This window comes from Misgurnus anguillicaudatus, chromosome 22 (assembly GCF_027580225.2).
Source record: "Misgurnus anguillicaudatus chromosome 22, ASM2758022v2, whole genome shotgun sequence".
Classification (NCBI taxonomy): domain Eukaryota; kingdom Metazoa; phylum Chordata; class Actinopteri; order Cypriniformes; family Cobitidae; genus Misgurnus; species Misgurnus anguillicaudatus.
In genome coordinates this window covers 38,384,409-38,527,668 of record NC_073358.2, presented here as the reverse complement: position 1 = coordinate 38,527,668, position 143,260 = coordinate 38,384,409, and the positions used below count along the sequence as shown (strand labels likewise).

Genomic DNA, 143,260 nt, shown 5'->3' with positions numbered 1-143,260 from the left:
AATAAATGTTTAACTGTTTTAGCTGGTCCTCCCAGCCTGGCAAAGCTGGTAGGTCAGCTGGTCTTCCAGCCTCACCAACTACCTTTACCAGCTTATGCTGGTCTTAGATGGAGTTTTCAGTAGGATATGTAATATTTTATTGGTTAGAAATTACGGGGGTGCTTCAAATATTTTGAAATAAAAAAGGACGTTGAAATCCAATGCATTAAAAAGTTTGCCAGTGAAAGACATGAGGAAACAATCCCACAATTCCAGTCCAGTATAATAAACATTTGAGCATGTAACATTGTAATTGTGTGTGAATACATATGTGGCATTGACAAGTCTGTGTAAACATCATATATTGGTTGCCTTAATGCAGAGAAATCATATACAGTAAAAAGCCACTTTGAAATGATCGAAAGTGGCCAATATCATCCTGTTCTTGTAAAGGATCTATAAATGTAAAGGTTCAGAAAAACACAAAGACAAATTGAGGATTTTACTATCTTTAATAATCCCGAAACATCCGTGTTGCAGAAAGAAAAAGTACAAAAGTGTCCGACAGTAAAAAGATGAGAATGCTCAGGGATGGGGAGAGACGTATAAGAAAGTCTCACTCACTAAAAGAGCAGCGTCTCATATGTGTCTGCAGAATTCATCTCTGTAATATCACTAATACGAAGCCAAACAAAACAGAGTAATCAGAGTAATATACAAAACCACACACAGCTGACCAGGCAGTAAGACATGCACTTATACAGTCTTTCCATGAGCGAGTGAGAGAGAGAGAGAGAGAATAGAAGAGAGAAAGATGAACTGAGTATTTATAAAAAAAAACTGTTCACTATACATCTTGTATTCAATTCATAATATTTCCAAATGTTTGTTCAGAGCTCCTTCCTTTTGCTCCATTATTTGAAGTTCTGAAACATATGGCATATGAGATCTGAGGCTGGATTCAGCTATAGCCCCTGAAATGGCTCCGTAGAGTTACGTCTGTTTTGTAAAAGTGTGCGACTGAGAAAAATCGACAAAATAAAAAATAACCATCCGTGATTTTTGCATATGTCACATCATAAGAATAATAAAACACAGAAAATCTGTGAGCAATGGAGGTTAAAACGTCCTCACAATAATGACACATGAGAGGACAGGGCCGTACGTTCATTGCTATGGTAATAGAAGTGAGCTGCTGCTGCGGTCAAACTTCTTGCCTTTCGAAAGGGCAGCAACCTGTTTCATCAGCTCTCTGTTTTTTGACTGAGAAAGACACACAAATCCACAGTTAGTCAATATTATTTATGTTTATGTCAGTGTTTCTTAATTCCAGTTCTCCCAGAATTATTTTAATAGGGAGGCATTAAGCTTGATCCAGTGAGAACGTGCTTTGTGAGTTGTTGTAGCTACAGATAGGGATAACTCAATATCCCTATATCTTGGTGTCTTCGCATTCGTCACTACCCATTGTACGCTAATATTCTGGTGAATGCGCATTGGCCGCTACCAGAAGCTATTTACCATTGTTTTAAATATGTATATTTTTTAGGGGTGTCACAATTCTCCAAATCCTCAATTCGATTACATTTACGATTGTAATGTCATGATTCAATTCTCGATTTTTACTTTTTTTGGAAAGCACAAAAAAATGCTATGCCATTTGTACCGTGGGTTCACACCAGCCGCATTTGAGGCGTCAAATTCACGTGTACCGCGTCTAGTTTTCATGTGGAAATTTGCGTCATGGGAGGGGCTTCTGCGACTCAACTCACTTCCTATAATCACGTCACTACTAGAGCAAGCTCCTGATTGGTTAATGTGGAGCGTTTTAAGCCAAAGTTAAAATTTTTCAATGCACGCATTTGCCGCGGCAACGCTCGATTCTCGCAAACTAGACGCGCAAATGAGGCGTAATCGCGTCTACCACGCCGCACAAATGCCTCATTGGCGCCGCGAGACCTCCAGACGCACGTCAGCGCGTCTTCACATTGACTTAAAATTACACTTGACGCCTCTACCGCGGCTGATCTGAACGCAGCATTAGACTAGACTTTTATGAAATATAATATCTGACCTTGAACCCAGAGATGCCCTGCCATGTTATTCGTGCTGCCAGTGGAAAAATATGGTACACGCACATACCTGATAAAACGAAACTTCCTGTCAAATGAACATTCCTGCCAGTACTTGCAATACTGACAATACAATGCTCCTTAAAAACGCGCTTTTATTACTGTGGGTTCACATCAGCCGCGTTTGAGGCGTCTACCGCGTCTAGTTTGCCGCTTGAACATTTTGAGTTTACTCTCTTCATTCTCGCGTGAAATTCCAGTTATCGAGACATTCACGCGAAAATTTGCGTCATGGGAGGGGCTTCTGTGACTCAGCTCGCTTTCTGTAATCACGTCACTACTAGAGCAAGCTCCTGATTTGTTAACGCGGCACGTTTTTCCGTCAAAGTTCAAAAATTTCAACTCTCACATTTCCTGCGGCAACCCTCAATTCACGACATTCACGCGTGAATGAGGCGGAATCGCATCTACCGCGCCACGCTAAACGCCTCATTCGTGCCGCGAGACATCCAACCGCGTGTCAACGCGTCTTTACATTGAAATCACTCGCGCTTGACGCCTCTACAGTGGCTGGTCTGAACGCAGCATTCCCGTCAGACGAGATTGTGAGACTATATTCCAATAAGTCATGTTTAAATGCTGTTTTCAGAACTCTTAAGCAACTGAAATAAGTTGTTGTGAAACTTAAACAGATCTCAGTTCAGAGAAACGACCGGTCCTGTCACAGACACCGTTCTGCTGTGCATGTGTGCGTGCTCTGTTCAGCTGAAGGCGCTTGCTGTTTTTTGTTTCCCATGTAAAGAGCAGCTCGCGTGCTGTCTCCTGCATCTTGCTATGCTATCTTTTGACTGCTAAGTTAGAGGAGGTTGACTCGCAGCACTCAACACGTTTTTTTCCCACTTGGCAAGCCGACCGGACGTGACATGGGGGCGTGTCAGCATCGACCATTCCATTTATTTATTTGAAATTCGAGGTTGTGACTTAATGTCAAACGATTTAAAATAAATCGAAATCGTGACACCCTTAGTAGTGAGACATCTAAAACATTCTGGGACAGGGGTGCAAGAACTGGAATTAAGAAACACTGGTTTATATGAATGCTAGACAATTCTCAAACTTTTAAAGCATACGACAGATGATGTGGGTCTGTCTGACCTGTTGCTGCTCCATGGCCTCCTTGTGTGCTTTCTCCATGTTGTTCATCTTTACCCGCATATTTGACTCCTGATACTGAAAATCTGCCTTTAGTTCAGTCAGCTGCAAAGAGTAAACAAAATATTGGCAGATATTTAACTCATGTAAATCCTTTGCAACCATGAGTTGGACGTATACAGTTAGGGCACGAACCAGTGCCTTGCACCATCTATCTCATAAGTTTTAACAAAGCAGACAAAATATCCTAGTCTGAAAACTGAAACATGCATATTCAATCATTGACATGCTCAGTTATGATGATCTAAGTGACAGCTCGAACACATGATCATCACTAGCAGATAAAACTGTACTGTGATGTGGGTGGGTGATCACAGACAGCAGACACAAAATTCTATTTCCATTTAAATAAAATTGTACGGATTCAAATCTCCGTGTACGGTTTCCTACCCTCATTTTCACCCACTGCAATCTGAATATCTGGAACACTTAACAAAAAAAAAATCACAAGTTACCTTCCTGTCTCTCTCCAGGATGGTCTGGTCTCTTTGTTGGAGTAGACGTTTCAATGACATCACTTCCTCTTTCAGCTGGCTAATCAAGATGAAGTTATCCGTGCCTCCAGAATCCATTGATTGAGTGATTGAACTACTGGAAGGGAATAAAATCAGAAACGTGGTTAGCACGGAAGCAATGTCAATCTGTCAGTAATGGATGAACAAAGACGGAAAGGTTAAAACAATTCCAGTAAGATTTAATTACCTATCTCCGTTGGATGGCTTTGTCTCTAGTTTAGGTTTCTTCTTTGGTGTTTCCTTTTGAATGCTATACACAAGAGGCAAATTAGCATCGAACCATCTAAACCAAATCTTACAGCACTGACCAAGTACTCAGATACAAACAAAGAACACAAAAAAGCAAATCGCATCGTGCAATGTGTGTGCATGTAAAAATGAGAGAGAAGCATCTCACCTTTGTTTCCACAATCCCTGATCCTGCTCTGGACTTAAAGTACCACTTATTCTGTAACATACATGCAACAGTGACAGTGTTTAAGTTAAGGGAGCACTTACATGACATCATCAAATTGACACCACGTTTACACATTTGCATGCTTACTTGTGATGTGAACTTCCGTGTCTGTGGGACTGATGATGATGATGGTGTCTCTGATGTTCTTTCTCACTAAGAGAAGAGTTGGAGTGGGAGGAGCCGAGGCCTTTCCGCTGCTCTTTCGTTTTTTGTAGAACGCGACGATATGACAGCGTACAGAGCCAGCACAAGAGCTTCCCGTCCACCTGCAAGACATGCATCTCTACATTAAAAAAAAAGTTTTGAATTGCCACAAATCTGCTTCTAAAGTGACTGTTGAATATTTAGCTCACATTTGCAGTGAAAAACACTGTGTGCTTACCGCACGTTCACACCAGACGCGAATAAAAAGAATAAATCGGGCTATTGGCACGTAGTTGGACATTTTGAGTTAACTCGCTTCATTTTCGCATGAAATTCAGATGTGAAAATGCTTAAAGGGATAGTTCGGCCGAGATGCAAGATGAGAGCGTTCGCAGTTTACAGAGGTTTTTTCTACTGCTGCTCTGTGCCCCAGCCTTCCGCATTTGTCATACGTCACTAAAAAAAAAAGTGTGTACACTACGCTGATACTCTCTCCTGAATACAGAGGAGTCTAAGATGGCGCCGTTACACGAAGCTAGTTATTTTAATTTATAAAGTTTTAAATGTGGATATTTCTATAACAAAACAGTGCGGATTACCCTCAGAAGGACTTTGTTTATCATCGTGGAGCCGTTTGGATTCCTTTTGTGAAGGATGGACGCACATTTTTTGGACTTGAAGGACATGGACCCGTAACTTGACATTTGATGAACTGAAAGATCTAAAACATTTTCTAAAATAACTGAAAATGTGTTTGTCTGAAAAATTATGTACATATGCATCTTGGACGGCTTCGGGGTGAATAAATCATGGGTTTAATATCATTTTTGGCTGAACTATCCCTTTAAGTTGCCAGCTCTAGCTAGCTTGTAGCGGTCTCATCTTTGTCAAACTGAGTAAAGAGGGTTGTTTCCCAACTTTGTCCAACCTCCTCACTAACTTTGTTTCAAGCAAGATACTTTTTATTCCTGTTTTTAGAAAAGTATGAGAATGTATCGTACAGCTCTGGGTGTCCACATAAAGGGATTTTGTTGTGTCGCATTTCTGCATTAACTCGCTACGTCATAATCACGTTACTACTAGAGCAAGCTCCTGATTGGTTAACACGGTGCAATAAGTTCAGATTCACGCGAATCGCTTCATTTGCAACCACCGCCTTCGCGCGCCATGTCTATCGCTTCTTTGCATTGACTTAAAATCTAAGTCACTCGCACTTAACGTTTTATTCGCGTCTGAGACGCTGCAAGTTTGAAAAAAAAAAAACTTTGCAAACATGTCTGAGGATAACACATCATCCGCCTCACTGCAGTAACGTGACTTTAGTCTTGCGCATACGCTTCACAACAGATGCGGAAAAGAAGACAATGCTGAATAAAGTCGTAATTTTGTTATTTTTGGACCAAAATGTATTTTCGATGCTTCAACACATTCAAACTGACCCTTTAAGGTCACATAGACTACTTTGATGATGTTTTAATGACCTTTCTGGACATGGACAGTATACCGTACGTAGATTTTTAATGAAGGGTCAACAAGTTCTCGGACTAAATCTAAATCTTAAACTGTGTTCTGAAGATGAACGGAGGTCTTACGAGTTTGCAACGACATGAGGGTGAGTCATTAATGACATTATTTTCATTTTTGGGTGAACTATCCCTTTAAATGTACTTGTTAAACAACATAAGTACATTATAGTCACGGTTGTTCTGATTATGTAATAGGTCCAAGGACATACGTATTACATGACAATAGTGGGGTTTCAATGCAAACGTGAAAAGAAAAAAGAAAAATAAACAAATGCGAAAAAGGTGTGTTTCCATCAGGATGTTCGAGTAAATAACAGTGGTAGTACAGTCTTTTTCACATGGAAAATAACTGAAAAACGCATCTGGGATTTTCCTGGAATAGTTTGATCTTTGGTTGATTCACACTGCCGATGATTTTCCAGAATCTGTGCCTGCATTCACACACATACCATAAAGATCCCGTAAGGACGATTGACGTATTTAAAGTCCTGCACATGGGAGATTTTCCACAACGTCTGAAGTTTGCCCGTGATTTCTTTCTCGAGAAACCATGCGCATACTTTTTGGCTCATGAAAAAAATATAAGGAGCGTCTGATGCGCTTTACTGTCATGCTGGTGAATGATCTCAGCTTCAGCCCGGATAGTGACGAGCTCCCTGATCTCTGCTTCAGTCCAGTTTGCCAACATTTCTCTTCGTGAATGTTGATCTGCGTTTAAATCCCAAAGAGCTAAATCATAACTTCTGGTTGCGATGGAACGCCACATTGTTTCTGCATCTTACACAGAATGCTTTCCGTAAATGTTACTAGGTCCGTAAATGACGGCATTTACGGAAAGTGTTTGCGTTCACACAAAAGCGCCTCTGCCAATTTTACAGAAATTTTGTGGGACCAAGTACTGTGTGAATGGGATAATTTGTGAAAAGATCACGCGAGACCCACATTTTTTTCCGTTTGGAAAGGGTGAATGCACAAGTCCAATATGGTTAGTTGCAATTTGATCACTTACAAAAATGGTTTGCTTACTTTAGCCCTGTATTTAGCACAGACTTATGACTGACCTTGATACTAATGTCCCAGTAAATAAAGACAAGATATCGTTTTTGACCTTAAGAGGGCTATGTCTGAAGGCCGAGGTTTCTTATTAGGCTGGAAAATGGAGACGCCAACTCTCTGATCCATCTTCAGTGAATCACTTCGCACATACAGTGTGACAGAACACAGTGTGACATGGAAGTGTGCATGAGTAATGCCAAATGAGCATGAGGTAAATCTGGACAACAATGGCTGTGGGGTTTTTGTGAACGTTACCTTTCTCCTCCCTTCGTCCTTCCTATCGAAGGCACACTGCTGCTTGCACTGTTCGCAGGTCTGTGGAGGTCCATACTTCTTCTCAGAGTTGGTGCAGCGCTGACATTTGGTCCCAATGAATGCAGCAATGATGTTACAGTACTGACATGGCTTCGGCTAAAAAAAAAAAAGAGAGAATAAGAACGCGTTAACTCCATCTGTAGGTGCTTCTGTAGTTCACTCGTACAGCACACACTGAAAAATGTACACATATTCTCACACAACACATACTACACTCACCGTTCCAAATTGTTTGACATTTTGTGCACATTTTTTACAAATAGTGTTGGTTTTGCTGAAAAAGAGAGAGAAAGATGTTTTATTAGCACACCTAAACTATAAATCAACTGCTGTGTTGTGTCTTTCACTTACCTCTCCTGCTGAAACTCTGACCTACAGTAGGTGCATTTCACTATAGGGTGAGCGATTCGACACTCCTGCGAGGAAAAAAACACATTAAAATTTAACCCTTAAAATGTACTTTTAGGCCAGACTTGTTTTGTATATATAAAACTTATCAGCAAAGTTTAATATATAAATCAAGAATGTTACAATTGCTTTGACTGGTGTAACTTACTGCGTTTTCAACCCTAAGCAGGTTTAACGAGATATCTTAAGTTGTTTACTCAGAACGTCTTATATGTATGCTTCTGTTCATTTCTACCCAACCCTCAACACTAGTTTAATATCAACCCTAAGCACACCTTTACCAGTGACTAATAACATCAAGGGTAAGTTACGTATATGTGTGAACTCACCTTGCAGAGCTGCTGGCCCTGCGACAACTCCTCGAACGGGAACCGCTGGTTACACTTGGTACAGGCATAGAGGGCCGATGTGGCCATCACCAACTCAACAGACACACAATCACCACTACAGCTAAAATATATATTAAACTTACGCTCGGACAGTCGTTAACACATACGATCAGGTGAGACCTGAGCGGATTACCCTAATAAAACTGTAGTAAATCCCGGTAAAAAAAAAAAAATGGGTCCAACCATCCAAAACAAAATTGCTTTGCGATTGTTGCTATATACCACATGAGAGGCTCAAACTCATTATTAAAATTAACATATAAACTAAACTCCGTTATACGTTAAAAAAACAATCACTAAAAACCTGATTTAATGTAAGGGTGTTTCGGCTCGTGGAGTAAAATTTTTTGCTTTCTCCTTTTTGTATCTCAGTCGACGCACGAACCGGATGCGACCTGTGACTACAAAGGAAAGACTCAATAGCCAATCAGGAGCCCGCACCGATGGGCGGGAGGATTAATTTTGAAATGCCAGCACCAATCACAAAGCTCATTCCGCCCATTTTTAGAAAAAGACGAATTGTTTTTTATGACGTGTTAGTGATGTAACGATAGACATTTGCGATCTCACCCCTTCATGCATTTGCGTGCTACTGGAAGGTGAATAAATACTGGGCCCAGGTTTTAAACAAATATTAATATCTATTAAAAATGTATTTCAAATTATTTCATGATTTATTTTATCATGACCAATTTTTTTTAAATATGATTTTAATATTAAAATATTTTATCTTTTAGGGATTTAAATTCTTATACTGTTTGAGAAATATCACACACAAATCCAAACATATCTCGGTACCAATATTAGACTTTTTTCCATTGCCCTTATTTTTTATGAATCTAAAGCTTATTGTAAAAAAAAATAATAAATGTGAATAATATAATTTCCATAATAATGTGAAGTAATAATAATGTGTATGTGTATTAAACATTTTGTAATTTTTTCCCGTCTGGGAAAAGTAAAAATACTAAAATTAAAACCAACACAATCGTGCTCATTAAACCTATATAGTGCTTACTGCACTTACCTTAACGTCATTAAAATTGTACAGGCTGTATAGAACAGATTTGAGTGTCAATATTCTTTATTTGTAATTGTTTATTCCATGCATTACTTGGTGCAATCTCCAATCTTTGGGCAAGTCAGCTTTATGGAGTACTGCGCAGTTAATTCAGTGTTTTTCATCAAAGTATCGCGATAGCGACTGCAAAGCCTACCGAATTAATTACTCTCGCGATAGTTTAATATCATAGCCTGATCAGACTGCGCATCGCCGCATAAAGTCGAACACGTCTTATAGCTGCAGCCTCTCGTTGTAGTAACCCATAATTCTGTGCGGCAGACAAAAACATGGCTGACCCCTCAGTAAGTCTTCGGTTTATTTTCATTTTTATGGTCTTAATTGTCATTCTAATCACATTTGCTTTATAGTTGTTGATCAGTGTTGTTTATAAGTGTTATGTCTCCATAGGTTGATGTCGTTGAAGGCTGTCGTCTTCCTGTGCTGCGAAAAAATCAAGACAATGAAGACGAATGGCGTACGTATTAGCCCGCTAGCTCCTTCTAAGATGTAAACAAATACTAGGATCTACATTAAATTACATGTCAGCGCACGAGCCTCACGTGTAAATACAATGTAATAACTTTAATAACCGTAATGTAATGAACGTGCCGCTTTTTGGTCAACTTTGAGGCTATCAGAAAGGCAGTGTGCGTTGTGTTGTTTGCTGGTAACTTACATCGTAGTAATTTGTCGATATCGATTTCTAAACATGGAAGGTCACCTTTAAGCCTTTGACTGTATGTAATTTGTTTTTATTTTTACATAGCTTTGGCTGAAATTCTCAGTGTGAAAGACAATCCTGGAAGAAAGCTCTACTATGTCCACTATATTGACTGTAAGTAGTAACAAATAAACACTAAATACATTTTCCTTGTAGAGGTTATTATTAATGCAATGATGTTGTTATATGAAATAACAGCTTTTACTAATATTTATTGTTTGTTGAAAGTCAATAAGCGACTGGACGAATGGGTTACTCCAGATCGGCTGGACTTAAAGAAGCTCCAGTTTCCCAAAAAAGAGGCAAAGACTCCCACAAAGAATGGCCTGTCTGGGTCTCGCCCCAGCTCCCCAGAGAGAGATGTGGTAAGAGATTATAATCTATACTTGGTGACTGTAGATAGAAACCACCAAATACAGTAGTTTTTTGTGTTTTGTAACTTAGATCTTGCCATCTGTGTTTCCATATGAAATCGTCTTGCTATGTGGAGAGAATAAAAATGTTAAATTCATAACTGAGCACACACACACACGTAGTTTAAATTATTCCCATTATATTTGCTAATATGATGCTACTAAAGACTATTATGATATTAAGTATGTGAACTAGAACACGCACCCCAAAATATAATCACTATTTTGAATATCTATGTCATACACTGATGTTTTCAGATTTTTTTTTCATGCTTTTAAATCTTTTACCATCTTCTCTTCCTTTCTGTTCAAATTCAGAGGAAGAGTCTAGATCTCAACAACGTTCAGTGTGCTTCAGCTCCATCAAGAGGCAAAACCCTCCCCACACCGGTACAGACAAAACCTGACCATTGTACACTAATGAAATTATTGATTAATCTATCAAACAAGAGCTTTATGATTGGCCTAATTTAATACTCATATAAGTAAGCTCCTATTGCACGATCCAATCAGTGTGAGGGATGCCATTTTTGCCTCATCTCTGTTTAAATGGCAAATACTTGAACATTGAGTAAAAATATGTAAATATGCATTACCTGATAATATTAGATACAAAAGATATTACATACAAAGGATAACATGATCTTTTGTTAATCCAGCAAATTTGTTTGTTTCTAATGTGTATGTAAAAGCCTCCACTCTCCATAGCCAGATGCCATTGGTTGAAACATATGTCTTCATTATTATTTTACCTTATTCGTTGTACAATACCATTATCACTTTATTTTAATTCATAAGGTAAGTGTAAGATGTTAACTCGTTATTTTTTTTTTAGGTATGATAGCCTAATCTACTTTTTAAGGATTTAGCGTTTAAACGAAGAAATAGCAGACTTGTTTCTGTTTAAATTTACAGAAAAGGAAAGCAGAATCTGTCTCTTTGGCAACACAAGTTACTGCAGCGACTCCGGTGCCCTCGCTTCCTAGTTCTGCAGAGGCAAGTCAGGCCTCTGTCTTTCCAGCAATAAGAGATACTCCATTCATTAAATCCAGAGATGAGCATGAACAACTCACCACAGTAAGAAATCATTTGTGTTTGAAATTATTAAGGCCCAATTCTATTTTATACCCCTATGTCTACCCCTTCCCCTTGAAACAGAGTGAAAAGGGGAAGGGTTAAAAATATTTCCCTAAGAAATGGGACACCTCTATTACACCGTCATATGACATCCTACGTCAAAGTAGATGCAACGTTATTGCCGCCTTCACCTGCAGTCATATAAGTTTAGTTACAGCCTAAAAAGTGGGCTTGGAAGCTTAAAAGCAGCACACCACACACCCCTCTGTTTGCGATTCAGATGCTTTTCTACTCCATCTATTCACGTTCCGGTTTTCCACGGTCTGTTCGCCATCGCTGTAGTGGACTAGCAATCTGAAGCACCGGGATTTTTTTTTGTGAATATTTTTTTAATGACCGAAAATATGAACACAAGATTTGAATGTATCATAAAACAAATGATTATTTATCATTAAAAAGTTTATTAATGTGAAAAAAAGACTTGAATTATATGCATGAGCAGCCATGTTGGAATTTTTTTACCCCTTCGTTTGAAGTCGGGTAATAAAAAGTCTTCGTTTGAAGTGCTATTTGACCCTTCCCCTACCCCTCCAACTAAAAGAGAATTGGGACATCCTTACAGGGTTCCCACAGTTCCTTGAAAGTTGGTGAATCTGGGGTAAAAAATTCAAGGCCCTGGGAAGTTTTTGGAAAATACATACATATTACAGGTCATTAAAAAAAGTGCTTGAATCAATTTTATGCAAGGAAAAAAATACATATTATTGTTCTGTATGCGAATGTTTCATACCAAAATGCTTTGTTGCATAGTTGTGTTTGAAAAATGAAAACGTGTTGGGTTACGTATGTAACTGTTGTTCGCTGCGTCTCCCTTGCCATAGTTCCTGCGTCCCTGTAACGCCGTCTTTGGCAATATTTCAGGTAGCGATATACTTCCTGGCTCCCGCGTCACCCTGTCTTTTTTGTTAAACCTCACCATTGGTTGAATTTGATATACACGTTCAAACGCGCTTACCCTTGGAGGCGTCACCGCAGTGACGCAACGCTAGTTCCCTCGAAAGGGAAATGTAACAATGTATCTTAAAAGGTAACACAATGTAACCTTAATCTCACTTGAAATGTGTCCCCACATTTAGTCCTTGAATTTAAGAATATTGGACCTGGAAAGTCCTTGAAAGTCCTTAAATTTGAAGTTATTTAAGGTGTGGGAACCCTGTCCTTAGCACTTCACATAAATGCGCTAAACGGAGGGGTAGGGGTAAGGGGTAGAAAAGGAATTGGGCCTTAATCACTTTTTCAGCTATATCTCAGATTATTAATGCCTTTGTGTGAAATAATTTTTTTTCTCCCTCTCCTTTTTCCTCATGGAAGAATGGCACACCACGACGTCTTATTCCTTCTCAACCGGGGAGAAAAAGAAAAAATTGCGGGACAGATGAGGTAGAACCTGTGGCTACATTAAAAAAAATTCTTGGCACTACGCATTGCATTTCCTCCTGTTAAATCTGTTTTGTACAAAATCTAATTAAAAATTTGGGAAAATTGTGTGGCACTTCACTTTTGCATCTTAAGAAAACACTTGACAAAATGCAATGTAATCTAAATTTAGTGTTACACAAGCCATTTAGTTCAATAAACTAAATAACAAACATCAATAAAATGGCAAGTCAAGAGTTTCAATGTCCCCTAGTTCTTAAATCCCAAAATTTCATTTCAATGACACTCTGCTCTACTATCCACTCTCAAGTAAAATGTCCCAAAGCTATGCAACCCCTTGTGTTTTTTTGCTAGATGGTAAAGGTGTTCCAGAATAACAACTCCCGCTGCTCCACCATCTATTTGCTGCCAGGAGAGGTCCGGCTCATTTATTTCCAATTCCCTTTGTTGTTTGTGTGACACAAATAGAGGCTTAGGGCTGTTAAAAAATCTCAGGTTTTAGATGTAAGAGAGATCAAATCAGTGCAATAGATATGCAAAATTGCACTTTGTTAATAGAAATCTGTATTTGTTTTTATTGATCAACTATCAAGGTAAGCCTTGCATAACTAGGACTTAAAGCCAAATTCCACTATATTAAAAAGTACAAAGATTTTAATCTTGGATGGTGGTTTTTGATAGATAACCTGTCTGTACTCTCTGGCTTCAGGATTCACAGGACAGTTCTGATGGCATCCCCACTGCGCCACGCATGACTGGTAGCTTGGTGTCAGACCGCAGTCATGATGACATCGTCACACGAATGAAGAACATAGACTGTATTGAGCTGGGCCGACACAGGCTGAAGCCATGGTACTTTTCACCGTACCCACAGGAGCTCACCACCCTGCCTATTCTGTATCTCTGTGAATTTTGTCTCAAATACGTCAAGAGCCTAAAGTGTCTCCAAAGGCATCTGGTAAGAGTAATGTCAGCACTGTATTATTGTGGCTATTGTAGATTTTATGTTGTTTAACTATGTGTGTGTGTGTATAAGTGGCACTATATTTAATTACTCATGTTACACCCTTACAGACTAAATGCAACCTTAGGCATCCCCCAGGAAATGAGATCTACCGCAAAGGAACCATCTCATTTTTTGAGATAGATGGCAGGAAAAACAAGGTATGTAATTGTAGCCAATTTACAACACTTTGCAAAATTAGTGTGAAAATAACATTAATAACGTAGTATGACACTTGTTGAAGTGGCCAAACATTGAAAACCCTTTAACCCCTTAAAGAAAGCTTGAAGAGATGGGCATTTTAAACTGATATCTTGAATCAGTTCAAAATAGTTAGTTGGGAAGATCTACGCCGTCTTGACTTGTCTGTTAAATCTGTGGTTCTCTACACAGGCATATTCCCAAAATTTGTGTTTACTGGCCAAATGCTTCCTGGACCATAAGACTTTGTACTACGACACCGATCCTTTTCTCTTCTATGTTATGACAGAGTATGACCCAAAAGGTTTCCACATAGTTGGTTACTTCTCAAAGGTATATTCCAGCTCTACTTTCTTTTTTTAATTCCTGTAGTTTTTATTAACCTCTTCTTGCATGCCTAGTGTAGAGGGTATGCATTGACGTCACTTTTCCACGTGACCACGCCCTGTTGAGTAGCAAACGTTCAACAAAATGGCTGGTTTTCATAGCGGCTGCTGCGAAAATGGCAGTAAAACTGACTATTATGAGCTTAAATTGAATTTAGTTGGACTTGATAGCAGAGGTGGACAATGCTTAGTTACATTAGTTACATTTTTCAAGCATCTGTGCTTTATGAGGGTGTTTGTCTTGGGAAAAATGTTACTTCACTACATTCTAAAGCATATAATCGCACTGTGTATTCTTTAATATTGCATATTAAAATATATTTAATACCTAATTACATTACAATTGTGTACTTTTACTCGAGTAGAAGTACGTTAATGTAATTAAATATTAAATGTAAAACAAAAACTTGTATTTATGAAATGTAATAGAGTAAAAAAATTATGATAATATGCTTTGTAATGTATGTTTTCCAAAGAAAAACACTGATAAAATACAAATACTTAAAAATACTTTTGAGTAGAAAGTAAAATGCTTATGTAGTGTCCAACTCTGCTTGATAGTGACCCTACCAACTTATCAACCCACCTGTGGTCAGTGGACGTTGGCATAAACGATCTATTAACTCTTTCACCGCCAGCGTTTTTAAAAAAAAAAGGTGCCAGCCAGCGACAGCGTTTTTCATGATTTTCACAAAAGTTTAATGCCTTCCAGAAAATGTTCTTCTTTAAATATATAAACATACAATATATCAAATGAAAGAACAGACCCTCTGCTTTAAACAAAAAAAAAAACGTTTCATCCTACCTTCAGTAGTTCTCTTGTAATCAGCTTTTGAATATGGGTAGGTTTCTGCAAAAACACCACATTTTGAGCAAAAAGCAGTGATAATTCCATTTTTGTGACGGACTTTTCATAGAGATCCCATTCAGAGCGATCTTTAAAACAAACAAAGACATGCAGCCGCTTGCCATAGGGCAATACTTCCGGTTTAAAAAGTTGCAGAAGTTGGTGGATAATAGCGGTATTGCGGAAAGACAGAAATACTCGTCATTGGCGGGGAAGCGTTTTCTCTTGATTGACGAGATATCTCGTCAATGGCGGTGAAAGAGTTAACTTCTCCTTTCTGTGTGTTTTGGCAGTCTGTAAAACGATAGCTCCGAATTCTTGTTAATCTGTTAGTACAGTCTATTGCACAACAGCTTTTTTCCATTTAGACGCGTTTTCCCCGTGTTTTCTCTTTCACACTGTACACAAATGCTGCCGCTCTGTCTTTTGCCACTCAGTGGGTGTAACCGCAGTCACTTTAGCCAAAGGTGACGTCACATGCACACCCTCTATACGTGCATAGTATTTTTAATCATGGAGTTAGAGTTTTTTTAAGCAAATTTTTTCAGGTTTAAAGGGATAGTTTAACCAAAAATGTTAATTATGTCATTTACTTACTCTCATGTTCTTACAAACCAGTGTGCATTTCTTTGATCTGATTATTTTGAGGAATGGTTGTGGCCAAGCCGGTCGGAGGCCCCATTGACTTCCATAGTAGGAAAAAAGAATACTGTGGAGGTCAATGGGGCTTTTGATCGGTTTTGTTGCAAACATTCCTCAAAATATCTTTCTTGGTGTTCATCAGAAATTTATACGGGTATATACCTATAATGAGAGGTAAAAAAAATTAAGACAGATTTTCATTTTTGAGATTACTATCCCTTTTGAACTTAAAAATTTCTGTGACACTTCTTTAATCCATAATGTAGTAACTTTCCTAAATATCATTTTCTTCTTTGTCAAAGGAGAAGGAATCTACAGAAGACTACAATGTGGCCTGTATTTTGACGTTACCACCTTACCAAAGAAGGGGCTACGGCAAGCTTCTAATTGAATTCAGTATGTAGAGTGACTAATAGATCCTACTGCTTAAAATAATAAAAAGGTCATGAGCCTACATTTCCAGAATATAAAATGTTTGGGGGTTTGTTCACCTCTGTGTCCCAGGTTACGAGCTCTCAAAGGTGGAAGGTAGGACAGGTACTCCAGAAAAACCGCTGTCTGATTTGGGTTTGCTCTCCTACCGCTCATACTGGTCCCAGACCATTCTAGAGATCTTGATGGACCTCAAATCAGAGAATGGAGAACGACCACAAATTACCATCAAGTGTGTGCCATTCTCCATATTGTTTTGTAATAACAAATGTATTTCTTTTAAGATTGGCTTATTAGTGCTTTCTATATGTTGATTTGTAATATTGCTTTTTTTAGTGAAATTAGTGAAATCACAAGCGTCAAGAAAGAGGATGTGATATCAACTCTTCAATACCTCAACCTCATCAATTATTACAAGGTAATGGATTATTACAAATCCATTCTGATTATCCAATCCATGCCAAGATTATTCATCTTGATTAATTAAGTCCTTTTTCCTTGCAGGGTCAGTATATCCTTACCCTATCCGAGGAAATAGTGGATGGCCACGAGCGGGCCATGCAGAAACGCCACCTCCGCATTGACCCCAAATGTTTGCATTTCACACCTAAAGACTGGAGCAAGAGGGGCAAGTGGTAAAAGACTGATTTTAAGGACCGCCCATCTCCCACATCAAGTCTTGTTACCGAAACAATTCCATTCAAAACTGTACATAATCTTCTGTATTTATGTACTTGTTTGTTTTTTTATATATAGCATACTTGTTTTAAATGTAACAATGTATATGTGGCGTGTAAATAAACAGTTTACACTGTTTGTGAAACCGGTGCTAGTTTGTAAGCTTCAAAGTTAAATTAATTACTTTGGATTAAAAGCATGCTACATGACAAGTAACTAACAATGTAAGTTTTAGTGATTATGGTATGGACTTTTTTGTTACCTATAGCAGCGGTTCCCAACCTTTTACATTTGGGGCCCCCTCGTACATATATAAAAATCTGAGCCCCCAACATTCTAGCACAGTGTTCTCCAACATGGTACCAGCGGGCACAAGGTTGCCCGCCAAAGCACATCCCATCAATAGCCTCAATTTTAATATTTATTTATTTTTATTTTATTTCTTTTTAACACCAATGATAAAATGTTAAATATTTTAATAAATAAAATAAAATCAACAAGTTAAATAATAAAAATTTGAGTGGCCTAAAAAGTAGCAAGGTTGGAGACCTCTGGGCATATACACTCACCTAAAGGATTATTAGGAAGGCCATACTAGTACTGTGTTTGACCCCCTTTTGCCTTCAGAACTGCCTTAATTCTATGTGGCATTGATTCAACAAGGTGCTGAAAGTATTCTTTAGAAATGTTGGCCCATATTGATTGGATAGCATCTTGCAGTTGATGGAGATTTGTGTGTTGCACATCCTGTGGCCGGTTGCATAAAACTTTAAGTCTTAAAAGTTAGTCATGAATTTTTTTCTTCAAGACTGATCATAACTGTTTCAAGTATGTTACATAGAAATGTAGATTGGTCTAATTTAAATCCAAATAATAAGACTGATTAGCCCTAACTAATTGCTAGTTATTCAGAATCATTCTTAAGACGCAGTCTTAATGTCACGGCTATGTTTATGCAACCGGCCACAGGGCACGGAGCTCCCGTTTCTCCACATCCCAAAGATGCTCTATTGGGTCGGGATCTGGTGACTGTGGGGGCCATTTTAGTACAGTGAACTCATTGTCATGTTAAAGAAACCTATTTTAAATGATTTGAGCTTTGTGACATCAGAGGATGGGTACATGGTGGTCATAAAGGGATGGACATGGTCAGAAACAATGTTCAGGTAGGCCGTGGCATTTAAACGATGCCCAATTGGCACTAAGGGGCCTAAAGTGTGCCAAGAAAACATCCTTCACACCATTACACTACCACCACCAGTCTGCACAGTGGTAACAAGGCATGATGGATCCATATTCTCATTCTGTTTATGCCAAATTCTGACTCCGAAATCGAAGACTCATCAGATCAGGCAACATTTTTCCAGTCTTCAACTGTCCAATTTTGGTGAGCTCATGCAAATTGTAGCCTCTTTTTCCTGTTTGTAGTGGAAATGAGGGGTACCCAGTTGGGTCTTCTGCTGTTGTAGCCCATCCACCCCAAGGTTGTGTGTGTTGTGGCTTCACAAATGCTTTGCTGCATACCTCGGTTGTAACGAGTGGTTATTTCAGTCAAAGTTGCTCTTCTATCAGCTTGAATCAGTCGGCCCATTCTCCTCTGACCTCTAGCATCAACAAGGCATTTTCACGAACAGGACTGACACATACTGAATGTTTTTCTCTTTTCACACCATTCTTTATAAACCCTAGAAATGGTTGTGCGTGAATATCCCAGTAACTGAGCAGATTGTGAAATACTCAGACCGGCCCGTCTGGCACCAACAACCATGCCACGCTCAAAATTGCTTAAATCACCTTTCTTTCCCATTCTGGCATTCAGTTTGGAATTCAGGAGATTGTCTTGACCAGGACCACACCCCTAAATGCATTGAAGCAACTGCCATGTGATTGGTTGATTAGATAATTGCATTAATGAGAAATTGAACAGGTGTTCCTAGTAATCCTTTAGGTGAGTGTATGTATGCATCATTTAATCTCAAAGCATAGCATTCAGGTTGGGAACGACATGCATAACATTTATAAACAAATTAGTTTAATATAAGCAATGTTTGAAAACTTAGACCTGCCATGGACACAATTTCATACACAAATAGATTTGTTACGCCGTACCCATTATTCCTAAAATTATGGTTTGGTCATTTCATACTGTAAAACAATCTGTGGCATCTTTACACTTGAACATAACACACAATCCATTGGCAAGATACTGCAGGTGTTTTATTGCGGTTAACTCCTGTAGCATACAAAACTATATTAGTATCAACAACACGCTTTATTTGTCAGTTTTGTTAATCTGTAAGTAAAAGGTAGATTATGGTGTATATGAAATGAATGTGTCTGTATCTCTCTTTATACAATAAGGATAGTGTCAATATAAATGAGCCCAATAATTGATTGGAATTTCAAGTAAAGTCATCTGCATGTAAAACCCTCAAGCTAAAAGGACTTGCCCCAACTTCCTTCAGGTTTACAACGCTCAGCATACAATATAAGCTCTAATGTGTTTCTAAAATCTAATAATGCCTCCCCAGTCTTAATAAATGTATTAATATAATACCAGTATCAAGCAGTTTTAGTGATTAAAAGCTTTCTCCATCCAGCCAGCTGGTAGCAGCAAAGTGAATGTTAGTGTGTGGATTTACATCAGTCGTTGGTCACCGCAAGTATAATGAGAAACCGTGTGACACGCTTACACAGTGCATGGAGATCTACATTCTTGTAGTTCTGGAGTGCTCATACAAAGGTTTGCACAGGCGTGATGGAGCGAGTTGGAGACCCGGGCCTTTCGGAGGATGAAGAAGCCGTGCGATTGGTTGCCTCGCGCTGTAGCTCTTCCATCCTCTTCTGAAGTTCCGCTCGTTTGACTAGCAGCTCCTTGCAGCGTTGATGGACTGGCTCCTAAATACAAAAACAACCACAGTCCAGTACAGTATCAAACATGTTGAGGATTACTTTTGCTAAAGTGAATTTAAACTGCTTGCATATGGGTACCTGTGGCCGCATACGAGGGTTCCAGCGGATGTAGTAAGAGACCCAGAGCTGGAGATGTCGGATACCGACAGTGGGGAAAAGGACATGGGAGGGGTAGTGCACGTACAGTGGATTCACAAACTCCTCCAGCTGACTGTTCACTAATGACCAAAGTGACACAGTGCGCTTTGGCACTTCCTGAACACAAACATATGTGTTATTAACCAATACAAAATTACATAAAGGGATAGTTAATATTAAAATGAAAATTTTGTCATTTTCTCATCCTCATGTTGTTCTAAACCTGTATGAGTTTCTTTTTTCGGATGAACACAAAAGAAGATATTTTGGTAGGAAAACAAATGTTATGGAAGTATTGTGATAAATATTGAAGACGATATTTTCGTAAATGATTGTAACGAAGCACACAGCTGATTGTAACCACTTCCATAGTAGGAAAAACAAATACAGTGGAATTCAAAGAGTACCGTCAACTGTGCATTTATCAAAATATCTTCATCACCATTTATCAAAATACTTCCATAGTAGAAAAGGAAATCAAGAGTTTGGTTCCAAAACGCAATAAATCCATTTTGACAAATTTTGGTAAAAGCGTGTTTTCTATACCAAGAAAGTGTGACCAGATTGTAACCACTATTTTCTGTTACAAACTTTCACATAGCATCTTTAGGCTATAATAACATAAAAAATTCAAATCCATAATTTGATTTTCAAAGATTTATTATAAAATGCAATAAATCTATGCCAAGTTTTTTCCCCAAAACTCTATAAATCCATTACATCAATATATAAATGTGCATTCATCCTTGCCACCGTCTATTCACCTAGTTGACCAGTGGTACACACCGATTAAAAAAATAAACATTAATGGCATTAATCAAAACACCTACCTTATCATATTAAGAACACTGCCAATGCAGTTGTCATCGTTGGGATGTCAGCGATCAGCTGTAAAATGTTTTGGTCCTGCTCGATTTACTGCTTCAGGTAAAATAATGAAAAGTTTTTCATAAGATCCCCTGGGGTCAGTGTGTTAGCATGACAGAAGCTTGATGCTGTCGCGTGAGAACAAGCAACAGCCGGCATTTTTCCTTCACCCGTGTGCCTCTCGCGTAAATTATTAGATTTTGATGGCTTATGTTTCTTCCTTGCCACAGAAAACCACCACAGGTTTATCAATGCCATCAAAGTATTATTTAGTTTTGTTTGTTTGTTGATCACGAAGTACAAAGTAGATGAGCAAAACTAGGATTTGGTGTTTATTCAACGCCCAGCCATTGCTGTTTACACTGCGTGGAATTGTGCGCTGTGATTTGTTGAGCGGATTTATTGCATTCTGCAGAGAAGGAGCGACTTGCGTTCATCGCGGTTTGGAAAAAAAGGGAGAAAAGATGACAGAATAACACAGCGGATTTTGCGTAAAATTAAGAATGAACTTTTTAATACTGACCAGATACAATACTGATTTTGGCGGTAACTAATTTAAAATTAAAATCGCGTTTTGAAACCAAACTCTTCAAATATTATGGAAGTCAGTGGTTACAATCAGTTGTGTGCTTGCCATCATTTATCAAAATATCTCTTTTGTGTTTATCAGAAAAAAAGAAATTCAAACAGGTTTAAAACAACATGAGAATGATAAAATGATGACAGAATTTTCATTTTGGGGCATTAAATGCACCAAAAGTTTGATGGTTTTGTAAGGGATGGGATAAAAAATGACATTTGTGTAGAACATTTTTTTCCCCAAAATTTGTATTATTGTGAAAACTAGATTAATATATAGACGCTTTCAGCAGTAACAACATAAACAAACAGCATGCGTGGAACAAACATTACTTCCAGTAATCTCCGCAAAGAATCAATAACTTCAGAGTCCTTTTAGACCTTGTTCACACCGTCAGTCCAAATCCGATTTTGGTGCATATCCGATTGGAATCCAATCACATTCAGAATGTGTGAACGGCTAAAAACCGCATGAAATAATTTTTTTATCCATTTCAAAATTCATCCAGAGGTGGTTTGAAATCCATTTCAGTCTGACCGCTCTGATCGCATTTGTGTAGCTTCTTGGTTACGTCATGCGCCAACATGACCTTAGGAACAGTCCATTTCTGACAAAATGATAGGGGTGTTTGTCCATGTATTGGGGAATATAGTTTTTACAACGTCAGACTTCAAGGCAGACTGTCATGCCAGCTTGACGTCATTGCCATAGAAACAGTGCAGATAATCCAGAACACGGCCGAATGCTACATGACGCACAGATCGGATCTGAACAGTTGCGATACACAATATGGACAGTAAGTCTGTAAAATCGGATATGCACCAAAATCGGATATGGACTGACAGTGTGAACCAGGTATTAAAGTACCGTATTTTTCGGACTATAAGCCGCGTTTTTTTCATAACTTGGCTGGTGCTGCGTCTTATAGTCAGGTGCACCTTATAAGTTAGTATGAATAAAGTTTGACATTTATGAGGCAAGAGATATCATTACAGTCTACAGCCGCAAGAGTCTGCAATAAGCTGCTTCTGTATTTATGTCATTCAATGGATTCAGTGATGTGGAATGACGAATCTGCGAACTTCAAGCTATTGGCTTGTTCGGTTAATTTAGATTATTCAACCTTTCAGGTAAGTTCTGTATGCTATGGTTTATCATTTAAATAACTGATAATATTACTTTAACATGCAGACATCTATTCAGCCTGCTGTTCTGTCTGCTATTGTTTAGTTGAATAACTTGCCTTTCCAGTTTAAATGTCTGTTCTTTGGCTTGGATTTTGGGAAATTATTTTCTAAATAAACGCGACGTATAGTTGACTTAGTTATGTTATTTCGTCTTAATGACGCATTTTTGAATGATGCGGCTTATACTCCGGTGTGGCTAATAAAAATAAAATAAAATACGGTAGTTAATATCTGATAACAAGCAAAATAAACAACAATTAGATTACCTTAGTTCATAGCTAAAGTGCATCAAAAACTAAACTGAGCTAATGTAACCGTGTTAAATTTATACTGTATAAGTTAATGTATACAATGTTAACTACAGATTGGCTGCCAAACCTACATAGCAGTGATCCATTATTGTGTCTCCCCTTGTCTTATTATTTTCGATGAGGTATTTGTTCCCGAGTTCAGTTTAGCCACTTGCCAGACCATTAAACAAACAGAGACCGGAAGTTCCGGCCAGACGCGTAACCGCGACAATACACGTGCATCAGAAACCATCTATAAAAGGTACACACACACGTGCACGCTTTTACCTCTTTGTGCCTCTGCTGCTCGCTGTTACACAGAAACGTCCCAAAAAGGCAGCTGTAGAGGTGATCCAATATTGTAATAAGGAAATACTCATTAAACTCAAAAGCTGCAGGAAACTACATAGACAAGAAAAAAAACTGTTTCAGTAACAAAATGTTAAAGAAATTTCAAATGTAAATGTGTAACTGTATTTTGCAGTCACCTGTCTGGTCATCTGCCAGACGCAGTCAATAAACTGCACAAAGATTGGAGAGCGATCGGCGTCTGTGTGATTCTTATCACCATGACCCAGTCTCTGCACACATAAACAAACACAAGTATATACATCATGACAATTTAACAAATTACATTTCATTTTTCAGCAAACTATTACCTTAATGCTAAGTATTGAGCACATGCGTGTGTGTGTGTGTGTGTGTGTGTGTGTGTGTGTGTGTGTGTGTGTGTGTGTGTGTGTGTGTACTGACCTGTTGGAAACGGTGCCCAAAGCTGATCCACTCTTTCTCCAGCAGTATCTGAAAGCCCCGAATGGTTCTGTAATGTGAGTCCAGCATTATCAGGGCCAGTGAGGTGAGCTGAGCCGTTCTGTCCCAGCCATCGCTGCAGTGAACCACCACTGAGGTTTTCCCAGACTCCACCTTATCAGCTATTCTTAAAGCTCCAGCTAGAATTACCTATCACACAGCCAAACTTTAATGCCACCTTGTTTTTTGACATGAAAAAAGTGTGATGCAGAAGTTTGACTTCTCACTTTGATATGTTCCAGCCAGTGGGTAGACTCGAGGTTGGAAAGCCAATGCGATTCCTCAATGTTGGGATAGACGACCTCTTTCAGTTTCCGCAGTGACTCTCGCATTACATGAATGTTATGGATATCCAAAAACACCAGTTCGGCGTTCTGATAAGCATCTTCACTTTCAAACCCCCCTCCCTTCATCTTGTTGGCTGCAGCATTCACACTGGGTCTGGCATCAAATATAAAAAGTTTGTGTGATTGTGCATTTGCATCCATGATGGCCTGAAGGAACTTCTCATCTTCTTTGCAGCGCCGGCCGTTCTGGCCCACCATCGGCTGACTGGACCGAACCACCGTGGCCTGACTCTCTGGATGGATCCATGACAGAACCTAAACCAGATCAGAAATATTCAGTTTGTGTGCATTTTCTGCCAGTGAATAAAAAAAATCACAAATGCAAAAAAGTAGAACTAGGGTTAAGAGTTATGTCACTGACAGGGATGCGGCCTTTGGCCCTGAAGCTAGCGACACGCCGCAGTTCATCATCCGTGATGGTTACAGGGACAACTAGTGCTGCTGGGTAGGAATCACACAGCTCATAGTGATCATTAATTTTAGAGATTCTCCAGCTTTCATTCGGAAGACCCTGTAGAGACAGACACAAACGTATCACTGCATTGACCCCTTCAGAGTAATACAAAATCCCACAATTCCTGTGTTGACTGTATATTTTCCCTTATATAGAATTTATCCCCAAGAAAACCTGCCTGTGAAAACCCAGGTTAAAGGGATAGTTCACAGAAAAATGAAAATTCTGTCATCATTCAAACCACTGATATACTGGCCTCCCATCATCGTGATGCCCCGTCGATGTGTGACCAGCGATCGCTTCTCTTTAACTTTAATATAAACTATTAAAACATTTAATTTTATATAGTATTAAATATATAGTATAGTAGTATCCTCTAAAACAGTGGTTCCCAAACTTTTTCAGCGTGCGGCCCCCCTTGTGTATGGTGCATTCCTTCACGCCCCCCAAAGAAAATTTGTGACAAAAAACTGTTCCAAAACTCAACATTTTAATAAAAAAAAAAAACATTAAATTATACAAAAAAGTAGTGCTTTTGGTTAGTAGCCTTATTTTTTTTTAGGTTTAATTAAACAGAATTCATGATAAATTAATGTATTTCATAAAATGCCATAAAACTGGGGCCCCCCTGGCACCATCTCACGGCCCCCAGTTTGAAAACCACTGCTCTAAAACAGTGTTTCCCAACCTTTTTTCAGTCACGGCACAGTTTTGATAAGTAAAAAAAACATACAGCACACCACTTCATTTTTTTTGTACGTTATCGGAAAGATAATCTTTCTTTTTTAAATCTGATTAAACTAAAGACTCTTCAGAGATATAAAGGATGTAATACTACTCTATAGGTACTCCAGATTAACATCAAAAATGCAGAAACAGTGTGTGTTACGTGAGCTTTAACAGATCTGCACAAACCTGTATTGCAATGCTTAAATGACCTGTTTCCCTGGAATATTGTACTGTATTCAAAGTAGTATTCACATTTAATGCAAACTGGTAAAAGCTTAGACTTCGTTCACACTGCAGGCTGAAACGACCCAATTCTGATTTTTTTGCCCCTATGCGACCTGTATCTGATCTTTTAATGACAGTCTGAACGACACAGATCCGATCTTTTCAAATGTGACCCAGGCCACTTGGGTATGTGGTCCTGAATCCGATACGTATCCGATCTTTTGAAATGCGTCCTCCGTCTGAACGGCCAGGCCACATGTATCCGACCCATACGTCATAATTCTGTGTTGAAGTAGGCTGAAACAAACAACAACCATGGCGGACATTGCTAACACTGCTCCACAAAACGCCCTGGCCAAAAACCTTGCTCTCCTCCTTTTTTTTTTACTTTTTTTTAAAACGAGAAGATTGTAGGGGTGACCCCGAATAGTCGAAGATTCAATGCATCGATAGGAGAAGCCTGATTCGCCTACAAATCTCACAGTCGTATCGTCGCAGATGTGTTATCATTCAATTTTGGCCGTATGGGTGCACACGTTATCTGATTTCACATATATCAGCTTTCTCCCAATATATTAATATACAGCATATTATTATAATGCTGCAAATAATATGTGAAGTAGCAGCTTTCAATAAATATTTTTAAAATGCGTTAATAAATCCAACAACCCCTGTGACCGGGCTACACGTCCATACGAGGTTTCTACATTAATAAACCATTGCCTCTTTGTTTCTACATTAAAAGACAAAGCTGGCAATTCTGGTTATACTTTCGTTCTTTTAATAATTTCTTTACTTTTTTTATTTTATTTATAAATCACTCTGGGTTATCTGATTTATCTATTTGGCATGTGTTTTGTTTCCGTGCACTTGAGGCATTTTGCACATTTGTTCTGCACTTTGTTACTTCTGACTTTATTTTGTTAAAAAAATTGTATTTATCATAAACGTAAATTCTGATCTAATTTAAGTCTGTACATTTTGGATTGCTTTTCGTTGTATCGATGTTGCGCTATTGCGTGCTGGCAATGCTTGCGCATGCAATTTAGCCGAACGGGCTAATTGCTCTGCGTCTCATATTTAGAAGTTCATCAAACTAAACATACAAACACGGATGTTTTTCGACGGGTATAAGTTTTTAAAATGTTAAATGTATTTAAACAGAGGTAAGCAGTTTCTTTAAATTTCGGTGCTGAAGCGGAAAATATCTGCTACGCGTAGTGTCTATAAAATCATGAATTTCAGTGTTTTTCTTGTTATAAATTAACGTTTAATGATTTGTATGTAAAGCTTCGTTTTTATTATTTACAGTAACGATCACAAAGTATTTGTCGTTTCTCATTTGTCGTTTTTTTTTTGTCATGACTGCTTTGACGCACTAAATCTCCAAATTAAATAAAAACACTAAATTGTAGCCGGAGTTTCCAAGGCAGGATCCCCTTTGTTATTGGGGAGATTTTTTTGCACAATTTATATATTACTTATGAATATTATTTTTGACACACGTAGGTTATTACGTGTGTTTTGGATTTTAATTTCATTACTGTCTGTGCATCTCCGTGGCCTCATCCGAGCGCACTTTCTCCGCCTTGCGTCTTTTGAAGATACGGGCATCAGCACCATGACCCAGAATAGACTAACACACCTTTGGCTAATGCATGCCCACACAGAAATTCTGAACTCCCTGGGCGTTCGTCCCCTAGCTCATGAGAGACTTTGGACTTTATTATACAACCGGCGCAATGCGCGATGCTAGTGTCTTTTGCTAGAGTAAAGAGCGCGTTGATAATATGCGCGTACAGTATTAACGGGATGACAACGCGGGTTTGCTTTTCACATACATGGATGCGAAGCAGCATAAAAACGCTTTTTAATATGAAAAATTAAAGGATTAAAATGTAAAAGACATAAATGGGGACTGATTATGAGACGTTAGAAGGCGCAAAGAGCTGCTTCATCTGTAGCTAGGTAAATAAATGCTTTGCTTTAAACAAATGCATCTATTTTTAAATGTTTTTAAATGCTACCCCACGAATTTATTGTATATAATCTGTGGATTTGGTGAGATGAGAACTCATCTCTTGTTTGTAACAAATAGTATTTTTAGAGTACAAACCTTATATAAAGCCTAATATATTCTAAAAATGTAATTATACACTATGTATATCTTCATAAAAGTATACAATATCAGAACTAAACCCATTATTATTTTTTCCAATTTATGAATTATTTATAAGTTTAAAAAAGACAGTAATAGTATTTAGTAAAAAAAGATCTTACGATCTTACGAAAGTACAATATGTTCGTCTGCATGGACATTGAAAATTGTAAAGTTTAATTAGTATTATATGTTGTTATTATATTATTTGTTGTATGTAAATATGTTGTATGTATGTTCATCTGAAGTTGTAACGAAAGTAATTTCCCCTGGGATTATTAAAAGTATTTCTGTTTCTGATTAATAGCGCATATATTTATCTGATAACTGATAATGTCTGTGTGTTTCAGACCCTGGCTGTGTGCACTGAAGTGTATATGACAATAAAGTAGTGAAACTCAATGTATTTATTTTTTAAATGTATTTTAAATAGGCCTATAGGCTCATAGGTTTTTTGTTAAAAAAAATAATTCACAGCACCCCCTGTTCAAAATGACCTCCAGCGGCCCTGGACTACACTGTTGTTGACATCCATGTTTAACGTTAGTTAACAAGTGACATCATTGACCATTGAGTACTCTTCTGCGCATGCGGGTCACTTCTGGGTCATTTCACGTTCACACAGGAGATCACAAAAGGTCGCATTTAATTGGAAAATCACATTTTTTCAAAAAATCGGAATTGAGCATTAAGCCCTGCAGTATGAACGTAGCCTTAGAAAGCTTTTTCAAACACTGTGGGAGTGTTATTTTTCCATGGCACACCAAACAAGTGGTCACGGCACAGTGGTTGTGAAAAACTGCTCTAAGATCAGCGAAGTCTGGTTCTCTCTCAGGAGTCCCCCCCCCCAAGGACTTTTTCCCCATAAGGGTTTTTTCTCCTAGGAGTTTTTTCAACCCTGGAGGTCAGCTGACATTAGCTTAACTTAGAACTATGTTACATTGCATTACGTTACACATACGGTACATTATTACTCCGCTCACTAGTACGGTTTAATCTTTAATAAATTTTCTCCTGTTTTTTAATTAATGTAAAGTTGCTTTGAAACAATTAAATAATTATGAAAAGCGCTATATAAATTACATTTAATTAAATGAATGAATGAATTTACTCACCCTCAACTTGTTCCAAACTTGTATACATTTATTTGTTCTGCTGAATACAAAGGAAGATATTTTTAATAATGTTTGTAACCAAATAGATCTGTGGCACCATTGGCTTCAATATTAGCAAAAAATAACACTATGTATATAAGTGAATGGTGCCCCAGGTCTATTTGGTGATTGGTTATTAACATTTTTCAAAAATCTTTATTTGGGTTCAGCAGAACAAAGAAATGTATACAGGTTTGGAACAACAAATTAATTTTAATATGAAACAAATTTTCATATTTCGGTGAACTATCCCTTTAATTCCTTTTTTTTGTGATTTACTATTTTACCTACATAATGTAAATAACTTTCTGTGAAAATCTAACCTTGTTATCTTTGAGTGAAATCAAATTTTGGTGCTCTACCTCAGCCTGGATTTCACAGACAATGTCACTAATAAACACACACTGTACCTGTCTCTTGTATTCAGCCAGTGGATCATACACCCTCCATCCATTCTCAGGAAACACCTGCTTGTACTCGAATGCAAAGAGAGACTAGACAAATAGAAAATGAAGAAGATAAAGAAAGGGGGTCAAGTGTTACTTTTTTATAAGCTTACATACTAATCATTCCCTTTAAACCGTTGCCTCTCACCATGTTGTTTGAAGCTGGAAAAGCAAACTTTATTAAAACTTCAAACACCGATTTCTTAAGTGTGTCTTCTGGCTCCTTGTGCACAAAACGCAGGGTCCTCATATCCTACAACACACAGACACATTCATTAAGTAAATGGGCAGAAAATGAAGCATGTGGTGAATGCATACCGGCACAAATACCTTGCAGACTAGTCCAAACGAGACATCTCCTCTGCTGGTCGCTGCTCCGATCTTCTCTACTTTGCTTAAAACCCCCAATGGTAGATCCAGTATGAATGCTGGCTCCTAAACACAAATACAAAAGCATTTATTTTAAAAACTCTCACCAGCTGTCAGCACCTTATAAAGACAGTATGTGCGCATGAGTCTTACCCTGTCGGTAGATTTAAAAAACAGTCTGTAGTTGGTGACGGTTAATGATCCCCTAACCGGTCCAATAAATGGACAAATGTAAGTCACATCTTTAGCTGCGGACACACAATGAACACAAGTATTAAAACCATCAGAATGCACACCCTCCACAAAATGAATGTTTATTAAATATTTTACATTAGTTAATTGCTTTCTGTAGCCAATAGGAATGTAGTACAATCTATAACACTTAAACGATGCAGATTATTCTTGAGACATACCAGCATCCTGAATCTTCTCCTGTGGTAGAAGTGGAAGTTCGTCTTTCCTGGGGTCCTTTTGAACCTGAATACATAAGACACATGAACATGAGATCTATCCATCCATCAACTGTAATAAAAAGTGTACTATACTTTAATATTTACTATGGTAAGGTTCAAAAACACTATTTTATTGTGTATTAGTTATAGTAAATACTTGTATTTACACTGTTACAGTATTATTCATGTGGGTAGGAAGCGGAAGTTGAGCATGCTGCATTAATACTTTTACGTAATGAATCATGTTAATACCTTTTGAAGTGCCTTTCCTTTAGACTACAATAAAGAAACAGAAAAAATGGTTTAGTGTATTGAGGCGAGTAAGGACATGCAGAGGTTTTAGTAAGGGGGTGCAAAATGTTTGGTTCTGACTGACCCGCAGCTCAGCGTCTGAAAGTCTGGGGCCACTCGAACGGTCCGAGCGGGTCGTCGTAGAGCTTGAAGAAAATAAGAGGATGAAGACAAATTAAATACCTGTTCACATCAAGAATAAATATAACGTCAACGGAACGGACGAAAACGTCAATTGTAAGCTCGCGCGCTGCTGTTTACAGTCACGATTCACGAATGCAACGAGCCCTTTAATACTGAATGGATTTTGATTGGCTGTCAATGTGTTATCATCCACACGCTGAAAAAAACCGCCCTGAACGTGATCACAACGATATTGTCCCTCTGTTTCGCGATAAATGTGGTGATTTTAAACGATATCAAAAACTTGATATATTTCATTAAACGGGCCTTCTTTACATTATCACAGTTTATCTACCGAGCGCCAAATCTCACTTAAATATCTTTCAGCGTATCGTACATACGAAATAAAAGGAAAACTGCGAACATTTAAGACTAGATTTATTCAGAAATATGTGTAAGAGAGATTGAGAGAAGGGTTATGCTGTATTGTTAACGTTACCTGCATAGCGACTCCACGCTGTCCACACTGCCGCTCTCCTCCATCCCGAACCGGCAGAACCGCGACACTGACAATAATGTTGTGAAGCTCTATAAACTTTTTAAAACTAGTGACTGCACTGTACGGAAACTCACCCACCACAAACACCGGAAGCTGCCATGTCTTCCCACAATTCCTCTAGGTGGGGTTGGTCATCGCGCGGGCGCGCGCGTCCGTTTGGAGCTTGGTGTGGCTTGCGCGCGTGCGTGCGTGTTGCTAAGACAACATAAGGCAAATATCACTGTACTGAATTTAAACCAATGCAATGTATGTTTCTGATAATTCTGGTCCGTCAACTCAAACTCATGGTCAAAATGACACATTTTGTTTGCAAAAGACTCTAACTGCGCCAAAAACATTTAAAATGTGCAACAAAAGCAAAATTTGCCTTCAAACAACACAAATTGCACACAACTATATGAGCTCTTTCAGTCAATCATTGCACAGTGGACAACAAAATACAAAATACTCAGTGTGAATCAGTGCACCATTGCCTGTCCATGTAGCCCATTATTGCCAGTGTCATTTGTTGTCTTTCTATAGGCTGTGTCAAAGTTGCCTTTTTTGCAAATAATGGTATCCAGAATAAGAAATGCTTGATGCTTTTTCATTGATTCCATGACAAACCATGTCTGAAACCTGAAATACTGTAAATATTAGAGAGAATACATGTGAACCAAAACACAGTCAAATCTATTGCAGCATAAGACACTATTGATACTCAGTCTCATCTGTCTTGACGATGGGACCACATGGCCTCATCCACATCACATTCAATATCCTCTCTTGCAATGCACCTACAGGAAAAATCTTCTTGTATGCCTTATCCAACCTGACATTCCTGCACTTATTTCTTGGACAGCAGCAGTCATTGCAAGGGCATTTGCTCATAGGGATGGTGATCATAAACTTTCGACCTCCGGGCACCGAAGAATTCCTCTATGGGATTCAAAAATGGAGAATATGCTGGGAGGAACAGCATCATCATACGAGGGTGTACCCCAAACCACTCATTGACAAGGCGAGAGCGGTGGAAAATCTTAGACCTCCTCCATCCATGGTGGCAAAGAACAACACAGACATGGCACCTTTTTTATAAGGCCTGCAGACTGATTGCTGTTTGAAGATTTGTGTGAAGGAGTGTCAAACAGCTGCTTCAGTGAGTTCATACTGATCTAGGTAGGTTCTAATAGTTAGGAATAGATGGTTACCATAGCTAAAACAATGGAGTTTGGACTGCTTGAATGAGATCCGTGTTAACTGTTTCACAAAAGGGTGGGGGAAATGTGTCAATCCAATGAGAAGGAGTTAACACATTTGCAAGACGTGTCTTCCGCTCTGCTTAGATAGTGATGATGAAAACTTAGTGGATCCAGTTTCTTTAACCAGGTCAAAGAAATCAAGAAAAACTGTAATTCCACCACAATGTCAATGGATCAAATCCCTTTTATTGGCACGTGCATTGGTGAAAGTCTTGAGTGCAGATGCAGAATACAATACAATCAGACCAGACGAATCACAATACAGAATACACAAGATATACACAATAAATATTCATATACAAAAAATTAAGCATAATGCAGATTCCAACTTATATACAGTAAACAACAGCACATTAATAATGATAAACATTTAAATGAATCCAGGACTAAACCTTAGTTATATTAGGACATTTAAGTAGTTTTTACAAACATACATTGCAAAAAACAATACTGGTGTGAATCTTGAGACAAAACAATGGCATTGATAATATGTTAGCACCTTGTTTTTAAATTAAGACACCTCAAACATGCATTTTAATCAGGGACTAGGATAAGCCATGTCCGGGAAACCTCCCCATAGACATTCAACCAACATTAAACGTTTTTGCAAGTAGGATCCAAAAGTCTGGAATTAGCTAAATCCTGTTATAGTCTTAGCATGTGCCATTTAATGTCTATATATAGCTTAAAGGACAGGCACCACATCAGTATGCCATATGTACGTTGTGTGTAATCACCTTTGTGAATTTTGCTTTTATATTACTCATTTGAATATTCCTAATTTTTTATGATGCTGTACCCTTACGAAAATTAACCATGTTTTTAGTGGTAAAAGTGTAACCATGTTTTTTTGGTGTATTGCTATAATAGCAAAACCATGGTTTTACTACAGTGATCATCCATGGTTTAACTATGGTTATTAAAAATGGTTATTGTCATTGGTTAATTTTCATAAGAGTAATGCTTTTAAGTCTTTTAAATATAGGCAATAGTGTTGATGCTCTCAAGTCTTTTTAAAAAAACTATTTGTGTTTAATGTTTAAACATTAATGTTTGCACATTGTTAAGTAACCTGTGTTTGTGTGTGTGTGTGTGTGTGTGTGTGTGTGTTTGTGTGTGTGTGTACCTGGTAATTATCACGTTGTGGGGATCAAATGTCCCCACTAAGATAGGAATACCAGTGTTTTTGTGACCTCGTGGGGACATTTTGATGTCCTCATGAGGAAACAAGCTTATAAATCAAACAGAATGATGTTTATTGAAAATCTAAGGTACAAGAAAGTTTTCTGTGATGGTTGGGGTTTGGGCTAGGGGAAGGGAATAGAATATACAGTTTGTACAGTATAAAATGCATTACGTCTATGGAATGTCCTCATAAAACATGGATACCAGAATGTGTGAGTGTGTGTGTGTGTGTGTGTGTGTGTGTGTGTGTGTGTGTGTGTGTGTGTGTGTGTGCGCGCCGATGAACATTCTGTGTGCTCGGACATGATGTGCGTCACATGTCTCTGTTGGTGGGTGTGGATCTTGTGTCTGATCTGAATGGTGAAGAAGTCAGCAGCACAAGCATCTTTTGTGTAGAGATCTTTGTAGTGGGGCGAGTAACAGCGTGACACGAGTGATTAGCAATGCAAAGCTCCGGTCAGGCACGCCATATTCCAATGCACACTAGGGAAACATCAACCCTTTCCTATACCACTTCAACTGCAGTTTCTTCTTCTGCTCAGGGACCTCATCAACCGCAGGTAAATTTCAGCCAAATACCAACCCTATCAAAAACAGTACTAAACCTACGAATTAAACCCTGTCATAATCAACTACCAACCATGTTCAATCCAACAACTCAGTAACAATCAACCAACTACCAGACCACCAGCAGAGTAACCCCCATTCTTACTTCTGATTTATTAAAGTCACTTTTTTCAAAAGGAACACATAATAATATAATACAGACTATATGAAATCATAACATAATCTAACCAAACCCCAACATCTGCTAATTGTGTGAAAAGTTGCTTTCTTGGCACTTGAGACTCTGATGTGTTTTGGTTTAAGTTCAGTTAATTTCACCTAACTTAACTATAGCTATGATCTTGATACAGAATGCATCTGCACCACAAAGAAAAAGCTTTTCATTCAAATAATATAAAAACAAAGCAACAACAATAACCCTGCAATGTGACAATTTCTCTGATATCCAGGTTAAAGTCTCATAATTGACTTCATTCACTGGTTTAACTTTAATTTCAATCTTTGACATGTCCTTTCTCAGTCAATATTAAAGATATCAAGGTTATATTTTTACAAAATCATCTTTACATGATATAGGATGTTTTAATGTAGAAAACAGTAAATCACAAAAAAATGACGTTAGCTGGGTTTTCACAGACAGTCACATTTAACAGCAATTTTCAGCAATAAATAAATGCATGAGGGAAAGCATCAAATAAATATAGTATTAGTGTTGGGGGTAACGCATTACAAGTAACTTGCATTACGTAATAATATTACTTTTCTGAAAAAACGAGTAAATTAACGCAATACTTTTTAAATGTACACATTAATATTTGAGTTACTTTTTTAAAAAAAAGTAATCCAAGTTACTTTTTTAGTTTAATTAATTCTATAAAAATTATGTACTGAATTAAACTAAACATTATGCACTCTATGTGTACACGCCTGTGTGGTAACAGTTTGAATCAAAAACTGAGATGGCAGAGCAGAGCTCGACATTTTTGTGATGAAATATGTAATTTCTGAATGCAAAACTTTTTAGTCATAAAACACCTACAAGGCCTGAAAGAGATCAATCTTCAGCCAAAAAAACTAGTAACGCAAGAGTAGTTAAAAAGTAACGCAAGCATTACTTTCCATGGAAAGTAACTTAGTAATGCAATTAGTTACTTTTTTTGGGAGTAACTTGCATTACTTTTAAAAGTAACTTTCCCCAACATTGTATAATGTTTATGCATGTCTTGCACTTACTTAAAATTGGTCTCTGCATTACTAAACACTAATTTTGATAAATGCGCACATATAATCAAACATTATTGACCAATTCCATCTTTCTACTACCAAACCCACTTCTGACCAAATCTAACCTCACCTCTTACTTCCTAATGAATGTTCATACTCCCTACCAATTCTGTCTAAACTAACCTATTAATACCAAGTTCACAATGAGCATAAAATAGTAAATTATGGTTTCATTTGGCCTCTGAGGCAAATGAGACAAATCTATGAGGTAGGAAGAGAACGAGATGGAAGGTACTCAGTGACCCATATCACACAAAAGCACACACTCTTGTTCTGTGACTGAACCTACGCTTTCATTGTGTGATTGGAGAATGACATTGGCTGAGAGATTGCTAGTCACATGGTTGGCCGTGCCCGTGCCTTCATAAATGGTCGCAGAATGCAGGAGACGGTCTATCTGAAAGAATTATGATTACGGATACGCACATAGACGCAGACACACAGCAGACACGGCGGGTCTCAGAACCCCTCCGCGCGGGCTCTGCCCATGCCACTAACAACACCTGCAAGGCCTGGTAATGCTGAATACTACACAAATATTTAATCCTTTAACAAGTTGCTGCTGTTATAGATTTGTTTGTAGGTTAACTATGGACTTGCTTGTTTTGTGAAATTTGTATGCTGTTTGGTAAATGTGACCTTGACTGTGAAAACTTTTTTGTGAATTATTGATTTCCATAAATTCATCCTATATAAATGTAAGAATATTCTGTGCAAATATAACCTTAATATTAACTGAGTAAGGCCATGTGAAAATTTATTTAAAAATCAATGAGTGAAATCAAACTTTAATGCTTACAAAACAATCAGATTATGAGACTTTAACCTTGATTTCACAAGCAGGTCAAAAATGTGAAAATTCCAGCCCTTCAAAATTGAGTTTTCAGAAATTGTATTTTTTATTGTTGTGTCATTATCATGCTATTATAAGGCATTGTCACAGACGTAATATGCAGAGACAGATGTGATTTACATATATGCATTTGGCAGGTGCTTTTGTGTACATTTTCTATGTGTGTTCACTGGGAATCAAACCCACAACCTTTGTGTTGCTAACACAGTGTTCTACCAATTAAGATATAGATTATTATTACACTCACCTAAAGGATTATTAGTACTCCATACTAATACTGTGTTTGACCCCCTTTCGCCTTCAGAACTACTTTAATTCTATGTGGCATTGATTCAACAAGGTGCTGAAAGCATTCTTTAGAAATGTTGGCCCATATTGATAAGATAGCATCTTGCAGTTGATGAAGATTTGTGAGATGCACATCCAGGGCACGAAGCTCCCGTTCCGCCGCATCCCAAAGATGCTCTATTGGGTTGAGATCTGGTGACTGTGGGGGCCATTTTAGTACAGTGAACTCATTGTCATGTTCAAGAAATCAGTTTAAAAATGATTTGAGCTTTGTGACATGGTGCATTATCCTGCTGGAAGTAGCCATCAGAGGATGGGTACATGATTGGTCATAAAGGGATGGACATGGTAGGCTCAGGTAGGCCGTGGTATTTAAACGATGCCAACACCAGCATGCACAGTGGTAACAAGGCATGATGGATCCATGTTTTCATTCTGTTTATGCCAAATTCTGACTCTACCATCTAAATGCTTCAACAGAAATAGAGACTCATCAGACCAGGCCACATTTTTCCAGTTTTCAACTGTCCAATATTGGTGAGCTCGTGCAAATTGTAGCCTCTTTTTCCTATTTGTAGTGGAGATGAGTGGTACCCGGTGGGGTCTTCTGCTGTTGTAGCCCATCCGCCTCAAGGTTTTGCGTGTTGTGGCTTCACAAATGCTTTGCTGCATACCTCGGTTGTAATGAGTGGTTATTTCAGTCAAAGTTGCTCTTCTATCAGCTTGAATCAGGCGGCCCATTCTCCTCTGACCTCTAGCATCAACAAGACATTTTTGCCCACAGGACTGACGCATACTGGATGTTTTTCCCTTTTCACACCATTCTTTGTAAACCCTAGAAATGGTTGTGAGTGAAAATCCCAGTAACTGAGCAGATTGTGAAATAGTCAGACCGGCCCTTCTGGCACCTACAACCATGCCACACTCAAAATTGCTTAAATCACCTTACTTTCCAATTCTGACATTCAGTTTGGAGTTCAAGTGATTGTCTTAACCAGGACCACACCCCTAAATGTATTGAAGCAACTGCCATGCGATTGGTTGATTAGATAATTGCATTAATGAGAAATTGAACAGGTGTTCCTAATAATCCTTTAGGTGAGTGTATATATAATATAGATTGGTTATTATCACAGGCCAAAAATCTACTCAAAAAAAAAAAAAAAATGCTGGGATACTTTTAACCCAGCCTTGAGTCAAACCCACCCGTTGGGTTAAATTAGCTCAGATTTTTTTTATATTTCATCAAAAGTGGGTTGAAACAACAAAGCATAGTTTTGTTGTGTTTGTCCATTTTTAATCCAATGCTGGTTTGAAAATAACCTAGCATATTTGTTAGTGTGTGCTTCCTAACATTGGTGCTTTGCTCTGACTTTCAGAACTGGAGGCTAAAATGAACTGGGCATCTTTATATGCCACTGTCAGTGGCATAAACCGGCATTCAACAGGAATCGGGCGGATCTGGCTTTCTGTCCTCTTCATTTTCCGGATCCTGATTCTGGTGGTGGCGGCGGAGAGCGTTTGGGGTGATGAGAAAGCACATTTTATCTGCAACACTCAGCAGCCGGGCTGCAACAGTGTATGCTACGACCATTTCTTCCCCATCTCTCATATTCGCCTGTGGGCCCTGCAGCTCATCATGGTCTCTACCCCTGCCCTGTTGGTTACAATGCACATTGCGCATCGTCGGCACGTTGATAAAAAGTTGTCCCGCCAGGCAGGCCGCACCAATCCGAAGGACCTAGAGCTGATAAAGAATCAAAAAATGAAGATTACCGGTGGACTCTGGTGGACTTACATGATAAGCCTATTGTTCCGGGTGCTGTTCGAATCTGCATTTATGTATCTATTCTACATGATTTATCCCGGCTATAAGATGTTCCGGCTAGTAAAGTGTGACTCTTACCCCTGCCCGAACATAGTCGACTGCTTTGTGTCCAGGCCAACTGAGAAAACAGTCTTCACTATATTCATGCTTGCCGTGTCCGGCATCTGCATCCTGCTCAACATCGCAGAAATCGTCTTTCTTGTTGCTAGGGCAACAAGTCGACACCTGAATAATTCCAAGGACTCCCCAGTGGGAACCTGGATCAGTCAGAAACTGGGTTGAATTTAGAAATGCACTGAAAATAGTTCAGTGCATTGAGTCTAGATCACTTTACTCAAGTCTTAATTTGACACAATGTTAATAGGGCTAATAATATCTTCACATTATTTATTGATGTCTTTTTTAGTCTATACACTACAAACACATACATAATATTTAACTTCATAAAATCAAAATGTAAATGAAATCTCACTGTTTATAAAGTTTTAAACTTATATTGTAGCTAAAAACTTTACAATAAAATAAAATACTTGAATTATATTTGGGAGAATGTTTATGACATATTTTACACACTGACACACACATTTTAAAGATCAAAAAGAACAACTTTATTGACAATATTAGGATTTTGGAAGGTACACTCTAAAAATGGCTGGGTTATTATTGACCCATTATGGGTAAATATTGGACAGAACACACCACTGGGTTAAAATTGACCCAATGCTGGGTTGTTTTAACCCAACTGCTGGGATTTTATACCCCATGATCGCATAACAACAACCCAACATGGGGTAATTTTTAACCCAGCACGTGTTTTGTCCAATATGTACCCATTATGGGTCAAAAATAACCCAGCCATTTTTAGAATGTATAAATATAAAATGGACATGTCTGTGTTCTTCAAAGGAAAGTGTACATTTGTACACTGCACAGTTTCCTCCCTAAGCGTTTTTCAATTTCTAATCTTGTTTTTTTGGTTTTTAATTTGCATTTTTTTGTAGTGTCAACAACATGAGTGCTTCAAAGCACAAATTCATATAAGGATGTAATTATAAAGAATAAGAAAGAATGCAAGAAAGAAAATGCTGTTTAAGGTTTATTATTAATGTGCAAGGTTTCTATATTTTTAGGTGGACACACAGCAGGAGTGATTCTGTAGTCCTGATGATGCTGATATTCATGTTTGTTTGGCATCCGTACAAGGCTTTGCCTCTAGGTGATGCTACAGTCCCAAAAAACAACATCAGAGAAATAAATTAAAGGGATAGTTCACCCAAAAATGAAAAATCTGTCATCATTTTTTCACTGTCATGTTGTGTCAAACCTGTATTAATTTCTTTGTTCTGATGAACACAAAGGAAGATATTTTGAGGAATGTTTGTAACCAAACCATTCGTGGACCCCATTAACTTTCACAAACGGTTTGGTTACAAACATTACTCAAAATATCTTCATTTGTGTATATCAGAACAAAGAAATTTATACAGGTTTGACACGACATGAGAGTGAAAAAATTATGACAGAATTTTCATTTTTGGGTGAACTGTCCCTTTAAAAGTTTGATCCACAATTGCTAGTATCTCAGCCATGATAAAGGCAAGCCTATGATGACAGTATAGAAACATGTTAACATGTTTATATTTAATATAAAATAATTTTACACAACAACACCAATAAAAAATTAATATTATATTATTATTATTAATTTTACATTAAACATGGGCAGTTAACATATTACTGTTAAATTAATAAAGGTAATAAAGATTTTAGATATTTGAGGTCACCAGGTCTGGTGGCATAATGATTATATTATCCTTATTATCTGAAAACGCTTTTTATGCACTTTTGTTGGATGAATCCAATGTGACTCTAGATAAACAAACAGTGCTTATTCCTTTATTCCGTTCGAAATAACATATAGATCCCATTTTCTGGTTCAATTACTTCACCAATTATACCAAATAATCTTAAATAGCTTGGGTTTTCTTTGTCATATCACAAGCCAGTTTTATGACTGATCCAATTTTACCCGGGTTGATAAAATTAAAAATACACAATCGTCTGTATGACCTTTACAGACCTAGACATACCAAATGCAAAGACGCACAAGCCTGCACATTCTGTGTCTGTCTCACTCTCTGTCTGCCTCTCTCTTTCTTTTTCTCTTTCTCTCTTGCTTACTGTCTCATCTCTTGAATCATTTTCTCTCAATCCCTTGCTCTCATACTGATCTCTATTTGACAGGTTTTGAAAAGAGAAATAAAAACAGACGGACAGACACACAGATACAAACAGACAGTCTTTATTTCAAAGACTTGTTCCCATCAAAAAGAGAAATGCTTTCATTTGAACTGACTGTATCTTGTGAGCTCTACCATTGGTCCTGACAGCTGTCATTCACCAGGAAGGCTCTGAGAAACAAGGCAGGTGGTACAGTCTTCAAAATTCTCCCTAGGGATTGTGTTCCCTGCCAAAATTAACCCTAACACACACACACACACACGCACATATGTACAGTGTATTTCTTTAGGACAGGACCCTCTTTCTGTATAAACCTATGGTGGAGTACAGAAGAAAGTGTGTGAGACAAGGCCTTGCTCTGCGTGTACACTTGTAAACTCTTGTTAATGTTTGTCTGTGAAGAGACCATTCCTATTCTGGACTTTTAAGCAAGGTGAGTTTTAATCTATAGAAATACACATATACACAAAAATGCATACATCTAATACACGTTAAACTGTTGTGAAACCTTTATACATAGTGTATGAGCTTTCAACATTCTCAGTGAAGACAAAGAGGAACATCTGACTGAAAGATCAATACAATTACTCCAGTAAACTTTTTCTCTTTATTTACTTGTAACACTTTTTGGTTTCTTTCACATAACTGCTGTATGTGCATTATAGAGTAATGGAAGCAGGTGATGGCAGAATTATTTTTATACTAATCAAATCTTGAAAAAGGAAAATGATTTCTATATTTAGTATTATGACTAATGCAAATGAATCATATTTGACTGAGTGATTAAGGATTTGAAATAAGCTTTTAGTGGTTAGTTAAAGGGATAGTTCACTTTGGGATGGGCATTCTGTCATCATTTACTCAGCTTCGGGTTGTTCTGGACCTGTGTGATTTTTTTTCTGATGAACACATAAAAGATATTTTGAGGAATTATGGTAAACACACAGCAGTAAGTGACCATAGACTTCCATAGTAGGAAAAAAATATTTTGGAAGTATTGTGATAAATGACTAAAGAAATATTTTGATAAATGATGGTAAAGACACAGTTGATGGTACCCATTAAATTCCATCATAATTTTTTATTCCTACTATGGAGGTCTGTGGTCATTTACTGCTGTGTGTTTATCATCATTTCTCAGAATATCTTCTTTTGTGTTTATCACAAAAAAGAAATTCATACAGGTTTAGAACAACATAAGGATGAGTAAATGATGACAGAATTTTCATTTTAAAGTGAAACAGCTGAAATATTTAAGAAGTTATTGAAATTAATTTAGACACTTTCTGTGTATTTGAGAATAAAAAAATTAAGCATGTTCTGCAAATAATGATTTTCTTATTTTTGGTATTTTTGTCTTGTTTTCCAGTACAAAGATTTAAGAAGCAAAATTACATAAGATTAAGCTTTGTGGAAAGTGTATAAAAATTAAGCAAATGTATGTTACAAATATTTGCCAATTGAGTAAGAAATGTAAAGGGATAGATTAGCTTAAAATGTATCATTATTTAACCCCCCCCATGTGTTTTTTTTCCAGAACATGTTAAAATTACATTGAAAAAAGTGTTGTTTGGGGTTTGGTTAAATTCCAAAAAAATTATTTTTTATACATTTTTGTGTAATTCTATTAACACATTATGTGTCATTTTGTGTTGATTTTGTGTTCAAATTAATAAAAGTACCGGTAACACAAAATGTGTTGTTCCAATTTAAACACAGAGATGTGTCTGGTTTGGTACAACGCATTTAGTGTATTGTCCCCAAAATAACACTGATTGTGTTGTTTTTAACACATCCGCTCTTAAGAGTGCTTTAAAATGACCCCAAAATGCTAAACAACTCCACTCAACATGTATCATATACTCCTAAGGACACTTAAAAAATATCATAAAAAAGTAAACACCATAAAACTGCTAATAATAATGTGCACTGAAAAAGAGGCAACACTTAAAAAAAATCTGCATTTGGTTTCTGAAGAAGAAAGAAAGACATTGGGGGTAGAACAACACAAGGGTGAGTAAATAATGACAACAACTCACATTGCTTTCTAAGTAAATGTATCTTGATTTAACAATGGGAGCAAGACAAAAATATCGAGTAAGAAAATAATTTTTTTACAGTGTGAAATGTGTGTGTGTTTTAGAGAAAAACTGCTAAGCTGAAAAACACAGCAACTTTACCATGAGGCTTTTGAAATAATAAAGATTTAAGTAAGTGACATTAAGATCATATTTTTAAGGATGTTAACAGTGTGCATTTTAGGAAAAATGTCTTGATGGAGTCTAACGGCTTTTGCATGGCGCAATCTGGAGTTCAGGTTGTAGTTTAGATGTATAATTTACTGTTTCGCTGGGAAGCTGTGAATAGACAAGTATACGTGATACAGGAAGGGTGAAGTGTGTTAAGGAATTCTCATGTAAGTGTGAGTGAGTGTGTATGTAGGGGTCGAGTATGTCCACCTGTTTCAGGTCAACCTCAGGCATGAGGACTTGCCAATCATGCCACGTGACCAAATATAACAACACATCCCTCAAACATGACAGAAAACTTTCAACGCACGCCTCTATTTCTATGTGTATTGAAACGTCTAGCAGGGAAATGAAAATAGTTCCAACTTACTCTACTTTGCAAAAAAAGAGAAATAGAGGAGAAGATCAAATCTATTTACAATCAGAAGTCAAATAAATATAGATATTTTTTGTATGTATACATTGCAGGTGGACACACAGCAGTAATGGGAGACTGGAGCTCTCTTGGGAAGCTTTTGGAAAGCGCCCAGGAACACTCCACTGTAGTTGGGAAAGTCTGGCTCTCTGTACTCTTCATCTTCCGTATTCTGGTCCTCGGTGCGGCTGCGGAGAAGGTCTGGGGTGATGAACAGTCTGGGTTTACCTGCGACACCAAGCAGCCCGGTTGTCAGAACGTATGTTACGACAAAACCTTCCCCATCTCTCACATACGATTCTGGGTGATGCAGATCATCTTTATTTCCACCCCTACCTTGATCTATCTGGGCCACATCTTGCATCTGGTGCGCATGGAGCAAAAACAGAAACGTAGCGATGCAGACGGGCCAGAGAGACAGGCGCTGCTGAGCACCAAAGCCGGAAAAGGTCCCATCCGGGATGATCAGGGCAAGATTCGCCTGCAGGGGGTTTTGCTACGCACGTATGTCTTCAACATCATCTTCAAAACACTGTTTGAGGTGGGCTTCATTGTCGCACAGTACTTCCTGTACGGATTTGAACTGAAGCCACTGTACACCTGCAACAGGTGGCCTTGCCCAAACACGGTAAACTGCTACATCTCACGACCTACAGAGAAAACCATCTTCATCATCTTCATGCTGGCCGTGGCCTGTGTGTCACTACTACTCAATCTGGTGGAAATGTATCACCTGGGGTTTACCAAGTGCAGGCAGGGCCTCCGTTACCGTCGTTCCCACTCCGTATGCGACACCGAATCTAAAACGCCCAGCGAGGACGCCGTGGTCCAATTCGTGGCCAGCTACCCTTATTTCCCCCCTCACGCACCACCTCCGGCAGCCTTTCCGGCAGATCCCCATTTCAACCTCGCGGAACCGGACGGGACCTTTCCTCCTCATGGTAGCCGATCTGTTTATAAGCAGAACAGAGAGAACATGGCTGTAGAGCGCAGTGGAAAGCCCGATCAAGCAGAGGTCAAGAGCAACAAAACCTCCAGTTCGGTGCCTGGATCTCCCGCAAGCCAACATCGCAGGCCCAGCCATTCAAGTCGCTATAGCAACAACAAGACAAGGATGGATGACCTTAAAATCTAAAGGACGGGATACTCTGATTCAGAGCACTTTTAGCACTGAACGCGCCATTCAGAGTGAGATCGAAACAGGGAAGATGCTCAGACAGAATATGAGTCAGTTGGTGTGTTGCTTTACTTGAATTAAAACTTGATTTATTTTTGTGGGATCAATGCGACGGCAGAAAGATTGATCTTGATTATACATTGAACAGGTTGAAGTGCCAATCATGGACTGAATCATGCTTTTAATTGATCTGAAAACATTTTCAGTTACCAGCAATAAAATCTTCATGAGACTTACGGGTAAAATGCTGATGTTGAAATTTTGTGAACTGCTTAAGCTCTAAAGTGTAATGGTTGTCATGGAAACATACTTGCTTTCTTTAGATCAATTAAGATAGTTACAGAAAGCTGATTTACTTATAGTGCCAACCGTAATGACATTTTACAGCAACCAAACATCTTGTGTTTACACACGTTTACGCATTGTTTTCTCTATATACTAAAATGCTTGTTGTTTCAGCGCATGGTTAAGTAAAATATGGACAAGCCCACATTTGGTTTACATGAACATTATATTAAAGGATAGTTCGCCTTAAAATGAAAATTCTGTCATCATTTACTCATCCTCATGTTGTTCTAATCTTTGAATTTCTTTTTTCTGTTGAACACAAGGATATTTTGAGAAATGATGGTGGACACACAGCGGATGGTGGCCATTGACTTCCATAGTAGGAAAAAAATATTTTGGAAGTATTGTGATAAATGATGAAGAAAATATTTTGATAAGTGATGGTAAGCACACAGTTAATGGTACCCATTAAATTCCATCATATTTTTTTATTCCTAGTGTGGAGGTCAATGGTCACTATCTGCTGTGTTTTTGCCATCATTTCTTAAAATATATTCTTGTGTGTTTATCAGAAAAAAGAAATTCATACAGGTTTAGAACAACATGAGAACATTTTAAGGTGAACTATCCCTTTATCCTAGAAAATGTTTATATTTTACTCAACAATGGGTTAAATAACGCAGCATTTTGAGTTGAGACAACCCAGCAAAATTACAACTCAAAGGGTTGAGTTTGTGCCCTTTTGACCCAATCCTGGGTTGAAAATATCCCCTGATTTTTTTTTGAGTGTATAAGATGTCCACATTTGGTCAAGCCATGGGTTGAAACAAACCATACAGTGTAAAAAGTGAAAGTTGGATTACCTTATAAAAAATACTAACACCTAAAAAATATATTTTTTCAACTTTAAGTGAAATTTAAGTGCAAAAAGCTTACATTTTTAGCTGTTACCTTAAAGTTCTTTCACCTGAAATTTATTCACTTAAAGTGAGCAAATTTAAGTTGAACAAACTTAAAAATTTAGGTGTTACCAATTAAAGCATTTTTTGTGTAGATCCAACTTTCACTCTTTACAGTGTAGATAAATTTAAACCCAGCGGTTGGGTTTGTTCATATTTTACTCAGCATTTTATAGTGTATTGTATCTAAATGAGATTTTAAAGAAAAATACAAATGGACAGTTTTAGAGAAATTATAGCCCATATTCTACTTAAAATATTGAGTTCAATTTGTGTGGACATGAAGTCTACATGACAGGTTTTAGTTTACAATCTCATGGCAACTTGAATGTATTTTACAAGGCTAATTTGTACAATCACATTCTTTCGAGTGATTTTGGGTTAGGGGCGGAGTTTGGGGATGGGCTTTCATTATTGTTTTTTTCCAGTAATTATACATTTTTGTACGATTCACTTTATGATTTCCCCGTGAGATCAGGCTGATAGGGTCATATTGCCATGTACTGTAAAAAGTAAAAGGTTGGTTAAACTGCATTTGGTAGCACCTAAAAAACTTTATTTCACTTACATTTTTCACCCTGCAGTAAAACTAAAATGAAAATTTAAGTCGAATAAACTTAAATTTTGGAGGTGTTACCAATTGAAGTAACTTTTTAAGTTGATCCAACTATTCACTTTTAACAATGTGCATGCTTACCATTAGTGTATCTATAGTCAGTTTAAAACAGTTTAGCTTGAGAACCAACAGTGCATGAATAAATCGTCCACACATTGATATAAACCAAAGTTGCTATGTGCAAGTTCTCTTTTTAAATAAACACCACGGCCTATTCTTAGAGTGTTCACAGACACACTGTATGGGTGTTTTCAAAGTGAAACCTGAGATAGGTCTGACAGGCTAATGGTAAGAAACACAGACTGGCTAAATCTGTACCAAAACTTCTGAATTGGCCGAAAGCATCCAAGTGGATTCCATAAATTCCACAATACTGAAGTGTATGACTGGACAGTTATTGTAATGGCTACAATCTGAGCTCTGTCACAAATCCTGGTGAATAGCCTTTTTGTCAAATGCTTCATCCTAATGGAAATGCTCTTCAAAGCAACTCACACACAAATATTGGGCAAAACAGAATGTATGTTTTTTTTAAATAATGAATTCAAAATGAAAGATAGGCCGGTAATAGAGAAGGTCTCTTATAAAACATGATTTCTTTGCTGTGGAAGTGTGCCTATCAAAACTGTTGATTATGAGGGCATCCCACTAGTTTTTTGAAAAACAAGAGCATGTCACATTGGAAAGGCATATAACTAGAGACCTTCTACAGAAATGCTCCATCATTTTTTCAAAAACACAATATTGGCTGCTCTTTATAACTTTATAACTAACTCAGCAAAGTTTCTCGTATAATAAATTGAATGTGTTCCTAGTATTGTACAGTAAAATGTTTGCCATTAAAGCAATATTATATGAACAAGTGTGCTCTTTATGACTCATAACTGGTTTTGCAACTGTGGTCAGGGTTGGAGGTCACGATGTAAAGCAATGCCAACTTGTGACAATCACAAAATATGTTAACTTTCTTCATTGATGTTTGTTGAGGTCCTGATGTGCAGATCACAGCAGGGTACTGTCTGCATGCCTGCAGGTGGTACTGATCACACCAGAGACCTTCTACACACACCTGCAGTTAGGATTGATCACATCATTGACAGCGCTGTTGTAGTCCTGCTTATATCATTTTCAGTGTCAAGACTCAGGAGGCTTAATGTGATTTAACCGCGCAGAACACAGTGCGTTCTTGAACAAACAACTTTGTTGGTCAGTATTTCTTGGGCTAATGCAATTATTGTTGTTGTTAGGAACAAATGATTTTTTCAAGGAACATATTTTACTTGGTTAAGTCACATTGTGCTTTTTGGGTCCTTATGGTTGTAAGCTTGATCATAAAATTAAAATAACCTTTGGTATTAAAAAAACCTTTCATGAACTTTTATGAAAACAAATTACGAAAAGTCTTCCTTCCACTGGAAAAAAATTTGCCCTGCTGATGGTAGCTGCGTTTCCATTACAGATTTGCGCAAAACTTTAGCGTTGTTTTTTAAATGTCGACAAAAGACTATCGCAAAATGACAGCGTTTCCATTAATTGATGATATGCGACTAAGGGACAGATTTACTAACAGCTTGCGCAAGTGCAAACCATGATTTCAGCATTAAACAATGACTGTCGGGATTTACTAAAGAGGCCCAGTGGATATTTAACGCTAAAAAGGTGTGGTCTAGTTATTTTTGCAACTGACCTTTGCATATGCATTTCTAGGAGTTTCCTTTTCAGATACAAAATTTATGGGAGGAGATTATTTACATTTATTTGTTTATTATTTAATGCCAAAAAAGCATGTCTAAAATCATTTTGCCCTTGAATTGGAATCACATAGATCAGAGAGCGTGTGGTACACAGCAGAGGATTTTTTAACATGTAATTTGCTGGAGGAAATAAAGGAGGAGTCACTAAGTCACACAATACCGAGCATTTCAAAACTTGTAAGTCGGCATTTTTTGTCCTCCAGTTCTTTTCAGTATACAATGGCTTCATTAGATGAGATTTCCCACCCCCAATTTTCAGCTGAGATGTTCGTGGTGCTGAACTCAAGCGCATCACGCTTTAGTAGATCCCCAGCTCGAACTGATTTTGCCAAGTGGTTGATGTCCTCAGGGCAACATATTGTGTTGACCCAAGGACAACATTTTTCTAAATAAAACCTAAACCTACCCCAACCCTAACCATAACCAAACCCTAAAATCAGAGGGACATGATAAGTAAAAAAACAATGGTCTAGAAACAGCTAATCTTGGTTGTAAGCTTAAACTTAAAACAAACTATAATCTTATTTCTGAAATCTGATTGGCTGATTGAAATGTTGTTCCAGGGTCAACATAATGTTGCCCTGAGGACATCAACCACCCGGCAAAACCAGGAGAGCCTAGATGCCCATCACCTCGTCATCAGTGCTGATTATTTTTAACCCTGAGCTAATTTGCGCTGCTCTTAGTAGATTGCGTTGGTCATTATGGTAATCAACTGTTGTGCCTCTGTTATTTAGTAAATAACCTGCAGATATTACCAATCCCATCAGCGCTTTTTTTGGAACTGCGCTCTCGTGCTAATTTGCCCCATTTAGTAAATCTGGCTCTATGACTGTTTATCATCTCGTGATAAGTTTTTCCAAACATGTCGACTGATGTTGATAGAATTACTAATATCTCATCCACCACACCAGGTATTTTCAACTGAAGACGTAAGAGTATTATCCAAAGAATGCCAAGGAAAGCCACTTATACATATGAGCAGTAACGTATAGGTGTTATTTTAAATCAAAGGAGATGTAGGAGTGTTTGCAAAGTACACCTTTTTCAAATTGCCTGAAAAACCACCTCATGCAAGCGTAAAAACTTTGTTGCGATAAATGGGAGTTTTTGCGAAATTGGTTGGGTTTCCATCCAAACGCGAAGCAAATCTTTTCTGATATGTTTCAACATCAGTTCTTATTATTAGGTGCGTTTCCATCAAGTTGTTTGAGAGAATGACGGTTGTATTCGTAACCTAGTAACAACAGTAAACAAAACAAGGTAACTTACGAGTGAAAAATGGAGACAGGACTGCATGTAGTCACGGCAAATTATGAATTCATATAGCTCTGCACAATTTAAGGGATTTTTAATCAAAATTTTGCGTTTCTATCACTCGTTTCTTATGTGATAGGCTACTTCAAATGCGCATAAAATCATGGAAACGTGGCTTGACGTGTTCCTATTGGCCGTATTTTCAATTTGCGCAATAGTTTAGAAATGCATCTAGTAACTTTTTCCATCCAAACGTTGAGCGAATCTTTTTCCCATTCCATTTCCCATTATTCGCATTTTCGCATTTTTTGCAAATTAAGGGAGTTTTAATCAAAATTTGGCGTTTCCATTACTCGTTTCTTATGCGATACTTCAAATACGCATGAATTCATGGTGAGGGAAACTGAAACATATTGACGTGTTTCTATCTCTATTGGCCGTATTTTGAATTTGCGCAATTTAAAGTGTAGAAACGCAGCTAGTTTCCATCCAAATCTTTTCAAAATTCTCAAAAAGGAGAAAAACAAAGAAATGCGAATTAGGTGCGTTTCCATCAAGTTGTTTGAGCGAATGACGGCAATATTGGTGACCTAGCAACAGTAAACAAAACAAGGTAACTTACGCGTGAAAAAATTGAGTTATAACGTTAAGTGTATTAGCCGTGCAGCATTTTTGATGAAGGCACATTAACAAGGACATGGGTTTCTAATGTTCGCTACTTCAGAATTAATTCGGCAAATACGTCTCCATCTCCCATTATTCGCATTTACTCTTTTTCGCATAAATCAAAAACCACGCGAGCGTATTTTTTTTGCAAAATTAAGGGATTTTTTATCTAAATGTGTCGTTAGTTGGGTTCCATCCAAACGTGAAGCGAATCTTTTCAAAATTCGCAAAAATAAAAGAAAAACAAAGAAATGTGAATTAGCCGCGTTTCCATCAAGTTGTTTGGGCGAATGACGGTGGTATTGGTAACCTAGTAACCAACATAACAGTAAACAAAACAAAGTAACTTACGCGTGGAGACACAGGACTGCATGTGGTCACGGTGGGGCAAGTAAATGTATTAGCAGCTGCCAAACTGAATGCTGTCCACAGAAGAAGGAATGCAGCATTTTTGCGACGACGTCGAGCTCCATATATGGTAAACATAACTCTGGCGGAAACAGCTTGACGGTCAATCAAGTGGGTTTAATGTTCGCTACATCAGATTTATTCGGCATATGCGTTTCCATTCGCATTAATCAAAAAACACTTCAAGCGAGCGTAAATATTTTTTACGAATTAAGGGATTTTTAATCGAAATTTGTCGTTTCCATCACTCATTTGAAACATTGGCGTATTTTCAATATTTTTAATTTGCGCAATTTAAAATGTAATGTAAACGCAGCTATGGGTTTCCATCATAGACCGTAAAAAATATGGACGTAGTGTCCGTGACGTCACCCATTGGTTTGTGAAGATCGCTTTTGAAGCTTAAAGTAGGCGTTGCCTGCCGTCGCCATCTTGGCCGCGCGTCCCCGCGAATTACTCGCGGAAAACCGAAAATGGGTAAAGAGGCGGGACATGGGTGAAGCTGAGGTGAAACCACGCCCGCCTAGCGCGAGTCTAGTGACAGCAGTGGCTGTTCAACCGACACTCAAGCGGCCACGCCCTTAATTATGCAGAAGTTTAAGGCTTAATATAATCTAAACGGATGAGTTACAAAAAAATTCACCCCCCTCACAGTTGTCATGAAGGGCAAAATTAGCTATATAGGCCAAAAACACTTTTTGTACCAGGCTGTAAACATATTATTTTCTACTGTAAAGTTGGCCATTTTTAACATGGGAGTCTATGGGAATTGACTCCCTTTTGGAGCCAGCCTCAAGCGGCCAGTCGATGAATTGCAGTTTAAGTCACTTCCGTGTTGGCTTCATTAGAGAGATCGGAAGGTTACCCCTCGGTTTCCATTCACGTGAAGCGAATCTTTTCAAAATTCGCAAAAAAAGACAAACAACGAAATGCGATTTAGGTGCGTTTCCATCAGACTGTTTGGGCTAATGACGGTGGTATTGGTAACCTAACCAACAGTAAACAAAACAAAGTAATGCCTTTTATCCAATCATGACCCCAAATATACGAAAGAAAACGTTAATCCAGGGTTTAGGAATGTACAGTGAAACATCAGATTATGAATGCCCAGTGTTATCTCTTTACCCCTGGTTAAGTATGGACAGTGTGAAACATGAAACAGATAACCCATGAATCTGTTAACCCAGGGTTTAGAATAACCCAGGGTTAACCATCTTCATTATGAAAAGCCTTAGAATGTTTCACATTACTTTTTATAATAAATAAAAATTCTCACATGATGTTAAGCAGTGATACATTGAGCTGTTGAGCTAAGATGTTTACAATTCCAATAAAAAAGTTAAACCAATCATTTGTGAGAAAAGAGATAATTTCTTCATACATTTTATTTTATCATTACAGACTTCCATAATGTGAATTTATGAGGCACAAACAGATTGTAACAAATAAAGGTTTGTAGAATAAAAAATATAAAATAAAATAAAAAACTAAACAACCACACTATTACCCTGCAGTACACGTAGCAAACAGCAAGAGTGACAATATGGAACATTTACAGTCTGTGTTTTTTCCAAAAACTTCAGTAGATAGATTTCCACCAACCAATTATACAGAAAAATATGTCTTCTTAAGCAGAGGTGCCCTTTCGACGAATGAAATAACTTCATTAGTCACAGAAAAACGTCAGCTGGTGTATTTCAACAGAATAACCACAGAGTGAAACAAAACATCAATTTCTCTTTTTTTGTATATTCTTGCATTCAACATCACAAGCTCTCAGCATTTACACAAAGTTAAGAACAAGTCTGCATATTCAGTGGTCCTTTTTTTAAGCATCATACAACTTACGTGTTATTTGCACAACTTGAACGTTCTGACAAGACTAAATTACTTTACTTTGAATATAATTTACAGTGCAACAGATTTACATATTTCTCTGGCTAAAGCAATTCATAATATTATGGAAAAAATATTCTTGTTCTATGCCAAAATAAAATATATTTGGAAAATTATTTAGCAAAACTGCAGTCAGATGTTCGCTATATTTATCAACTCTTTTTATATATATATATATATATATATATATATATATATATATATATGAGGACAAAATTAGAGCTTTTGTATGGAAGCACTTGTGATATTTGCACTAAAGACCTGAATCAAAAAATGAATAAGGCATAAACCACAGATTCCGGTTTGTAGACACAAACACATTCAGTAAATCAGAATTAAACAATTAAAATTGGGAACCAAAATGGTGCAACACAGTTCCGGATTCCGGTTTGCAGACACAAACACATTTGGTAAATCAGTATTAAACAACTGAAATTGGGAACCAAAATGGTGCAACACAGTTCCACCCAGAACACAGTGAGTTACAACACTAAGCTCCGCCTCCTGTACAGTACTGTATAGTCCAACTACTAGCATCTATAAACAAGTTTTTAAAGCAACTATAAAATGACATTAGCAGTGTAAGCAATGTAAAGTGACATTTGCGGCATGGACTAAGATGTTTTAAATCAATATCTGTTTTTGAGCAGTTCAACAGCATAGCATTTCCCTTTAATATCCTCGCTCATTCTGTAGTGAATGCAATTCCTGTTATGTGTACGTGTGCTGGGAATGACGGTTAGGTGACGTGGATGTGCGTGTGAACTCAAGGAATGTTCTGAGGTTACTTAATGGATAAAGCAGGCAAACCTTTAACATACATGCCATCATCCCAAATCACATCTACTGTTCATGATTTCCTCCCACCCATCAATTATTTTACATCATAATACCTGAAAGTCATTGTTGCATTGCATTAGATCATAATACCTTATACAATCATCTCCATAACGCCTTACCCATCATCTTATATCTACTGTATATTACATCTATAACATTCAACGCAATTCATTACCACATTACCTCACACTTGACACACATCTGACTTTGCAGTCTAAATTATGCATAAAGCGAAAATACATTTCTTTTATCCCTTTGCATTGTAATTCACCCTTTACGTTTGCATGTGCACTGTAACAACATGACTTCCAATCACAAACACTGACCAAGTTGCATAAAATAAGAGAATAGGAAAGAAAAAGGGAAGAGGGGGTAATGGAGCGAGAGAGAGAGCGTTTATGGCTTTTAGGGCAGTGTTTTGCTGTGATTGCTCGAATATCGTGTGTGTTCCTGTCTTTAGTGTTTGTCTTTAAGCTGGTTTTTACGTGCACGTGCAATCAGAGCGTCTGTGTCCACAGCCCGTTCAAAGAAGCGAACGACACACGGTTCGTTCAGAAGAGAAGCGAGAACCTGCTCGAAGGAGAAACTCCAGTCTCCGTCTCTGACAGCGGAGGGCGAGCTGGGCGTGTCTGTGGGTGTGTCCAAGGCGGGGCTGTTGGTTCCGGTCGGACTGCTGGTGGGCGTAGAGGGCCGCGAGGCTGAGTTAGGGGTAATGTCTGAGTTGGATGGTGCAGTTTCACGTTGACTGACCGGAGAGTCGGGTGGCTCCGGGGTGTCTTCGCACTCAGCGGGTGTTTCAGGGCTGATGGGTGGAGTTGGGGAGACATCGGGCTGCTGAGCTGTGCTTTGCGAGTTGGTGGGTGTAGTTTGGGGTGTTTTCTGTGGACTGCCCTCCTGTAGTTTACGTCCCACTTCCTCCATGCGCAACAATAGGCTGGTCACTCGTGCCACGGCACGGTACAGGCTCTCCTCTTCTTCGTTACCGTGAAACAGACCGTACAGAGTCTTTGTCAGACCGATAAACTGCGCCTGGAATACATACAGAGTGAATAAGAGCAAGATGTGTGAACCTAGTGCTTTAAAGGAATAGTCTACCCTTTTGCCACACCAAACCATGTTATTACCTCAACTTGGACGAATTAATACATATCTATCTTTTTCAATGTGTGCACTGTGAATGTGTTAGCATTTAGCCTAGACCCATTCATTCCTATGGTACCAAACGGGGAAGCCACCAAACACTTCCATGTTTTCCCTATTTAAAGACTGTTACATGAGGAGTTATACCAGTAAGTATGGTGCCACAAAATAAAACTTTTTTTGTACCATGGGTCTAGGCTAAATGCTAACACATTCACAATGCGTTGTACAGTGCACGCAAAAAAGATAGGTATGTATTAATTCATCTAGGTTGAGGCAACAACACAGTTCCACATGGCAAAAGGGCAGACCATTCCCCTAATAGTGATTATTGTCTGAAATATCAATGGATAAAACCCTGTATGTTTTGAAAAGATGTCCTCAATGTGATAAAAGGTCAAGCAGTAAGACATATGCATGCTTTTTCAAGTTAACAGACCTCCAACTCAATTCAAAGCATTGCAACTGAATTAACCTGAATTATATTTATTTGGCTTTTATGTAATGACCTAAAGCATGATTTATACTTCTCCTTGCACCGTATCTGTGCTTTAGGTTGTGCGTAGCACTGCGTAGCTTGACGCGCACCTCTCCAAAAATGTAACAATGCGTAAATTCTATGCAGGCCGCAAGCACTTTGATTGGTTTGCTAGAACCACTCCCTCAGGTCAAAAAAATCTGCATCATATACATTTCTGTTTGCAACGATGAAAAAAATTATTAAACAGCTCAAGCTGCAACAAATGTCGCTGTCTATTTACCGACATCACAGCGGATGCTGCTCCAAAAATGTCCCCAACAAGCCGCTTCATCTTCGGCTTTCAGCTTGAAACTGTAGGTTACACAAGTAACATGTCCGTGGAATCTGCCTACTAGTGGTCTGCATGTGTAATTGCATGCCAACGATGCAAAAGTATAAATAAAAACCGACGTGTATCCCATGGTGCAGAGTAGGGGTGGGCGATAAACGGTAGACAAGATTAAACGGTAGAAATGTGTCAACCGATACAGATTTTGGACTATCGTCTCTATCAAGGTTACGCGCCCACATCACGCTTCTGTGCCGCGGTAACGAAAACGTAACGTTTGTACACGTTTTAAGCACCGCAGTTTTAAAACAAGTTATTTTAAGCCATTGAAACACAAACAACAGATCTATATGCGTCCGCTTTTTCTGTGTGCGAGAAGCGCGCCAGTCGCGCAACCGCTGCTCTTTCTGTCTGTGAGGAGCGCGCAAGTCGCGCAACGGCTGCTCATTAAGCTTGCGAGCATTTTTGCTGCTTTATTGGCCTTAAATACATATATATAGTCTTTGCAAGTATCCTCATAAACATGACCATTTAGGGCTTAAGAGAAAGTAAACAGCTAAAAGAGAAAACGCATGTGTAACAGTATATTGGATCCGGTCTTAAAGGGGAAGTTACCTAATTTTGCTCCTGTCTGTCACTCATGTTTATCAAACAACATTGAGACAAAATCTCTCGCTGCTCTTGACTAAATCACTTTTCTACCTTAAATAAAAAATATATACATACATACATAATTATTTATTATCATTACTTTATCATTGACTGTTTATTTTCAGAGAGCTTGAGTTTTGTTTGTTTTTATCTTTTTTTATGCTTGTATAAAGTTTTTGTGAGAATTATGAACATGTCTATGATATTAAAGATTTTAACAACAGAAAAACCTTATTAAAACATAAAAAAATCTACTGTGATACATATTGTTATCATGATATAAAATGAATCCTATCGTAATAGAAGATTTTGGTCATATCGCCCACCCCTAGCGTAGAGGCTCTGGCATAGAGGGTATGCCGTAGGTCTGACACAGAAGTATAAATCAGCCTTATGTCTGATGACAAGAACAAGGACAGAGCAGTGAGATCAGACTCACAGGCTCCTAAATAAACTATGCCAGAGAACAGGAATAGATCTGTGTTACAAGGTCAGATAGGCAAAGAGGACATCAATATCAAACATCTAAATGCATACACTATTGATCAGGATGATAAAACAGCCCATGTGTACAGAAACAAAGTTCAAGGAACTGTACTAATGTTCCAATAGCCACGACTGCAACACAACTGACAACTGACAACTGCAGTGAATCTCTCCTGCTGTCATCAAAGAAGAAATACTCATATTTCTATTAAAAGCACACTTACTGTATTTGTGTAACCCTACACTTTCACTTTTAGTTATCCGCCACTACACTCATCCCATAGGATTCAAGAGTCAACCGAATACATCTTCAAAGGGTTAATGGAATGTAATCTGCATCGATCGTTCACAGTATCCCAGTTTCAAAGCTATTTTCATTCTGTAGTATTAAATGTATGCTCTACAAGCTGCTAATGTAATGTAGTTAAAGCATAGATAGCTACACTGGTATCTACTTATCAGATAACTACATTAAAGCAATTCAACAGGACACTACCTCTTTAAATGTATAACTACAAGATTGTGAGCGTGTCGGTGAAATCCAGGTTAAAGTCTCATAATCTATTTATAAGATTAGGAACATCAAAGTTTGAGTTCACAGTTGATTTTAATCTTTGACATGACCTTACTCAGTCAATATTAAAGATATCAAGGTTATATTTTCACAGAATGTTCTTTACATTATGTATATGATTTTTTTGTAGAAAACAGAAAATCACCAAAAATGACTTTAGCTGGGTTTTCATAGGCAGAGTCACACATTAATTAATATGAATTAAAACAAGTCCCTAATGGTTAAAAGTTGTTTTTCACACAGTACCTTGCACAAAACATTTTAATACTAACAACAATACATTTCACAGCATTAAAAATAAAATTGCATGCTACTGTTTTTTAACCTTTATGGATGCTTAATGTTATTATTATTATTATTAAATTATTAATGTTTTCTTCCAAATCCTACATACCAGCTCAATGCCATGTAATTGCCTATTTATATATAAATGATTATTTGTGTGTGCAGTCTATGAAGGTGTGAGGTAGGGTGGTTAGGAAAGATTGTTTAAATTCATGTTGAATTTACTCTGTAAACTGTTCATTTGAAAATAATAAATATATTAATTAAAAATTATCCTTATGTTTGTTGATAAACAACTGACATTTTCCGTGAAATTCGACCTAACAGCTCAAAATGTATACCAATTTTGATATTTAATTATTTTTAGTATTTTAGTAATATATATATATAAATGTAGAATATATATATAGGTGTTGTGCATGTCTGAGACTAAATCTTACGTCAAGTGCATAACTATAATGTTTTTGATTTGTTTCTATGGCAAAAAATAGAAAAAAATTAATTAAGGAGAAATTAGCACGTCTAATGCACAGGATATGCGAGCAGTGTGCTTTCATGCATGGCAGATAGAGAGACCGTACCAATAAATTCTTATACTTAGATATTTAGAAGATAGAGAACTTATTAACAGCTTTGTTTTTTTAGTGAATTTAGTGAAACTCTTAGAATTAATCCGCAAATTATTTCCTTTTGTGCAAAAAGGAAAATCTTTTGTTTAGTTAATGCAGGTTGTGTTTGATGGGTCTGCACGAGATGCACGCATCCTGAGAGAGAGCGCACTGGCAAGCATTTAAGAGGAGTTTGTAACCATAGTAACGCGAATGGCGTCCCAAATATCACCGTAGTTAAATGCAAACACGGAAATGCACATCTTCTATGCTGAGCTAAGCTGCTCCAGGTTGTAGTTTCAGATGGTGCAACAGGCGTAAATATATTTCACAAAGCCAGACGTAGTTAAGCCCGACATAGGGCTTACAGCCATCTATTTTTCACTCCAGCTGGTGCAACCGGCCCATGGAGAATAATGTTAAGTCAATTGTTTTTGGAGCAGTTTATTGAAATAAAATATCCAATGAACTGATTCAGTAAAATACACCAAACTTTGCAAGCTACATTATAGCCTTTGCTCGATCAGACACAAGGCTGTGTGCCCCAACAATCTACATTATACATTATTTCACCACATCACATATAGCTACACAATACAGCTATCTATCTACAGCTACTGCCATACTGAAAAATATATCTAGTTAGCTAATTTAGTAAAATATCTCACAGAATGACTGGACGGTGCTATTTATAACCTTGAAATGTGTCCTCTATAATAGATGCATCTGTAATGGATGTATATACCTGGTTAATTCTGGGCAGATCTTTAATATTTTCTTCCCTGCGCTGCAAGTCTTCCTGCCACTGTTTCAGATATTCCTGAAGGTCGACTTTAGCACGACCTGAGGGGTGAAATATATCATATTATTCCATTAATACACTATTGATCTGTAAAACCTTACAAGAGAACTGTGATAATAGGTTTTGAATACTTCACCTTTCTCTGGACATCTCCTGATCACTCCGTCGTCTGCCGAGTCTATACGGATAAAAGGAAAGCATAAAAAAAGGTTTAAAATATACCTTTTCTGTCACTGTGATGGTACCCTCAAAGGTTCACTTTCAACACATTATCAAAACAGTTAACACATTAAGGTACAGTTACAGTTAACACAATAAGGTACAGTAATGTACCCCAAAAGGTACAACATTGTATTATGTTTTGTATACCTGTAAAGGTACAAAACGGAACCTTAGGGTACCACCTCAGCGACAGTAAACGTACAGTTAGATGGATTCAGGTATACTATACATGCAATTACATATGATACTCTTGTCAAGACAAAGTGTCTGTGTATGAGTTTTATCATGAGTTAACCCACACACAAGCACAAATACGTGGAAAAACACAAACACCACAAAATAAATCAATGCCACATAAAACATCCCAGAAGAAAGGAGCAAGTGTGAAAGGATAAAGAGTAAATAGGCACATAAAGAAAGAGCTGACGAGAAAGATGAGCGGAGAAAGAGTGATCTTCAGCCGGAGGAAAAAATCTAGATGACTTTAAAGTCTTACACTCCTGCGTCCCTGAAGAAACACACAAAATACCCAGACATGCAAAAAAAAAACACATCCCACTGATGTTAATAGCTTTAGTTAAAAGAGTTGTCCTTTGAAATAAATATAATTATATCGTTTTGAAATACCACAAGCACAAGGCATATACATGCATCAAGATTTAAGGTAGCAGTAGTGTCATATTTGTTAAAAATCTGGGCTTGTAATGGTTTGTCATTGCAATTATGCATTTCAGATAAGCATTTAAAGGGACATTACATTTCCTTGGAAATATTCTCATTTTCCAGTTCCCATAGAGTCAAACATTTGAATCTTACAGTTTTGGAATCCATTCAGCTGATCTCCAGGTCTGGCGCTAGCACTTTTAGCATAGCTTAGCATAATCCACTGAATCCGACTAGACCACCAGCATCGAGCTAAAAAATAACCAAAGAGTTTCGATATTTTTCCTATTTAAAACTTGACTCTTCTGTAGTTACATTGTGTACTAAGACTGACAGAAAATTAAAAGTTGCAATTTTCTAGGTAGATATAGCTAGGAACTATACTCTCATTCTGGCGTAACAATCAAGGACCCCGCCGCCGCAAAATGGCTGCAGCTGGCACAGTGACACTACCCAGTGCCCGAAAACAGTCCCCTGCTATTGAACCAAGGGGACTACCTTCGGCCAGTCTGCAACATCACTACGCCTGCCGCAGCCATACCACATCAGCAAAGTCATTGACCACTACCCCAGTCTGAGAGTATAGAAACTCTTTGGTTATTCTCAAGTACAATGCCAATGGTCCAATCAGATTCAATTGATTATGCTAAGCTATGCTAAAAGTGCTACCGCCAGACCCGAAGATCAGCTGAATGGATTCCAAAATGGTAAAATTCAAATGTTTAAGTCTAGGGGAGCTGGAAAATTAGCATATTTAAAAAAAGGGGAGTGTCCCTTTAAATCTAAGATTTTTCCGGGAAAGTGTTTCTTTAATAAATCTAAACAATTTAAAATCTGTAATTTTGGAAAAGTAAATTGCTCAAACAGGATTATAGATTAGAGCAGTCAGATATTCAGATTACAAAAGAAGAAGTTAGAAGAATAAATCATAAAGGCAATTAGACACATTGCAGAGGCATCAGATATATAGAAAAGAACTACAATAAAATGTTAAAATATATAAAACAATCACAATCATATTCGTACATAACCATATTTTATGTACAAACAAAGCTCCTAAAATGAAATAAAACATACAGTAGAGTTACCTGACTGAAGGTGCAATTTGAAGAAAAACTTGAGCTTTTCTGTAAATGATCTGTTGTATAAGATATCTGCAACACACATACATGTCAAAATACATTTGAATGAATCTGACAGGTTGTAACGTATGTAATGCAGTACGGTGGAAGGTCAAAGTGCAGTCATTTAAGGTCAGGGTCAGGGTGCTCTTACCCAGACCGCTTACAAATTCCTTGAAGTTCACCAGTCCATCTCCATTCTCATCCAGAAGATTGAAAGCTGACCGCGCCAGCGTGCGTAAATGTGTATGTGTGGTCCACTGCTGCAACAGGTTAAACAGACTGCTAAACTGGGACTGATCCAGCTGGTACTGATCCAGATATGGCAGGCTGGGGTCATGGTTGTGCAGTGCAGGACTTGACACGGACCAGTAGCAGCTCACGAAATGTTGCCTCTTAACACACACAAATGTACGGTTGTCATGTACACACTCACATAACTACTTACAAAAGTACTTTTTTAAAGTTATATTTTTTGGGCTTTTTTAGACAGTATAGTGGAGTGTAGACAGGAAAGTGGAGATAGAGGAGCGGGATTGGCAAAGGACCTCAGAGATGGGAATCGAACTTGGGGTGCGCTAAACACGGGCTATTGGTGCCGACACAATAGCACTTTATAGATAAATGACTCTGGCATTGGTAGTATTTTGAGATGTATTGCATGTACTGTCATGTAATGGTTTGTTAAAATATAACTTACCTTAAATAGCACGTACAGTTCATCCAGCTGAGCAGCGCTGAACTTTACATCTTGAGCAACAACTCGCAACTGCAAAAACAGAGAAAATTGTAAGTGTTGCTATTTGCATGTTTAAAGGGATAGTTCACCCAAAAATGTAAGTTCTGTTATCATTTTCTCACTCTCAACCAATCAGAGGCCCCATTGACTGTAATAGTATTATTTTATCCTACTATGGAAGTCAATGGGCCCTCTGATCGGTTTAGTTACAAACATTGCTCAAAATATTTACCTTTGTGTTCATCAGAAGAAGAAAATAAATATACAGGTTTATAACAACATGAGTGAGAAAACGATGACAGAATTTTCATTTTTGGGAAAACTATGAACTTTAAAAGAACAGTATGTAAGAAAAATGTATCAATTAATCATAAAATGGCCCTGATATGTCACTAGACATTAAGAAATCATTTTCATTTCAAATACTTATATCACTGACAACAGTGCAGCCCTCAACTGATGTTTATGTTGTCATGTTGTGTATAGGCCACCAGTTGTGTGATTGCAGTACCAGTTTTAGCCATAAGTTTTGTGATTGCAATACCAGTTTGGCCACAATCCTACATACTGTTCCTTTAACAGTTCAGCTATTTAAAAAAAATTCTAAATTATTTTTTGCTTAAATTGCAGCATCTACTTCAGTTGCGTTTCTTCTTTATTAAGAATTACTTAGTATTATTATCTATTAAATATAAAACAAATGCATTGTTCAAGAGTGATTTTAATGTTTTGTTTGTACTTACTACATTTTGTTTTGTTGTGTCTTCGAGGGTTTGAATAACGTACAACTTGTTCCTCTTCCGCATGTTTTCCACTTCCTCTGTACGGATGTCTCCATATTTCTGGAAGAAAAGCTTCATTAATTGGTTTCAGACACCAGAGCTTTCACCTTAATTCCCAGCAACCGTTTAGTTTATGAGTATTGGCAAATTTGCACCTTTTTATTACACAACACTTTCCAATAAAATCTGTCACCATGACTACAGGTGATAAATTCTTAATTGACAAAGACATCAACATGTTAAATATAGTGCTTAGGTAGGTAAAAAGTTAAATAAATGGATGGATGGATAGATTATTTTCACTATAGTGTATTGAAATATGTACAACATTTACCTCATATGCCTCTTTGATAAGATCACTGATGTCAACCCTTTGTATTGATTTGTCATTGGCTGTCGCTGACGCCTGCTGTACGGTAGCTGGGAGGGGACTGTCTTTATTTGTGACATTGTCAAAAAACCTGAAGGACAAAAACAAATATGAACACAGGTTGAGTTTCTGTTCTTTATTTTGTTTTATTACAAAAAAAAAGACTTTTTGATTTCATGATCCATTCTGTGTAACGTATGTGGGTTAAGGATGTAGGATGTGTTAATCACCTGTTGAGGACAGTGACAGCTTCTGCGTCGTCATGACAACACAGCAGATTGTCCATATTGTAGTCGAGGACGGCAAGGCCGAGCTGCAGGATTGCTTTGATTCCATCATAAAAGAAACAGTCGACCACATTCACAGCGCTTTCTATTGGCAGCACGCTAATGAAGAGAGTCAGGAACCATGACAACGACACCGATGAGAAGAAGGAAAGATCTGTCATGTGCTCGGTCAGTTGGGTAAGATGCTCACGGATCAGCTCTTCAAACACGGCCTGGTCCACCAGCGCTCCTAAGAAACAAACTGGTTTATTATAGTGTGTAATATCTGCACCACAAATAGGGATTCGTTTTGTCAAATACTCCTACTACAGTAAACTCTTAATGTACAAATACTCTTACTGCCCCCATCTACAAATGTTTAGACATATTGGACCACTCAAACACAACACTATTTTGAAATGAGGTACATAGAATTATTTTTATTTGTAAAACTCTTTAGTAGCTTTGCTTTCAAGTCACATAAAACCACACTATCAAGTCTTAAAGGGGACATATCATAACAATCTGACTTTTGTCATGTTTAAGTGCTATAATTGGGTCCCCAACCTAGAAAATGTGAAAAAGATCAACCCAGTAACTTAATTTTGATAAACCATTCTCTGCAAGCATGTGAAAAATAGGTTATTGAAATTTTGCTCTCCTTGTGATGTCAGAAGGGGATAATACCGCCCCCTAATCTGCACTATTCAAGCACGGCACTGCCATTTAGTGCAGAGATCAGATCATTTGCATTTAAAAAGGACACACCCAAAAATGGCACATTTTTGCTCACTCCTACAAAGTGGCAATTTTTACATTCTATAATAAATTATCTTTATGGTACTTTGAGCTAAAACTTCACCTACATGCTCTGGGGACATTTAATATTTATTTATAGTCTTAAAAATATCCCCTTTAACTGTCTTGTGGCTGTTGAGCAGTTCATTGAAACCACCTTTATGTTTTTGTCTCAATAGTTAACCTAAAAAAAAGAAAGAATGATTTATAAATCTGAGATTGCATAAGGGTGAGTAAAAAATTGAGAATTGTCATATGTGACCCTGGACCACAAAACATAAGTCAGCAATAGCCAGCAATACATTGAAAGGGTCAAAATTATAAATTTTTATGCAAAAAATCATAGATTAGAAAATATTAAGTTCCATAAAAATATTTTGTAAATATCCTACTGTAAATATATAAAAAAGTATTTATCATTAGTAATATGTGTTGCTAAGGACTTCAGTTAGATAACTCTAAAGACAATTTTCTCAATATTTAGATTTTTTTGCAACGTCAAATTCTAGATGTTTAAATAGATTTACAGTACTGTGCAAAAAGTCTTAGGCCACCACCACCAGACTCGTTGTTTTAGAAGTTTTTAAATCTAGTTTGTTAAGATACAAACAGAAAATGTGTACAAAAAATATATAACAATTACATTTTCAGGACTAAATGTCTTCTTTAGGCATCGTTGGTGTTTAGTGTGACCTCTCTTGGCACTAAACACATCTTGAGCAGAATGAAGTAAAAAGACACATTTCTTTAAAATGAGAAATTAGGATTTAATTTGATTTATGTTTAAGCGATTCTGCAATTTCCTGCTATTGCTAAAGTGGAAGGGGAGTTTACCCTAAAAACTTGACACATCAGTTTACAGTTTTTAAAGGGACCATGTCACAAGACTTTTTTAAGATGTCAAATAAATCTTTGGTGTTCCCAGAGCACATATGTCAAGTTTTAGCTCAAAATACCATATAAATAATTTATCATGGCATGTTAAAATTGCCACTTTGTAGGTGTTCGCAAAAATGTGCCGTTTTGGGTGTGTCCTTTAAAATGCAAATGAGCGGATGAAGTGCAAACACTGATCACAATAAAGGTGGTTGTTGAAATTGAAACTTAATTTTGCTGTGAATTATTTTCTCTATCTCTACCTCTCTGCACTAAATGGCAGTGCTGTGGTTGGAAAGTGCAGATTTAGGAGCGGTATTATTATAATAAGAGCTCCTTCTGACATCACAAGGGGAGCCAAATTTCAATAACCTTTTTTTCACATGCTTGCAGAGAATGGTTTACCAAAACTAAGTTACTGGGTTGATATTTTTCACATTTTCTAGGTTAATAAAAGCACTGGGGACCCAATCATGGCACTTAAACATGGAAATGTCAGATTTTTATGCCATGACCCCTTTAATACTATATACACATTTCATGTATTTTCTGGATGTATTCTATTAAAGAGACTGAGAAACACTTATATATGATCACTATAACATCACAAAAACAACAAATCTAATTCTGGGATGGTGGCCTAAGACTTTAGCACAGTACTGTATATGTGGCAAATATTGTCCTATCATAACAAACCATAAATCAATGGAAAGCTCAAATATAAAAAATGACCAATCTGACTGTCATTTGTGGTCAAGGGTCACATATTTGTGTGAACTATATAATATATTTATTATATATTCATTGTCAACCTATGAATTGCTTACTTCTTGTCTTTGCACCTAAAAGTGGTATTTAACAAATTCATAATGCACCCTGACTATAAAGAAAAAGACGGACAGTTTCATAGATTAAGCTCAGTTATTACAATTCACTTCATGGATGGCTTTCATTTGAGTGTGAGGTGAAACACTTCCATTAAAATTCTGGCACTGTCATGACTGTGAAATTGGGGTAAGCTTCCAATTGAATAATACCTCCCCAGTATGAGGTTTACATACAGTAACAAACTCTCTCACACACCTACCGATGATTCTGCGGTTGAAGTAGTCTGGGAGCATTCTTTCACATACAGCTACCAACAGCCAGAAGGCTTCTTCCTCTTTAGCATACAGCAGCAACACTGAAGTCAAGATATTCATGGCCTGGAGGGATAAACAAGTGAATATACAGTACATAACACATTTTATAAAGCATACAATACTTTTGTGCAAGGAATAGACTGAAATCCCTCAAATGTCTTTCAAGATTTTAATACATAGCAAGTTACAATATATATGAAGGTTTGTTTACTGTTTATATCTGCATTATATATGGAGTAGAGTAGACTGCACGTTTGGAGAAACAATTTAACAGTAAATCATGATCTGAAAAGGGGGAAGTCTGTTAATAAATACTGTCTTTAATATGCGTTTGAAAAATGTGTCGGTGAGAAAAGAATTTGAGTGAGCACCCCACTAAAAGTTTGTGATAAAATCTTGAAAGTTACAAAGGAGGCATTTAAAGGATTAGTCCATTTTCTTAAAAGACAAATCCAGATAATTTACTCACCACCATGTCATCCAAAATGTTGATGTCTTTCTTTGTTCAGTCGAGAAGAAATTATGTTTTTTGAGGAAAACATTGCAGGATTTTTCTCATTTTAATGGACTTTAATAGAGCATAACATTTAATACTTAACACTTTTTTCAACGAGTTTCAAAGGACTATAAACGATCCCAAACGAGGCACAAGGGCCCCATCCAGCAAAACGACTGCCATTTCCGACAACAAAAACAACAAATATACACCTTTAAAGCACCACTTCTCGTCATGTAGATCCGGTCGTGATGCGCCAGCTGACCCCACGCAATACGTCATGACGTCAAGAGGTCACAAAGGACGAACGCGAAACTCCGCCCCAGTGTTTACAAGCGTCCTGAAAGAGGACCGTTCCTACATTGTTGTATGTCAACTGATACTAATTAATGTCTTTGTGGCAGTTTATTGTTTAAAATGGTCCGCAAATGTGCGTTTTATATATGTAACACGTGACCTCCCTACGTCACTACGCATTTACGTTAGGTCGGGCTGGACCGGACCTAGACGAGAAGTTGTGGTTTAAAAGTACATATTTTTTATTTTTCTTGTCAAAAATGACAATCGTTTGCTAGATAAGACCCTTATGCATCGTTTGGGATTGTTTATAGTCCTTTGAAACTCTGTTGAAAAAAACTGTTAAGTGTTGAGTTAAGTATTAAATGTTGGGCTCTATTAAAGTCCATTAAAATGAGAAAAATCCTGCAATGTTTTCCTCAAAAAACATAATTTTTTCTCGACTGAACAAAGAAAGACATCAACATTTTGGATGACATGGTGGTGAGTAAATTATCTGGATTATTCTTTTAAGAAAATTGACTAATCCTTTAATAATCTTAGATATTTAGAGATTTTATTTTTTTTACTGTCCTGGTAGTATAAAATGCAAATCATGTTGTACTCTTAGTCAAGATCTGCTTTTATCCCCATATCACTTTACATCTTTTCCAAGCATTTTTTTCCAGCATGTGCGTTTTTACCTGACAGTAGCCGATTTTGGGGTTTCGGTGAGCATAAGCAGTCAGGACTCGGCGGAGGGCTGAGATGCCTGTGTCGCTCTGGAAAGCTGGGTGCTCGGGTAGAGACCGATGCAGATCTCGCTCAATCTCATCACATGCGAGAGAGCTACTGCCCATACACTCCTCCAGCAACCGTCCGTAATACCCAGGATTAGAGGTCATGTCATGTACTGCACCTGTAACCCACATAGACGCACAATTAAAAAATTATAAACACACATACGCCCATACATCCCGAATAATGCACACACACCTGAGAAGAGCATCCACAGTTCTCCTCTGAGGGTCTCTGGGACTCCTCGTACTATGAGATCGCGTGTTTTTTTGGTGCAAAACATTCCGGTTCCACGACCGTATTCGGCAAAGTGGATCTGCCACGACTGCTCCTTCATCCGCTCTTTCAGCTGTCAATCACAATGTTAGCATGTCAGTGCATTTTTGTGATTTACAGTTTTTTTACATAAAATCATCCTACATAATGTAACATTCTGTGTAAATATAACCTTGATATCTTTAATATTGACTGAGTAAGGCATCAATAATTGATGATAATCAATAATTGAAATCAAATGCTATTGTAAAGAGGCTAACATCAGTGACCGCTCGTGACTGCTCATCCGAGGGGCGCTAATTTAAAATAAGTGTTCGGAGTGTCATGTGTGTTGCTTGCTTTTCAAAATATGTGTTTGTTGTGTCATGTTCACTATGTGCATCACGTGTTTTGTCAAAATAAGTGCCTGCTGCACATGCCTCTAGACCGTTTATGATAAAAGAGACGCTCACATTCACAAAATACACGTAAGACACTCCCTTAACAGTAAACTTTGATTATTCATGAGATTATGGGAGTATCTGGCAAACGTGAGCGTCTCTTTTATCATAAACCCTTTAGACACATCTGCAGCAGGCACTTATTTTGACATGACACGTGATGCACACAGGATCTCTCGATGTGCAGAACAAATATTTTGAAAAAAAGAACCACACACATAACGGGCTACATACATGTTGTGACGAACTTCGCATCGAGCGAAAAAAGAAGTCACCGGCCGCCACTGGCTAACATACCATTTTGGGGTCGAGGTTTTCTGCGTCGTGTGGATGAAAGACATTCATGAGAGCTTCAGTGCTCACGGCTTGACTCTGGCCCACCATCACACCCTCCTCATCCTCAAAGAGACACACACATGAATGCAACCCAACATCCAATGAGACACCATATGCTTTTCCATATTTAGTCATAATAGTGGTTTAATGGTGATATATATATACACAAGTAATGGTTTGAGAGTAGATACAATACCGGATTGCTAAAGGAATGCTGGGGACTTCCCACTGCCCCACATTTCCTGCGGATGGTGGCGGCAAGTCGTTCAAAATCCCGAACCTCCGAAAATCGCAACGCTCTCTTGCCACGCATACACACAGTCAGAGCCCGCGAATTGCGATCTGGCAGCTCTACACTAAATATCTGCAGGTGCACATTAATGCAAAAAACACATAAACATTAATAGTAGTGCAACACAAACTTCTTTCATCTGCTTTATATCTATAAACCTTTTTAGAGGTCACTTTTGCTTACAAAATGAATCAATCACAGCTTACTACGAATAGCACATTTCATAATAATAATAATAATAATAATTGGAAAATATATAAACGTATGGCTGCCACATCAAATTAATTTTTTAATTGTAACTATCAGTCCTCACCAGGACAGTGTGGGCTCAGATTTCTTTGCAGAGAAACATTTCAGTGAACACACACCTCCCAAATAGGTATTATGAGATGGCACTGGGAACCGTCCTGGCTGGCGTAGCACAGATAGTTCTCAGATACGCAGATTTTTCCAAGCGTGTTGACATGGCTGAAAGGAACCCAGAGGAAACTCTCGTACACTTCACAGAGGTTTTCTTCCTGAGCCAACCGGAAAAACGCTCGGAATGACTGATTCCGTGCATGTATTTCTAGAGCCCTGAAAAACATATAATAAGGAGAGTAAAGTCTAAAGTGTACTGGAACAAAGCCGTAGATCAAATTTATAAACCACACAAATATTCTGCTATGCATTTAACTTACAGAATTAAATGAATAGAAAAATATGGATGCACCTCTGTGTGATGTGAAGAGGGTTGGCTAGTGGATGTTCTGCGTGAAATGTTTCCTTGTCAAAGAAGCGCACAATAGCGTAGTCGGCCAGCTGCTGCATGATCAGGTACGTCTGCTGGAGTCGCATGAGCATCGAGAAGAAATGATCCTCTCCACGCACACGCACGCGGATGCTCTCCGCCAACAACACGCTCGATGTGCGTTCCAGTCGGCTCACCTCATCCCAGGGAAACACTAGTTTGACTGCGCAAGAAATGCACAAATTGTGTGAGAGATTGGAAACGGTTACAGTAAGTTACTGTTACTATAGATTACTGCACAGTTATGTCTTAGCGCTGTTCAAAATATAAAATCTTTTTTTAAAAATGTAAAGAAATAAAATCTTTTTAAAGATTTTATATGCACCTACAATGTTTACACAATAGCAATTATGTGTCCTACAAACATCTACAGTGCTGTAGACAGACCCTGTGGCGTATAAAGGGTCAATTTAAAGGTGCAGTGTGTACATTTTAAAACGATCTAATGACAGAAATGCAATATAATCTACATAACTATATTATCAGTGGTGTATGAAGACCTTACATAATGAACTGTATTGTTTTTATTACCTTAGAATGAGCAATTTTTATCTAGATACACAGCGGGTCCCCTTTGTGCCGCCATGTTTTTACAGTAGACCAAAACGGACAAACTGCTCTACAGATCGTGTTTTTTCACTATTGCATTTTGTCTTAGACACCGACATGTTTGTCCTGTGGCGGCAACCGTAGCTTCTCTATGGGTTTCGAAAAACGGTGGTTGCAATTCACAATCTCACTGCTAGATGCCGCTTAAATCTACACACTGCACCTTTAAACCTACAATTGAACAGCATGCAAATCCCATTAAAAGAATTACATTCAATGAGTGCATTAACATGCACAGTCTTCCCCTGATTATGCTTAATATGTCGATAACATGTAAGGTTATGAAAATGTGTAAATCATGTTTTTTTATCAAATGGATTAATCAAAATGTAGATTACTGCATTACCCCGATTTCGTGTTGCATATAAACGCCTTTTCTGGCTTTCTCGCAGTTTTGTTCATGTGTGCATGTCTCGACGTAAAAATAATGTGTAAAAGTGTGAGTGAGCATGTAACTAACCCTCATTGCCCAGCATGTAAGAGTAGAAACACAGGAAGTTGGTGCTGAGGTAGATCCAGCCCTGGTTCGGTACTCGTCCTCTCCAGTAGCTGCAAGAGTAATACGTCACTAGCTTCTCTCTCTGAGGCAAACCGAACAGGCGCTCGAAACGCAGCACTGCCTCCCGGAACCGTTCGGGATCCTCCTCATCACATGCAGACGAGCGCTCTTCTGCTATCAGTCCCTACACAAACGAGTGACATTAGGGAAGGAGATGTAGTATATACAGTATAAGCATTAGATAGACTTGTGTGATTTAAGAAGCGCAGTTTATGATATTATTGTCATTACCCAGTGTGATCAGTTTGAACTTCTCCCTTAAAGGAATATTCCACTTTCATAAAAAATACAATTCTGATCATTTATTCACCCTCATGTCATCCAAGATGTTTGTGGCTTTCTTTGTTCAGTCGAGAGAAAAAAAAGTTTTTTGAGGAAAACATTCCAGGATTGTTCTCCATATAGTGGACTTTAGTGAATTTCAACAGTTTACAGTTTTGAAATTGCTGGTTCAATGCAGCTTCAAAAGGGGTCCAAATGATCCCAACCGAGGCATAAGGGTCTTATCTGGCGAAACGATCGTCATGCACTAGCCGTGTGATGTGCTTGACATATGCTAAACTACCGCTTCAGTGTTTACAAGTGTGGAGAAAGGGGACTGCTTCCACGTTGTTGTATGTGAAATTATAGTAATTGATGTCTTTGTGTCAATTTATTGTTTAAAATGGTCCGCAAGTGTACGTTTCACATATGTAATGGCAAGACCTTTAGACGTGATAACGTAATATGTAAAGTCACACTTGCGCGTCACACGGGTAGTGCATGGTGAGTAGTTGTTGTTTTATTGTACTTTTTTTTTCCGAAAATTATGATTGTTTCGCTAAATAAAACCCTTATGCCTCGGTTGGGATAACTAGAGCCAATTGAAGCTGCATTAAAATTGCAATTTTAAACTGCACTGAAACTGTACCAACTTTCCGGACTATAAGCCACACCAGAGTATAAGCCGCATCATTCAAAAGTGCATCATTAAGACGAAATAACTATACGTCGCATTTATTTAGCATATTATTTCACAAAGTCCAAGCTGAAGAACAGACATTTAATCTGGAAAGGCAAGTTATTCAACTAAACTATAGCAGACAGAACACCAGGCTGAATAGATGTCTGTACGTTAAAGTAATATTATCAGTTATTTAAACGATAAACCATAGCATACAGAACTTACCTGGAAGGTTAAATAGGCTAAAATAACCGAACAAGCCAACAAGCGTGAAGTTCGCATACTCGTCATTCCACATTACAGAATCTATTGAATTACATAAATACAGAAGCAGCATATGGCGGACTCTCCCGGCTGTAGACGGTAATGATGTCTCTTGCCTCATAAATGTCAAAATTAATTCATACTGACTTACAAGGCGCACCTGACTATAAGACGCAGCACCAGCCAAGTTATGAAAAAAAACGCGGCTTATAGACCGAAAAATACGGTAAACTGTTGAGGTCCACTAAAGTCCACTATATGGAGAAAAATCATGGAATGTTTTCCTCAAAAAACTTAATTTCTTCTTGACTGAACAAAGAAAAACAAACATCTTGGATGACATAGGGGTGTGTAAATATCTGTTGATGAAAGTGTGTTCCTCTAAGGGAAGTAATACAGGCCCATCAGAACAAGAACAATAAGGCTGATGAACAGTTTGTCCTGAAAAGCATCTATGATATCACTATGATAACTAGGGCACTACCAATATGGCTGCCAAGCAACTTTACTTCCCTTAAAAGGACTCGAGTGACATAAATATGCTGCTGTTGGAATCAACACCGCAAGTTGGTCTAAAATTTAAAATACAGTAAAGGAAAAGCAATATGTGTTTGGTGCCATTTAACAATTGAAAATAAGTGTGTGCTTAATCTCTCACCCGTATCTTTCCCTGGACAAAGCTGGTGATGTCTTCTCCAGAGTCAAACACAGAGAGAGTTCTGATGATATTCTGCTGCAACCAGTCCCAATGCAGTGAGATCTCCTCTAAAGATGCTCCTGTACACACACCAACATGTTACAGTATATCAGGATCTAAATAAACTAAGAGTCATGCCCTTCACAAACAAAAACACTGTGCACAGCAGTTCTTCCTCACCGCAGGCGACGTTCCAGTACACCTGAGAGTCGGGAGTCTGGTGTAAAATGCGGAACGGGGCCACTTTGGCTGTGGAGTCGAAAACTGTGTCGAGCGTTCCAACCAGTAGGCCTAAAACAAATAAAAAAACAATATATTATAGAAACATATACTGTAATTAGAAATTGTGAAAGTTGGCTGTATCACTTTAAACCTTGAATTTATGCAAGTGTCAAAACATGGACATTAACATTTATCAACATTAACATTTATTCATGTTTTAAATTGTTTCCAATTGAAGCGCTGCGCTTTTCAAAAAAAGCCAGCAGCTGGTGGGTTTTATCAGAGCAACTTTGGGTGAAAAGCTCAGCTTGTCAATGTCACTGTCAGTCGGATGTCCAATTACAGTGGAGGAGGGGCAGGACAAATATCACAACAACCAACCGCCGCATCGTTTAGCGACTGATAAACAAAGCAGAAGTGAAAAAAGCTGGCAAGCGCCTACAGTCAGCGTCCGCCTGGCATTTTCAGCTGCGCTCAAATGCTTTGGTTTGCACGCCCCCTTACTGATAACATATTTTTTTATAGTGTACATCTTGAATGGCCTGATGGTCTGGTTGGTATCACTTTAATGTAGTCTACAGGGCTAAATGCATGTTTCATATCCTAGTTTGATTGGCTTTTGATTGTGGTATTTTAACAGGCACACAGGACTGCTATATAAACTAATTACATAGATAATCTATTTGAGCTGATAAGGTTTGACATCTCTCTGTCCTTTCTGCAGTAAAACAGCAGTGCTCATATATACTGCTGCAGAAAAGCCAATGCTGGTGTCTTATGGCCCTTAGACATAAAGCACAAGTTGCCATGACAATGAACTCCAAAGCAAAAGTGAGTCAGTAACCACAGTACAACCAATAATTAGCTTACTAACAAGCATCATTTAAACCATGTATTTCTTTGAGCTAGCCGTTCGGCGAAAACGTGACACGAAGCAGACATTTGAGCTTTCACTGGTGACCCAACACCAACCACTGCAAATCAGATCAATGCAAATGAATTTCTAATGCAACACTCACTAAAAAGTACTATTATGGTTTTTAAACAAGTACTAACATATTTTTGACCTGTAACATGGTACCACCTTTTTTCAGTCCCATATTAAAATACCACAGCAAATCAAAATGCTAAAATTAGGAAGCATTAAAGAAATTCTAATGGATTTAATGGGAACGTATAATGGTCTCTGTGGGTAATTTGCTGGATTCTATTCGTGGGATGTTATCTGACAGATGGGAATCAATAAAACACAATTAAATCCTACTGAATAAGACACAAATCACACCATATAAAATAATTATGTAATGTTTTTAATAGTAAAAATCTGGTGGTTCATAGCAGTGTTTATAATGGAATGCATTAGTTTAATTTCTTAGTTTTATTTATTATTATAATTAATTATTGCACAAATATTTTTATAAAAGTTATGTTACAATTAACCTTTTCAACTCTATGTAGATCTTCACTATTGCTAATGCAATGATTTCCACCAAATTTAACTGGGCACATATTGTTACAGTAACACATCACGGGCAGGGTCTCTGATCTACGTTAAAAGAAACAAAGATTGAATCATTTTGAAATTACATCAAACGTTATCCTGCTTTTGCACTGTTTAGTGTTTCTTCTACTTTCGATATTCACAATTCATAACACTTATCAAGAAGTCCTTTCAGTATGATTTTGGTAAGAATGCATTATTATTAATGACTTTTTATTGCCGTACTGTGCTGCCAGTCCCATTATTATCAAACAACAAGATAATACTCACATATCAAAATATGGTACATCAACAACATGTTGATCTAAACATACTGAATTCACACGAAAAGCTCAACATCTTGACGTCACATCGTGACGCAACCATTCCTGTCAAAAACAGTAGATGAAGTTCAGACTGACCGAAATAATCCTCTTTGTGTTAAACCCAAGAATTAGAGAGTACAGCGTTTGAAACTACACTATCTATAGGAATGTTGCATTTCATGCAGATGCATAGTTTACCGCAGTGGTGACGTCAACAATCAAACGTGAGGAACAAATAAGCCCGCTAACGTTGAAACTTAAACAAACACCATATCTTTACATTTAACCCTTAACCTGTTGCAAAAGCACCTGAAATCTAATCTACAAGATTACAAATAACACAGTCAACTGAGATACATTTTATGGTGGAACACTAAAAAAACACCGTCACATTTAACTTAAGACATGGGTGGGATACGTTTACTACATGTATTAAAGATATGGAGTCTGTCAAGTTGATCGCGTGCACACAGATATCGGCGCGTTCACGGTACCTGTCAATCCCCCGCCGTCCTCTCCGTATCCGCGTCTGCGCTGCAGCACAAAGTAATCGTTGGATTTTTCCGTAACCCATAATTTCAGCGCGTTTTTCAGAAGCACCTCTTCGGGTTTAAGCCACATGCTGGTATTTGTGTTCAGAGATACGCGTCCTCGCGCATGACACTGCGATCACCTCACGCGCATACACCCATAGACTGAATGTTGTTTTGGGCTGATGCGCTCGCAAACCTTTTCCCACGTCGACAGAAAGCAAGCCAAAGGCGGCTACAGCCGCGTCATTAGGATTGTAGTCTTCCACCTCTGCCCCGGTGAACGGAGGAGAGCGATACTCTTGAGAACAGTAAACTACATTTCCCACAATCCTCACGGTGTTTTTTGTTGCGAATTATTTAAAGGGGCAGTCACTTCATTTTTATACTGCACAACAATGTACAAACCTGTTACAAACACATCATTTATTTTTTTTAACATTTTTTAAAAATAAATTTAGAGGCTGATTGAAAGGAGAGTCAGTTTAAAACTTAGGGAATGTATATGCTGCCTGTGGTACTACAGTTGCTATGATTTTTTTTATAGGACTGGTGTTACAAAATGTTTCTCACGAATTTATAAATTTATTAAAATGCCTTAAATCTTTAAACCGAACAATCACAACATTTGAGACAACATTTCATTTTACACTACTATAAACAGAAGTGACTTTTCCACATTAAAGGGACAAAAACTTTAATGACCGCCTTTATAAGCTTCAAAGGGACCTCGCCCAAAAGTGTTAAACAAATATGTCCAATGGACCCGTGCCAAATTTTTAAGTGTTATAAGGCATATAAAATGGTTGGGTGAAATCCAACTAAAATATGATCCATTATTTGATAAACGTCTTGACCTGTGCCTCTCTTTTAGTGCACATTCATGGTGTCTGAACTGTTGTCTTAATTTAAAATTAATGTGTAACAACTGAAACAACAAAGATATCCACAACAACAAAGTAGAGGAATAAACGTCTTCAGGACAACAAAAAATATATGACAGTGAAGTTATTTGGGTCTTTTGAAGCGTTTTCTGATTACTATGGAAGAGGAAAGTGCACCGCCTTGGTCATCCACTCACAAAGTAACAACAAAACCCCAAACACCAGAACAAAGACTTTGGAGGTTCAAATGACATAAGGGTGAGTAAATAATGACAAAATGTTCATTTTTCGGTGAACTATCCCTTTAAATTGACCAATATAAACAGCAAATTCTTTCATTAAACTTATTTTAATAAAGAAAATTTAATAATGATGTTGGTATCTATGCCATAGTTTATAAATGAACCACACCATGACTCCAAGGGTGTACATTCTTAAAACGGTTGTGTTAATAAACAAATTTTGTGTCTAGTTAAGGAACACACCCAGATTTTGGGAATTTAGCTTATTTACCGTATCCCCCAGAGTTAGATAAGTCCACACATACCTTTCTCATCTCAATGCGTGCTGTAACTCTGTCTGACGCAGCCCCTGCTAGCTTAGCTTAGCACAAAGACTGGAAGTGAATGGCTCCAGCTAGCACACTGCTCCCAATAAGCGACAAAACAACGCAAACTTTCTCCATCTATGTGTTGTGATTTGTACAGTCACAGTGTGCACAAATAACAAGGTCACATGAGACACAGCCTTTTTCATGGATTAAAGTGAAAAAAATTCTTCTGACTGAAATTTTTTTCAGGCCACCTCATATTCCTTGTAAATAGGCGACACCAACAGCATTCTAAGGGGAGATGTTTTTTTGCCATTAATGCCATATTGAAGTCTACTGTGGCATTTATAGGGTTGCCAACTGTCACTATGAAATGCAGCAGCGGTGCGAGTATGTTTTTTTGTGAATAAACAGTGTTAACACTTAATTACAACATATGATAGGTTTATTAATAGTTTGTTAATTTACAGCTTTACTTTTAACACAGTCCTTTAATTGAACCATTACCTTTAATATCTGTCTAAAACAAAACACTTGTGACTCCTGCACTAACAGTTAAAAACGTTATCCCATCATGTTAATCTACTTGTGACAAACTAAAAAAACTTATTCTGTAAGATGTAGTTTGCAGGGCATTTCAGATTACGGTGAAACCGCTAAATAACTCACTTATAAAAATAAATATGAATATCACAACCTTTAATGAATCTTAATTATTTATTAATTGTAAATCTTATTAATTTTGGCATTTACTTATACATTTTTTTTAAATCAAGGTTGGAACTGTTAACATTAGTTTTATGCACCATGAACTAACATCAATTACTTTAATGACATAAACATGAATTAATAAATGCTTATATACTCTATATTTTTCATAGTTTGTTCATGTTATATAATGCATTTAATAATGTGAACAAATACAACTTTTTTAAAAGTGGTACAGAAATGTTTATGTCATATTATTCAGTACACATAAACGAATAATCCAGGGTCTGTTCTGCTCACACAACAGCTTACAGTCACAGCTCTAATACAGTATGTATGAATATAAACCCTGAACGAGCAACTCGAATAAAACTCGTGTACAATTCACACAGAACGCCTGTAATCATAGTGACAGTTACATTAAATGACTGTACCCTTTATCAACAAATTATTATTTTACAATAGAGGCAGGGCTGAGGTGCTATTTTCGCAATGTTATGCACTTAAAACAACGCATTGTGCGCAACGTGCGTATATTACACAAGAACAAAATTCAAGCTCACTAAGGATAAACAGTCAGTGATGAAATAAGGATAATAAACAATAATGTGTCTTAGTAAAGGTATAAATTGATTTAGTCAGTGAAAGATTAATTGTTTGATTAACATTAGTGACAGATATAAGCAAAAAAGGTAACTTACCCTTTTTTCTGCTGTTTACTTTCTCCTAAATCCTAAATGGTCGTGTTTGAGGATACTTGCAAAGAGAGGATTTTTGACGCATAACCTTATGTGTATTTAAGGCCAATAAAGCGGCAAAAATACTCACAAGCTCAAAGAGAAGCGAATGCGCGACTTGCTTATTCCCCTCATACAGAATTTAAGACTGTTGTTATTGTTTCAATTTAAAATCACTTGCTTTTAAATGCGGATACATGTACAAACGTCAAGATTTCCTGACCACGCGCACATGCAACTGCAAGAACTGACAGGTGGGTGACATCAAAGTACTGCGAGAGCATTTCGGAAGCAGTCTCGTCTAATGAGTTCTCGGTTCGCTCTCACGGGATTTTGATGTCATTCTTTGCGCCACGTGAAGTTTACCCATGAGTTTAACAAACTCGTTGTATCAGCAAGTGGTTAGATCAGCGTAGCAGTAAAAAACGATCACGTACGAGACAAATCAATTACCCCAAAAATACAGGACCCTAGGCTTACTGTGCAAAGACACGTAAATTACCTCCCTGATAGCAATAGGCTCCGGAACGGATCTGCAACGGATCTGCTGTTTGAATTTCTTAGCCCACGAACTGAAAGCTTGCCAATCTTCCTCATTTCGCTAAGCCAAGTTAATCTCCATTGGTCTTATACACCTTTATCGATGTCCAAAACATCGGGTCCTTTCTGCATTACAAGTATGTCCATGCTAGCAGAAATAAAGTTACCTCAGTTTAACGTGAGATACAGCCAGAAAACCCGGAGTGGATCTGGTGTGTAGTGATTAGAACGCTTACAGTTGAGAGAGGAACGTGATTTGGCTCCACTCCAGGCTTTGATCACATTCCACTTAACAAGGTGAATACACGGCGTCTTTATGAAAAGATATTTTAATAATTTTGCCACTGACGGAAATCCGTCGTAGACTCGCTGCAATCGACGGAAATCCGTCGCTACGACGGAGAACTTTAATCCATGTTTTTTTTAACCGTATACATACTGGGAACTATATTCTCAGAAGGCGAAGCACTGCTACTTGGGCAGAGTGATTTGCAGAACTCTGACGGAACTTTCTGCTCCTCACCAGGGGGCTTTTTGGGTGCTGTGAGCAAATCACTCCGCCCAAGTAGCAGTGCTTCGCCTTCCGAGAATGTAGTTCCCAGTTCCAGAAAAAGTTCCAGACACATCTTTGTGTTATTTTTGAAACACCACATCTTGTTTTGTCCCTTTTATTTATTTGAACAGACAATATCAACACGTGTGTTAAAATAACACGAATTATGTTAAATAGTAGAACACATCCTTTCTTTGTTTAAACACAAAGTAAACAAATGCTCAGCTGATGTCACAAAATTCATGAACGCACAAACCAGACAGACACGAGCATTTTCATAAAATATTTTATTTACAATGTTTAAATTTTAATGTATTACTTTTCATTTTGTAAAAGAGTAAAGAATATATTTTCATCCCTTATTTAAATATTCAAATATCATTCAAGACATCCTAAAAGTAGCCCCGTTACATTTGCACACATACATAAGTGTGTGTAAGGCACAATATACTCTGCAATTTAAAATTTCCATCAAAACTGGAACAATATATTTGAATAAACTATGAAAACAAAAGGCAAGAGGGAAGTACAGTGTGTTATGTCTACTGATGTACAGCAGGTGGAGCACTCGTTCTCTCTCTCTCGCTGTGATTCCACAGCTGCTTTGAACACATCATGATGCTAAGGAAGGAGTCGTCTCTAGCCGGACACAACCACAGTGGGAATTATACCCTGAATAAGTATAGTAATACCCTGAATTAATCACAGATAATTAAATCATGACCTCTGATTGACCCAGAAATTACTGAGATTATCCACAGTGTCAAATAGCCACAGAGAGAGAGAGAGCGAGAGAGAGAATATTATAGGCACTTAGTCAGAAACTAATCAGAAAAGGGCTCAGTAGTGCTTCAATATGACTATAAGTCCTCAAACTCATTCCTCTTCATCAGTGTAGTGTATTAGTGGTTGTCCGTGCTGCTCAGGTCCTGACTTCATCGTGGTGGTGAACATCGCTCTCGAAGGCCAGATTATCATATAGAGGAGACACATCAAGCGGTTCCACTCGCAGAGCTGCAAACCAATCACAACATACCACTTGAACACCACTTATCACAATGCAGCATTGTAATTACTCAATGTTATGTACCCAAATTTTATTATGCATTAATATATTTTTGTATAAAATGGTTCCTACACTTACACCCAATTCAGTCAAACATTAATATCAAATGAATGTTTCTATAAAACCAGTAAACAGTGTTACCACCCTGTATGTGAAAGTTAAGATCAATTTTGGAAGAAATGTGAGTGTGTGCAATTTACAAACCATTTTGCGTTTCTTCAGTAGGAGCGGATTGCTCGTTTCCGTGCAGGGATGCATATCCAGAGGATGGAGTCTCGCTTTGTGTGTGTGATGCTGTCTCACTTTGCAGGTCCTCGGAGATGGAAAAAGATCTGAAATCAGGCACTGAAATATGTGGTTGCTCCTCCACATCCATCTGTAAGAAATAGCAAGGTTTAGAAAAATACGTTTTGAGAATGTCTCCTACACGCATTTACAAAATCAGCACATGCATGGCGTCACATATGACACAGATGCCTCATTCGACACTCCATAGATGAAAGTTGTTAATGGCACATCTATATATACACATGTGTGGCTGTCGCTTAAAACATGCGTGTGTTGCTTTTGTGAATACACATCGAAGACTTTTTGAGCACCAAAAGTATTTACGTTGCCTCATAAAATTAAAGATTTAACCATTGTAGTCCCTTCCCAGATGAAAAAGAAGTACACGTCAATAGCACTTAAAGTGCTCTATTTTTGCACACTAGTTTTGTACTTAAAGGTGCAGTGTGTAAATTTTAGCAGCATCTAGTGGTGAGGTTGCAAATTGCAACCAACGGCTCGGTCCACTGCTCACCCCTTACTTTTGAAACGCATAGAGAAGCTATGGTAGCCGCCACCAGAAAAACATGTCATCGTCAGAGACAACTTAGTAAAAAAGTTTGTCCGATAAGGGCTTCTGTAGGAAACATGGCGTCACAAAATAGCGACTTACACATAAGGAGACCCTCTGTGTATGTAGATAAAAGCGTCGCATTCTAAGATAATAAAAACATAATAGTTCATTATAAAAAGGTCTTTATATACCCCTAATAATATAGTTTAGTATATTATTTTGCATTTCTGTCAAGAGATCCTTCTAAAAATTACACACTGCAACTTAAATATACAAAAAAAAAAAATTCTTCAGTACTTCTTAGGATAATCTTAAGAACAAGCTTAAAGTAGGCAGTGCGTCACCGCAAATAACCAAAAATGGGTAAAGAGGGGGGACATGGGTGAAGCTGAGGTGCTGGTTGCTGAAATCACGCCCAAACACTTTTTGTAACAGGCTGTAAAATATTTCTACTGTAAAGTATAGCATTGTAATATGGAGGTCTATGGGAATTGACCCTCTAGCGGCCAGTCGATGAATTGCAGCTTAAGGCACTTCCGTATTGGCTTCATCAGAGATCAGAAGGTTGCCTCGGGGTATCTAAATAATTTTTTAAAGCAGCGATTGTGTGTTAAAAGCACATTCATGGTGTCTCAAAATAGCACATATATGACACACATATAATCTTAAAATTATCTCAAGAAGTACTAAAGAAGAATTTTTGTATATTAAGTACAAAATTACTGCACTTATGGAAGTGTACTTCTTTTTCATCTGGGATGAACTATTTTACAATGTCTTTACTTTCTATTTGGGTCATAAAAGAGTTGTTTAGAAAACTCACAGATTATATTAGTAATATCTTATTCTGTGTTCTATCGGTAAACAAAATGTCTTACAATTATGGAATGACATGAGTAAATAATTAAATGACGAGGGTATTAAAAAAAACAGGCTGCCAAAATCAGATGGCAGCAGGATGAAAAGAACTGAACTTTGCCGTTTCCTATAATGACTAGGCATAATGACAAAGGAGAAGTTCAGGGTCAGTGTACATAACAATTACAAAAACAAGTAACAAGGATCCACCCAGTTATTGTCATTCAACACAAGGAGCATGGAAGGAAAACATTGAGAACAATCAAATGGTTTCTATGTCAATTTCGGGCCATGATGTCCCAAGAGAATCTTTAGAGCAGCGAGAACCAAAGCGAGCTCCAAAGGTGCAAGAAACATATTCTGAGATGCTCTGGTGTTCAAAACAGGCGTAGATCTCTTTGTCATCAACCAAACATGCCAGGTATCTGCTAGTTAAAGTTCAATCTATTTTAAAACAAGCTGGGCCACAGTAAGGTAATATATACCTGCAGAACATTAAAAGACTGAAGCAGGAAACTTGAAATATGATAATCCAATTCACAATAGGATAATATTGCAGTTCTTTAGGGAAGTTTCTCGGACGGGGTTTAGAGTAATCCAGAACTAGGTCTTAGTTATATTAGGACATTTAAAGGGTTACTCCAGCCGAATATCAAAATTACCTCATATTTACTTACCCTCAAGCAATTTGAAATACATATGTCCATCATCTTTCAGACAAGCAAATTTGGAGTTATTTTTGTAAATCTGCTTGCTTTTCCAAGCTTTAGAACAACTTTTGACTCCAAAATGGCATCGTGACTGGAAGCTAGTTATTAACGTTTAAAATATGGATATATCGCATCAATTACCCTTTATTTAAGTGATAGTTCACCCAAAAATGATAAAATTGATAAAAATAATGTCATTAATGACTCACCCTCATGTCGGTCCAAACCCGCAAGACCCTCCCTCATCTTCGGGACACAGTTTAAGATGTTTTATATTTAGTCCTATAGCTTGTTGACCATTCATTGAAAATCTACGTACAGTATACTGTCCATGTCCAGAAAGGCAACAAAACACCATCAAAGTAGTCCATGTGACATCAGTGGGTCAGCCAGAACGCGTTGAAGCATCAAAAACACATCTTGGTCCAAAAATAACGACTTTATTTAGCATTGTCTTCTCCTCCGTGTCTGTCGCTAAGCACATGTGCGAGACTAAAGTCACGTGACTGCAGTGACGCGGATGACGTGTTATCTGGTGCGCCCCAGCTGTTTTTTTGTTTTTGTGCGCCCGGGCTTCATTTACAGTCTGAGGGAGACGCACGCTGTAAGTTTAAAAAAAACTTTGAAAACATGTCTGAGGATAACACATCATTCGCGTCACTGCAGTCACTTGACTTTAGTCTCGTGCATGCTCTTCACAACAGAGAAGACAATGCTAATTAAAGTCGTAATTTTGGCTATTGTTGGACCAAAATGTATTCCTGATGCCACAACACACTCCAACTGACCCACTGATGTCACATGGACTACTTTGATGTTGTTTTTATTACCTTTCCGGACATGGACAGTATACCGTACGTAGATTTTCAATGAAGGGTCAACAAGCTCTCGAATTAAATATAAAACATCAAACTGTGTTCCGAAGATGAACGAAGGTCTTATGAGTTTGGAACGACATGAGGGTGAGTCATTAATGACGTTATTTTCATTTTTGGGTGAACTATCCCTTTAACCCCATGGAGCTGTGTTGATTCCGCCTAGTTGTTCCCTAATCCCTTTTATCTACATTATAAGCTTGGAAAAGCAAGGACATTTTGCTAAAATAACTTTAAATGTGTTTGTCTGAAAGATGATGGACATATGTATCTCATTGTTTGGGGGTGAGTAAATCATGGGGCAATTTTGGTTGCAGTATCGCTTCAAGTAGTTTTAACAAGCAAACCTTACAAAAAACATAAGTGGTGTGCATCGTAAAACAGAAACAACAGCGGTGATATATGTTAAAATAAGAAGGTGTCTTTAAATTAAAGCAACACTATGTAGTTTTATTACCTTTAAATAATATCTCTAAAATTATTTCAGTGTTAGAACAACTTTTAACTGGACAAATTGTACTGTTGCTGCAACCTGACCAACCTCCTAGCTGCTACAAGCACACTTTGAAAGTGGCGGTGGAGGATAGAGCACACAGCCCCGCCCCTCCCCCTGCCTGCAGAAGAGTGTCTGATACCAGGCACTGTTGCGCTTTTCAACCACATGGGGGAGCTGTAAGTCATTTTTACATGGAAACTACATAGTGTTGCTTTAAGGCAGCTCAAACATGCATACATATCTGGGACTAGGACAGGCCACTAAAATATGTTTAGTGTAGAGTTATTTAAAATAAAATAGCTATTCAAAACAATACGCTAGGCTGACCTGCTAGATCAGACGATACAGCCAGCAGTGTCCTTCACAGTTCACAAGGACAAGAGTCCCCGGAGGTGATTTGAAGAATTATTATTAGCTTTTTATCATTGCTATAGCACTTTCTACCATGATGCCACATTTCTTTACAGCTCATTTGAATTTAATTTTCTGAGTTCACCTTAGTCACCGCAGTAGTTTGCATACCATTCTAAACAGGCATTCTCTCTGCTGTATGGTGAGCTAAGCCGGTGGAAAAACACACCCAAATGCAGGCATATCTGAAGCAGAGGCATTTATATTATATTTAGGGCAAATATGATTGGCATAAAATGGGCAAAGGTAATGTCAAGTTCTGTCGGGCAAATCAGGGCACATTTTGTTGACGCAAATTGACAGCATTCTTCCATCATGTGAGCTTGTGTAAAAACATTTTATTGCCATCTCAAGTGAGCATGACTCAAGTAAACTTTGTACAAAGGTGTGTCTTTGTTGATGATAAGGAATTGAGTTCTAGGAGATAGCCAATCTCATGTCCAAGTGTGTCCTTCTGACACAATAAACGATGTAATGGAACAAAATAATACAGGTTTATTGGCATACAAGTATGTCTGAGCATAAGCAATGTGGCAACGGTTTGAGACATTCGCATTTATACTTAATACAGCAGTGCTATACTGAAACGAGATATAGACTGAATGATATGAGGAAGTGATACAGGAGTGAAAACTTGGCCAACTGGGTAAAAAACAGGGGTCCTTAATGCTAGACTCTACAGTTGATTTTGATGATCAGCGACAAAAGACACATCACATAATAAGCTGACAACCAACCATCAGCAGACTCTACATGACTCTGACATCAAATGCTCCAGGCACATGATGTATCTCTCTACATAGGGCTCACATCAGAAGTTTATTAAATCTCTTTCTCTTTGACAACTATCACTTAATCTCACTCGCATTTAATCATTATGCTTCCCTTTGGCTGTTTTAAAATGAAACCAGCTTCCTTTCAAACAAAAACACTTTCTGTAAAGTCACTGGCTGACTTGCAGGTATCAGCTGTAATACATTTCTGACACACCTCAAATGCAAGTTACGGGAAGAAGATATTTGTTAGCGCATGTTTGGAGGGGAGCGTATGAGCGTGTGTAAACCACACATAAATCCTCGAGGATAACACCCCACAGCTTTACGAACACAAACCATGTCGTTTTAAATTTTACAGGTGGTTGAACTCACCTCGACTCCGAGGGCTTTAAGGATATCACATTTGCACATCGGGCAGGTTCTGTGCTCCAGCAGCCATGGCTCTATGCAGGACTTATGGAAGAAATGATTGCAAAACACAAACAAACATAAGTGTACGGCCACAATACGACTGGAAAGACAGGAACGTTCGCATTTATAGTGAAAACAAAACCAATAAGATACCAATTGGAGATATGAACATACTTGCATGTGAGAATTGACAGGACGTCTCCTGGTTTATACAAGTCGATACACACTGCGCAGGTGTCAGCATCAGGGCCGGTCTCCTGCGAGAAACACACAAATCATCAAGCTGTTTACGTGCGTCAATTGCTCAGTAACTTATCTTATTGCTAATAAGCGTTCATAAAAAATATATGTAAATAAATTACTCAAATACATTTTAAAATGTAATCTTTAAAGGATTAGTCAATTTTCTTAAAAAAAGAAAAATCCAGAAAATTTACTCATCACCACGCCATCCAAAATGCCGATGTCCCTCCCCGTTCAGTCGAGAAGAAACCATGCCTTTTGAAGAAAACACTCCAGGACCTTTCCTTAATGGAACCAAACACTTAACACTTAACTCAACACCTAACAGTTTTTCAAAGGATCCCAAACGAGGCATAAGGGTCATATCTAGCGAAACGATTGTCATTTTTGACAAAAAAAGCACTTTTAAACCACAACTTCTCGTCTATCTCTGGTCCTGTGAAGCGCCAGCGCGACCTCGCGTAAATGCGTAGTGACGTAGAAAGGTCACGAGTTACATATATGAAACGCACATTTGCGGACCATTTTAAACATTAAACTGACACAATGACATTAATTAGTATCATTACACATACAACAACGTTGGAACAGTCCTCTTTCTCCACACTTGTAAACACTGGGGCGGAGTTTCGCAGTCGTCATCAGTGACCTCTTGACGTGATGGCGTATTGCGTGAGGTCGCGCTGGTGCATCACAGGACCGGAGATAGATGAGAAGCTGTGGTTTAAAAGATCATATTTAAAAATTTTCTTGTCAAAAATGACAATTGTTTCGCTAGATAAGACCCTTATGCCTCGTTTGGGATCGTTTAGAGTCTTTTGAAACAAAAGAAAAAAAAAGTTAAGTGTAAAGTGTTGGGGTCCACCAAAATAACCTGGAATGTCTTCCTCAAAAAAAAACATAATTTCTTCTCGACTGAACAAAGAAAGACACCAACATCCTGGATGACATGGTGGTGAGTAAATTATCTGGATTTTTTAAAGAAAATTGACTAATTCTTTAAAGATGGACTACGCTATGTATTTTCTTGGGATGCTCAGGACATTTCTGGGAGCAGGATGTGTAGCCTCTAGCCAATAATGACGCACACTTGCGCAAGCGAACGCACCAATCATACCCAAAGCAGCTAAAATGAACAAGGCTGATCCTGCCACAAAAACTTAGCCAGGCATCATCGGTCATTACAAAAGCAGGATGAATCTGAATTAGGTTTTCATCTGGTGCTAAGCCCTAAAGGAAAGGATGGGTCTGAAGAGCGCTCCAGAGTTGCAATGTGTTCTGTTAGAGAGGTTTGTGTCATTGCCTCAGTATTAGTTTGCAATGTACATACGGTTTATGTACACAATACGTCCTCCTCCTACTACTACTATTACTAGGAAATAACCCTTGAGGTCTGCAGAATTGACTTTGTGCTTTGAATAATTTTCTGTTTAACACGCAAGCCTTGCTGGTTACAATGGCGAATACAAACCAAGTAGCAAGTTCAGAGTGGGAGACTCATAAATTTGTACATGTGTGGTTGTAAATGGAAATTTTGTTCTGAAAGTGTACATACTTACTAAATATTTGGTTACTTTGTATGGTGTTCTGCGCAAAGGAAGAGCTGAATTTGAATATTGTTTTAATACAGTAACTAAAATCTTTCATAGAGCACCTTAAATACATTTTTATTCATAAAATCATGTTTTTTATTTTTTTAACCTTTGACCTTTAGTTGTTCTGTATATAATATGTTTAATTTAAATAAAGGTAATTTCCTTAATTTATATTTGTCATTAACATTGCGTGATTAATATTGTCCAAAGGTTGTCTTTACAGCCCAAAAAAATGAAATGAAAGCATTGCCAAGAAAATACAAGCAGATGTGTGCACACAGAAGAACAATTTACATATACATGAACACATGGGAAATGCACAGAGAGATGTACCTGGTCTCCTTGTCTCAGCGTGCGAACCTGCAGCTGACCAATTGCCTTTTTTGCTTCAGATTTCAGCTTTTTCTGTAAAAGAAGAACAGAAAAACAGAGCTTGAGGTATGCATGTCTGTGTACTGTTCTAGTCTCACTGGTTTTTCGGGAAGTGTATGAATATTGCAGAAGTGTAATGCGAGTACTAACGCTGAGCACACACACAAAGTGCACACAAATGTGTTTGCTCTTCTCCACAAACACTTGCAACAAAGCACATTAAGTAACTGAACATTAAACACATATAGTATGAAAGGAAAACGTTATACAAAAACAAAGTTTAAATGTACTGCCATGGCTTTATGTAGTGGGTCAATTCACATGTACACACTCTATTATCAACATGAGATCTTATGTTACAAGTATATTACATTGTATATTATTATATTGTAACATTACAGTGTTACAATATGACCTTATCGCTAATGTCAGCTTGTGTTTGGATTGGTGGTCAATCCACACTTTCACATTTCGGACAAAAAAGGATCTTGTTTGCTGGTGTGGTTTCCAAATGAATCACTTAAAAAACCCATGCAACTGGTATGAGTCTTTCCACTTTTGCAAGGAAAAAACAAAAAAAAACCTCCATCCATAACAAAACACACCACAAAATGAGATCTAACATCAGATCACCACAGAATTTCAATAAATCAAAACTACTATGTCCAAAAAAGAAATATGTGCATATTATTAGACTACAGAAAACAGCTTTTATGGCAGTTTACAGAATTTACAGCGCTCACGCTTTTAGTCTGAATTTTGTCTACATTTACAGAATATCTTAATATAAATCCTTATAATGTATCCTTTTCATACAGTAGTTATCGTAGTTATCAGTAACACGGGGGGGGGGTTTCTAAAGCTATTTCATGCATTCTGACTTATTAACACTGTTGGATTCCTCATGCTAAACAGGCAAAATGCCAAAAAAAGCCTATAACATGAGTATTTGGATGCATAACAGAGTATTTCTGTGCTGAATGTACTTCGTAAGTTGTTTTAGACATGAGAGATTAATACATAACAATCTTAACAATCTTCATTTTTTTTAAAGGATAATTTTGGTGCTGGAAGTACAGTGGAACTCCTTATGTGGGCACATCCGGTATACAGCATGCACACAACAACCAAGAGTTGACATAAATCAACGTCACCAGAAAAGTGTGTGTTTGTTTGTGAGGGAAATTTAACCCCTTAGGCATTCCCCCCCCCCCCCTATTGAGTTAAATCTACACTCTTGGAGCTTTCAAACGATATATACTTTGTCATGATTAGATAAGAATTCAAATGCAACATAGGCGTCCTGCTGGCGAGACAGTAACATTTAGCAAGATATAAATGTTTTTAAGCACACTCTCTTCATAAATGAATCAATTACTCTCCATACATAGTTGAAATGTCTATTTTAGAGGCTTAGACCTTTCCAACGATATATAGTTTGTAGTGATACATAAAATTTACATCAACAATACTGATGTAAACTTAGGTGTACCATATTCAGGACGGTGACACCGTTTTAAGCCTGTTCAGCTTCCCAATGAGTCCAGCATTGTGGAAACAATGGACAGGCTATAGTTTCTTTTTCTGGGGTAGCAGCGGAGTTGTGCAAGTGTGTTTGTTTAAAAGGGACATTTCACAAGACTTAAAGATGTCAAATAAATATTTGGTGTCCCCAGAGTAAATATGTGAAGTTTTAGCTTAAAATGTCATATAGATCATTTATTATAGCAAGTTAAAATTGTCACTTTGTAGGTGTGTGCCATTTTGGGTGTGTCATTTTACATGCAAATGAGTGGATCTCTGTACTAAGTGGCAGTGCCGTGGTTCGGTAGTGCAGATTAAGGGGAGGTATTATCCCCTTCTGACATCACAAAGGGTGCCAAATTTTTTTCATGCTTGCAGAGAATGGTTTACCGAAACCATTAAGTTACTGGGTTGATTTTATTCACATTTTCTAGGTTGATAAAAGCACTGGAGACCCAATTATAGCACTTAAAGACTGAAAAAGTCTGATTTTAATGGTATGTCCCCTTTAAAGCTGGATTTTGCTGAAATGGGGGGGTCATGAGTTGCAGGCGAAAAATAAACTGCATGAAATGTCTGTGTTTTGTTGTCAGTCGTCGCGTAAGTGCATATAATGTGAACGACATGTATCCTAAGTTATCCAGAGATAGTGGGATAATGTTTTGTGTGTGTTGCCTGCTCTATCCATGGTACGCTTCTTTATTTTCTGGGAAAGTAGCACAGTACAGCTGATCTGTCTTTTACAATACAAATCTGATATAACGAAAGACTCTTCTGAGATATGAAGTATGCAATACTACTCTATAGGTCCCAATCATCAACATGATATTAGCCGAAACTCTGTGTTATGTGACCTTTAAAAAGATTAACACTACATAACATAGTGTCTCCTCTCACAAAAACATAGCCATTTCCAATGAATGGAAAGGGTTTTATGTAACAGACATAGATGTGCCGCAGGGTCCCCAGTAACCCAAAGATGCTTGTGTGTGTTCATTAACTAAGCAACAATGAACATTCCCAACTCTCTCAGTTTGTGTGTTGGTGTTCCAGAGGGAGAGCACCAAGTATGTGTGACATTGAGACGGTAATGTGAACCCTCTATCGAAATGAAACAGGTTCCATAAATGTTCCACATGTGTTAAACAACTTCTAACGCTGCTGTTTCTAGGAAAACGATAGATAGATGGATAAAAACTGGATTCTCAACATTTCAATAAGGTCTTATAAACAAAATCCCCATTTACCAAACAGTAAAACAATCTATACCCAAGTAGTTAGTCATCTGGAATGCTGATGTACAGTTTAGATCACCAAAGGGCGGTACTTCTCTAAAATCTCTGAACTGAAATGTTGTATCAAGATACAGTAATTTGATGTAGCAGCAATTAATTATTTATATAAATAACTATTAAAAAGTAGGAGTCGACCGATTATCTGCGCCGATATTAAGCATTTTTATGGTTATCTGTAATTTTCAAAACTAATTTGCTGACAAAATAATTAAATTTTGAAATACGCTATTTGGCTCTGATGCAGCCACCTCTTTCGAAACTCACCACTTTGTGGCCTAGAGCAATGTCCGCCCAACGCCCATCTGATATGTTGGGCATCACAAGTCCAGTTAAGTCCAGTCCCTATTAAAAAGTTTGATTTAGTGTTTTATTTAAAAGTAACAGCACTTGGAAGGTATATCAGACATATTCGTTCTATGTTACAAAGTGACAATAACAGACAGGTATAGGTATTCAAACTGGTACCCTGATGCGGTCTATAACACCGGAAAAAGCTTAACAGTCAAGATTGCTTAAATACGTATATGTCGAACATCATGTGACCAAAACGGAAAACTGGGTTGATTGCTTCCAGTTGCCGGTATGTGCTATCGTAGCTTGTTATAGAGGGTATGCACGTGACGTCACCTTCGGCAAAAGTGACTGCGGTTACGCCCACTGAGTGGCAAAAGACAAAGCGGCAGCATTTGTGTACAGTGTGAAATCAGCGAAAAGAAAACATGGGAAAAACGCGTCTAAATGGGAAAGAGCTGTTGTGCGATAGACTGTACTAACAGATTTTACAAGAATTAGGAGCTATCATTTTACAGACTGCTAAGAAACACCGAAAGGAGAAGTAAATTGAACGTTCACGCCAACGTCCACAGACCACAGGTGGGTTGATAAGTTGCTAGGGTCAATATCAAGCAGAGCTTTTACTTTTTAAGTTTTTTTGTATTTTATCTGTGTTTCGTAAAACATACATTCCAAAGCTTATTATCATAAGTTTTACTCTATTACATTTCATAAATAATACGTTTTTGTTTTACATTTAATATTTAAGTACTTTTACTCCAGTACACAATTTTAATGTAATTAGGTATTAAATATATTTTAATATGCAATATTAAAGAATACGATTCTATGCTTTAGAATGTAGTGAAGTAAAATTTTTCCCAATACAAACACCCTAATAAAGCACAGATGCTTGGAAAATGTAACTAATGTAACTAAGTATTTTCCAGCTCTGCTATCAAGTCCAATTACATTTTTTTAAGCTGATAATAGTCCGTTATTTTCGCAGCACCCGCTATGAAAACCAGCCATTTTGTTGAACGTTTGCCACTCAACAGAGCGTGTTCCAGTGTGGTCAGGTGGAAAGTGATGGCCGCTAGATGGCGCTACAAATTTACACAGTGTACCTTTAATGTAATAAAACAAATAAAAACACTATGTTCTTGATTTCTTGTTTAAGAAATACCCATACGTGTAAAATAAATAATACCCATATGTAGGGCTGGGCAATATATCAGATGCAATTGTCATGCGCATCTCATCAGTAAAGCCGGTTACTTGATTAGTAATAAATGGCCATCACCTGCTTTCAGTTGAAGTGGCATTTACAATACAGAACCAGCTTTACTGACGAGATGCGCATGATAAAACCATTTGATACCCATTCACCCATATGAATCGCTTTTGAAATTTGCCTATGAAAAAGACTGAAGATTTAAATAACCATTAAAATAAAGCCCAACAATGCTGACAAAACTCCAGACTTTGTGAGTCCAATTCACACTGACCAACACCAACACACTGCTTTACACTATCTGACCGGCATTTTCAACTTGTTTTACTGGCATAAATTTACTACTGGCCCTTAGCTAGCACCAAAAATCAAGTAAAAACTTTTTACCGCCAACCATCTTTCTACACCCATGGGTTTTTGTGGCTCTTTTCTTTCAACTAACTGATGAATCAAAACATATGCTGTATAAAATCACTTCATGACCAATAACACTTTCCATGACTCGAGACTACTTTCTTAAAATGACAAAACAAAAACATTTCAGTGTTACACAACGTGACAAGCCTGAGTAGCAGGAATTCATCACACAGACCTCACCTGAAACCTAGTCAAAAGATATGCTAGAAATGATATGATGCATCTTTTATGCGTACCATCTACAATCCACAATTGACATGTTCAACAGTGGCTTTTGTTTTGAATGATTACCATCTACTATTCTTAATATCCCCTTTTAAAGTACAAGTACTTTAAGCACACCTTTGTTTTGTCTTTTGGCTCTATTGTGCTGCTTATATATATATATATACACACACATACACACAGTTAGGACATAAAGGTTGACAAAATGGTAAAAAGTACAGCACAGTTCGAAACAGAACTAGTCCAGCCAGTTAAAAGCAAGTTTGACAAGAACAGCGAAAACAAATATGCAGTGAGAAACTATGCATGTGATGTGCTATATAAACTGTCAAACAGAAATGTCACAATCCTCATAGTGCCAACCACGTACTATAATTAACTTTTGAATCATACAGGTCGTCAAAAAACCAAATGAAACCCCTGTAGTGTGTTCATTTGAACACTGACAGATTCTCTCAGGTTTACGTAGTCACAATAACCTTTTGTTAGTTCACATCCGTAAAAAACGAAAGACACACATAATAATAAGGGATTCACGCCTGCATTTACATGGAGTTGTAATTCCCAGAACTAAACAGTGTGTGCATTTGTGCAATTCATAAACATGTCTCACCCACTACATTCACAGAACTAAGCATAAAATTATAATATCATAAAGGAGTACTTAATCTTAAGTACAACCAAACTTTCCTTACAACAATTTACCATGGTAACCAATGTTTTTGAAAGATACTGAACATAACAAGATAGTTATTATAATGCTCAATGAATAGGCGACAATGAAACACTCAATATGGCTGCTGTGGTAACTGAAGTCTCATCTTCCAGTTTAAAGAACCAACCATCAACCGATAAAATCTGAGACAGAGCTTGCCATCATGTGCGCATATGCAGTGGCCGAAACGACCTCGAATAAAGGTGTTTTAAAAAAAAATTGAGCTTAAAAAACAAATGTTATGGTACGGTTGATGTCAGGTTAAATTGTTGGTCAGAAATATGTTGTTTAATTGTGAATTTAGCATCAAATTCGATATATTGGAAATTTCTGCAAACTTTCGGATATCAAATGTTGGGTATATCACTATAGTTTAGGGCTGCACGGTATTGAGAAAATATGCAATGTACGATTCTACTGTTGCCGGTTGCGGTAACAATATTTCTTGCAGTATATCATTACCCGAGATAAATGCTATTTTAAAAAATCATTAAGATATGTAATTATTATACTGAAATAAACAGGTAATACCTATTATTCTGATGTAATAACATCTAATTTAGGCCAAAAAAGCTATTTCAGACTAGGGCTGGGTATTGGCAAGAGCCTCACGATACGATACATATCACGATACATGTGCCATGATACATTGTATCACGATGCAAAACAATACGTTGCATGTTGCAATACTTTTTCTTTTTTTTAATCAAAAATGTAAAAAAAATTTAGTTACATTTTTTTTAAACACTTTTTAAAGCCAAAGTGCTTCCACACGTCAGCTTTGTACGGAGCCCCTAAGGGGACATCGAGCAAAAATTAAATAAAGTTTAGTTTCGCGTACGCACGCGAAACTACCGCATTACTAATCACGCTGGGTCACGGTTTGGATAGTGTGGGTGCACCCTTAGTAAGGCTCCTTCTGATTGATCTAATTTGGACAATCTAAGCATGCGACACACAAATGATAGACACTTAAAATAAATTTTGGATATCACACACACTGTTATCACGATAACGATAATTTTCCGATATGCCGTGCAGCCCTACTACAGTTAAGTTTAACCTGTAGCTCAGGTCACAGAGCATTGCGTTAGCCAAGCAAAAGTCACAAGTTTGAATCCCAGGGACCACACATTGATAACATTTACGCATTTGGCAGACGTTTTTATCTCAAGCAACTTACGGTGCATTATAAGGTATACACATTATCAGTATTTTTGTTTCCTGGGAGTGAACCCATGACCTTTTGAGCTGCTAAAGCAATGCTTTTCACTGAGTTACATACAGGAACACACAAAAGGTATACCTTCAATGCACTGTAAATAGATTTGGAGAAAATTGTCTGCCAAATGCATAAAAAAAAAAAACTTTCATATCAGTCAGTTCACAGTGTCTAGACCAGGGGTAGGCAAGGTTGGTCCTGATGTGCCGATGTCCCGCAGAGTCTAGCTAAATCTCTAATGAAGCAATATCATCAAGGTCTAAAGAGTCACTGAAAACAACAGGTAGGCAAAGTTTTATCAGGGTTGGAGCTAAAATCTGCAGGACATCGGCACTCCAGGACCGATGTTGTCTACCCATACCTAGATTATGGTTACCATGGAAACTTTTTGTAAGTGTAAGAGTTTAAACTCCATCAAAATAGCAGCCTTCCATCCATATCCTTAGCGGTACCTGATTGCGGTTCTGCTGCCTGAGGTTGTTCAGCCTCCGGGCGGAATAGAAGATGAAGTATCCGACTGTTGCCGCGGTGACGATGAAGAAGGAGATGGAGACGAAAAACACAGAGTACTGACTCATCCAGGGACCATGCTGCTTTCCAACCTCTATTGCTACGGTAACTGCGATGCCTTGCTGTAGCAGGTTCACCATCTCCATCCCACTTTCGTAGCCAATCATAATTGCTACGATGGTTGTGCCTGAAGGTACACACAAACAGAATTGACCCTCCTAAATACACACAGGGCGCATGCGCATACCAAAACACACACACATTACTCTTAGCAACCCGGTGGCTGAGATAGGGAAAAAGACGATACATTAACAAGCAGACTGATTTAAATGATTTATAAATTTTGAATAACTTTTCGCAAAATCAGGGGGGGGGGGGTATCCACGCAGCCTGGGTCGTGCGTTACACACTGGTCCCACAGTGATGTCAGATGCTCTTATAATAAAAAAAACTAATTTAGGTTTCTAAAACTAATTTTAGAATCATTCTATTTTAGATCGAAACGCTCATAAATCAATGCTGCCTGGTAATTTCTTAATCACCACATTTAATTGCAACCACACCTAGGTGCTTTTTATGACATGGCGTTATAAAACACGCGGATTTATTACATGTTATTGCAAAAGCTCGGTGTCATGATGCTGAATGATTGCGCATTTCTCATTATGAGTATCACTGTACTTTAAAACAGAAATGTGTCCTTTTCACCCGAAACAGGTGACAGAAGTGCGCGCGCTTCCGCTTAGACTAGTGGCCCGTCCTGTTTAAACAACTTACACAACGCCCGGGTTAGAGTACAACATTTTCCTAAAGCTCATAAACATCATACATTAAACTTAGTTCAGCCATGGAAATGCACAACCTGTGGCCCAAAAGCATTAAGTCACCTCTAGACGTCATCTTTTGGTTACATACCTGGGTGGGACATCTGAATAACTCGATTATCCGTCCCATAATCGTTAAAAATAATAGCAGCGACAGCGCCGTTCTTGGCCGCGACGTTAATTTTGTCGGTGAACGTGCATCCGTATCCGCGCTGAATTAAGGCGATCCATCCCCTGGTGCCGTTCGGTCGCTGATAAACCGTGTCCCGGTCACAGCCGTAGATTGGGTCTGCTAAATATAAATTTCCCGAGACAGAAGCTTTGGGTGAATCTTGTCCATACAACCCGATTTCGTCCTGATGCCAAGTTGTTTGGTTTGTGTCAAGAAGGACGTAGGAAACGTTCAGGTATGCGGTGCACAGGTAAGTGGCCTGCGACACCTGGAGAAAAGAGGCCACCAGGAGCCACGAAAACAAATCCCGACCCGCAAAAGGCCCCATATTTGGCCAAAAAACGCTTCGGCAACCCTCTGAGATACAGTTCAAAACACAACTTGATAGAAATTGAGTCTTTTAAAACGCTTAAAATGGTTCTACAAACAAAATAACGTTAACTCCCTGTGTAGCGTCTGCAGGTGTTTCAGTAACGAAACTTGAGTAGAAAGTCTACCTCACTGAAGTCACTGGGACTTAAACCACGCCCATCCCTCTCTTAAAGCCACACACACGTTTATTTATCTATAAATCTATCTATTACAAATAAACATACCCACTTATACTAATTATTTATATTATTAATTATGGTCATGGACTACAAATAGACTACTTGCAAAGATGTATAAAGAAAACATATGAAGCTATATGTGTATGCCCAAATAAAAGCAAGACAGTTTTGTGCTTTTACTTATACGCTGCATTAAATGTTTAGTCTCAATATGTTTATATAAGCCCTGTGTATTGTATAGAATAGTATGTGTAGGAAAATTTGGTATTAATTGGCTTCATTTTTTCTTAGGAGTTGGAACTGTCTGTGTTTCTTTTTATTAGAAGTCAAAATGAAATAAACAGTTCAGTTCAGCTTTAGATGAAGACAACATTCTTCTAGAACCAGTTAGACAACAATAATAAGGTGCTGTGTTAGTTTCTTTTTAAACCAGTCATGTAAAAGCTTATCTTGATTCTGTGTGTCTTTAATCTGTGTAGATTTTATGTGTTCAGAGAGAGAATTCACCTTTGGTAACTATGGAAAGGGAGTTGTGACAAAAATGATCACATATTTTATGTAATTATTTAGCATTTGTGTCAATAATAACAAACAACCATTAGTCTACTTTTTCTAAGAAAGGGGACATCTGCTGGTCCAAATTGTAAGTGCAACGAAAATACTGAAGACAAAAACAGATGCAAATGGGTCACATTCACTAATAATTATGTAATAATTACGTATTTGTACGCATATTTAAACTTCTCACAAAAACTTTCCGCCTAATTCACAACACGCACGTGCGCACATGTCACGCACACATACGTGCATGCTTAGTGAATAAGACCTTTTTAAAAATATATATATTTCTATTTAAGGGCAATCTACAACATTCTTAAATATTTTGCAACGCATACCATTTCTATTTGTGAAAACTTTGAATTATTAGATGATATATTTTAAAGTCAGTCTTTTAAAGGTGCCAAAGAATGCATTGAAATAATATTAAATTGTTCTCTGATATCCACAGATATGTGGCATGGGGCTTTATTAATGATCACATGATCCAGAGATGGTTTTACATATCCATTTACAACCCTAGGATTTGCCCTTATTACCTTATTTTAAAGGGTCATGAATAATAATGTTGAGCTCTGCTCTGATTGACTGGTTTCATTCAGTTTCACTGTTTTCTTTCAGTAGCTCTATTAGGTGCATATTTTTGTATCGTTTTATTTATTGGTTTCTTATTTTTTGTGTTTTTTTTTACCATTGTCGCTTGGGTTTGGAGCATCGTTAAAAAACACATATTGCGTTATATTTGAGATATGTTTTCCTGCTTTACTCTTTGAATCAGCAATAAAAATATTAGATCACACATTACTTCTTTTTTTCAGCAACATCCACCGCCCTTTTTAAATTGAAACAGAATTTTTGTTGGGTCGAAATAGCCTACATTTTGCTGCTGCCCCCCATTTTAAAGCACTACGTTTAAGTAGGCATTATATATATATCAGTGTTGTGCTCATTAACGAAATGAACCGAGACCGCTGGAGGCCAACAAGTCCGTTTATTAAATTAAACTGTCTTTGGAAATGTTTGGGGGATGATACTGGGCTGGCTCATGGCTGCAGTTCCCTGTGATCACCGCATGAGGGCATCATCAAACAACAGTTTAAAACTTTAAGTTTTTGTTTATAACCAGTCTTTGGTAGAGAAATTAGGATTTGGGCCAAGGTACTACCATTCTTTTGCAACATCCAAAGTAAAAGTATGTGCACTGTAAATAGGTTAAGAAAACGAGTGCCAGGAATATGTCAAATTAAAATTAAAATAAGAAAGTGTTTCTTTTTTCATTTCAATATAGACATGACACCTAGAGTCAAATGTGTGTTGGTGCTGACACAACATTTGAGAAACAACAAAAAAAGTAAAGACAAGTTTTTTCTAGTAACAAAAACTACTTTTATAAGAGAAGTGTATGTGGCCTCTTGTATAAAAGAAGCCATTAAGTCATTAAAAAACATTTAATACAAATTTTTACAATAAAATTGCTAAAAAATTCAGACCTTGTTCTTGTGTAAATGTTCATCATCTACATGGAAAAACATTTGGAGTGTTTACTCCTTTGCATCTTAAAACAGAAAGTTATTTAATTCAGCAGCTATACAATGTTTGCAAATTTACTAAAACACAATAAAACAAAATAATTTAATATAAAATTATTGTATCAAATCTTTATTTAGAATTTTCAAGTCCAGTATCTCAGATGCTGTCAAATTGGTTTTGTATAAAATGTTTCTCCAGATTTTGATTGTTTTTATTAGGATGACACACTAATTGTTTTAGTCACCTGAAAACGATAACATTTTACTAAAACTATATCAATTGTTTTGCAAGGAACAAAAATATTTCATTTTGTAATAAAATAATGTATTTTCTAATAATGCTAAAAACAAACGGTGCTAAATAGCACTAAAAGTAGTTCACTGGCTCGTAACCATAGGGGAACCATTCTAAGCCCCAGCACCCATGTAGTACCTGTGTAGAACCATGCTGTAGTGGTGCTATTTCACCCCCGGATGTGCTTTATAGGTGCTATATAGCACTAAAAATGGTTCCCCTATTATTACAAGCTTTTAGTGCTATTTAGCACAATTTTTTGAGTGTAGGTATGTATTTCATACACCTTATTTTATTTATTTTTTGTTTGTATTTCTCTTCCTTGTATTTACTGTAAAGCAATGATATGATGATAAAGCGCTACAGAAATGCATATAAATTTAACTTAATTTGAATTATTCCGTTTTACATTGAATTATTTAATTATTCAGGCGAACCTCAGCATTGTTTTTAGCCACATGAGAGAGGCGAATCATTTTGACATGTTTCCTTCTTATGTCAATATGCCGCCACAGATACTCGGGTGAGAGCAGCTTGCTGGGTTTATTGTAAAGCAAATACTTGTTCAAGTGAGACTCTTCGTGCCATATTGCCTCAATGGACTTAGCAGCATCAATACTCTGCTGCTCACGACAGGTTTTGGTGAGCTTATAAACTTCCTGTACTGTACCACCAAACGCAGCAGCTGTGTAATAATAATCACCTTCTTCAACCGGAATAAACGCTTGTGACTCTGGTCTACGTTCATACTGGAATTTTGTCCGTTTGTAATCATAAAACCAAGGATGAATCACACCTACAAGCCGACCTAAAGTCTCCGCACCCCAGGGGCCATAAAACTTTGTATCCACATCAAGGCAGAAAATATAATCCGTATCATTATCCAGTTCACTCTTAGTTAGTTTTTCCAGTATTCCCATCCTGCCCATACTGATGTCCTGCCACCTATCCATACTCGGGACCTTTCGCACCGTTAGCTGATGTTCTTCACTCAGTTTTACATCGGGAACCGCTTCTGGTTGATCAGTAAATAAATAATAATGTACTCGAAATCCAACAAAATAATATTGCTCGGCTGACTCCAGAAAGTCTTTGAGAAAACGTGTGTATCTGAAAAAGGAAGTAAGGTACAAATGCAGTAGTCTATATAACCAAGTAAATCAGTTTGGACATAAATAATAAGAGAAGTAGAAAATACAATGGTGAATGAGAAGGCATGTGTTACTTACTTTCCCAAAGCGAAAACAGTTGTTGCAATAGTGATGTTTTGTTGTTTGTAGATAAAGTTGATCAGTGTAGGATCAAAGGTTTTCACCCAAACAATTGGGGCCAACCATGGTGTCACAGAAACAACATCCGTCCGACTGTTTTAAACCCAAAAACAGCTCTGTAGTCAACTAATCCACCATTTCAATTGGGTGTGTATACTATTACATTTTCATACTTACCCAACCAGTACACTAGGCTGTTTGTACAGCAACCTGTTGAAAGTTAAAGCAGAAAGCAGACATTATTTGTTCATGGACTTGATGATGATACACATTTAAACTGTAACCTATGCTTCATAATGATAGTATGTACTAACACAAACTCAGAATTAGACTCTGCTTTAGTGTACAGGATTTCAATCTTTGACATGACCATATTCAAGTTAGTATTAAAGATCTCAAGGTTATATTTTTAAAGAATGTTATTTACATGTAGGATGATTTTAGTAAATCACATAAAAATGACTTACAGGTTTTTCCCAGGATCACATTTATATTCTGAAATTTCAGTATGTTGACTTGTTGTCGAGGTTATTGTTGATTTTGGCAAGATCATGAGATCATGGAAACACACTCGCAAGGACTTGTTTGAGAGGGAGTGCATGTATTTTTATGCAGTAGATGTATGTTGAAGAGAAAATGTGTATGTGTAGCCTATGCATATTATTAGTACTTACCTGGGGCTGTCTGATTGTTGATTTCTGCAGCTTTAAACAAGTCACAAACATTTCAATTAAATATATTAATTCACCAAAGAAACAATTCAGATATGATAAGATATTGTTTGGTGGTTAGTCCAGTCGGTTATGTCACCGAATTAATTAAAGGCGGGGTGCATGATTTTTGAAAAACACTTTGGAAAAGAGAGTTGGGCCGACTACCAAAGCGCACTTGTAGCCAATCAGCAATAAGGAGCATGTCTACTAACCGACATCGTTGCCTGGGTTGTGTAAGTGTGGGGCAAGTCTATCAAAAGAAGGTCCAGATTTGATTGGGGTAGGTGATTTCAAATGTCAACATTGACTTTCAGAGATACAAAAATGCAATGCAGCCCAGTATTGTATACTGTAGAACCTAAGGGGGGCGTGCACACCAAAGCTTTTATGTCGGCGGTCGGCATATGTTTTCAATTGTTTCCAATAGAAGTGCAGCGTTTTTCAAAAAAGCCAGCAGCTTGCGTTTTTTTACGCTGAAACGAGCCAACCCGCGTCTCTCTAACCCTAACCCCGGCCGAGAAATGCCTGTCCACCTCCGGATTTTCCCATGGTCGTAGCTCGGGTGCCTTAGGTCCGAGGACTTCGCCCTTCGGGTCGGTCGCTCTAACCGAGGGGACCTTTCCAACGAGCCAACCCGCGTCTCTCTAACCCTAACCACGGCCGAGATACGGAGTACCACCGGGGGACGTTTAAAATGCAATGCAGCCCAGTATTGAATACTGTGGGGGCGTGCACACCAAAGCTTTTATGTCGCCGGTCGGCATATGTTTTCAATTGTTTCCAATAGAAGTGCAGCGTTTTTCAAAAAAGCCAGCAGCTTGCGTTTTTTTGCGCTGAAAGCCGGCGTTCTGTGGTTTTTCCGCGCTCAGCGTTGAGCGCAGAGAGTTAAAAAGTATTCAACTTTGGGTGAAAAGTTCAGCTCGTCAATGTCATTTTTCACACGGCTGTCCAATCACAGGGGAGGAGGGGCGGGACAAATATCAGAGCAACCAACTGCTGCATCGTACAACAACTAATAAACAAAGCAGAGGTATCACAGCAACCAAACCAAAGCGGCTCAGCAGAAGAAAGCTGGCAGTCGGCGTCCGCCGGGCATTTTCAGCCGCATTTAAAAGCTTTGGTGTGCACGCCCCCTAATTGTTTATTTGTGCAAACACCATTTTACGACGTCAAGGTATATTTAAGCCATTAGTGCCCTTTAGCTGCCAGCAGCTTATGCAACCTGTGGATATGTTTTAAGTTTTTTTTTTGCTTTATACGTCACATTAGACGCATTTTGTTTACTGCATTTCTAAACCCTAAACCTAAACCAGTTCTCAACCATATAAAACACAACACGCAATTAAAATTACAGTCACAGGTATTTATTGCATGAACTGACCAAAAAAAAAAAACTAAAGTATAAGTATTACAAACAATCCGAACATTAGAGCATGACGCAATCGGTCACGACTGCCAATAGCACTTCACATTCTTAGCTGACGTAAAGCTTCGTTCAGACCACCAGCAACTTTCCTGCTATCCGATCGCCAACGGTCACTTTCGCTTGTGTCACTGGAAGTAGCCAAGCTTCTAGTCGCTGGCGGTCTGAATGAGGCATAATAATGCAATTGGTCACGAGACACACAAGCAGTTTTTTGAATCACTGTACACATGATCTGATATTTACAGTGGATTTTGATCATTTTGCGTTGTCATTTAAATCGATCGTTTGATCTCGGTACACTTGGAATATTTTAATTACTTTTTGAAAAAAATATGTGACTGTATTGTATGCTATGTTTTATATCATATAATAAACAAATGGATATGTTATTTGCCCCAAATGCCTGTATAGTGTAATGTGTATTATAAATACAATTAATCAGTTTAAATTAGACAATCATATCCCAAAGCATGTCATTATAGCAAAATGATACTCCAAAATATAATTTCAAAACCTAATATATTACATTTTACATGCTGCCAGTAGAGGCGCTATTGAAACCGTTAGTTTTCTTATTATTGTAGGAAGGAGAGTTATAAAATTTTGCACAAATAGTGGTCAGTCCAACGAGTTACCATAGCAAATTTAAAGTCTCTATCTCAAACCCACTAGCTACATCAACAGTTCAAAATTTCACTTACGTTTTAGCTTATAACTTCTGATGTTTAAGTCATAGAAATGAAATTCCTATATTTTAAGTGCATCTGTTGGTCGCATACGGGGGAATGGACGAACGACCAAAAACAATCGTATGGACTGGGGGATAGGTTAGGTAAAGTCATCATTTATGTTAAAAGAGAATGTACTGTATGTACAGAGAAAATGTGTTGAATTACATGCACTTACCTGATATCATCTGTTTGTGGATTTCTGTAACATAAAACAGTCACAAGTATATAGAAATGGACTTCCCAAGTTTCCAACTCAAGACATTCAAACGTTACATCAGGGTCTGTCATATTTATTGTATTAGGTTAGGCTTTATTTGTACCCATATGTGTGCATGAGATTGTTTTCACTGTGTGTTTAATGTGTGCATATATGCATTACATGAACACTTACTCAATGTAGTCTGTTTCTTGATTTCTGCAACTCAAAACATATAACATAATTAAGGAACAGACTTCTTAACAAACACACAATCCTTTTCAGAGTTTTATAGCCATACCGTACTTTGTGGTGTGTATGTACAGCCTGACTTCACGAGAATTTGTAGTTTTACGAGTTGGCTAATTCGTATGAATTCATATGAAGTTAAGTGGAAAAATATACGATTAGCATAAAAAACAATAACGTAACCCCTCCCCTAACCTCAATGTCACAGGGGTCAAGGCAAATCATACAAAATGTGGTCGAACCAATTAATACGAATTAGCCAACTCATAAAATACGTACAAATTGCCATGATATAGCATTGGTATGTATAAATATACATGTTTGTTTGTTTAAAAACAAATTAATATCAACAGTAGATGAAACTTACATCAACCAACTGATGATGTAGCCCAAATAAAAGAGCCTGTAAAAGAACAACTGCATATATTATAATATGATGTAAATTATATTTAGATATTAAGATAAAGTGCAACACAAACTGACAAGCAAACAAATTATGTGATATGAGACAATAAAGAAGGGGTTCATAAAAAACGCCTGCCTTAAAGGGACAGTTCACCCAAAAATGAAAATTCTGTCATCATTTTCTCACTCTCATGTTGTTACAAACATGTATACATTTCTTTGTGCTGATGAACATGAAGGATAATATTTTGAGGAATGTTTGTAATCAAACCAATAGGAAAAGAGAATACTATGAAAGTGAATGGACGGTTTGGTTACAAACATTCCTCAAAATATCTTCCTTCATGTTCATCAGAACAAATAAATGTATACAGGTTTGTAACAACTTCCGAGTAAATCTTGACTAGTGAGGAACTGCTGTAACAAATAAAATGTTTGTTTTTTCATTCTATTTCTTCAAAGAAATAAGTTAGCAATCTAGTTTGTAAATGTTTTGAAAAGCTATAATGTTATGGAAAGCTGTACATTTAAAAATAGATTCCCCAAATATGGAGATTCATCAAATTGTTCTAAATTCATGCAACTTTATTTCTTAAACACAAAAGCCAGAATGTTACAAACTGAAAACCTGATACCTCAAGTCACCATTTATTTTAATTGTATGTAAAAAGATGCACAGACTTAATGGTGACCCAAATGGCAAAACAAACAAACTAATCCAGTGAGTTTTTTTAACAAGACGTCAGGTGGAGGAGGGGTGCTTGAGCTGAATGTCCGACTGTATAGAGATGGTTGTTGCATGTTTACTTCACGCATCTAGACTTTTACATCGAAAACACCTGTGGATGTCTCTTCAAAAGTTACATCATCCATTGTTCACATGTTTGGTTTCCCTGATGACGATGTAAACCTCAGAAATTTCTAAAACGTTTCATAGTAACATATACGGGGAGTAAAGAAACTTCATTTATACCTTTGAGAACACCATAGCATAGCATTTAATTACATAACATAAACAGAGTTACTCAATAATAATTACTATTTATATAGTTGATTCATGATTTTTGCTATCGTTTTTTAAAGCATTGAAGGTTCGCTGGGTTCACAAAATGCTAATTAAAAAATGTACATTCACAAAGCACTCAAGGTGTTTCAGAAAGGAGTCCAGTTTTACAATCAGTCAATGAGGTTCAGTTTACCTATGCCATTTACTTTAAACCTTTTTTATGTTAATGTAGTGGATATTAAAAATTGTCTGTGCTACTCTTTTATGGTCAAATAAAAATCACATAATCAATATCACCTCTCATCTCCTAAACAGCCTACACATTCTATTGGGGTAATGTTAAATATCCAAACATGTAAGAAAAATCTGCTATGAATAGGAATTACATACCCAATCAGTGACATGCCAGCACACACAAAACGGAGGAGACATTTACTCTGACGAAGTAACATCTTGTGTCTGTTTTCACTTGATGACTGAACTGAAGGATGACTGAGAGTGAGAATGTACAGAAAGAAAGCGTTTGCAAGAAGAGAAATTTAAAAGTCAAATAGAGTTGTGCGAGTGCATTCCTTCACATTTTGGACACAACGATTAGACTGATCTGCCAATGACTGATCTGGATAATTTAGTCAAAAAGATTTAATAAACTTTAAATCTAAAACTGATTCAAAGGTTTTACTTTCAATTACTTAAAGGGGACATTCCATGAAAATCAGACTTTTTCCAGGTTTAAGTGCTATAATCGGGTCCCCAGTGCTTCTACCAACTCAGAAAACATGAAAAATAGCAACCCTGTAACTTTGTTTTGGTAAGGCTCTCTCTGCAAGCATGTGAATATATAGGTCATTCGGATTTCGCTTCCCCCATGACGTAGTAAGGGGATCTTATTATAATGATACCGCCCCTTCAACTGCGCTATCCAACCATGACGCGGCCTTACGAGTGCGAGAGACAGAAAGAAAGAATGACTGACAGCACAACGCGTTTGTATTCCCTCAAACACAAACAGTAGCCTACAATCTTATAACTTGTAGTTTTAATGGTCTTTCTAAAAGTTGAAGATGAGGATTAACGTTACCTTGGTGCAAGAGAGAGAGAGAGCGAGAGCAACGCGACGGTTCACTTTCATCAAAACAAGTATGTTGTTTAATATGTTTCTCTGAAGTTTATATGAATGAACACGAGGATTATGCACTGCACGAGACAGAGTGAGAGAACAACGCGGGTTCACTATCATACACAATAAGCATAAATATGTTGTTTAATGTTACTCTCAAGTTTCAAATGAATACGAGGAGTCACAAGACAGAGAGTGAGAGACTGACAGAAACGTGAATGTGTTCAATCATACACAATAAGCATAAACATGTAATTTGATCTGTTTCTCTAAAGTTTAAGCATTAAATGTGTTGTTTTATTACAGATCATTTAAATGTGCTCGTGTGGTTTGGTCAAAAAGTGAACTTCTGAGTGTTTGTAGAAGTGTATTTTATTGTAACATGCCGAAAATCATTGTGCCTGTTTAAAACACTGGCAGCATGAGACCTAAAAGTCTTTATTTTTATTCCACATTGTTCCCCATCTGCTGATAAACATATATTTAGTATGTATAAAACAGATGATTGACTTTTTAAACTTGTTCAAATATATAATGCTGAACATCTCTTACTAAATTCTTTCATGAGAGAATCTTCCTCTTGATGCTCTGTCTTGTCTACAGCGCAAGCGCTTGAGATTCCGCCCACCTGAGCAGCTCATTTGGATTTAAAGGGATACACACAAAAACGGTGCATTTTTTGCTCAGACCCATAAAGTGCCTATTTTAACATGCCACAATAAATAACTTATATGGTATTTTGAGCTAAAACTTCACATATGTACTCTGGAGACACCAAAGATTTATTTGACATATTAAAAAAGTCTCGTGAAATGTCTCCTTTAATCGTTGCATTTGCATTTCACACCTTTTACATTCATCAAGATTCACACTCATAAATCTTTAATAATTTTTTATTCAAAAAGGTTTATACAGACATTTCAGCCCATAGGCCTTCTGCAGTTTATAAATCTCCTGATTTATACAATTAGTAAACAATCAATTAACCTTAATTTGTCTTCAAGTCACATTCTTAAATCATTCACAAATCAAAACTTTAACTAGTCACCATATAAAAAACCTCTCCAATTATACAAATCACATGTAAAAATATTTTATTAATTTAGTATACATTTATCAAGTAACAACTTTAACTCGACTAAAAATCTATCTATCTAAGTACTTCTCTTTCAACCATTATAAAAAAGAAGGTTTATTCATGCCATTAGGGGTTTAATGTTTTTAAATCCTAAATGCTTTATGTTCTGTAAGCAATAGTCATGGCTGAAGGACGTTGTTAGGTAAGACCCAAAGTGGAGTATACAACACTAACCTTATTGCTTTTATAAAAAAAGCAATAAAGTGCCTTTTTAAAAAAGAGTACCTTATTTAATAACAATGTTACCACAAAATACAAATATTAAAGCAAAAATATGTTTTAACGTTAATTTCATTTTCAAGTCATTCCAAGTAAAAAAAGTTAATTTCAAGTAAAATGACCTTTCGCTGGCATAATGTAAATGCAACTGCATGTCAATGCAGATGGATATTGACATTGGCAACAGTTGCTATAAGTTTGGGCGAACCTCAGCATTGTTTTTAGCCACATGAGAGAAGCGAATCATTTTCACATGTTCTGTCCTAGCATTAATATCCCGCCACAGATACTCGGGTGAGAGCAGCTTGCTGGGTTTATTGTAAAGGAAATATTTGTTCACATGGGACTCCTCCTGCCATATTGCCTCAATGGACTTAGCAGCATCAATACTCTGCTGCTCACGACAGGTTTTGGTTAACTTATAAACTTCCTGTACTGTGCCACCAAACGCAGCAGCAGTGTAATAATAATCACCTTCTTCAACCGGAATAAACGCTTGTGACTCTGGTCTACGTTCATATGTGAATTGATCCCGTGGATAATCATAGAACCAAGGATGAATCACACCTATAAGACGACCTAAAGTCTCCGCACCCCAGCGGCCATAAAACTTTGTATCCACATCAAGGCAGAAAATATAATCGATATCATTGTCCAGTTCACTCTTAGTTAGTTTTTCCAAAATTTTCATCCTGCCCATACTGATGTCCTGCCACCGATCCATACTCGGGACCTTTCGCACCATCAGCTGATGTTCATTACTCAGTTTTACATCAGGAACCGCTTCTGGTTGATCAGTAAATAAATAATAATGCACTCGAAATCCAACAAAATAATATTGCTCGGCTGACTCCAGAAAGTCTTTGAGAAAACGTGTGTATCTTAAAAAGAAAATGACAAAGAATGGAGAGATATTATGATAAAATAACAAGAAGTATAATCATTGTTGACATCTCTGAGTTTATTTTGGCAAAATGACATCTAACCAAATTCCAGTAAATTTTGGCTAGCGGGTAATTCTATGCCGTCTAGTTAACCTAGATGGTGAAGTGACAGCTTTTGCTCGCTGGGTTGTGTGGAACTCACTTTCCCAAAGCAAAGACAGTTGTTGCAATGGTGATGTTTTGTTGTTTGTAGATGAAGTCGATCAATGTAGGATCAAACGTTCCTTCCCAAATGATTGGAGCCAACCATGGTGTCACATAAACAACATCTGTCCGACTATACACATACACACACACCTCTGTAATCATTATACTCACAAAGGAAAAAGGATTAAATAAATCATATTACTCACCCTGCCAAGACATTTGGCTGTTTGTATGAAATCCTGCAATACAAATAAAAAATAGAAAAGAAAAACTATTTCATTGCTTCATGGGGTTTGTAGCCTACTGTTGTTAAACTAAGGGCTGTTTTGCTTTTTTGATATTCTGTTAAATACAGTGTTAATGGTCCTTTTTTTATTTGTCCAATTGTTAAAATGTATGACGTTTTACTAACCCTGGCAATGAATGCAGTCCCAAATTCTTATTCTTCTTCTCTATCCTGATAATAACAGAATCTGAGTCTTATTCATATGAACAATGTGAGAAAAATGGTCCCCAGCTGTCACTCAAGCAGCACACTTTCAAAAAGTACACCTTTGCACATATTGGGCCCTATTTTAACGATCTAAGCGCACTGTCTAAAGCGCACAGCGCAACGTCTAAATGGGCGTGTCCGAATCCACTTTTGCTAATTTAACGACGGGAAAAATGGTTTGTGCGCCGAGCGCATGGTCGAAAAGGGTTGGTCCTATTTTTTAAAGGAGTAATGGGAGTATTTTGGGCGTAACATGCAATAAAACAATGAGAGTCTCAGATCTCATCCACTTTAAAAGCCAGTTACGCTGGCGCTATGTCTAATCCCTATTTAGATGACGGACTTTGTAAACTGAAAAACTAAGTTGAGTAAGAAGATCCGCAGTTTAAGATTAAAGTAGCAGTATGTAAGAAATTTATATCAATTAAACATAAAATGGCCCTGATATGTCACTAGACATTAAGAAATCATTTTCATTTCAAATACTTATATCACTGACAACAGTGTTCTGGCCAGGATATTGTCATTTAAAAAGTGGAGTTGCAGCCCTCAACTGATGTTTATGTTGTCATGTTGTGTATTGGCCACCAGTTGTGTGATTGCAGTACCAGTTTCAGCCACAAGTTTTGTGATTGCAATATCAGTTTTGGCCACAATCCTACATACTGTTCCTTTAATGTTAAATAATTGTGTTGTTTTTCACTTGTATTGAAATTGTTATTTTTTATTAAAACCTTTAAAACCTGTTTTCTTTTAGTAATGGAAGTAAAAAAGCAGGCCTTTAAATTGCTTTAAATGTATGGCTATCCTTTATCATAAAAAATAATTTACAGGTATGTAAGAAAAGGTTTGTACTCTAAAAATACTTCATTTGTAACAAACAGGAGATAAAAAATTTACAAACGGCTCTCAGCACGTTTTAGCACTTGGACAGCGTTTTTTTTAAGCATTACTTAAAAATGTTTCTCATCTCACTATGTCATACTTAGAAGGGAGAGGTTATTATGTAAGTATAGGTGGCCATAAATCTGAGTGGACATCCATGACATGCGGAGTCCCGCAAGGCTCAATTCTTGCGCCACTCCTGTTCAACCTGTATATGCTCCCACTAAGCCAAATAATGAGTGAGAACAAAATTGCCTATCACAGTTATGCAGACGACACCCAGATCTACTTAGCTCTATCCCCTAACGACTATAGCCCCATTGACTCCCTGTGCAAATGCATTGATGAAGTTAACAGTTGGATGTGCCAAAACTTTCTTCAGTTAAACAAAGAGAAAACTGAAGTCATTGCGTTTGGAAACAAAGATGAAGTTCTCAAGGTGAATGCATACCTTGACGCTAGGGGTCAAACAACTAAAAATCAAGTCAGGAATCTTGGTGTGATTCTGGAGTCTGACCTTAGTTTCAGCAGTCATGTCAAAGCAATAACTAAATCAGCATACTATCATCTCAAAAATATCGCAAGAATTAGATGCTTTGTTTCCAGACAAGACTTAGAGAAACTTGTGCATGCTTTCATCACCAGCAGGGTGGATTATTGTAATGGCCTCCTCACTGGCCTTCCCAAAAAGACCATTAGACAGCTCCAGCTCATTCAGAACGCTGCTGCCAGGATTCTGAGCAGAACCAGAAAATATGAACATATCACACCAGTCCTCAGGTCGCTACACTGGCTACCAGTTACATTTAGGATTGATTTTAAAGTATTATTAATGGTATATAAATCACTCATTGGACTAGGACCTCAATACATTGCTGATATGCTCATTGAATACAAACCTATCAGATCACTCAGATCATTAGGATCACATCAGCTAGAAATACCAAGGGTTCACTCAAAGCAAGGAGAGTCAGCTTTTAGCTATTATGCCAGTCGCAGCTGGAACCAGCTTCCAGAAGAGATCAGATGTGCTCCAACAGTAGCCACATTCAAATCCAGACTCAAAACACATCTGTTTAGCTATGCATTTACTGAATGAGCACTATGCTGCGTCCGAACTGATTGCACTATATTATATATGCACTATTTTAATTATTTTCTATTTCTCTTGTTTTTATTCTTATTTTTAACTGTTTTATACTTTTATTCCTGTTTTATTCTTTTTCACACATTTAAACAGTTTTTATTAAAATCACATTTATTTTCTTTTAATTGATATTTCAAATTCATGTATCTTTGATTTTTGTTTTCTCATTTCTATGTAAAGCACTTTGAATGACCTTTGTGTATGAAATGTGCTATACAAATAAACTTTGCCTTTGCCTTGCCTTGTCACTATATCCACAGGTACAGAGTCATCATATACAATAAATCCATGAGGTAGCATTAAACAAATGCATCTGTTTTTAAATGTTTTTTTTTAAAGCAAAGCATCTATTTACTTACCAGTCTACAGGTGAAGCAGCTCTTTGCGCCTTCTAATGTCTCATAATCGGTCCTCATTTATGTCTAAGAGACTCAATAATAATCTTTTACATTTCAATCCTTTAATGTTTTTATATTTGAAAAGCATTTTGTGCTGCTGAGCATTCATATGTGATAAGGAAACCTGCGAAGAAACCATATTTCTAACGCGCTCTTTAAATAACAAAAAACATATTGCGCCATTGACTTTAGACTTTAGAGCAGGTTTTTGTTGGTCAGTGGCGTAGTCTATTTTAGTTGCCTCAAAATAGCAACGCGCCAACACTGCGCCTGAACACACCTCGTTTTTAGATCAGAACGCCCATGGGCGCAAACATGGGCGCAAATGCATTTGCTATTTAAACAACGTGGCGCTAAACGTGAAAATTATAATTGCGCCGGGTCGAAACTAGCAAAATACACTTGTGTCGCGCTTTGCGCTGCATTGCGCTGCATTGCGCCAGGTGTAAGATAGAGCCCAAAGAGTTTATATGAGTTCTTTAGAGCAGGGGCGCCACTACCAATTTTTTTGAGGTTGGGCCCTCTACCGAACCCATTTCACACCAAGCATCCAAAATCTCTGTCTACAATTTAATAAAACTGACCCATCATTTTTCCAATTGCTTTTGACCACTATTATCAGTATTTGGTCAGAGACCTACCATGGCTGTTTGGGTAGTAGATTTATTGAGCAAATGTAAATTTAATATAAAAATACAGTACTGTAATCATATATTTCGGAAGAGCAGTCCCCAACCGCCACTGCAATTTATAGATTTTATAGATTTTGTCTCTAGATTTAGCGACTTCCCACCCTTTTTGAGACGTTTTTCAGTCATTTAGGAGAGGTAGGAGAGAAAAAGAAAACAAAATGAGGGAAAACAACTGCTCACGAATTTCTTTCTAAGGAGAGCAGATGAGAACCAAATTATTTGAGTGAGACACATTAAACACTCCAGAAACAGCCACAAAAAAGAACAAGGTCCTTCAGAAAGTGTCAATCACACGAAGCGCACTGCAAATGAAGTAAAAGCACAAACGGAAACCAAAGGTGTGTCTGGCGTGGCACTGACTGACCACCTCAAATTTAATGCGCTAGTTTCACTAATAATTTACTTCCTGTTAATCGACATGTTTATTTTGACGTGCGGCAGTGCAGTACATTGTTAAAAACAAATATTACATTTTAACCCGCCAGTGTTTTTAAAAAAGTTGCCAGCCAGCGCCAGCATATTTTATGATTTTAAAAAAGTATGTGCCCCCCCACTTTAGTGGCGCTCCTGCGGCACATGAAAGAGTGCATATACCTCAAAGCTACATACTGATACTGGTACCATTTAGGAACAAATATGTATTTGTTCTTAAATGGTACATATCAGAACCTTTTTAAAGGGTACTTCTCCAGTGAAAGCGGGGGTCATTTTTCAGTGAATTATCATGGAGCAATCATGATGCATTGTATATAAGCATGTACATTCTTTGTATGTTGAAGAGAGAGAATATATTTGTATTTGTACTAGATTGGTACTTACTTTTTTGAGCATAGTTCTGTCATTAGTTGTCTGAAATACAACATTCAGCAGTGCACTTCTCAACATCATAAAGCAGTCAGTCAAATAGTTTGTGTTTTATGGGTAGGAGTATCTTAATGCCAAACTTACCTGTATGGGTTGGAGGTATTGTAAAGGTAAATTGCCCTGTAAGATCAGACAAACATGATACCATAAAACAGGGATCTTTCTAAACATATGGACGTACATATAGCTTTATTTATCATGTACACATAATGCATACTGAATAATAAAAAATTTTGATTGTTGTATTTTAAGCAAACAAAATAAAATTGTAAGCCTTTAAGGAAAACAGACAACAAAAAATGTAAATACGAAGAGTAATCCAACAACAAACATGATGAGTCTGTACACATATTTTGAAATCATCGGCCGCCACTGATGTGATGTGAAATTGAAAAGTTTTATATTCAGCCTTACATTATGTTTACAAATGTGCTAGTAATGCATGCAGGAATATTACGCTAATGTGGGATAATGTAATAGCCCACTAAAGTATTCAGGAAACATAAGATTCAATAATGATTTTTTAATACAGGGGTTACATGATTTCTTTAATCGACTATGGACCCCCTGAAGTAGCCCTGGCAACCCCATTTATGTATACAGCAATGCACTTCTCAACATCATATAGCAGTCAGTTGAATAGTTTGTGTTTTATGGGTAGGAGTATCTTAATGCCAAACTTACCTGTATGGGTTGGAGGTATTGTTGTAAAGGTAAATTGCCCTGTAAGATCAGACAAACATGATACCATAAAACAGGGATCTTTCTAAACATATGGACGTACATACAGCTTTATTTATCATGTACACATAATGCATACTGAATAATAAAAAATTTTGATTGTTGTATTTTAAGCAAACAAAATAAAATTGTAAGCCTTTAAGGAAAACAGACAACAAAAAATGTAAATACGAAGAGTAATCCAGTAAAATGTAATGAGACAAAAATCGCTTTGTACATTTTTACTAAAGCTTTTGGTATTAACGTTAACAGATATGTGATACTGAAGTAGTTCTATGAGGGATATCATATTTATTATAGGTCTGATGTAATATAAATGGTCAAGGTCACTTTTATTTATATAGCACCTTTAAAGGGGACATATCATGAAAATCTGATTTTTCCATGTTATAGTGCTATAGTTGGGTCCCCTTTGAAAATGTGATAAAGAATAACCCAGTAATTTAGTTTTGATAAACCATTCTCTCCAAGCATTTGAAAAAATAGGTCATTGAAATTTTGCATCCTGGGAAACAAAACGCCTCATATGCCTAATTATTATTCTTTTGTTATTATTATAATTACTTATAACTATCTATTCACAGTTTTTAATACCTTTGAGAAACCATTTGCATAAAAAAGTGTCTCTGAAGAATTTTCATGTTAATCTGCAATACTGCGATTACTGGATTTACCCAATTTATGAAAAAACTGAAGCCAAAACGTTTTTTTCTCATTTTAAACTCTGTATATATGTTTTGATAATCATTCTGAATCTGTTCTCTAACAGAATTCCTTCACAAAAATGCATCTATTTCAGTTTTTTGCTACGGAAATGTTATTTTTAAAGACAAATACCCATATTTATAAGTTTTATGAGTTTATAAGCAGAGAAAAACTATAGATAGGATTAAACGTTTTTTCCCTGTTTTGTTTGTTTGTTTGTTTGTTTGTTTGAAAGCATAGGGTATATTCTTTTTATTTGATATATTTGTATGTTTATTTTATATAGGAGTACACAATGTTACTGTGGTAAAGCAATGTTAAATCTGAATTTCATGCATGAAATAAGCTCATGCACACCTGATTTGTATGTCACAAGCAGGTGAGATCTCCAGTTTGCCATATGAATGACTTCTGTGATCATTTCACAACAATTGTTTATATTTTTGTATGGAAAACACTTCTATTGTGCTTTTTACAAACTCTGTGTAGTTGTGTAATATTTTAAAATTTAATAAAACACAGTATGTAAATATATAATAGACTTCTTAGTTATTCATAGTGTGTAAATATATTATAGACTTCTTTATTTTTGACCACTCCTCTTGCTTTCTGGCGGCCAATCGCTTGCGTGATATGACCAACAGCCCGATCCATCTTGACCGTTGTTATTGTTAAAAACTCTCGTCATTGTATTGCTAACAACACAACTAAGTACGTTTTTTGCAGCTGATTTAAGATGTGGTTTGGCTCTCTAAGTCCATTTCCAACCTATGATGTCAAGTAGCGTTGGGGGTTTGCATTGTAGGCATGTATTTTGGCATGACGAGCAAAACAAACATGACACCCCGAGTCCGTACACATATTTTGAATTCGCACCCCTCAGAAGAAAAATCACCGGCCGCCACTGATGTGATGTGAAATAGAAAAGTTTTAAATTCAGCCTTACATTATGTGTACATCAGTGCTAGTAATGCATGCAGGAATATTACTCTAATGTGGGATAATGTAATAGCCCACTAAAGTATTCAGCAAAAATAAGATTCAATAATGATTTTTTAATACAGGGGTTACATGATTTCTTTAATCGACTATGGACCCCCTGAAGTAGCCCTGGCAACCCCATTTATGAAACTTTAGTTCCGCAACTGGATAGAAGTCTTAGGAGTTGATGTTAAAACAGCCATTGTCTGTGATTAAGACAGAAAAAAGCCTTTTCATACACAGGAAATCTATACCCTAGTGAAACACAACTATTTCACACCTACTCATTTACAAAGCCCCATGCTAATATGTAAGGAAAGTGGGGGTCACACACACAAGGACTAACACAGTCTCACCCCATGTCGTCAAATATTGACGACATGGGGTGAGACTGGGTTGACAAGGACAGGTCATAAAAATGAGAGACAAAACTCACTGACATGTACAAACTGTGATTAACACCATTATAAATGCCAAAAAATATCAGTTAACTTGATTGACACTATATAAACCCATAAAAATGACAGTCAGCTTGAGTGACAACTACAAGCCATACAAGACTGTCAAAGTTGATTGACAGCTAAAAACCATAAAAATGTCTGTCAAAACTTCCTAACATGTACATTTGATTGACAGGGGGTCATAAGTTATAGGCTCATGAATCATATTGACACAAAGTATTTTATACAATTACTAATGAGTTTACTATTATACAAGTGTTATTTCCAAACCTGCAGTACTGTATATATTTTTAACAATACATTAAAAAGTGGGTTCATTAACATTAATTCATTAATAAGTAATGCATTAAAACATACCAAAAGAGTAAATTGATCATATGAAACTGGCAAATTATTATTGGGGCAGTAATATATACTAATAAAAAATTATTTTACATATTTATGACTAAGAGACATTTTTATTGAGCACTTTTTATTTAACTTTTTATTACCTAAAACCATACCAAAATAGACCAAAAATCTTAAGTACAATCTGTGAGTTTGATTATAGGGATCTAGAAGAGGACAATGAGTAACAGGACCCTAATGATCTCTAATGTGTAATCCCTAAATTACAGAGTTATAGGGTTTCTCTTCTTCTTAGTATTCATCAGCAGTCTTTCAACAGACTTATTTTTAATAAACTGATTGTAAATAAACTTATTTTTAATTCGCAAACCTTCTTAACTGAAAGAAATTACAGAAATAAATGAATGAAAAAGAACCAAATTGCTTACCACAGCTATGCAGATGACACCCAGATATACTTACCCCTGTCACCCAATAACTACAGCCCCATTGACTCCCTATGTCAGTACATTGATGAAATTAATAAGCAATACACAAATACGAGAAATATTGCCAGAATGAGATGTTTTTCTCAAGACAGGACTTGAAGAAACTTTGATGCTTTTATCACCAGCAGGGTGGATTATTGCAATGGACTCCTTACTGGGATCCCTAAAAATAAAGCAATAAGCCCCAAAAAGCAGTGGGTTACCAGTGCATTTTATAAAAGCTAAGGGGCGTTGTTAGGCACGACGCGAAGCTGAGTGCCTAAAACCCCTTTAACTGTTATAAAATGGACTGTAACACCACTGCTTCGCGGGGCTTATTGCTTTTATAAAACGGTTACTTCATATGCATAGCAGAATTTAATCAAATAAAACACAAATAAGTTGTAAATATAATAGTACAAATATTACTCTTCCACCAAACAAAGTAGTTTCTCAGAATCAAGTGTGGCAGCAACAGAGCGCAAACCGAAGCGAAAATGGTAAGAAAATAGGACAAAACAGTTGAGTAACCAATCCGTGAGAATGCCACGGAAAAAGACAGTCCGTAACAGGGCCACGGAAAAATGCGGAGATCCGTGAGAATGCCACGGAAAAATAAGCACAAAATTCCATGACTATGCCATGGAAATTCGTGATGGACACAGCGACCCCATTGGATTCAACGGAGACAAGTGAAGTCAATTAGAAGCAGGCACTTCCTGGGGGTCGAGCGTAATGCGCAGACTCAAACTGAGCATAATGACGCAGATGTCACGTGCTTACGAGCTTCTCCTCCTGTCAATACGGTTTATATTGTTAGCCTATTTTTACAAAAACTGCTTCTACTGGGCCATAACCTAAGATACAAGGTAATGGAGGCTTTTATACATTTTCGTGTTTCTTTAGAAATAATTAATGTACAAATGAAGTCTTTAAACGCCTCAGATGTAAAGTTATTCGCTGTCAAAGTGACGCCAAAATGAATGGGAGTCAAAGGAACGCTAACAGCAGGTGGGGGTCCGCTAATCAATGGCGGTGCCCGGGGAAGGTTAAAAAAATATGAAACCTGCCCCCCTGATCTTTTCCCATTTTCGGTTATCGTGAGTGATGCACGGTGACGAGCATCCAAGATGGCGACGGCAGGCACTTTAAGCTTCAAAAATGCTCTTCACAAACCTACGGGTGATGTCACGGACACTATGTTTATATTTTTTTACAGTCTATGATATAAACCAAAAAGATTACTCTAATCATTAGGATCAGGTCAGTTAGAAATACCAAGGGTTTACTCAAAACAAGGTACATCAGCATTTCGTTATAACCTGTAGCTGGAGTCAGCTTCCAGAAGAGATCAGATGTGCTTCAACAGTAGACAGTTTTAAATATAGCTTAAAACACATGTGTTTAACTCGGCATTTCCTCAAAACCGTTTTTATTCTATTTTAATTGTTATTTTAAATTCTCATGTATCTTTGTTTTTGTTATGTCTATTATTTTTAAAGATTTTGTTTATTAGATTGTTTTCTCATTTCTATGTAAAGCACTTTGTATTACCTCTGAGTATGAAATGCGCTATACAAATAAACGTGTTTGCCTTGTCATAGAAACATATACCATAAAAAGCATTCAAAACATAAATATCAATGTAAATATAAACAGTTGTTTTCAATTATAATTACAGTATTTTAAGTACCCTTCCTGGGCACCTGGTCAAGCAGTGCTGAAAGCTATAAATGGCTCAGCTCCTTCTGGATACACAGTTAAGAGTAATATGGTTGTCACATCCTTTCAAACACCAAACACAAGGATAAGCCCAAATCAAATACATATTTTAAAAGAAAATGTACAGTACATACCCACTCATTAGCATGCCAGTAAACACAAGAAAGATGAAAACAATATTGTGGCGGAACATCATTTTTCATGGATTATATGTGGTAGCATTGATTTGGAAGACTAAACTGAAGGCTAAGCAAGAGAAAGCTATGGGGAAGAAAGAGAAAGAAGGAGGAGTGTGTTGATGTGATAAGAATGCTACCACCCCTTAGTATAACAAACGATCTAATAAAGGTGCAAAGGGATTTGCAAACTTAGCATCTTTTCACATTACATTACATAGCCAAGGGTTAAATGTATTTATTTATTTATTTTTTGAGGACAGAAAAGATAAAGATAAAAAATAGAAAAAAGATTTTAAGCTCTGTATTATTAAGTGAGGTGTTGAGTTGCATAAACAGGATGTATATGTATTAGCAAAACGGAAGCAGCTAAATATAAACGTGTGAGCAGAAGTTTGCCACCTCTCTGTATTCCTTGAATGCCTAGATTGAATGCCCTTGCAAGATATTAAACTCATTTCAAACGGTATTGATTTATGACTACTTATTCATGTGTATAATTTCAACATGGTAAAAATTCCCCAACAAGCTGATTTTTAAAGACGGCTAAAGAGTCAGCAGATCTTGTCGCAACCAGCAGGTCATTCCACAGATATGGAGCAGATCCAAGGAAGGTACACCATAGTGATTTTTTCCCCTTTTTGGGTTGGCACCACAAGCCATCGCTCAGAGCGCAGGAATCTAGAGAGTACATAAGTCTAAATAAGCAAGTGAAGGTAAGGGGGTGCTGACCCAGTGGTGGTTTTAAAGGCCAAAAGCAGAGCTTTGAATTTGATGTGAGCTGCTATAGAAAGCCTATTTAACCTGACAAAGAGAGGAGTGACGTGCACCCTCTTTGGCTCATTGAAGACCATCTAGATCATCTATAGGGTTCAGACCACCATCTTGGTTGTGCAGGCTGGGAGTCTGGCCAGTAACGCAGTGCAATAGTTCAGTCTGGACAGGACAAGAGCCTGGACTAGAACTTGCATAGCGTGCTCAGATAGGAAAGGTCTAATTTCCTAATATTGTAAAGGATAAATCTACAAGAGTGGGTGGTGCTGTCAACATGCTCCGAGAAGCTAAGGTGATCATCCATGATCAATCTCAGGCTGTCCTGAAAGACGTAATGGTCGCAAGAACCCAGTTAAATGGAAAGATTGTAATGATTCTTAGGGTCAGTTGATCACAAGCAGTTCTATCTTTGTAAGTTTGAGCTGGAGATGATGGTTCTTCATCCAGAGTGAGATTTTTTTAAGACAGTAAATAGTCATCAAACGTCTAAAATTATATTTTTTTAGGTTTTCTAAGAGGTGTACCATCCTAAATGCTTAACTAATACAAATGAAAAAAATAGATTTTTTTCACAATTATTTTTGCTGACACTTTCACTAATAATAATACATTTGCATAAAGCATCCATATTTGTCCATGCTCATGTTGATTAGAGTAGGCTATTAAAAACTTGAAAAGTGAAAAATTAAAGTAAATATAAAACTGATAAAAATTTGCAATTAAGTTGGGACTAATCACAAGTTAACTCGATTAATCTAGATTAAATATTTCTTATTTTTAATAAACAGTCCTAATTTAAAAACAAAAACAGTAAATGTAAAAGACTAATTTGGAAATATTTAACACTGTACACTCTTATTTTCAACCCAGCACTGGGTCAAAAAGAGACGAGCCCAACCCGTTGTGTTGCAATTTAATCCATGCTGGGTAGTTTTCAGTTAACTGAAAATGTTGTTCGTTTTTTTATAGGTTATTGTGTTCTCAAAATATTTTGTCTGTCCAATGTATTAACCTTTTCTAATGTACGAATGGTGCATGAATAAAAACATGATTTATTTTAAACCCAGTAAGTCGTATATTATCTTTATTGTTAGCATTTTGGATGTTGAAAATACAGTATATAGTAGGTGTATTTATTTATTTTTTTAAATCTGTAGAAAAATTACCAAAGCTATTGATGGTTTTCCAAATGTTATACGGTTTATTAAGTTATTTTAAAGGAACAGTATGTAAAAAAATCTATATCAATTAACCATAAAATGGCCCTGATATGTCACTAGACATTAAGAAATCATTTTCATTTCAAATACTTATATCACTGACAAAGTGGTCTGGCCAGGATATTGTCATTTAAAAAGTGGAGTTGCAGCCCTCAACTGATGTTTATGTTGTCATTTTGTTTATTGGCCACCAGTTGTGTGATTGCAGTACCAGTTTTAGCCACAAGGTTTGTGATTGCAGTACCAGTTTTGGCCACGATCCTACATACTGTTCCTTTAAGTATTTAAATTATCCCCAGCCATGGATTGTAAAAAAAATAATTAATGTTAACATGCATTCAGGATTTAAAACCTTATATTTGTACTGTTAAATCCATTTCCACTTTCGAAATAAGATCATCAAATGTCTATGTAAGGTACCACATAACAATATCATGCCTATTACTGTCTGCATGACTTCAAAAGTATTCCTGATGTCAATTTTTCCTTTTGAAACTTCCGAGGCCTGTATAGATGCAACAACATGTCAATGCAGATGGATATTGCCAGTGGCAACAGTTGCTATAAGTTTGGGCGAACCTCAGCATTGTTTTTAGCCACATGGGAGAAGCGAATCATTTTGACATGTTTCGTTCTTATGTTAATATCCCGCCACAGATACTCGGGTGAGAGCAGTTTGCTGGGTTTATTGTAAAGGAAATATTTGTTCACATGAGACTCCTCCTGCCATATTGCCTCAATAGACTTAGCAGCATCAATACTCTGCTGCTCACGACAGGTTTTGGTGAGCTTATAAACTTCCTGTACTGTGCCACCAAACGCAGCAGCACTGTAATAATAATCACCTTCTTCAACCGGAATAAACGCTTGTGACTCTGGTCTACGTTCATATGTAAATTTATCACGTGGATAATCATAGAACCAAGGATGAATCACACCTATAAGACGACCTAAAGTCTCCGCACCCCAGCGGCCATAAAACTTTGTATCCACATCAAGGCAGAAAATATAATCGATATCATTGTCCAGTTCACTCTTAGTTAGTTTTTCCAGTATTGCCATCCTGCCCATACTGATGTCCTGCCACCTATCCATACTCGGGACCTTTCGGACCATCAGCTGATGTTCTTCACTCAGTTTTACACCAGGAACCGCTTCTGGTTGATCAGTAAATAAATAATAATTCACTCGAAATCCAACAAAATAATGTTGCTCGGCTGACTCCAGAAAGTCTTTGAGAAAACGTGTGTATCTAAAAAAGAAAATGACAAAAAAATGGAGAGATATTATGATAAATTTATCACAAATACTTAAAACAGAATTCAAAAAATTGAAAAATACATTTGCACTTTTACAAATGGTTTTTGATAAAAGGATAAATGCAGTGGCGGCCGGTGACTTCTGTTCCGAAGGGTGCAAATTCAAAAATATGTTGCTTCTAATGTCAAAATGTGTGTTCGTTGCGTCATGTGAAACATGTGCATCATGCGTCTTGTCAAAATACGTGCCTTGAAAGGGTTTATGATAAAAGAGACGCTCATGTTCACGAAATACTAACAAGGCACTAACTTAACAGTAAACTCTGATTACACATGAGATTAAGCAAGTATCTTGCAAACCTGAGCGTCTCTTTTATCATAAACCCTTTGAAGCGTCTGCAGCCGGCTCATATTTTGACGTCACGCGTGATGCACATAGGTTCACACGGCACGCCAAACACATATTTTGAATTGACGAGCCACACACATGACGGGCTACAGACATCGGGCGCCCTCGAAAAAGAAGTCACCGGCCCCCACTGGATAAATGTGTAAATATATTGTCTTTAAGCACTACTGAACTTAAGTAAATACTGTAGCTAAGGCTGGAGGATCTTAATGTTCTCAAAAAGGTTGGTATGTTCTTTACAGAGATGGATTGGCTAGTGAGGATACATCAACTTTCAAAGAAATATCATTGTTCTGTTACCAGCAAACAACAATCAATCATATTTATTTATCTGGAGGGTTATTCCCATGAAGCATGTTTGCGATTAAACAAAACCTAGACGTCTAGGCTAAAACAAGTCAAATTTGAGTTGTCAGTGAAAATTTAATAGACGTCTAACCGTGGCTTAAAGGTACAGTGTGTAATTTTTAGAAGGATCTCTTGATAGAAATGCAAAATAATATACTAAACTATATTATCAGGGGTGTATAAAGACCTTTTTATAATGAACCGTTATGTTGTAATTACCATAGAATGAGACGATTTTATCTACATGCACAGAGAGTCCCCTTACATGGAAGTCGCCATTTTGTGCCGCCATTTTTCTACAGAAGCCCTTAACAGACAAACTTTTTTTACTAAGATGTGTCCGACGATGACATGTTTTTCCGGTGGCGGCTATACTGCCCTCCAAAGGCAGAGTGCAGTATCTACGCAAACACTGAAACTGAGAAAAATGGCTTTAAAGTTTTTACACTAGCCAGCCAAACATGTTGTGGGTAGATTAGTGGTAATGCATTCATGTAATGCCTTGTTAGGAAGAAATTTTTATAGAAAAAAAAACATGACCACCGATGTGACCCTTGACTCTCAAAATGCAGATACTGCACTGGATGACCTTTAACAACTAAAGCACTATTGCAATAGCAGAGTGCAGTATCTACGAACTAAATGTGTTCACTCAACTTTTTCTCATGCTTCTTAATACATTTTGATTGTTTTTAATAACTGTAATAGTTTTATTGATGTTTGCATGTTGTGAATGCTAAAAATGCTCCTTTTACCACAAAGAGTATTTTACTCATTTTATTAATTTTTATTTATTAATTTACATTAAACGAGGTTTGCTTTAAAAACAGTAGTTAAAAATTTACACAAGTTAAAAATAGAAAAACATGTTTGTCCCAAAGACATTATTGTAACTAACAGTATGCCCATTTTAGTTAATTTTCATGTTGTCTCAAAGTAGCACAGTTATGTAAACTTAGATATTCTTAAGATTATAGCTTAAGAAGTACTAAACAAAATGTTTTAACATTGAGTAGCCTACAAAATTAGTTCGTGGAAAAAGAGCACTTATTATGGAAGTGTACTTTTTCACCTAGCGTGCTTTCTGCCGGCCCCGGCTGCGCTCGTCAGGTTGACTGGGCGCCGTTAACTTTGCCTAACAATATAACTCTTATCAAACAAAGGAGTAACCCCTGTCAATACAATTGGATTAGCTGCCTAAAAAGTGGAGAGATGTTCGAATCAACAAACACCAATGCGACTGAATCGGATTATATAATTATTGTCGGAGGATATTGCCTTCAATGGACGAGCACAGGTAGGTCAAAACTTGCTAGCAGCTGGCTAGTTAACTACTTATAAAGCTGTAATTTGCCTATGTATGAGTTATTATCTTGTATCATCCTTACCCGTATTTGTTTATTTGCGTTTTAACGCGAGTTCAACCATTATTTGGACGCGGCATTGTGCCATGGTTGGTTTGTTGTTGTGTGTTACGATCGGGGAAAACAGCAGTATCTGCGGTGTCAAAGCCGGGGAAACAAAGCCAGAACGCAGTAACGTCACTTACTGCGGTTTGCCTTGGTATTAGCATGGATTTTGTAGTTACTGCAATTTTGACACCCTCATTTCTCTGAAAAGGGACAAAATTTAACTAAGAGACTTTGTCATAAGACAGAACAGATGTCATAAAGCTCGTTTCAAGCCTTAACTCCATTTTGACCAAGCGTGTAGTTACTGCGCTTTCGCTTTGGACGGCAGTATAGCGCCGTAGCTTCTCTATGCGTTTTTAAAGCGAGAGGTGAGCAGTGGACTAAGCTGTTGGTTGCAATTCGCAACCTCACCACTAGATGCTGCTAAAATTTACACACTGCACTTTTAAAAAATAAATAAATGAAACACAATATGACATCTAGGCAAATTCAAGTTAATTTTGGCTAGAATCGGGTTACTCTATCCGGTCTATACTACAGTCAACCTAGATTGTGAAGTGATTTTTGCTTGCTTGGTTGTATGGAACTCACTTTCCCAAAGCGAAGACAGTTGTTGCAATGGTGATGTTTTGTTGTTTGTAGATGGAGTCGATCAATGTAGGATCAAACATTCCCTCCCAAATGATTGGAGCCAACCACGGTGTCACAGAAACAACATCTGTCCTACTGTTTTAAACGCACACACACACACAAGCACACACACAAACACACGCACACACAGAGAGAGAGAGCTCTGTAATCATTATACTCACCAAGGAAAACTAAAGAATTAAATAAATCATAATACTCACCCTACCAAGACACTGGGCTGTTTGTACGAAATCCTGCAAATACAAATGAAAAAAAACTTAAAAAAATGGTGAATAGCACTAAAGGTGGTTCACTGGTTCGTAATTATAGGAAACCATTTTTTGTGCTAAACAGAACCTGTGTAGAACCATATTGTGCTATGCTGAACCAAGTGGTGGTAAAGTCATTCATGGTTCTAAAGAGGTGCTATATAGGTGCTCTGTAGCACATAAAAGGGTTTCCCTATATTACAAGCTTTTAGTAATATTTAGCGTAAAGTAAAACTCTTTCATTGGTTCATGAGGTTTTTAAATTAAAAGCTGTTTTTTGCTTTTTTATATTCTGTTAAATGTAATATATAATGTTTATGGTTCTTCTTTAATTTGTTCACTTGCTTACTGAGTAAGAGTTGAAATGTATGATGTTTTACTAACCCTGGCAATGAATGCAGTCCCAAATTCTTCTCCTCTATCCTGATAATAACAGAATCAGAGTCTTATTCATATAAACACTGTCTGAAAGTGGTCAAAAATGGCCCCTTACTGTCACTTAAGCAGTACCCTTTAAATAAGTACACCTTTGCACTTACAGTAAAACGTTCATATGAGTAGTACCTCAGAGGTACATACAGTACTGGTACCAAATGTATACATATTTGTACCTAAATGTTACATATTAGGATTTTTTAAAGGGTGCTGCTCCAGTAAAAGCAGGGCCATTTTTTCTGACAGTGAATTATTATGTGTGTTGGTGCATTGTTCTTAAGCATGTATATTGTTTGCATGTGTGAAGAGAAAGAATATATTTGTATATGCACTAGATCTGTACTTACTTCATTGGGCATAGTTCCGTCATTAGTTGTCTGAAATGTGCAACATTGTTCAGCAAATCACTTTTCAACATCATATAGTTGAATAATTGGTTGTGTTATTTTGTTGGAGTATCTTAACTTACCTGTATTTGTTGGAGGTATTACAAAAGTAAATTACCCTGTAAGACCAAACACATGTGATACCATAAAAAAGGATCTTTTCAAACATACTGTATATACCAGTGCTGTGTCTGAAACAGTTCACTTGTTCATTATTCCATATTGACATCTGAGTCCACTATATAGTGAAAATTTTAAATATCATGCAGAGCTTCATCATAAACCCTTACACCTGTGTAAATTTATGGATTGTATTATGAAGATTACTTTTCACATTTGTCATGTTTATTGTATTAGTTAATAATAATGAGAATAAAACAACTGCTTGTCATATTTATTTACTATTATGTTTATTAATTATATTTAATAAATATATGTAATACATTTTAAATAAAATGTATTGAATTTATTTTTTATTTGTTTATTTTTTAAAAGTAGAAAATATCTGACAACAAGTACAAACAAAAGTGTATAAACGTAAATTTGTGGTGTTTACTGTCAGTATCCTTCAGCTGATTCCAGTTACGCGTTTGTCACCCAGGAAATAGTGAGTAAGCGAGTGTACATCAAATGAACCCTCAAAGTCAGAGTGCATTGTGGGTAAAAACTAGTAAACAAATGCAGGAAATAAAGTTGTTCTGGTTTCGGACACCAAAATGGTGGACGCCAAATATAGAGGGTTTGCACGTGACGTCACCTTTTGCGAAAATGACTGCGTTACGCTTACTGAGTGGCAAAAGACAGAGCGGCAGCGTTAGTGTACAGTGTGAAATCAGCAAAAAAAAATTTATAAAACGTGTCTAAATGGGAAAAAGCTGTTGCGTGTAAGACTGTAACAGATTAACAAGAATTCGAAGCTATCGTTTTACAGACTTTCAAAAAACACAGAAAGGAGAAGTAAATTGATCGTTCATTCCAACGTCCACAGACCACAGACCACAGATGCTTGGGTTGACAAGCATATTCCAAAGCCTATTATCGTAATTTTTACTCTATTACATTTCCTAAATAATACGTTTTTGTTTTACATTAAATGTTTAATGAACGTATGTTTACTCAAGTAAAAGTACACAATTTAAATGCAAATTAGGTATTAAATAAAATTTTATATGCAATATTAAAGAATACATTTATTCTATGCTTTAGATGTAGTGAAGTAATTTTTTCCCTATACAAACACCCTACGAAAGCACAGATGCTTGGAAATTATAACTAATGTAACTAAGTATTGTCCACCTCTGCTATCAAGTCCAACTAAATTCAATTTAAGCTGATAATGGTCAGTTTTACTGCCGTTTTTTTGCAGCAGCCGCTATGAAAACCAACCATTTTGTTGAACGTTTGCCACTCATTAGGGCGAGTACTGCGTGGTCACGTGGAAAAGTGACGTCAATGCATACGCTCTATAGTGCACTGAAGCAGTTTTGGACACAGCATACATACTGCTTTATCATGTAAACATAATGCATGCTGAATAATAAAAATATTTGATTATTGTTTTTTTAAGCAAACTATTATATTTAAATATTTTTCATGACAGGTTTATGTCTGACTGTAACACCATAGGTGGGGTTAATTGTAACAAACAGAGTGTTTATTGTAACACCTGCTAGACAATTTAGTTTAAAGGCGCTCTAAACTAATCTGTGCGACGTCACTTCTTGTTGACGTTCGAAGTGTTGTCAAACAAAACGGAGCGTAGCTAACTCCTCCCCCTCCTTTCCGTGCTTTCTGAAAGAGCCATGAACGCGCCCAACCCTACCCCCAAATCCTTCTTGTCGTTTATTGGCTGGAACACGTTTGTTATGTTTCATGGTGGTAGGTTTGACCACTTTGTTTTTGTTGCGGTTTGTGGAGCCTGTGCTGTCTACAGAGATAATGTTTTTACAGTTTGTTCAGGTGACAGGCAGCTAGCAGATATACGAAACAAAAAATGTTTTATGGCCCAAAACGTGTGAACTCGCTTAGAGCACCTTTGAACACAAATAATTGACTATTGTTTATATCTGTCTATAATAGATAACATTCATCCATTTATGATCCTTCATCTAACCATCCTTGTATTATGCATCAATGCATATAAATATATATTTTTTGAAAGGGCTGCACAATAAGACAAAAAAAATCATAATTGTCACGTTTTTCCCTGATATTGTATTAACAGTTATTATTTTGATTAATAGTATTTACTTGCTGACACGTTTTAAAATGGTGTTATGTTTGGTGACTTACACACCCAACCTCAGAAAAAAAACATAAGATGAAGGTATACTTTCATGCCTCCAAATCACCCTTTATTCAATATCTTAACCAAAACACATTAAAACTTTTCACAAATTCACAGGAGATCATCTTCTTACAGTAAGAGAAAAAGACCAACTTTAAAATATCTTTATCTTTTAAAACTTTTATGCATTACCAATTCAAGTCATTTTTTAAGTTGATCCAACTTTTACTTTTCACAGTGCAAAGTACTTTGCATAAAAGCAAAATACCAAAGACATACATGTAAATATAAAAAAGTTGTTTTAAATTATAATTAAAGTATTTATTTACCCTTTCTGGGCACCTGGTCAAGCAGTAATTTTACTGATAATGGCTCAGCTCCTCTTTGATACTCAGTTAAGAGTTTGTAGTTATGCTACACGATTGTCACATCTTTTCAAACACCAAACCCAAGCATAATCCCAAATCAAATACATATTTTAAAAGAAAATGTACAGTACATACCCACTCAATAGCATGCCAGTGAACACAAGAAAGATGAAAATAGTATATTGCCGGGACATAATTTTTCTTGGATTATATGGTAGCATTGACTTGGAAAACTAAACTGAAGGCCAAGCGAGAGAAAGCTATAGGGAAGAAAGAGAGAGTGAAGGAGGAGTGTGTTGCCTTGGTGAGAATGATATTTCAGACACATGTACAGATGTGCCAGGGTGGAGCTTTGCAATACACAATATGAATATATGAAAAACACTCAGAGACCCAAATGGTACACTTTCTGTCTGTTTCAAGCCACGGATATTTAAATCACCTCTCACCAGAAAATATTTAAATTAAGGAAAAAGTAAAAAAAATAATAGTAGTGTCAACCTGATTGCATTGTATTATAATACATTAATTAATATTAATGATAAACAATCAAGTTTATTATTCTTGGTACAACAAATAAAGGTGCAATAGGACTAGCAAATGTTGCATTTTCACTCTTTTCCCATCACTTTCGCATTTAGCTAAAGTTAGCAGTTACCAACTAATCACTGTATAGTTTTATCCACGAAAAATGCAATGATTAATATATCCAGTGTTTATGTGAGGTTACCTTTGATAAAGTGGTCACTGTAAATACAAGTGCTTATAAAAAAATCAAGAAGAGAGCCTGAGAGCAGAGCCCAAGACTTTTCAGCTGGGCTCAATGACGAATCGATAGAAATAGTTAAGAAAACATATGGCAACATCATCATCATTTACACTGGGGACGCTAGGGACATGTCCCCATCACTTTTTGAAATGGCTGATTTTGTCCCCACCACTTTTTGAAAGCATTTGGATAAAATGTTCTGAAAAATCAATACCTGTGTGACTTTCACTGCTATTTTTGTCTTGTTTTCAGAAAAATATTTAAAACTTCTTCAATTAGGATGCTTTTTCTTGATGAGCAAAATGACCTAAGAAAATCAGTTTCGTTTTTAGACAAAAAATATACAATTTAAGTGAATTTGTGATTAAAACAAGCAAAAATATCTGCCAATGGGGTAAGAAAAAAAATCTTAAAATAAGATTTATTTTTTCTTAAACACTTAATTTAAGCAAAAATATCTCACCCCATTGGCAGATAATTTAGCTTGTTTTAACTAGACTTGTTTTCTTACATCATTTTGCTCATCAAGAAAATACATCTTGATTTAAGAATTTTTAGATATTTCTACTGAAAACAAGACAAAATTGTATAATGAGTAAGAAATAACGAGTAAGAAAGTCACTTTTTGCAGTATACAAAAAAAAATTCTTAGTACTTTTGTCTTGTTTTCAGTAAAAAATATCTAAAAATTCTTAAATTAAGATAAATTATGTCTAGTTTTTAGACCAAAAATATCAAATTGTGTGGTTGTGAGCATAAAACAAGCAAAAAAATCTGAAAATCTGAATTTTTCTTGAATTTAGTGTTTAAGAAAAATGTTTAAGATTTTTTTTTTTGCTTACCCCATTGGCAGATTTTTTTTGCTTGTTTAATGCACAAAAATCACTTAAATTTGATATTTTTGGTCTAAAAACTAGACTTATTTTCTTGGGTCATTTTGCTCATCAAGAAAAAGCATCTTAATTTAAGATATTTTTAGATATTTCTATTGAAAACAAGACAAAAATACTAAGAACATTGATTCTTGAAAATATTTTTTTGCAGTGCACGACTGGTTTTGTGGTCCAGGGTCACATATGTTGTGTTGTGTGCTTATGGTGTGTTTTCTTTTACATATGTAATTAATTTTATTGTAATCATTGCCTTAACATGCTGCTGTTTTCTACAGTATGGTGCTTTGGCACTATTCGATTGAGCTGGTATTGTAGGGACTATTACATGTGAAGTCGATATTGTTGAGGGTTTTATGCTGAGTATTTTTGTGTTGTTGACTGGCCTACGCTATGCCCATTTTTGATGCGCTGTTATTCAATATTTTTCCGGTCCTGCTGTAATGTTTTTTCATCTGATCTTTTGTCCCCACACTTTTCAACACAAACTGACACCCCTGGGTAACATGATGTAGTAAAAAAGATTCTCAACACATGTGTTTTAATGTTTAGACTTAAATGTGTTTGATCATGTAATCCTGATTTTTGAGTTAATTCAACTTATAAAATACTAATTCTTAAAAAAAAAGAAAAATTAGTTAACTGAAAGTGACATATTTGCCAATGTATGGTAACCCATGCTTGGAATGTGACCTCTGCATTCAACCCATCCAGTGAATAGTAAACACACACTGCAAGTTGCAAACACAAACACCTGCGAAGTGGGCAGCTATCCCTGCAGCGCCCAGGGAGCAATTGGGGTTAAGGTGCATTGCGCAATGACACACAGTCACAACCGGCATTCCCACAGCCTGAACCACCTTACAAACTAATGAGTGAAGTGCATCAGCATAATTGAAAGTAATTTTATTTCTATGCATCTATTCCTTCTGCATTTAAATTAGAATTTCCATGACATTGCCATGATATAACCTAATACAAACACACAAAAGGAGTTTTGATCAAACCCTTTTGTTTGTTTAATAGTAATGTACAGTAATTTCAACCTGTTGCATGCGGTTCTTTTTAGTTATTCATTCAATTAGTGCGTCAACGAGTAGTAGTCTATTATATCTAGGCATTTCTTGGTTTGGTTCATCCTGTGTACCTTTCAAAGCTTTGTGCTTCATTCCCAGGGAGTTTGTCATGGCACTGTTGCTGTGTGTTGTCTCACAAGGGATTTATAGCAGGCACACAATGAAGTTGCTTTAACACTCTTTCCACATCACTAAGTTAAACTCATGGCAAATAAAGCCATATGTGATATTTAATTAGACATGATGAGTATTATTAAATTAAATTCTGCTTTTTAAGCTTACAGTCATGGTTAGCTACATGATGAAATGATCCAAATAGAATACAAAAATGCACTGTAAGTCGCTTTGGATAAAAGCGTCTGTCAAATGCATAAATATATGTTTCTCTCGCAGTCTCCGCTGATGGCCAGATGTTGTAATCCAATAGATGGTTTTATTATTTTATCAACTTTCAGACGAGCACATTTGGAGTTGTTTTGGTAAAAAAAAGTGAGTAATACCGATTTGGAACGAAAATAATGTCACTAATTATTTTGTGAACTATACCTTTAAATCTGCTTTTTTTTTAGTAGACTATGGAAAACAGTATTCAAATCCTTCTCCAGTGTTTCTGTAGTTAAATGCTTTCATCTGCCTTTTGCCTGTGCTGTTATAAGCAGTATTTCTCGATTGCAAGCATTGAATGCATTTACTTTGATGTTACTATATATCCAAATGATCACTGTCAGCAGCTTTTGTGCTTGGGGACATGTCATCAATAAAACAAAAACAGTAAATGTAAATATCTCATTTGGAAATAGTTAACGCTCAGTTGTAACACAGTTCAACATTGCAAGTTCAAGGAAGAAGGTTTGTTTGAATAAAAATGCCACTGTAAAAGTGTTAACAGTGCGCAATATAACATGTGTTCATGTTTATCGTGTAAAAAAATGTGGTAATTTTCACACAATTTACTTATCTGTATAGCGCTGTTTTCACTGTCCTAAAAACAGGCTGATGTCTTCCTTGTTCTATGAAGTCCCTCCTTCAGAAATACGTAACTAGTTCTGATTGTGTAGTTTGTTTAGTGTGTTGTGATTCAACAGCAGCTTAGCTTAGCGGAGCCGCTTGAGCCAAAGCTGGTGACTGACGTATTCCTGTGGGCGGAGTTTAGTCAAAAACTCTTTTATTGTCATTAAAGCAGGAAGTAGAGGGCTGTAGTCCAAACCGGCCATTCGCTGTAGGCTTTGAAAGGGGAATTCTGTTAAAGAAAATGTATCACCTGGCAGTGAACTTTGAGCTTTATCATTTTACAGGTATTATTTATGCTGTAACAGCAACATAACACACAAACTAAAGTTTGAAAAATGGGATCAGGAAGAACGTGACCTTGAAAATGATGTGTTAGGTAAGAAAAAAGAAACTTGAGTTGCTTTGGGGGCGGTTCACATATTGCATCTTTTGCATGCGCAAATACTTTTGTATCTTTTGAATGTACACCATTGACTGTAAAAAAAGATGGACGCGACGTCGCTTTCTTCCATTGTAATGGAATGAAACCAAAAATGTCAGAATGAGCGCTGCCATGTTACGTTTGGTGCCAGAGCATGCACAAAAGGAATCGTCTGTGGAGCCAGAGGCGGAGCCGGGGTATCAAACTTCCGCTCAAACATTCGCGTGCCCAATTCAACCGCGCCGATCATAACGGCACGCCCCATTTCTATAGCATCAAATTACTAGCTAAAATGAAACATATCACAAAAATTAACAATTGAACATATATACCTTAAAAGACTAAAACCATATTTCGAAAAAATGTATTGGAAGTGTAGATATTTTTTTATTTAGAGCCGAGTCTCGTTTGTTTGCATATAGAGTATTTAATTCAATTCAGTATTAAAACACTACGATGAGCCATACAGTAGGTGATTAAACATAAACCTTGATCTAAAAAAACTGTATGCAAAATATATAAAACCATACAACAGCTTTACTTTGTGTATTTGTGAAATAAAAAAGCCACACTCCTAGTGTGTTGGAGTTAAAATTCACAAACTTTTTGGTAGCATATTATCTCTATGAATACAAAATGGGGCCATGGCATGAAAATCTGACTTTTCCCATGTTTAAGTGCTATGATTGGGTCCCCAGTGCTTCGATCAACCTAGAAAATGTGAAAAGATCAACCCAGTAACTTAGTTTTGGTAAACCATTATCTGCAAGCACATGAAAAATAGGTTGTTGAAATTTGGCTCTCCTTATGATGTCATAAGGAGCTCTTATTATAATAATACAACCCCTTAATCTGCACTATCCAACCACAGCACTGCCATTTAGTGCAGAGAAAAGCACAATTGAGTTTTAATTGCAACAAACCATTATCATTGTGATCAGTGTTTGAATTTCATCAGCTCATTTGCATTTTAAAGGACACACCCAAAACGGCACATTTTTGCAAACACCTACAAAGTGGCAATTTTAACATGCTATAATAAATTATTTATATGGTATTTTGAGCTAAAACTTCACATATGTGCTCTGGGGACACCAACGATTTATTTGACATCTTAAAAAAATCTTGTGCCATGGCCTCTTTAACACTCTTGTAGATCAGCTAGTATATAAAAGCTGTACAGTGTGTAAATCTCACTCCTCGATCTCAAGAGATCCTCCAGCGTCTGATGCTAGAGGCCATGGCCTTTTTGTTGTGCAGTCGACTCCCATAACAGATTCATCCCCGGTCTGAGTTCAATCTGAACGGGTTCAGGGGCGACCAGTTATATTCTGTTTTATTTGGTGACATTCACGGGCCAATTTTATCATTTGCCTGTTGTTTACCGTCCAAGAAAAGTTTCTTGTGGCGCATGGTGCTATAGGAGTCTATTTAAGAATTGAGCAGAGGTAGCAAACAGATCGTGGTAATTCACAATTACATCAAAGATGTTAACATGCCTGACACGTTCTAATACCAAAACCATCTTCAAATAAAGTGCATAACGGTGTCAATGTTCAATTAATACCGGCTACCGGTTTGAACGAACAGCAGCATAGTTTTTATTAACCTGAGAGAATCGAATGATTTTCACATCCTTTGTTTTCGATTTGAAATCCTGCCACAGATACTCGGGTGATAGCAGCTTAGTGGGTTTGTTATAAAGGAAGTATTTGTTCAAATGAGATTCCTCCTGCCATACCGCCTCGATGGATTTAGCCGCATCAATTTCTAACTGTTCCCTGCACGTTTTAGCCAGCATATATACGTCTTTAACTAAGCCACCGATCACAGCTCCACCATAATAATAATCACCTTCTGCAGAGGGAATATATGCCTGAGATTTAGCTCGACGCTCATATGGGAATTTGTCACGTGGTGTTTCATAGTAACCAGGATGTATGACGCCTACAAGCCGACCCAAAGACTCCACCCCCCAGTGGCCACGAAACTTCGTATCCACGTCCAGGCTGAAAACGTAGTCTGCTTCATAAGCCAATCGCTTCTCAATCAGCATCTCCAGCTTCCCCATCCTACCCAATGTAATGTCCTGCCATCTGTTTAAACTGGGGACTTTAAACACTGTTAAATAATGTTCTGCACCGAGAGTTACTAGAGGAACCTCTTCTGGGTTATCGGTAAACACATAGTAAAGCACACGAAATCCAACAAAGTAATGCTTTTCTGCCGACTCCAGGAAAGTTCTGAGAAACTGTGTGTATCTGAAAATAAATGATGAAACAATGAATGAGTGGCATTACCATTACTAGGAAGCATAATATTTTCCCCTTGCCAATGGCAGCGGTATGACATTTATAGAGATGTGTACAGAACTGTGTACAGTCTAACAAATCTAAAAGCTCAGGAAATGAATTGGGATCAGAGACAGAAACTTACTTTCCAAGAGCGAAGACTGTAGTTGCTATAGTGATGTTTTGCTGTTTGTAGATAGGATCAATTAGCTTGGGATCAAAAGTTCCTTCCCATACAATTGGGGCCAACCATGGCGTCAAGGTAACAATTCCTTCTGGGCTGTGTTAAATGAAGAAATTCCCACATATTAATACATTGAAATTCCAGATGGAAACCGATGAAACTGTTTTGTGTTAAACAAGTGTTTGTAGACTTACCGCACCACACTTGGCTGTTCGTAAAAAACCCTACAGAATAAAAAATGAATACAATATAAGCAGTAAGCCTCTCTCTGAGTTTTCCCCCTTGACCAACTCTTTTTGAGTGATCTGTAAATAATGTCTGAGGTTATAGATCACACATGGATAATCCTGATTTTTAAAGAGCACCAATTATGTGATTCACGATTTTAAATTTCCTTTAGTGTATAAGCAGTGGCGGACGATGACTTCTTTTTTCGAGTGCGCATGATGCAAAGTTCTTCACAACATGTATGTAGCACGTCGTGTGTGGTTCGTAATTTTAAAATATGTGTTCTGCACATCGAGTGAACCTATGTGCATCACATGTTTTGTCAAAATAAGTGCCTGCTGCACACATGTGTAAAGGGTTTATGATAAAAGAGACGCTCGCGTTTGCCAGATACTCGCATAATCTCATGCGTAATCAGAGTTTACTGTTAAGGGTGTGTCTTGCGTGTATTTTATGAATGTGAGCGTCTCTTTTATCATAAACGGTTTTGACGTGTGTGCAGCAGGCACTCCAAACAATTATTTTGAATTTACGCCCCTCGGATGAGCAGTCATGAGCCGCCACTGTGTGCAAGTGTGTACATGTTAACGATATGCAAAAGGTACAAATCCCAAAGTAAATTATGATATTAAGGCCAATCACAACTTACTGGTTATATCTGGACTATCGGAGGCACAGCGTTTTTCAGATCGATGAGCTTTGTACAAAATCCATGGTTTCAGGAGGGCAGGTGCTTAGAGGAGCAACAACTGTACGGTATGTGGAAAATAATGTTTTTTAACCATAAACTACGCGAAGACATATTATACTAAATACACAAAATAATGTTGTTTTTAGCAGCATAATGGGTGCTCTTTAATGTGACCTCCATAAATGAATATATCGCCCTATAGATGCTTAACTATATTTGTTTAGTGCTATTGTACATTTTATGGTATTATTGCAAATTCGTCACGTATAGTATATTATAATTCTCATATTTTATATCATTTCCTCTTTTTGGCCCATTTTTATGTAAGCTGCTGGACTAACATGTCTAGTTTACTTTGATACCTGTCATATATCATGCTGGTTGACTAAATAATAGTTTTACAGTCCCAGAAAAAGTATATATAATTTTAGTAGGCTATTTTGATTTATATATTATCCTCTAATAAAGCATTGAGGTAGGTACAAGATTTCGGATAAAATTATATCTCTGATGCTCGTCCATTTCTTGAAATAGTTTTATTCATGTTGTCCTCAAATCAGTCATCTCTCTTTTTAGAAAGCGATAACATCTTACAGAGAATTCTTTTTACAGTTAGTAATACACATTTTATAAAATTTGCTAGTGCTGGGCAAAGATTAATCGAGATCAATTGCATGCAAAATAAAAGTGATTCTTTTTGCATAATATATGTGTGTGTACTGAATAAATAAATAAATATACATATGTAAATGTTTCTTAAATACATGCATGAATGTGTGTGTATTTATATATGCATAATAATTACACACAGCACACACTCATATATTATGCAAAAAAAAACACTTTTATTTTGTATGCGATTCATCTTTGTCCAGCATTATTTGCTTAAGAGCACAAAGAATGTAACAGTTCATCAGAGAATTCTTTAGAAAATTGTAATCACTTTCAGTATGAGTAACAAACATCTTATGAACAAACTGACAAAAATACAGTGTAGTTTCTATATTTTTAAAATTTCCCTTATTTCTTATTTCATTATTTTTAAACTTTAGTTTGTAGGTGTGTTTGTGTGTTTACTCACCCTTGTGGTAACTGCAAATTCAAGTCCTTTTGCATGTTTGCACAGCTAACAAAAAGCACAGTATTACAACATTATAGCACATATATTATCAGAACTTTTGTGCAGCCAGTGATTTTCTTCTAAAAATGCATTCATAAACATGCTAAAGGTTTTACAGTTTTTTACAGCTGCTAGGACACATTTCTCAATACATAGGTCACCCCTGCAAAACTCCTCACACAGTTCTCCTAAACCCACTTTCAGCTTGGCAAAGCAGTTAATTTCACATTCAAAATGCACTACAACTACCAAAACACTTTATTCAGGTCTCAAATCAACTTATTCTTCCAGAACACAAGCAAAGGTTGACAGCCGACAAACACACTTTGTCACCTACAAAACAATGACATAAAAAACACTAATAACATATAGCATCATACAATGTTTTCTTGTGTAAAACAAGGACACATCTCTGTTTATAATTCACTGCAATATATGTTACTGGAATGAAACAGACATGATGCAGAATTCTTCAATATTTTATTTAGTTTATTTTTATTTTTTGGCACTGAGTAATTCTAGAATACAAGAATTTGTTTGTATACACACCATCCACTGATACAGATACAATAGTAATGCTAATCTTCTCAATTTGGCCAATTGTTTTTTATACAATTTATTTTTAAGATTTAAAATATATTTCATTAAAATATTACTGTAGAAATGTAGCAAATTGCCTTCTTGTTCAGTTTTGAATTATGTTATTGTTTTGAACATAAGTTTAACCGTTTTGAAAACCGTATGTAAGCATGTGCAAATTGGCATGTATGTATAAAAAGTTTTGGCAGTTGTTGTGTCTGAGTGAGAAAAGAATTCATGAAATTTGAGAGATGTAGTCACTGAATGCATTTTGTGCCAAAGCAATGATAATTGATCCTCAGTTTAGCCCACATAGACTTCTGTTGTGCTCATTGCGTGAAGCGTTTTGCAAAAGTGACCTAATTATTGAGAAATGTGTCCTAGCGTCTGTAAAAAACTGTAATTAACATCCAAAAAGGCAAAATTTTATATCATTTGCTCAGTATAAAAACAACAGAACTGAATAGTAAGACCCACTACACTCAACAACAGTGCATGCTAAATAGCACTACAAGTGGTTCACTGGCTTGTAATCATACAGAAACCATTTTTAGTGCTGCTATATAGCACGTATGTAGCACCTATACATGCTATATAGCACTAAAATAGTTACACATTGATTAGGAACTTTTATTTAGCACCATTTCACAGTGTAGGTTAAAGGTAAGATTTTAGGCTATGGCTAATGGTACACTCAGTAATGTTTGCTTTGGAGTGCCCACAGAAGTCTTGACAAATAAAGATATTGTCAAAAAGTACAGCTTTGCACTTAAAGAGTTCATACTGTATCTTAGTGTAAAAGTATTTTGACCATTTTTTTTAATTGTGTGTGTGGGTGAGTGAGTGAGTGAGTGAGTGAGTGAGAGAGAGAGAGAGAGAGAGAGAGAGAGAGAGAGAGACACAGAGACAGAGAGACAGAGACAGAGAAAGGGAGATTAAGTGTGTGTGTGTGTGTGTGTGTGTGTGTGTGTGTGTGTGTGTGTGTGTGTGTGTGTGTGTGTGTGTGTGTGTGTGTGTGTGTGTGTGTGTGTGTGCACGCGTGCGTGCGTGGGACTTACATGGGACTTGTCCTTCTTTTTTCTGATCTAAAAAACAAACAAAAGTATATGTTGAAACACAAAAACATAATCCAACCAATTCACTATAAAACTTTATGGGTGCTTTGTACTTACACAGCTGTGATTAAATCAGTGACTCCTACGTAGCCTTCTGTCCAGCTAATTTGAATCAATCAAATAGTATTTATAGTAATTTCTATACATTTGCTAGCTAATATAAATAGGTTAAGTGTGTACAGAATTAATTTCTATAGAATTTTGTTTAGATTAAGAAATTTTGGTTGGTGCACATGATCACAACTGGGTGGTAATAGACCATGTTTACATGTACCCTCAAAATGCGATTATAATGGGATTTTGGAAATATTGCAATTGTACTTTACCACATATAAACACAATACTTCGATAAAAATAATGTGATTAAGCTCATAATTGCAGCAAGTATAATCGTATTAACCTCCTAAGACCCGAGCTTTGGTTCGTCTTTTTTTTCAGATTTCTTCCAGCTATTTTGGGGTTAGGAAGAACCAATAAATGAAGAGTTTGGTTCCAAAACGCAATAAACATTTTTGAAAAAATGAGTTACTGCCAGAATCAGTATTATATCAGGTCAGTATTTAAAAGTTAATTCTTAATTTTACGCAAAATCCAATATACGCTGTGTTATTCTGTAATATTTTCTCCCTTTTTTCCCAAAATGCAATAAACGACACTCCCCCTTTTCTACAGAATACCATAAATCCGCTCCACAGATTACAGCGCATCATTCCACGCAATGTAAACAAACAATGGCGGCGCGTTGAGTACACGGAATCCTAGTTTTCCTCATCTACTTTGTACTTTCCATAATTTTACTCAAAGTCAACGAAAATCGAGCAGGACCAAAACATTTTACAGCTGATCGCTGTGAAAAACGTTAAGCGATGACGTCAAGTATAACCGCAGGAATGACAGTATTCTTAATATGACAAAGTAAGTGTTTTGATTAATGACATTAATGTATATATTTTTAATTAATGTGTACAACTAGTCAACTAAATTAATATAACGTGGCAAAGATGAATGCACATTTATATAGGCTATTGATTCAATAGATTTATAGCATTTTGAATAAAAACTTGTCATGGATTTATTGCATTTTGTGGAAAAAATAATCAGTTTTTATAATAAATCTTTGAAAATCAAGTATATGGATTTGAATTTTTTTATGTTTTTATAACCTAAAGATGCTATGTGAAAGTTTGTAACAGAAAATTTGTCAAAATGGATTTACTGCGTTTTGGAACCAAACTCTTCAAATATAACCACCAAATATTTTTCTTTGAACATTAAGCAGTGTATTTGACCATGTTTGTGTACAACAGGTTCCAGTTACACAGAATGAAGTTTTAAAAAATGTCAAACAGTATGCGGCCATGTAAACACATTAATCACATCTATGCACTAAAAGAAGTGTGTTTTTGTCACACACCATAACCTTGATGCGTCAGCTAGTCAAATTGAGACTAAGCAACCCAGTATCACAAGATTACGTACCTATAGGCAGGTAAATTTGTGAGTCTTTCCTGTGACACTGACATGCTTTTCCACCTTTTTGCATGAACATGTAACTCATTTCCGTTCAACTGTCCCGCACCTGCCACTCAACTGTTCTGTCCCACCCCCTTAACATTGTCGCTTCGGTTCAGGGTTAGATTTACATAAAATGACATCCATACCCAAATCCAACTTTAATAATGACAGGCGACAATGGTTTAAAAATCGTAAAATATAAAAAAATAAATCATGAAGAAAAGTTATAAACCAATACTTAAAGTGACTTCCTAATGCAAACACCAAATCTAACCCTAAGCCGAAGCGCCAATGGTTTGAAAATAGGACAAAACAGTTGAGCAACAAACACGTGACAGTGCCACGTAAACAGAAATGCGTGACATGTTCACGGAAAAAGGCGAAAAAGCGTGTCAGTGAATCATGTGATATAATTTCGTAATACAGGGTTTGAATAAGAAACAGTGTTTTGTGACTGTAAAAGGTAAAAGCAATGCACTACTCACTTGATGCACATTCTTTGCTCTCCATTTCTGAAAGCAGATAAGGTAATAATTGAGTTGCTAAAACTTAAAAAAAGACCATATGCTTAATGTTGGCTGTAATTGTGTCTATTTACAAACAGATGGTCACTTATTATCATTATATTGTAACATTACGTATTGTGTATGAACTGTCTGTTCTACTTATGTGGGTTGCATTTTAGAAGTTAATTCATGAGCTACTGTAATGCTATTTGAATTATCTGGAAAAAATACATTTAAAAATGTATTATTAATGGATTATTATTAACATATCAATTTATTAATAAGTGTGTAAGTTCTGTGCTACACTCTTAGAAAGGATGTGTTAATTTTTTACACATCTTTGTGCGTTAAGCTTTTAACACATTATGTGTAATTTTAACACATTATGTGTCATTTTGTGTTGATTTTGTGTTACAATATAACACAAGTTGTGTTAAAAGTTACACAAAATGTGTTGTTTCAATAATAACACAGTGATGGGTGAATTCTGGGACAATGCATTTTATGTGTCGTCCCACAATCATCAACACTAATGTGTTGTTTTTAAAACATTTGTTCTAAGAGTGTATTAGAGTCACCAATTTGTTTGTTTTTTAATATTAACACTCCCTCTATTGGTAATCTCTGGTGGATAAACAGATAGCCCTGCTCCAAGCCTATGGTTAAACCCATTTATGTTCAGACAAACAGAGCAATGTTAGACAACTATGTTCACACTTTTCAGAGACTAGTTAATAGCTCTCTCTGAATGTCAAGTTAAGATTTGAAGCAGGAAGTATTTTAACACTAAAAAGTACACACTTCAGAGATTTTTCTGCAATTTTTTGCAGTCATATCTTTAATACAACTAGAATTTTAATGGATGGTTGTTGTTATCACAAGCAGTTGCAGTAAACTCACCTTTCCCAAGTGGAGGTGTAGCCCAGATAAATAACCCTGTGGGGAAAATAAAATGAAAACGTATGAATACAGAAGCGATTATATCTTTTATAATGTGACTACTTACTGTATCAACATTGAGAGCAAAACCCACCTGGGCTGATTAAGCATTATTTCAAATACTATGAAAGTCAATGGGTACTGTCAACTGTGTGCTTACCAACATTTATCAAAATATCGCCTTTTGTGTTCATAATAAAGAAACTCATACAGGCTTAAAATAACATGAGGTTGAGTAAATGCCAGAATTTCATCACCTAAAGCTACACCAATAAAACATTGCCTAACATTAGGGTGGGTAAAATATCAGACCCTCACACACACACACACACACACACACACACACACACACACACACACACACACACACACACACTACACGAAAGCTATAAAGCACACATGTGCATAATAACAGGGTTAAAAATTAACCTCATTATCAAATCACTTTACATTATCTTTCTTTGACAGTGCAAAAAGTATTTAAAGCTTTCACAAAAACCTTTAAACTAACATTTTAGTACCAAACATTGATCTTGTGCTTTCAAATGCCTTTCTTCTTTTCTTCACTGTAAAAAAATTCTGTAGAAATTGCAGCTGGGTTGCCGGTAATTTACCGTAGAGTTAAATGTATGTTTTTAACTGGCAACATTTTGTTCAAAGTTAAATGAACATTAAACATTTACAAGTTTTTGTCTTTATAGAGTAAAACTAAAAAAACAGCATCAAGCAAAACATTCTGGGAAACAAAATCTGAAGCAAAAAACAGAAAAAGGTTGATGATGACTTCTGGTTCCCAGAATGATTTTCATGAGGCTGTTATTGTATAGTTTTATTTAAATATTTGAAATATTTATGTTAATATTTAAAATTTATTTAACTTTGAACAAATTCTTGCCAGTAAATAACATAAATGTAAATCTATGGTAAATTACCGGCAACCCAGCTGCAATAACATTGTAATTTCTACGGAATTTTTTTACAGTGTTCACTTTTAACTAGTTGCTAAGTTGCTTATTCCTTGCGTATTGGTAGTTATAGAGCACAAATAAAGCACCATATTCTACATTTCTTAATTCCTTACACCTAAATCTAACACCTACATTATTAACTATTAATTAGCAGTTGATTGAGGCAAAGGTTAGTTAATAATCACCATGTGTTGGTCATACTAAAGAGTCACAATACTGGTTATAAATCTAACAAATATAATTAAAGCAAGCCAAATGCCTGACAAACACATTATTAGTACAGACATCAAATGTGTATGTGTTTAGTATTTATCCACAGGCTCTTTATTACTTTAAGGTAGTTTTTATTATAAATTATGTTGAACTATATAATCAGTCAAAGATTGCTTTGATTGGAAAAAACTCTTCCCAGAACTCACAGTTATAAGGAAACTGTAAGGAAAGCCTATGAAAATCCATCTAAAGTCATTTTTGTGATTTACTGTTGTCTACATAAAATCATTCATAATTTAAAGAATATTTTGAAACTTTAAAGTTTACTTTCTTACTGTTTGTTTGTTACATTATGTTTATAACAAAGAGAACAGATGCTTGTCATATTTATTTACTATTATGTTTATTTATTTTATTTATATTCATATTAAATAAAATATATATTTTTATTTGTTTATTTTTAAATTAAGTAGAAAATAAATAATAACAAGAACTAACAAAAGTGTAAACATAAATTTGTAGTGTTTACTGTCAGTATCCTTTAGCTGATCAAAGTCATAGTAAAAAGTAGTAAACGAATGTAGGAA

General features: G+C 36.9%; 11 protein-coding genes across 23 annotated transcripts in view; 3 read left to right on the top strand and 8 right to left on the bottom strand.

The window, feature by feature from the left end:
• Nucleotides 1–472: 472 nt before the first annotated feature.
• Nucleotides 473–8,500, bottom strand: fam76b (family with sequence similarity 76 member B). The gene is made up of 10 exons (XM_055198946.2): nt 8,014–8,500; nt 7,628–7,692; nt 7,496–7,550; nt 7,217–7,372; nt 4,323–4,501; nt 4,176–4,226; nt 3,966–4,028; nt 3,719–3,854; nt 3,207–3,308; nt 473–1,242 (listed from the first exon to the last, which is right to left on the bottom strand). The coding sequence occupies exons 1-10, from the start codon at nt 8,098–8,100 to the stop codon at nt 1,153–1,155; spliced, it is 984 nt and encodes a 327-aa protein (XP_055054921.1). The 5' UTR covers nt 8,101–8,500; the 3' UTR covers nt 473–1,152.
• An 847-nt stretch (nt 8,501–9,347) lies between these two features.
• On the top strand, nt 9,348–17,121 carry kat5a (K(lysine) acetyltransferase 5a). Of its 2 annotated transcripts, XM_055198943.2 has the most exons (15): nt 9,349–9,438; nt 9,545–9,611; nt 9,903–9,971; nt 10,086–10,222; nt 10,589–10,660; nt 11,186–11,347; nt 12,719–12,787; nt 13,139–13,201; nt 13,494–13,742; nt 13,859–13,948; nt 14,181–14,321; nt 16,166–16,259; nt 16,368–16,527; nt 16,632–16,713; nt 16,800–17,121. In XM_055198943.2, the coding sequence occupies exons 1-15, from the start codon at nt 9,424–9,426 to the stop codon at nt 16,932–16,934; spliced, it is 1,605 nt and encodes a 534-aa protein (XP_055054918.1). In that variant the 5' UTR covers nt 9,349–9,423; the 3' UTR covers nt 16,935–17,121. The 2 variants fall into 2 exon arrangements, with proteins under 2 accessions (XP_055054919.1, XP_055054918.1); XM_055198944.2 differs by lacking the exon at nt 13,139–13,201 and having other exon boundaries at nt 9,348–9,438.
• A 2,045-nt stretch (nt 17,122–19,166) lies between these two features.
• On the bottom strand, nt 19,167–31,223 carry mtmr2 (myotubularin related protein 2). Of its 2 annotated transcripts, XM_055198941.2 has the most exons (15): nt 31,006–31,222; nt 30,469–30,529; nt 30,345–30,368; nt 30,054–30,117; nt 29,794–29,888; nt 29,602–29,706; nt 29,420–29,524; nt 29,236–29,319; nt 24,467–24,616; nt 23,986–24,360; nt 23,702–23,908; nt 23,437–23,529; nt 23,237–23,350; nt 19,965–20,141; nt 19,167–19,871 (listed from the first exon to the last, which is right to left on the bottom strand). In XM_055198941.2, exons 1-15 carry the CDS (start codon nt 31,047–31,049, stop codon nt 19,707–19,709), a joined length of 1,863 nt encoding a protein of 620 aa, XP_055054916.2. In that variant the 5' UTR covers nt 31,050–31,222; the 3' UTR covers nt 19,167–19,706. The 2 variants fall into 2 exon arrangements, with proteins under 2 accessions (XP_055054916.2, XP_055054917.2); XM_055198942.2 differs by lacking the exon at nt 30,345–30,368 and having other exon boundaries at nt 31,006–31,223.
• A 2,662-nt stretch (nt 31,224–33,885) lies between these two features.
• On the top strand, nt 33,886–38,851 carry gjb1a (gap junction protein beta 1a). Of its 2 annotated transcripts, none has more exons than XM_055198949.2 (2): nt 33,886–34,051; nt 37,863–38,851. In XM_055198949.2, the coding sequence occupies exon 2, from the start codon at nt 37,877–37,879 to the stop codon at nt 38,591–38,593; it is 717 nt and encodes a 238-aa protein (XP_055054924.1). In that variant the 5' UTR covers nt 33,886–34,051; nt 37,863–37,876; the 3' UTR covers nt 38,594–38,851. The 2 variants fall into 2 exon arrangements, with proteins under 2 accessions (XP_055054924.1, XP_055054923.1); XM_055198948.2 differs by lacking the exon at nt 33,886–34,051 and adding an exon at nt 35,466–35,857.
• Nucleotides 38,852–40,085: 1,234 nt separating this feature from the next.
• On the top strand, nt 40,086–45,514 carry gja2 (gap junction protein, alpha 2). 2 transcript variants are annotated; one of them, XM_055198956.2, is made up of 3 exons: nt 40,086–40,985; nt 42,696–42,762; nt 43,270–45,514. In XM_055198956.2, exon 3 carries the CDS (start codon nt 43,287–43,289, stop codon nt 44,349–44,351), a length of 1,065 nt encoding a protein of 354 aa, XP_055054931.1. In that variant the 5' UTR covers nt 40,086–40,985; nt 42,696–42,762; nt 43,270–43,286; the 3' UTR covers nt 44,352–45,514. The 2 variants fall into 2 exon arrangements, with proteins under 2 accessions (XP_055054931.1, XP_055054930.1); XM_055198955.2 differs by lacking the exon at nt 42,696–42,762 and having other exon boundaries at nt 40,087–40,985; nt 43,270–45,508.
• Nucleotides 45,515–51,708: 6,194 nt separating this feature from the next.
• Nucleotides 51,709–75,046, bottom strand: tbc1d8b (TBC1 domain family member 8B). Of its 3 annotated transcripts, XM_055198951.2 has the most exons (21): nt 74,710–75,044; nt 72,368–72,478; nt 72,149–72,267; nt 70,185–70,407; nt 69,038–69,278; nt 68,694–68,901; nt 68,230–68,397; nt 67,995–68,096; nt 67,180–67,330; nt 66,888–67,102; nt 65,357–65,474; nt 62,560–62,845; nt 62,294–62,420; nt 61,921–62,019; nt 61,139–61,207; nt 60,593–60,833; nt 60,406–60,471; nt 59,082–59,162; nt 58,569–58,610; nt 58,376–58,473; nt 51,709–54,106 (listed from the first exon to the last, which is right to left on the bottom strand). In XM_055198951.2, the coding sequence occupies exons 1-21, from the start codon at nt 74,834–74,836 to the stop codon at nt 53,534–53,536; spliced, it is 3,465 nt and encodes a 1,154-aa protein (XP_055054926.2). In that variant the 5' UTR covers nt 74,837–75,044; the 3' UTR covers nt 51,709–53,533. The 3 variants fall into 3 exon arrangements, 2 of the variants coding, with proteins under 2 accessions (XP_055054926.2, XP_055054928.2); XM_055198953.2 differs by lacking the exon at nt 59,082–59,162; XR_012365574.1 differs by lacking the exons at nt 51,709–54,106; nt 58,376–58,473; nt 58,569–58,610; ... (2 more) ...; nt 60,593–60,833; nt 61,139–61,207 and having other exon boundaries at nt 61,997–62,019; nt 62,294–62,419; nt 62,558–62,845; nt 74,710–75,046.
• A 3,943-nt stretch (nt 75,047–78,989) lies between these two features.
• Nucleotides 78,990–96,285, bottom strand: rnf128a (ring finger protein 128a). 2 transcript variants are annotated; one of them, XM_073860258.1, is made up of 8 exons: nt 95,702–96,285; nt 94,729–94,973; nt 90,455–90,532; nt 87,333–87,404; nt 85,341–85,418; nt 85,123–85,224; nt 79,988–80,159; nt 78,990–79,731 (listed from the first exon to the last, which is right to left on the bottom strand). In XM_073860258.1, the coding sequence occupies exons 1-8, from the start codon at nt 96,108–96,110 to the stop codon at nt 79,640–79,642; spliced, it is 1,248 nt and encodes a 415-aa protein (XP_073716359.1). In that variant the 5' UTR covers nt 96,111–96,285; the 3' UTR covers nt 78,990–79,639. The 2 variants fall into 2 exon arrangements, with proteins under 2 accessions (XP_073716359.1, XP_073716360.1); XM_073860259.1 differs by lacking the exon at nt 90,455–90,532 and having other exon boundaries at nt 95,702–96,283.
• A 2,009-nt stretch (nt 96,286–98,294) lies between these two features.
• Nucleotides 98,295–100,359, bottom strand: LOC129439437 (histo-blood group ABO system transferase-like). The gene is made up of 4 exons (XM_055198041.2): nt 100,301–100,359; nt 100,164–100,196; nt 99,945–100,079; nt 98,295–99,825 (listed from the first exon to the last, which is right to left on the bottom strand). Exons 1-4 carry the CDS (start codon nt 100,357–100,359, stop codon nt 99,135–99,137), a joined length of 918 nt encoding a protein of 305 aa, XP_055054016.2. The 3' UTR covers nt 98,295–99,134.
• A 6,466-nt stretch (nt 100,360–106,825) lies between these two features.
• LOC129439438 (globoside alpha-1,3-N-acetylgalactosaminyltransferase 1) lies at nt 106,826–115,547 on the bottom strand. Its single transcript, XM_073860793.1, has 5 exons — nt 115,543–115,547; nt 108,693–108,737; nt 108,487–108,519; nt 108,276–108,410; nt 106,826–108,070 (listed from the first exon to the last, which is right to left on the bottom strand). Exons 1-5 carry the CDS (start codon nt 115,545–115,547, stop codon nt 107,380–107,382), a joined length of 909 nt encoding a protein of 302 aa, XP_073716894.1. The 3' UTR covers nt 106,826–107,379.
• A 5,149-nt stretch (nt 115,548–120,696) lies between these two features.
• On the bottom strand, nt 120,697–125,093 carry LOC129439439 (globoside alpha-1,3-N-acetylgalactosaminyltransferase 1-like). Its single transcript, XM_055198045.2, has 4 exons — nt 125,066–125,093; nt 124,634–124,666; nt 124,374–124,508; nt 120,697–121,606 (listed from the first exon to the last, which is right to left on the bottom strand). Exons 3-4 carry the CDS (start codon nt 124,451–124,453, stop codon nt 120,916–120,918), a joined length of 771 nt encoding a protein of 256 aa, XP_055054020.2. The 5' UTR covers nt 124,454–124,508; nt 124,634–124,666; nt 125,066–125,093; the 3' UTR covers nt 120,697–120,915.
• A 7,619-nt stretch (nt 125,094–132,712) lies between these two features.
• The window catches only part of LOC129439978 (globoside alpha-1,3-N-acetylgalactosaminyltransferase 1), an 11,722-nt gene continuing 1,174 nt past the window's right edge, over nt 132,713–143,260 (bottom strand). For 2 of the 6 annotated variants that reach the window (XM_073860625.1, XM_073860626.1), the window contains exons 2-9: nt 141,454–141,489; nt 140,533–140,559; nt 138,590–138,631; nt 138,476–138,502; nt 136,800–136,844; nt 134,994–135,023; nt 134,761–134,895; nt 132,713–134,585 (exon numbers count right to left, since the gene is read on the bottom strand). In XM_073860625.1, coding sequence (XP_073716726.1) covers nt 133,895–134,585; nt 134,761–134,895; nt 134,994–135,023; nt 136,800–136,844; nt 138,476–138,502; nt 138,590–138,631; nt 140,533–140,559; nt 141,454–141,489 — 1,033 coding nt within the window. In that variant the 3' untranslated portion in view covers nt 132,713–133,894. Of the gene's footprint in view, nt 134,586–134,760; nt 134,896–134,993; nt 135,024–136,799; nt 136,845–138,475; nt 138,503–138,589; nt 138,635–140,532; nt 140,560–141,453; nt 141,490–143,260 lie in introns of all 6 variants that reach the window. The other 4 variants (XM_055198962.2, XM_055198966.2, XM_055198963.2 and 1 more) reach the window with 3 other exon arrangements.

What these genes read in the sequence shown, in the direction of transcription:
- fam76b (XM_055198946.2), bottom strand. Translation starts at nt 8,100, where the DNA reads ATGGCCACATCGGCCCTCTATGCCTGTACCAAGTGTAACCAGCGGTTC. An exon ending in ATGTCAAACAATTTGGAACG is followed by an intron (nt 7,373 to 7,495) that starts GTGAGTGTAGTA and finishes TTTTTTTTTTAG; the next exon opens with CCGAAGCCATGTCAGTACTG. An exon ending in AGGACGAAGGGAGGAGAAAG is followed by an intron (nt 4,502 to 7,216) that starts GTAACGTTCACA and finishes CATGTCTTGCAG; the next exon opens with GTGGACGGGAAGCTCTTGTG.
- kat5a (XM_055198943.2), top strand. An exon ending in GCAAAACCCTCCCCACACCG is followed by an intron (nt 10,661 to 11,185) that starts GTACAGACAAAA and finishes TTAAATTTACAG; the next exon opens with AAAAGGAAAGCAGAATCTGT. An exon ending in CGACCACAAATTACCATCAA is followed by an intron (nt 16,528 to 16,631) that starts GTGTGTGCCATT and finishes TGCTTTTTTTAG; the next exon opens with TGAAATTAGTGAAATCACAA.
- mtmr2 (XM_055198941.2), bottom strand. Translation starts at nt 31,049, where the DNA reads ATGGAGGAGAGCGGCAGTGTGGACAGCGTGGAGTCGCTATGCAG. An exon ending in GGGCCAAAGGCCGCATCCCT is followed by an intron (nt 24,361 to 24,466) that starts GTCAGTGACATA and finishes GATCTGGTTTAG; the next exon opens with GTTCTGTCATGGATCCATCC. An exon ending in AGCAGCAGAGGCACAAAGAG is followed by an intron (nt 20,142 to 23,236) that starts GTAAAAGCGTGC and finishes GTTTGTGTTCAG; the next exon opens with GAAGTGCCAAAGCGCACTGT.
- gjb1a (XM_055198948.2), top strand. Translation starts at nt 35,830, where the DNA reads ATGCCACTAACAACACCTGCAAGGCCTG. An exon ending in AACAACACCTGCAAGGCCTG is followed by an intron (nt 35,858 to 37,862) that starts GTAATGCTGAAT and finishes TCTGACTTTCAG; the next exon opens with AACTGGAGGCTAAAATGAAC.
- gja2 (XM_055198956.2), top strand. Translation starts at nt 43,287, where the DNA reads ATGGGAGACTGGAGCTCTCTTGGGAAGCTTTTGGAAAGCGCCCAGGAA.
- tbc1d8b (XM_055198951.2), bottom strand. Translation starts at nt 74,836, where the DNA reads ATGTGGCTTAAACCCGAAGAGGTGCTTCTGAAAAACGCGCTGAAATTA. An exon ending in GTACTGGAACGTCGCCTGCG is followed by an intron (nt 72,268 to 72,367) that starts GTGAGGAAGAAC and finishes GTGTGTGTACAG; the next exon opens with GAGCATCTTTAGAGGAGATC. An exon ending in GGAATTTGTAAGCGGTCTGG is followed by an intron (nt 60,472 to 60,592) that starts GTAAGAGCACCC and finishes TGTGTGTTGCAG; the next exon opens with ATATCTTATACAACAGATCA.
- rnf128a (XM_073860258.1), bottom strand. Translation starts at nt 96,110, where the DNA reads ATGGGGCCTTTTGCGGGTCGGGATTTGTTTTCGTGGCTCCTGGTGGCC. An exon ending in ACGTCCTGTCAATTCTCACA is followed by an intron (nt 85,225 to 85,340) that starts TGCAAGTATGTT and finishes TTGTTTGTGTTT; the next exon opens with TGCAATCATTTCTTCCATAA. An exon ending in TACTGAAGAAACGCAAAATG is followed by an intron (nt 79,732 to 79,987) that starts GTTTGTAAATTG and finishes ATTGGTTTGCAG; the next exon opens with CTCTGCGAGTGGAACCGCTT.
- LOC129439437 (XM_055198041.2), bottom strand. Translation starts at nt 100,359, where the DNA reads ATGGTCATGTCAAAGATTGAAATCCTGTACACTAAAGCAGAGTCTAAT. An exon ending in GAGTCTAATTCTGAGTTTGT is followed by an intron (nt 100,197 to 100,300) that starts GTTAGTACATAC and finishes AACTTTCAACAG; the next exon opens with GTTGCTGTACAAACAGCCTA. An exon ending in ACTGTTTTCGCTTTGGGAAA is followed by an intron (nt 99,826 to 99,944) that starts GTAAGTAACACA and finishes TTCCTTTTTCAG; the next exon opens with ATACACACGTTTTCTCAAAG.
- LOC129439438 (XM_073860793.1), bottom strand. An exon ending in GGACTGCATTCATTGCCAGG is followed by an intron (nt 108,520 to 108,692) that starts GTTAGTAAAACG and finishes TTTGTATTGCAG; the next exon opens with GATTTCATACAAACAGCCAA. An exon ending in CAGCCAAATGTCTTGGCAGG is followed by an intron (nt 108,411 to 108,486) that starts GTGAGTAATATG and finishes GTATGTGTATAG; the next exon opens with TCGGACAGATGTTGTTTATG.
- LOC129439439 (XM_055198045.2), bottom strand. Translation starts at nt 124,453, where the DNA reads ATGTTTGATCCTACATTGATCGACTCCATCTACAAACAACAAAACATC. An exon ending in ACTGTCTTCGCTTTGGGAAA is followed by an intron (nt 121,607 to 124,373) that starts GTGAGTTCCATA and finishes TTTCTTTTTTAG; the next exon opens with ATACACACGTTTTCTCAAAG.